Source organism: Lampetra fluviatilis, chromosome 23 (genome assembly GCF_964198595.1).
Source record: "Lampetra fluviatilis chromosome 23, kcLamFluv1.1, whole genome shotgun sequence".
NCBI classification, from domain to species: domain Eukaryota; kingdom Metazoa; phylum Chordata; class Hyperoartia; order Petromyzontiformes; family Petromyzontidae; genus Lampetra; species Lampetra fluviatilis.
In genome coordinates this window covers 9,884,472-10,028,650 of record NC_136297.1, presented here as the reverse complement: position 1 = coordinate 10,028,650, position 144,179 = coordinate 9,884,472, and the positions used below count along the sequence as shown (strand labels likewise).

At 52.1% G+C, this 144,179-nt stretch overlaps 3 protein-coding genes across 3 annotated transcripts; 1 reads left to right on the top strand and 2 right to left on the bottom strand.

Annotated features, from left to right (window-relative positions):
* Positions 1-48,931: 48,931 nt before the first annotated feature.
* LOC144940754 (uncharacterized) lies at positions 48,932-109,620 on the bottom strand. The gene is made up of 10 exons (XM_078867146.1): positions 107,743-109,620; positions 72,942-73,150; positions 72,104-72,251; positions 57,183-57,354; positions 56,287-56,433; positions 55,346-55,539; positions 54,548-54,738; positions 53,660-53,935; positions 53,160-53,378; positions 48,932-52,241 (listed from the first exon to the last, which is right to left on the bottom strand). Exons 1-10 carry the CDS (start codon positions 108,402-108,404, stop codon positions 52,000-52,002), a joined length of 2,460 nt encoding a protein of 819 aa, XP_078723272.1. The 5' UTR covers positions 108,405-109,620; the 3' UTR covers positions 48,932-51,999.
* A 4,639-nt stretch (positions 109,621-114,259) lies between these two features.
* On the top strand, positions 114,260-119,086 carry TMEM220 (transmembrane protein 220). Its single transcript, XM_078867144.1, has 6 exons — positions 114,260-114,499; positions 115,314-115,343; positions 117,025-117,085; positions 117,332-117,458; positions 117,916-117,975; positions 118,522-119,086. Exons 1-6 carry the CDS (start codon positions 114,347-114,349, stop codon positions 118,652-118,654), a joined length of 564 nt encoding a protein of 187 aa, XP_078723270.1. The 5' UTR covers positions 114,260-114,346; the 3' UTR covers positions 118,655-119,086.
* A 384-nt stretch (positions 119,087-119,470) lies between these two features.
* LOC144940752 (ADP-ribosylation factor-binding protein GGA1-like) lies at positions 119,471-137,949 on the bottom strand. The gene is made up of 17 exons (XM_078867143.1): positions 137,855-137,949; positions 131,151-131,235; positions 130,756-130,831; positions 130,031-130,129; positions 129,610-129,733; positions 128,626-128,735; positions 128,048-128,128; positions 127,241-127,390; positions 126,711-126,792; positions 125,720-125,836; positions 124,264-124,353; positions 123,912-123,973; positions 123,294-123,460; positions 122,212-122,561; positions 121,517-121,686; positions 120,569-120,679; positions 119,471-120,457 (listed from the first exon to the last, which is right to left on the bottom strand). The coding sequence occupies exons 1-17, from the start codon at positions 137,916-137,918 to the stop codon at positions 120,347-120,349; spliced, it is 2,049 nt and encodes a 682-aa protein (XP_078723269.1). The 5' UTR covers positions 137,919-137,949; the 3' UTR covers positions 119,471-120,346.
* Between the last annotated feature and the right edge of the window lie 6,230 nt (positions 137,950-144,179).

The following is a 144,179-nucleotide window of genomic DNA, read 5'->3' as shown; positions in this document are numbered from 1 at the left end:
AGCGATTTGTTATATTATCTGGGTGTACAGCAAATGAAAAAATACAATTACTTTACTATGCAAGTAAAAAAAATCTGTGTTTTAATATTTACGTGTTGTTTTTTATTTAGGGCCCCTTCATAACATATGCTACAGACCCCGCACTAGCTTAATCCGACACTGGGTTGAAGTGTCGTTAAACAACCACGATGAACCAGGTGACCTGACCTTGTTTACAGGGGAGTGAGATCTGAACCAAGTCTCAGACAACATTCTCCCTGGCCCCCCTCCCCCCGGGCCAGCCAATGTCGACAACCTTTGACCTCTTCACATTGACCAGTGTGGTGAAGTCTGGTCAAACAACTCCCACGAGCGACAGCGTGCTGTTAAAGGGATGTAATAATTATGATTAAATATAATTAAAATACAAACGCTAGTGTAAGTACTTAGGGCTGGGTGAATTGTAATGGGTGACTGGGCAAAGCATCGTCTGCATGCCCTTAAAAGGCGGGCCGGTGTTGGTAAGGAGATAGGCGGGCAGTGTCTGGCAGGCACCACGGTGGCGAGGAGATGTTGACTATCTCGCCTAGTATGCAAGAGGTTGTGGGTTCGATCCTGACCCTGACACCTTCTGTGTATTTGGAGTTTGCGTGTCTCTCTCTCATCATCATGACGGTGGCTAGGAGATGTTAACCACCTCGCCAGCTATACAGGAGGTCGTGGGTTCGATCCCGACCCTGACGCCAGCTGTATATTTGGAGTTTGCGTGTCTCTTTCCCCATGGTCGCGTGGATTTTTCTCCGGGTCCTTTGATTTTTCCCCCCACATTTAGAATCAACATCACGCGTTTAGAGCATTTGTCCGCTATATATTTCCACGTGATAAGCCACTTCGTTGAGCTATCATTTGTGGCCAGGTCTCTTCTGAAAGAGAGCAATATAGCTCAGTGGGCCTTAGCTGGTAAAATAAAATTAGAAGTTTTGAAGAGCTGTTTATAGTTTCTCACTCTGTCTCTCGCGCATTATCGTGGATGCCCACATGAGGCATCGTCAGTGAGTCCCCCCCCCCCTGTCCTGTGGCTAAAAAGATAATATTATGCAATATGGTACAGTTTGGCATTATACACTGTCGAAGTGCGACCGCATCTCTAGACCCGGCACAGCAATGCGATATTCATGTTACAGAAAGCAAGATGAAGTCAGTCATAGGCCTATGATCTACATGTGAGTCTACGGGTCTTTGTGTGAGTCTGTGGGCCTTTATGTTAGTCGATGGGTCTCCGTGTGATACGATGTGGATTTATATTGTGTCTAAATGTGACTGCATCTGAAGACACGGCACAGAAAGTGGGAATGTTTACGTTATATTTAGAGAGAATGAGGAGGTCTGACATGGAATTGAAAATATGGGTTTGAGCCTGAACTAAAAACTGGAGCAGGGAGTCAACAGCTCAGATGACTGGAGGAAGGGACATCTGAGGGGACTGAGTGATTTCCTACTGAACAAGGGTACTGAATGCGACCGCACGAGTATACAGAATGTGTGTGCTGGAGACCCATAGACTCACACAGAGACCCAACGACTCACACAGAGACCCAACGACTCACACAGAGACCCAACGACTCACACAAAGACTCCTACAGTCACATAAAGACCCATAGACTCACAGAGAGACCCAAAGACTCATAGAGAGACCTCCACAGTCACATACAGACCCATAGACTCACATAGAGACCCCCAAAGTTACATAAAGACCCACGGACTCGCAGCAAGAGACCCAACGACTCACACAGAGACACCCACAGTCACATAAAGACCCATAGACTCACACAGAGACCCAACGACTCGCACAGAGACCCCCACAGTCACATACAGACCCACGGACTCGCAGCAAGAGACCCAAACGTACTTACAAAGACAGCCATGGAGTCTACATAGAGAACTCAAACAGACTGACGAATGATTAAATTTGGTCTTCAAGTACAGTGAGGGTTGATGCCCTTAGACCGTCAACGATGACTACATACAAAGACCCATCTGGTTACTTTTGTTCCTGCGCTAAATTCTGGCTAACTTCCCGGCGATGGGAATTAAACACATCGGTCTGGCCAGTCAAACAGCGAGCATACCTCTCAGCGGTAGAGCGAGTAGGGAAATGCTGCCCCCCCCGTCTATTCTGTGGATCAAAGGTCACATGAAGAAACGTTAAAATAAGTTGTAATAAATAAACATATTTTTAGCACCCGCGGCGTCAGACCTTGGGCGGTGCGTTGTGTTTTTTTAGGCCGTGCCAAACTGCCGTGGAGAAACACCAGGTGCTTCTTACTCAGCGCTGAACACGTGACTAAAATTAATCCAGCTGTACCACCACACTCACCACCCACCCCTAAAACCCCATTCACCCCCCCCTCCATACCCACCCCGTGGGACACAGCTGTGAATTAAAACACTCAATCACAGGTGGGCATCATGGTGCCGCCGCCGCGTGTGTGTGCTCTCCTGATGCATCCAGTCAATGTGCTGGAGTTTGTCCTGAGTACAGGCAGCACCTTTCAACGCGCAGTGCTTTCGCGACCCAATACTATCCACGATAAAAGGTTGTTTTTTGCTTGGGTTAGATCGCGTAAATATAAACGCGTCGTTAAACCCGCCGCCACCCGACACGGCGAAATTAGTAAGGTTTGTCACGTAAACAGAATGTGCCAAATTAGTTTCTACTTAAGCACTCACGGGTTGTGTGTTGGCGAGTAAACCCACAACAGCACCGTCACATCGTCGGCAGGGGTGGGTGGAGGAGGGGCTGGAGGCCTGACCTGACCCCCCCTCCCCCCATTCCTGCCCCCCTTCGAAATAATACATTATTATAAAGTCTAAAAAGTTGGCACGATATTGAACGTCAGCGGCGTTTTCTACAGATTTACAGTTCATATCAATTGCACTTGGTCTGCTGCGGTGTATACCTCTAATTCACAAGCTGCATTTCATGACACACACACAGACAGCCTCTCTGTAATCGGTGCAGGGGGCTGGGAAAATGCACAAATTAGTACAATTAAGCGAATGGCGTCACGGCCTTTCCTGCGTAGCTTTGTGATGTGTTTTCGGGCTGTTAGCGTGTGTTGTTCGGCCCGCAGGATTATCGTCGTCGTCACCACCACCACCACAACGGTGTCATGCTAAAATGGTCGACTTGAAGAGGATGTTAGCTGGCCCCTCTTTTCTCTCCGCCGCAACACGCCGTCTGTGCTCAACAAACGAGCACAAACATCGCACATTTTGACAAAATCGCCGCGTTCATAACCCAGAAGCCTCGGCCAAATGAATGCGCGGCATCACGGCTCCCGGAGGCCAAGTGAAACACAGTGCGGGACTGCGCCAGACGCGGTCGCAGAACACGACAATTGGCTCAAGGTATTCGATTTACAGCTGGTTCTGTCCGATGACTTAAGCAATGGATTGCTCAACCCATGATGGGTTCCGTTAACTCGACTCGGCGGACAACGCAAAGTTAGGTTCGTAAAAAAAAGCGCAGTCTCACCTCCGTTCCTACGTGTGCCGCTGGACGGGAGGCGACGAGGACGCGGTCTTGGCAGAGGTCGCAGACGGGTTTTGATTCCTTACCCGTACCCGGCCGCACCAGGGTCGCAAATGGGTACCCGTACCCGGCCGGGTACGGGTACCCGTTCCCTACCCGTACCCGTACCCTACCCGAAATGAGTGACAAACGGTTACTCACCAGTGACTCACGGCCTACCCGTACCCGGCCACACCAGGGTCGCAAACGGGTACCCGTACCTGGCCGGGTACGGGTAGCCGGGTATCGGGTAGGGTACGGGTATCGGGTACCCGGTTGCGACCTCTGGGTCTTGGTGGCGCCATCGACATCATCAACCGTGTCGCGCTGGGTCTGGCTCGTCAGGGGGTTTCGTGCCTTCGAGAGAGCAAGGTGCGGGGCTGGCCTGCCACTTTTCAATAAAGGGCCCAGGAGAATCGACCACGATTGAAGCGGTCGATTAAATGCACTTTAGTCGATTGATAGACGAAGAGTGAACAGCAGTGTCAGTTGGAGAGTATTTAGCAGAGGTGCAACATGTCACCCCTTCACACACGTTTCTTGAATGCCCCCGCGGCCACGCCGCGTCTGTCCACCCGACAGTACGAATGTGGGTGCACCACAGTCGAACGGCAGAAGGTCACTGTAGTTGGGTAAAACTTGGGTTCTCCCACCTCTTCCAAACTGTCTGTCAAGCGTGGCAGACCAATATGCTGATGCCTCTAGTTGGAAGGCCTTCCGCCAGCAGTGGCGTGAGCGAGCAGTTGCACGGCTGCGCCTTTAGCTGTTTTTGTTTGCACCCTCTACCCATCTGCCATGAATTGTCACCATTCAGGGTCACAGTTCAATTCAAGAAAAACTTTTTTTTTCTTTCAACATTGCAGGGGCCTCTAACGGCTGCAAGGGGGTCTTGTGAACTCGTTACATACAGCATGTACACATATAAAAAATAAATGATCACCAAAGAAATTGTCAAAATTTAATGTGATGCGTTTGTGTGTGTTTGGAGTCATTGATTACCAGGCTGAGACCATCGACTCTCTACGAAGAGAGAAACCGGTTTTAACAAAGGCGGCTACATGGATTTAAACCCAGGTGGTGGCGACATGGATTTGAACCCAGGTAACTCAGCGGTGAACGGCTGGCTCAGGGCTGTTTTGTGACCTATCGACCCCGTAGCCTCGAATCGTCGAAACGTACGCGCACCGGCGGGTGATCCGACGCGTGTATCCGTGAGCTAAACAATCGAAAATTAGTCGATGGATCGAGGAGTCGTTGTTACACCCCTGGATTTCCTATTTACTCTTTCGCTGAGCAAATAAGCACTGTTTATTGAAGTAAAAAAATAAGCTACGGAAAAAAAAATACCGCGAGAGACGGATGCTAAATGATAAACCTCTTAACAACATATTATCCGACCGAAACAAATATTTGCAAGGTTATATAATGTTTCATTCCCCACGTGAATTTAGGACACCACAGTAAAATGACGGGGAACGACATATTGAATGCTCCTATCCATGCAGTCATCTCGAGTGCTTCTATAATTTTAATCGGCACCACAGTGACGGTCATGGTTAGCAGGGGCTGAACGACACGCGAAAAGGAAATCAATACAAGTTCTTACAGGGACGGCGAGTGTTGTAATAGCTCGGCGCAGTGGACTTGCAATCAAGCGGTGGTTCGACCTCCCAGCATGGCAACTTCAATAAATTTGGATTTTTTAAAATTGTATTTTTAAATCTCCCCGCGCCTCCGTCCCACCGAGCGGTATAAAACGGGAACGCCACCGTGGTTCGCTCAACTGGTCGCGTGTGAGTTGGGGGTAAAGTGTGGGCACTCCCGTCTGAGCGGCGTGGAAAAGTAGGCCGAAACACCGTCGAGAGGAGCTCTCCGCCAGCAGTGGCTGCGTGTCGGTGCGACGTCACCAAAACGTTTATCGCACGCTAATGTCCCGCTTGCTTGACTGTAATCCGAAATACAGTAAAACCTTGGATTGTGAGTAACTTGGTCTGCGAGTGTTTTGCAAGACGAGCAAATTTTTTAAATAAATATTAATTTGATAAACGAGCGAGGTCTTGCAATACGAGTAGTGCGTGTATACGCTTTGTTTGCCGAGCGTCACGTGATCACAACTGATATACGAGTGCTTTGATATACGAGTGCTTTGGATTACAAACACGTTTTCGGAACGAATTATGCTCGCAATCCAAGGTTTTACTGTATTTCTTTTAATTGAAATCACAAACGAAACTTCGGACTCCCTCGTCGGAACAGCCAGTGACAAACGGAAAATTAACAAGTCTCCGGCGGTGTGCGAGAGACTGTGGTCACCAACCCAGAACAGAGAACCGTGGAACACACAAAATGACTCGATTCACAAATACAAAGGAGGGGGCATCACCATCATCATCATCACAGCGGCGATAAACCACTCCACGACTCCCGAAGCAATTATCTGGGCTCAAGCCACCGCAAAGTGAAATGACGGTTGTCTGCTCTACATCAACATCGACCGAAAGAAAAAGAAGTCGTCAGGGACACGCAGCCAAGCTGTGTAGCTCCAAGGTCAACAGCTTCTTGTGTTCTATCAAAGGTGAAATCAGTGGACGGTTTGTTTTACGAACTCTGATATGAACCCAGAAAACCTGAGCTTGATTTCAAGCCACAGCTAACCATCGGTGGGCAAGCGATATCCCAATCTGTTCTGGGTCCCCCCCCCCCGAACCAACTTCACCAAGCCGCACTGACCAGCGTGGTGAAGTATAGTCAAACGACCCTCCCCTGTGACCGACGCAACATGGGGAGGCCTTAAACCAGAGCGTTTGTAGTCAGACGTTCATTATTCAACGGAGAAGTTGGAAGACCGGGTTTGCGTTCGCGTCCTGCGTCAAGTTTCCCCGTATAACGCGACACAGCAAAAACACAAAAACGTGGACGGATCTCACCGAGAAGGGCGATTACTTAGCAAAGGAAGAAAAAACCACGCGTACGCGTCTGTAACAGCGCGCCTTTTTGTCCTCGGAAAGTATTTCATTGGCGGCACGAAAGCCCACACAAGCAGCTGGGCATAATTGAAAATCGTAATTTCTACTCTTGGTTTGCGACCGCCACATTTTTGGGAAAACCCTCGGAACGATGCGACCGGTTTTGAAATCGGTGTGCGTCCTTGATAGCGACACAAATTTACACTCAATTATCATTGAGGTCGGATCCGTTTTACGAGAGTTATCGTGCCCCCCCCACTTCTACAGACAGCAGAACGCAGCCAAAGCGTTTACGCTTTCAGCCTTAGTTGTTGGGAAAGCGTCAAAACCCGCTCAGGTATCAAAAGTAAAAATAAAAACCCAACAACAACAACCTGTATTATGGATGATATCGGTCGCGAAAGCCTACCGCGTGTTAAACTAACCCGCTCCGGGTAGCTCGAGTCCGAGGCTGTGCAGGAATGCACGGTGGGTGGGTGGGTGGGGGGTCACTTTGAGACGCGTGACCACTTGGGGTTGCTGTTAAATAGCGACCCTGCCACAGCCGGGAACGCTGCCTGGGCTCCAGACCACCGGTTTCGTACAAGAGAGGGGCAGCTTCCAGGATGTGAGAGGGTAGGCTCGGAAAAAAAAACACAGCCTAGGTCACGCAGAGCACTCGTTCAAACACACACACACACGTAAATACATACCCCCCCCACGCCTCCGTATAGCATTAACAAACTTTTGGGGCAAGTGCTGTTAGCGAGCACCTATGAAGGCTAGAACGGCACACGAAGTGAGTGGGGTGGCCTGTAGCACGCCCGGCCGCCTTTGTCTCCCTAGTGGCGATGTTTACACACATACAAAGGCACACTTACACACGGGCACATGTACATCCACACACGCAACAACAACCGCCATTCGCCACGAAGTGGCGGTGACGTCACCACGACGCTTGTGCCAGGCCATGTGCACCTTGAGGCCACGTGAAGTGTCGAACGCCCGCTGGCAGGTCACGGGGCAGACCCAGGTGCCACGGGTCGACTGACTGAGATGACCGAGATGACTGAGATGACAGAGACACACAGACTCATACATACAGAGTACACACACACACATGGCCACATATACATCCAATCACACACACACACATATCTATTAGAAACACACATTCACACGTACTGCCACACGCAGTCTCACACATACATACACACATACACACAGACACGGACACACACACAGAGATACACACGCGTGCTTTAAACATCCGTGCATGCACAGACACATGGACGGGCACACATGCTCACACTCGCATGGAAGAGAGAGAGAGAAACCCACAGTTACATAGCCTTTTAAGATACTGGCAGGACAAGTGTTGTTAGCGAGCACCTATTCAGGCAGAGACAGCGTACTGGGGGGGGGTTAGTGTAGTCAGCACCACGCCCGGACACGTACAAACACACACACCACGCACTCTCACACGGATGCAATCTCACACACGGACACACACACGCACACTTGTGAACACACGGACACACACACGCACTCATGCAAAAATATGGCAAGCACACGGATACCAACCAACACACACGGATGCACAGTGGCACAAAGACAAAGACCCCCTTCATAGCCTCAACAGACTTTTTGGGGCAAGTGCTGTTCGCAAGAAGCTATGAAGGTTGGCACGGCACACGAGGGGGTGGGTGGCCAGCACCACGCCCGGCCGCCTTTGTCTCCCCATTGGCGAATGCTTACACGCCGCACCGGGTACTCATATTGAGGCTGAGTCGACCTTGGCCAGGACCGGTTCAGATAATCGTCACCAGGTTCGGGCAGCCGGGTCCGTAGTGCGTTGGCCCGACCGCTACGCCACCGCTCCCCCACCCATACACACAATCAAACACACACACACGCGCGCACACGCACGCACGCGCGCGCCACGTGTAAACACTGCTGATGTTCTATCAGGAGCCAATCGACCTTGCTCTCAAGCTCGCCGAGTCTCTCTGTTTGTGCAGGAATTGCTGGTGGGGAGGGAGAGAGGGAGGGGGAGGTGGTGTGGGGGTGGTGCAGATAATGGGGGAGTCTAACCCCCCTACCCCACCACCACCAACACCTTCATTGTAATCCTCGACTTACATTACCATCATAACCGTGAGTCACGGTCTATTCACTGCTGGATTAATACGGTGGTCCCCGGCGCACGAGTCGGTCGTGGGAGGTTTGGGTGAGCCGTACTTCACCGGGACGGTCGGTGCGGGTTCGGGGAAGGCTCTGGTTCGGTTCTTACGTCGCCACTGATGTTCGCCGTGGGGGATGACTCTGGGAGCCTTAACGCGCTCACTGTGGGGGGACACTGATGCTCACCAGTATCTCGCTTGCCCCCCCCCCATCTACTCACCCACGCACCATCATCATCATGAGCCAAGGGACTATCCCGACTGCTGGGTGAAGATTCACGAAGCATACAAAGGAGGTTGTTAAAGCATTGGTATTGTGGCCGTGTCCCCCTTTTGCTCGGGTTATAAACACGGTACAGTACGCGGAGTGGATGGAGCGGTGATCGTCCTGTGCGATGAACCCCACGATTCACGGCTCAGCGTCCCCGCACCCCCCCCCCCACCAATTTACTCATCGCCCACCCGCACTGAACCGACGTGGTGAAGTATGGTCAAAGAAGCATCATAACTGACACGGGGTAGCCTCCATGCAGTAGATTGACATTGTAACTCGTACGGCACTTTTGGTCAAATCCACGGCAGGACGAAAGCTTCCCCACGCAGCGCGCGGTGTCGTCCATACTTCACCGCGCCGGTCAGCTCCGCGAGTTGGCAACGGCCGGAGCAGAGGACACACGGGAGCGTAGAAGTTACAGGGCGTACGGTACAACCTTGCCCTCTGTTGTCGCGTGACCTCGCAGCTGCGACGGCAAACATCGTTTTTTGCGCGCAGCGGTCACCACCCATCCCAGCGATGTCCACGATCACACAAACTCCTGCTGAGCTTCCGAGATTCAAAAAGAATAAACGAGTCGATCGGCCGTACAGGGAAAGACAACGTCAGTCGAATGTATTTCCTGACGAGTCCCAACGTTCGCACCTCCCAGCGTCGACGACCTACGGCTGAAATTGACAACCGGAGCTGCCCGAGGCTGTGCGCCGGAAAATATTTTACCGTCGGGGACCCCCCAGGCACCCCCCACACCCCCCCGCGGGGGGGGGGGGGGCATCCGCTGGCAATGCACGCGGACTTTTGTTCCCGGACCTCCCGGGGTATATTCCTGTACGAGACATAAACGTTGCCCGAACGAAACGGATGAATGCCTGAAACAGCGGGGCGACCTGACCACCACGTGGCTGGGGAGGGAGCAGTGGGGGGGGGGCAGAGACCGCCGGGTTCACGGGGGCAGAGTTCACGTTCCAACACGGGTGCGGGTTGGGGTGTGTGGGGTGCTGCGGAATTGGGGGTGGGGATGGATGTTTGCACTGGGGTGGGGGGTGGGTCTAAGAGCCATCATGTCACTACCACCACCAACAACAACAACCGCCATTCGCCATGAACGTCACCGCGGCGCTTGTGCCAGGAAACGTGCACTTTAGTGACACGTGAAGTGTCCAGGGTCGCGGGACAGGCCCGGGTGGCACGGGCTGACTGAGATGACTGCCCGACGCACCGCCTGTGCCCCCCGACTGTGCCAACTTGCTGTTGTGTTTGAGCCGCCCGGCGCTCACTGCCATCAACCCATTGCCACGCAGCAACAACAACAACAACCCCCGTTCACCATTAAGTGGCCGTGACGTCACCACGCAGCGCCTGTGCCACGCTAAGTGCACCTCGAGGCCACGTGAAGTGTCGAACGCCCCGCCTGGCAAGGAGGTCACGGGGCAGCAGACCCCCGTGACCTCCTTGTCGCAGCGTGAAAGTCGCCACCGTCAAGCAGCGGTCGCCGAAACCACCGCTGCAAGCGGTCGGCCACGGTGCGGTGCGAAAGAAGTTCAACGTACACACATTCAAGGGGACGTGAGAGCGAAATCTTGTGAGGGTCATCACTACACCAGCCCTGACTGACAGACCCTCCAACCCCCCCCCCCCCCCGTAAGGATAAATAGGAGCAGCACGCGTAGCACACACAAATGTACTGTGCAACGACACGCGCTACGCACGTGGCACGGGCACGCGCGCCACGGGCACGCGCGCGCGCGCGCTGCGCGTTGCGTGCGCAGAGGCGACGCCGAAGCACGCGGGTCGTCACCGACTCCTCCCGAGCGCAGTGCTGCCCCCCGCCGCCTGTCACGAGCCCCACAAGGCACCGCCTGTCCCGTCCGCCTGTTTGTTTAGCTGCCCGCCCGCCTCCCACTCCTGTCTGCCAGCACAGACAAAGACAAATATCCCCCGTGTAGCCTGTAACAGACTGTAGGGGCAAGTGCTGTTAGCGAGCACCTATGAAGGCCGGAACGGTACACGAGGGGGGTGGGTGGCCAGCACCACGCCCGACCCGCCTTTGTCTCCCCCAGTCACGATGTTTACACACCGCACCAGGTACTCATTTGAGGCTGAGTCGACATTAGGGGAAGCCCAGGACCGGTTCAGATAATCAGCACAGACACACACACACACACCTGCCTTGCCTGCCCATCTGTTCCTTTTAACATTCGCCCGCAGAGATATTCTACGGCATCACTCATCCCCACCGTCTGTCTTCGTGTCTGCCTGCAGTGCCTGCCCATGTGCTCGTCTATTTGACTTGCCTGTCCGCTAGGCTGTCTGCCTCCCTCTCTCTATCTCGATCACTGTTTGCCTGTCAATCTGTCTGTCCGCTTCCCGTCTGTCTACGTGTCGAGCAGTCTGTATGCTGGTCGATCTGTTTGCCGTGTATAACTACCTGTCCATCGATCGATCTGACGAGTCTGCCTGTCGATATGTCTCTCTGCATGTCAGTCTGCCTATCGTTCCAATCCATGCGTCAATTCACATGCACGTCTGTCCATTTGTATAAGCCCGTATGTCTGCCTGTCGTGTGTCTATCTGCCTGACTCTCCGTGCGTCTCTCTGCCCGTGCGAGTGCCTGGCTCTGCGTCCCGTGTGTTGAATTCGAGATTTGGGGGGGGGGGGGGCGCGGAGCCGAGGGGGGGGGGGGGCGTGGGGGGGTGCAATTGGAATGCGTCGAGCGCTCTCCGGGGCTCCTCGCGAAGTTGACGTCGCCGGTTTCTCCACGAGGCGACGCCGAGGGGAGGCGGCAGGAGGAGAAGAGAGGCGGCCGCTGCTTCGCCTAACCGAGGGCCGCGAAGGCGCGGTGGTGGCGCTGGTGCTGACGGTGGTGGTGATGGCAGAGGTGGTGATGGTGCTGACGGTGATGATGGCGGTGGTGGTGATGGTGGTGTCGCTGGTGCTGACGGTGGTGATGGCGGAGGTGGTGATGGTGGTGATGGCGGTGGTGGTGGTGCTGGCGGTGGTGATGGTGCTGACGGTGGTGATGGCGGTGGTGATGGTGCTGGCGGTGGTGATGGTGCTGGTGGTGGCGGTGGCATTGGTGGCACTGGTAGTGGTGGTGGCGGCGCTGGTGATGGTGGCGGGGCTGGTGGTGGTGGCACTTATGGTGGTGGGGCTGGTGGTGGCACTGATATTGGTGGTGGCACTGATGGTGGTGGTGGCAGCGGCACTGGTGGTGGCAGCGCTGGTAGTAGTGGAGGCGCTGCTGGTGGTGGTGATGGTGGCGGGGCTGGTTGTGGTGGTGGCGCCGGTTGGTTGTACTGGTGGTGGTGGTGGCACTGGTGGTGGATCTGGCGGCACCACTATAACACCACCTTCATTGGTCTTTCTTGTTACCTTTCATCATCACCACCACCATCATTCCACACATCATCATCACCATACCACCAACGCAGAAACAGTGGACTCCCATCCCTGCGTGATCCATCAACTCCAGCTCAGAGTGATGGACTCATCGCAGCGCACGGCTTTCATCAGAACACACAGATGGGCGGATTGGAGAGATGGGTGACACATTGAAAGAGAGGAATGGAGAGCGGGGTGGTGAGAGGGATAGGTTGGTTAGTGGGAGGAGAGGGAAGGGGGAGAAGAGAACGCGGTAATTGAGAGAGAGATGGGGAGAGGGACGAGTGGGATAGCAAGAGTGGAGGAGAGGCAGGAGAGGGATAGTGAGCGGCAGGAGGGGCATCGTCAGACGGAGGAGAGGGAGGAGAGGGATGGTGAGAGGCAGAAGGGGCAGAGTCAGACGGAGGAGAGGGATGGTGAGAGGCAGGAGAAGCATCGTCAGACGGAGGAGAGGGAGGCGAGGGATGGCGAGAGGCAGGAGGGGCATCGTCAGACGGAGGAGAGGGAGGAGAGGGATGGCGAGAGGCAGGAGGGGCATCGTCAGACGGAGGAGAGGGAGGAGAGGGATGGCGAGAGGCAGGAGGGGCATCGTCAGACGGAGGAGAGGGAGGCGAGGGATGACGGAGAGGGGGAATCGGATTAAGCTGCGATGACGGAAGAGCCGGAGAAAGTCTCCGTTGCCTTGGCAACCCTGAACATTCATCCCTGCGCGGTGTGTGCGTCAATAACATCCCCAGCGCGTCCTGAGAGAAGCAACTTGACGAGAAACACGCGCACTGCCGCCTGGACCACCACCAGCGCTACCGCCTGAACCACCGCCAGCGCTACCGCCTGGACCACCACCAGCGCTACCGCCCGAACTACCGCCAGCGCTATCGCCTGAACCACCACCAGCGCTACCGCCTGAACTACCGCCAGCGCTACCGCATGAACTACCACCAGCGCTACCGCCTGAACCACCGCCAGCGCTACCGCCTGAACTACCGCCAGCGCTACCGCCTGAACTACCGCCAGCGCTACCGCCTGAACTACCGCCAGCGCTACCGCCTGAACCACCACCAGCGCTACCGCCTGAACCACCACCAGCGCTACCGCCTGAACCACCACCAGCGCTACCGCCTGAACCACCACCAGCGCTACCGCCTGAACCACCACCAGCGCTACCGCCTGGACTAACATCAGAACTAACACCAGCACCAGACCCAGCACTACCACCAGAACCAACATCCAGCGTGGGGGGGGGTGTCCACTTCACTGTGTTGTGACCTGGGAAGGGAATGGGCAGTGGGGGCAAGAGGGAATGAGGGCACGGGGGAATGAGGGAATGGGGGAATGGGGGCAAGAGGGAATTGGGGAATGGGGGAATGAGGGAATTAAAGAATCAGGGCATGGGGGAATAAGGGCATGAGGGAATGAGGGCATTAGGGAATGAGGGCATGAGGGAATGAGGGCATGAGGGAATGGGGGAATGAGGGAATGAAGGAATGGGGACTGAGGGAATGAAGGCATGGGGGAATGAGGGCATGGGGGAATGAGGACATGAGGGAATGAGGGCATGAGGGAATGGGGGAATGAAGGAATGGGGGCTGAGGGAATGAGGGAATGAAGGCATGGGGGAATGAGGGCATGGGGGAATGAGGGCATGAGGGAATGAGGGCATGAGAGAATGGGGGCATGGGGAATGAGGGTAATGATGGAATGAGGGCATGAGGGAACGAAGGTCTGGGGGCATGATGCTATGTCGGGTGAGGCGATGGGGCTCTGTGAGGCTGTGGGGGTTGTGGCACCTAACGAGGTGTAATGAGGAGGATGAGTCCTAATCCCAAGTCGCGTTCAGCCCCGCGGCGCAATCAGGGCCGGTGCTGAGAATTACCGACACGTGACCACCTGACCACCCCCTGTGGCCTGCTGAGTGCTGCCCCCCCCCCCCCCGTGTACATCATGTACACAGCATACACACTGTGTACACCATGTACACAGCATACACCCCGTGTACATCATGTACACAGCATACACAGTGTACATCATGTACACAGCATACACAGTGTACATCATGTACACAGCATACACAGTGTACATCATGTACACAGCATACACACTGTGTACATCATGTACACACACCCCGTGTACATCAGGTACACAGCATACACACAGTGTACATCATGTACACACACTCCATGCACATCATGTACACAGCATACACACTGTGTACATCATGTACACACACCCCGTGTACACATCATGTACAGACACCCCGTGTACATCATGTACACAGCATACACCCCGTGTACATCATGTACATCGCGATCGCCGTCGTCAATATCAAAGGTCTCCGCGGGACAACGACACTCCTGGTTTACCAGGCCGTTGTCATCACGACGCTCCTCTACCGCAACGAAACGTCGACAACCTACCGGCGCTGCCCCCGCCACATCCAGGAGTGTCCTCCTACAAGCTGACACCGCCAGCATTGATGCGATACTCCTAAAAAATTAACCCGTAAAAACAAAGTTTTTCACTATAAATCCTTTATATGCGTGGCGGCTAGAGTCCTCTCGTCCTCTGGCTTGAGATGGCTGCCACCTATGGGTCAGATGATTGCCTGCCACCATTAAGCAATTGGTAATTAAATAAAAAAAATTCCTAAAAAGTGTCAAGTTATGGAAAAAAAAATTCTGTGTGCAAAATTGTCAGCTCGATTGGATCACGGGAAGTGGGTTAAAAAACGACCGAAAGATTTGCACGGTCGTAAGCGCGCAAGCAAGCAAGCAAGTGACCTTAATATAAAGGATTTAAATAGGAACAACTCCGATGAAACCGGGCACTGCATCCGCGTGCCTGAGAACCGCCTTTCCTCCCAGCTCTCCAACGGTCAGCGGACGAGGGAAGGACAAAGGAAGCGGCTCAAGGTTACCCTCGAGTCCTCCCTGAAGTGCGCGAAAGAAATCAGCCTTCGAGACTTAGAGGAGCAGCAGGCCGCCGCCGCCGGCCTCGGGTGGTGCCGCTGCATCCCCCAGGCCACGGGCCCACTACGGGACCCAACAAAGTTCAAAGTTCATTTATTAGGTATAGCCCTGTGAGCCATTCGGCTCTTGAATCGGGTGCAACCGCAACAAACAAAAAAATCATGAACAAGAAAACATCTTAAAGTGAATATGTGCAAACAGAAAATCCAAGAAAAGACAGCAAAATATTGCAGAAAAAGCACCGTACACCAACGCTGTGTGCAAAAATCCCAGTGGGATGCAAGTCAAACAACAAAAACCACAAGACAACTTAGATTAAGGCCATCAGTCTAACTCTGTACTACAACAAACAAACATGGCCAAACCAAAAAACTTTTCGAAAATCACCAAAATAAAGCCATGAAAGCAATGTAACAGTGATCATAGGAACTGTGACCGAATTTTCACAATAAACGACGTCAACAACATGTACTACCAAACTCATTGCAGCCATAGCTGGCTGCATGAGTCACTCCACAACAGCAGGAGCATCAAGGTCTCGATGCCGAAGCGGATCGACGCCAAAAAAGAAAGGAAAAAATTAACCCGTAAAAACAAAGTTTTTCACTATAAATCCTTTATATGCGTGGTATCGGTTTTATTTTATTATTATTTTCTGTTTTTCTTGAGTAAGAGTTTCATTTTTATCACATTGGTATTTTAAATGAAATATGACATTTTTTTTTCATAAAAAGTGGAACATTTTGGAAACTTTTTTTCACGAAAATAAATTGTCACGCACAACGAGTCTGTGTGCAAAATGTCAGCTCGATTGGATCACGGGAAGTGGGTTAAAAAACGACCGAAAGATTTGCACGGTTGTAAGCGCGCAAGCAAGCAAGCAAGTGAACTTAATATAAAGGATTTAAAAAGGAAGCCGACCCGGCACCACAGATTCCACTTCCATCTGGGACCACGTGGTCGTGCCCTCAACGGCCAAAGATCTGCGGATCCAGAATCGGACTCCTCAGCCACCTCAAGAGGCTCCGCTAAACCTGACGGACGTCATCCTCGTACCCCCCAGGGACTGCCGATGATGACGTACACACCACACGTGGTCCATCCGTACCAACCTAAGTGCACAAACCACACAAGGTACACCCCCCCCCCACCACACCAACAACACACCACGAACACACACCACCACGTGAACACACCACACGAACACAAACCGCCCCATCAACACACACCATGACCACACGTCACTCACCGTGTGCCATGTTACACACACTCTAGGGGTTGGAGTTGGGGGGGGGCGGTGTATGTGTGTGTGTGGTGAGTTAGTGACCGATGCACGGGTGTCAGTTTCTTGGAAACTGTATCCGTGTGTCAGCTGGCTCCGAGTTCGCTCACAGCGCGTACACACGCACGTACACAAGACAAAGATCCCCCTTTGAGCCTTAACACACCGTTGGGGCAAGTGCTGTTAGCAAGCACAAATGTAGGCCGACACCGCAAAACACGAGGGTTGTGGGTGGCCAGCACCACGCCCGGCTGCCTTTGTCTCCTCAGTGGCGATGTTCAATCATTTTAAGGCTGAATCGACCTAGGATCCGTTCAGATAATCGTCACTGGTGTTGGCCGTGAGCGGGAATCGAACTCGGGTGGCCGGTTTCAAAGCGCAGTGCACTAACCACACACTACCGCTCCCCACAGTTAATATACACACACACTGAATGCACGCGCACACATGCACGCGCACACATGTGCGTGCATTCAAATGCATTCGCACACGCGTGCAGACGCACACGCATGTACACGCGGGACATACACACACACATTCGCACACGCGCGCACACGCACGCACGCACACACTCTCACATTGGGCAGTGCGGACGCGGCCCAGCCGTTGCCCGCGCGCTCACCACTTTATTGTTGTAGAGGTTTGCGGTTCGAATCCAGCGACCGCCCTGATTAATACCGCGGGGGCGATGACCGTAATAACACAACGCCGCCGCCTGCTTCGCGAGCGGACCTTAGGATCCAAGTTTGCTAAATTCTAAAATTGTGCATTGCACAATTACTTCATCTGGATTAGAAACACACGCAGCAGCAGCAGCAGCAGTTATCATCGCCCCCTACAGGCGGACAAAATGTCCCGGGTCACTCGGCATGAGAAAGAAAAATCCGGAAGCAACACACAATTATATCTGGAGACAAAATGAGGAAAACGTGGATTGAACTCTAAAATATTTTTTTCATCTTACCAGGTAAGCTACATAGCTCTTTTTCAGAAGCAACCTGGCCACAAATGATAGCTCAACGAAGTGGCTCATCATGTGGAAATTTAGAGAAACTAAATACTCTAAATGCACGTTTGTTGATTCTAAATGTGGAGGGAGAAACCGGAGGATCCGGAGAAAATTCCACGCGACCACGGTGAGAGAGAGACACGCAAACTCCAAATGTACAGCAGGCGACAGGGTCGGGATCGAACCCACGACCGCCTGTATACTAGGCGAGGTGGTTAACATCTCCTCCACCGCAGGTCAATGGCATCGTTCAAACTGTTTTTAAGCTCGGGCGGGGACGCGTCACGGCCAGGAAGGGGCGATGGCCGTGATGATCAAGAAGAGTGGCGGTGCGTGGTAGCCGAGGCAGGGAGACGCGTCCGAAGGCACTTCCACCCGGGGAGAAGGAGCGATGAAATCGGCCTCGTGCATGCGGGCGCTCGGCGGACTCATTCTGCCTCGCAGGATCGCGCGAGATGGTGGCGGCTCGGGAATGGGGAGGCCTTCATCCAGCAGTGGATTGACCACGGTCGACGATGACAACGACGGCGGCAGGCTAGCGGAGCACGCCGCGGGTCCTTGCCCCTCCTGTTGTTCTCAGACCTTTGTTTACGGTCTCTATTAAAAGTCCTTGACGGCTCCTATTTATATCGTCTGCCCATTGAGATGCGCTGCTGCTATTACAAGGGAAAGCAGGGAGAGGAGAGGTGGGGGGGTGGTACCGCTGTCCCCCCCCCCCGTAGCCCTTGGCTTCGCGACAACAGCCGGCGCTAAAAATTAAAATGCATCACCACGGTCAGTCATGCGCAAGGGTAGCACATTGTGAGTTGGTGGCATTGGCTCAGCGACAGGACCCCTGACCGCAAAGAACACGAGTTCAAACACCGGCCAGGGTCAACTTGGCCATTTGGCACTTGCCATTGGCGCCATCACCACCATCACCGACGTCACCGGCATTGCCACCATCACCGCCATTGCCCCCATCACCACCATCACCGCCATCGCCACCATCACCGCCATCACCACCATCACCGCCATCACCACCATCACCGCCATCGCCACCATCACCACCATCACCGCCATTGCCCCCATCACCACCATCACCGCCATCGCCACCATCACCGCCATCACCAACATCACCACTATCACCGCCATCGCCACCATCACCGCCATCACCACCATCACCGCCATCGCCACCATCACCACCATCGCCACCATCACCGCCATCACCAACATCACCACCATCACCGCCACCATCACCACAATCACCGCCATTGCCACCATCACTGCCATCATCGTCATCGCCACCATCACCACCAACACCGCCATAACCACCATCGCCACCATCACCAACATCACCGCCATCACCGCCATCACCACCGCCATCGTGAACGTGAACGCAGCACTTGGAGGCTTTATCCCCCAAAGTGAAGCTGGTGGTGATTTCCGTCTGAATGGGCGAACACATCTGTGACATGTCTGTGAAAAAAGAGCTTCATGGCTCATCGGATTCCTCCAGTCTCAATAAAAGAGTCCGATTCCGAACGTGCATCCCTGCAGCGGCGTGCTCACCTCCACTACTGCTGCTGGAGCTCTAGAGAGCTCCCCCTGGGGGGTACGCTGGCCTACTCTTCCACACTGACCACGCTTCACCCACCTTACGCGGCCTGCCGCTCGACTGGGATCGGCCGTTACCCACTGCCACTGCCGGGTTGGGCAGAGGTGGAGGTCGCTGGAGTTATGGTGGACGGAAATTAAGAGCTCGCGGCCGGCAGTCGTTGCAGCTGCCACGCCGTGAGATCGGGGCGAGCCGGGCGCCCTCTGGGTCGCGCCACCGCCTGCCCCCGGCCGGGTACGGGTAGCCGTTTGCGACCCTGGTGCGGCCGGGTACGGGTACGGGTAAGCCGTGAGTCACTGGTGAGTAACCGTTTGTCACTCATTTTCCAACGTCTTGTCTCTTCTCACAATTCGAGTTCCTAGAATCAGCCCACCTGCGTCTGCAACATGGCTTCATCCCAGAGGTCGCAATCAGGTACCCGATACCCGTACCCTACCCGTACCCGGCCGGGTACCCGTTTGCGACCCTGGCGCGGCCGGGTACGGGTACGGGTAGGCCGTGAGTCACTGGTGGGTCACCGTTTGTCACTCATTTCCCAACGTCTTGTCTCTTCTCACAATTCAAGTTCCTAGAATCAGCCCACCCGCGTCTGCAACATGGCTTCATCCCAGAGGTCGCAATCGGGTACCCGATACCCGTACCCTCCCCGATACCCGGCTATTCGTACCCGGCCAGGTACGGGTACCCGTTTGCGACCCTGGTGCGGCCGGGTACGGATACGGGTAAGGAATCAAAACCCGTTTGCGACCTCTGGCCTGCGTCAGTTGGGGGGGGGGGGGGGGGGAGCCGAGCCAATTTGGCGTCAAGAAACGAATACAAAACGTTTTATTTATTTTGCCAGGTAAGGCCACACCACTGAGCTGTGACAGCTCTTTTCCAGCAGCGACCTGGCTTTCACAAATGACAGCTCAACCGAGTGGCTTATCGCGTGGACATTTACAGCGGCCACATACTCCATAAACGCGTGCTGATTATAAATGTGGAGGGAAAACCGGAGGACCCGGAGAATCCACTCGACGACGGGGAAGAGAGAGGCACGCACACTCCAAATATACAGCAGCAGGCGTCAGGGTCGGGATCAAACTCGAGACCCCCTGTATACCAGGCGAGGGAGTTAACATCTCGCCACCGTGGCGCCCAGACACTGTCAACATCAGCGGCGGGCGGCGGCCGGCAACGCTAAAGCATCGAGGAACTGAGCGGCGGCTCAATTCAGTTCCTGCTGAAGCTCGTGGAGGGAAACGTCGGACGTCGTGCTGAGCGGGACGCGGCGCGACCTGGCGGAGCGTTGGAGGGCCGTGCACCCCACGGAGAGCCGGGTGGCTCGCAGCAATGGTACGAGCGGATCCTCGCAATCCGACTTCACATCCCGGCTGTTGGGGAGTTGACTCACCCCCATCATCCTTCCAGGGTCGATAAAATATATACCACTTTGTGACTGTTTTTTACGGTAAGCTCGCCCCCCCCCCCCCCGCCCAGACCCCGTCGTAGGAATGTGCAATTTCCACCGATGGCTCAGGGCTGTGAACGGGGAGGTGACCACCGCCCCTAACGCACGAAATCGCTGACTTCTGAGCACAGGCAGCACGTGGCCCTGCCGCGGGAACGAGGAATTTCTAAGAGCGTGAGATGAGCCGCTGCCCGCGGAGGCCGCTCTGACTCTTTGACTTTGACGGTCCCTTGGAACATAGCAGCCCCCAGCTTAAAATAGCGTCCACCCAGCACCAGCGCGCCCGTCCCCGCCACCACCACCACCACCATCTCCACCCCAGCGCTCCCGAGCCCAATGAAAGCTCCATAAAAGGTGTGCGTACGCCCGTGTATGTACAACAACAGCCGCCGTTCGCCACGAAGCGACGGCGATGTGTCACCACGGCGCCCTGCGCCAGGCTAGGTGCACCTCTGGGGCTACTGCGTGAAGCGTCGAAGGCTCGTTGGCGATTAACAACTTCCCAGCACGCCCCCCCCCCCAAAAGCTCAAAACGCCAAGGGGCCAGCTACAAACGGCACTGCCAGAGTTGTAATAGACAGAAGCATAAACACGCGTCTTGAATTGGGCAAGGTTATTATTTCATGAGCTCGGGGAAAAAAAGAAACGACGGGAGGAGGGAATTGCCAGGTGCAGCTGTGCAAGAGAAGAGGCAGAAAGAGAGACAGGGATGTGTTGTGACGCCCAGTGTGGTGAGTGGGGTGGGTGGGTGGGTGAGCGAGAGTATGAGTGAGAGTATGAGTGGGTGAGTGTATGAGTGGGTGAGTGTATGAGTGGGTGAGTGTATGAGTGGGTGAGTGTATGAATGAGTGTATGAGTGAGTGAGTGTATGAGTGGGTGAGTATGAGTGAGTGTATGAGTAGATGCGTGTATAAGCCAGTTTATGAGTGTATGAGTCGGTGTATGAGTGTATGAGTGGGTGAGTGTATGAGTGGGTGAGTGTATGAGCCAGTGTGTGAGTGTATGAGTGGGTGAGTGTATGAGCCAGTGTGTGATTATATGAGTAGGTGAGTGTATGAGCGAGTGTGTGAGCATATGAGTGGGTGAATGAGTGGGTGAATGAGTGAGTGAGTGAATGAGTGGATGCAGAAAAAACAACCCCCTACCTCCTTGTTGGTGCCGGACGGCAACGCTGTGGTGAGCAGTGCCGTGGGGGGGGAGGGCCAATTTAGATTGGCCATTCCCCTCATGGGGTTTGTAACCACCACAGCAGCCAAATGGGGGCTCTGGATGGGTGCAATGAGCTGGTAACCCCTCCACTTTCGATTAATTACCACAAAACCACGTCAAAAATATCTAATTAAGCTTGTGCCGGAGGCCCCGGGGGGACAGGCGTCTATGACGTCTCCTGGCCAAACCCCATTTGGCGGAGCCAGGAGACTGAATCTTCACCCTCAGGGTTCCTCCAGAAACAACAAAAAACCACTGCGGGTGGCCACATGGAATGTTCGAACGCTCACTGCGGAGGAGAGGCTGCCACTCCTCTGTCGGGTGCTGGACCGGTACCGCCTGGATCTCTGTGGTATTTGGGAAGTCCGGTAGACCGGCTCTGGCTCCTGCTACCATGAGGGGTGGACAGTTCTCTACTCGGGGCAGCAGACTGCCAAACAACAGGGAGTGGCTTTTCTTCTGAACAAAAAAATGAAGGAGGCGTGGGAGCGTGGCAGTGAGGTGTGGGAAGCTGTAAGCCCCAGGTTACTTTGGGCTCGCCTTCCCATCAACCGGAGGCGAGGAGTGGTGGTCGTGGTTACTTTTGCCCCCAACGAAGACGAATATCCGTGGAGGGATGCAGGCAAGTCCGATGAGTCAGATGCCTTCTATGACCTCCTGTCACAGGTGCTCGCTAAAAGTGGCCCCTCAGGATGGAGTCATCTTGTTGGGCGACTTCAATGCCCGAGTTGGTCCTGATGCTGGCACCTGGTCTGGAGTGATTGGAAGGCATGGGCCAGATCAGCTCAATAACAACGGTAGGAGGCAAATAGATTTTTGTACAGCCCATGGGCTTGTAATTACCAACACGTTGTTCCGGCATCGGGGCATCCACACAACATCATGGATGCATGCCGAGTCCAAGCAAGAACATCTGCTGGACTACATAGTGACGGAACAGCGGATGCGGGCCCATGTCCTTGACACCAGGACCTACCTTGGAGCTGATCTGCCCACTGACCATCGACTTGTCATCTGTAAGATGCGCCTGCCATTCTTCTACTCCGGTGGTGGGTGTACACCCAGAACCTCATTCAAACCTAGAGTGGCATCGTCTCAGCTAGCTGATGAAAGCTGCAAGCGAGAATTTCATCATCGCTTGCGGCTGGGGTTGGCATCGTCCCCTACTCCTCCTGATGTCGAGGGGAAATGGGCGAGGTTTAGGACTGTGGCTCATGCAGCTGCAATGACTGATTTGGGTACACGGTCCAGACCTCGCCAGAGACCCTGGCTGACAGAGGAGGTGTTAAGGCTGGCTGTGAAAAAGTGATAGGCCCACTCTCATCGTCTACAGCATCCCACGTCAGAGAATGAGGAGGCTTACCGCAGCCTTCGCTCGGAGGTTCGGAGAGGCATGAGGCGCTGCAAGGATGGGTGGTGGTCGCGGGTTGCTGAGGAGATGGAGTCTGTCTCAAGGGCCCGCGATCACAAATCGCTATTTAACTCCATCAAAAAAGGAACCTTCAGCGCCACACCTATTACCATCATTAGGGGAAAAAACGGTGATCCAATCTCCGACCCTCAGGAACAGGTTTGCAGATTTGCTGAGCATTTCTGTGAGGTTCTGGAGGAGGGGAAATCCCTCAGCCTGGAAAACATCGTGGGACAAAGTGGGGTTGACCTGCTGAGGCTGTGGTGTCTCAAATATTGGAAGAAGTCACCCCCCGTGAATGGCTGGCTGAGGTGCCATCTGTTGAGGAAGTATTGAAGGCGATCAAGAGTCTGAGAACAGGAAAGGCACCGGGCAGAGATGATCTCCCAAGCGAAATGCTGAGGGAGGGTGGTGTTTGTGCATAGACTGCCCTACGTGACATCATAACAACAGTCTGGACCACTGGACGGGTTCCGCAGGATTGGAAGGATGTCTTGGTGGTCCCCCTCTTTAAGAAAGGGGACCACACAGACTGTAACAACTACAGGGGCATCTCACTCCTCAGTGTGCCGGGAAAGGTCCTGGAAAGGATCATTCAACATCGCCTTGCCAGGCACACTAAGGAGTGAATGGTACCAGCAGTGTCAAGATCGGCCTCTGTAGAGGAGGCTCGTGAAGGAGGCTACTGGGCAGTTGGAGGCAGTCACCCTCCAACAACAACGGAGGGCAGAGGAGCGACGCTCACAACAATGAGCAAAGTGTCGGGTGGCTAAAGCACAGCAAGTTGGCAGAGTAGGGGGCACAGGTGGTGCATCAGCCACACGTCTCAGTCAGTCGACCTGTGGCACCTGGGTCTGCCCCGTGACCTCCTGCCAGCGGGCGTTCCGACACTTCACGTGGCCTCAAGGTGCACATGGCCTGGCACAAGCGTCGTGGTGACGTCACCGCCACTTAGTGGTGAATGGCGGTTGTTGTTGTTGTTGAATGAGTGGATGAGTGTATGAGTGGGTGAATGAGTGAGTCGGTGTACGAGTTAGTGTGTGAGTGATTGTTATTGTAAACTGCAGTGTGGTGGTTGAACAGTGTGGATGAGATTAAATAAGTCAGCTCACGGACAAGAGTCAGGCGTTATAGGTTAACTGTCCGAGATAACTGGCAGGCGGATGCACCACCGTGCCAACTCGCTGCGTTTTATCCGCCCCGGCGCTCTTGCTGCTCGTTGTTGTGAGCATCGCTCCTCCACCCCGCCCTGTTGCTGGAGGGCGATGGCCTTCCAGTGCTCAGTGCCGTCACTCGAGGGCCTCCTGCACATGGATGTGTGAACGCACACGCACAGGGCAAGTGCTGCCGCTGGCCTGAGAGATGGCCAAGAGATGGCAGTACAGCAAGTAGGGCATCTGAACCCATCCCTACAGCGAAGTTTTTGAGATCGTGACTTTTCTCCGGGGTTCTCCGGTAATCTCCCACAAAAAAGCTCGTGTAAAAAAAACACGTAAAAAAAAACCGAGGAATAAAAATCATGCACACGCATGGATCTCTGTAACGCACGCGGTTATTCATCGCGTGCGTGTCCCAGGATGCGTTGGGAACTGGCGATGACGACGTCACGCGACGCGCGACGTGACGCGGCGAGAAGACGTCACGCGCATTAGCCTTGGCCACCAAGGCTAATCTTTTTAGCACTTTTTTTATCGCCCCGTTATTCGGGCAACACTTTGATCAAACGTGGCCTCTCTTTGCAATGACAGAGGACGACGCCTGATCCACAAATACGAAGGAGACATCACAGCGATACACTCCGCTGCTACTCCTGACACGGTTATCTGGGCTTGACCACCTGCATGCGAAATTGTAAGCTGTTGTTGCTCTGCAGCTACATCGGCAGGCGTACGAAAGAAGAAGCGACGCAACTCTGCACTCAAATTCTAATCACGTTGGATCGTGATTAGAATCATGATCCCCCCCTCTGCAGACGTACGGACGGCCACACAGATCAACCTTGGTTGGAAAGACTTTTTTTCAAAGTGAAATTGACGACAAAGCAGGACCCTCTTGAAAAAGAACCCTGAGACTCCGCCTGGCTTTCCTGGCTTAAACCAATGCTCCCTTATCGTTCCATCGGCGCTGGGGGTTACGGCGGAATGGGAATTTCTTTGTCGGAGGGAATTCTTGACGCGGTCCCAGCAGGCCGTGAGAGTCCACGCGGCGTCCACGCCAATCCGGCACGGGGGTGGTGCGGGTGGGGGTGGTGGGGTTGAGGGTGTTGGGGGGCGAGGGAGGGAGGAGTGGGGCGAGGGGGGGCAATCGGTGCAAAAAACAAAACGCGTGCGCGAGCACGCCTGCAAGCGGTGCACATTCCCGGGGCCTCCAGGCGGCCGTAGCTGATAACGAATCTCCGCCTGGGTATTCAACGGCGACGACGATTGGGCCGGCGGCGTCAGCCTGGGACCGGACGGGGCATTCGCTCGCAGTCTGTCGAGACGCGTTGTCGGCGCGCGGCCGGTGCAAATCGGGTGACGTTCGGAGGGTTGAACCGGAACGGGCTTACGGAACGAGGGTTCGGCGTCCAAATGGCACGCGGGTTCTGGTATCGGATGATGCGAGACACGGGCTCTCTGGCAGATCCTATGACAAGAGGGTCCGATATCGGATCGCAAGGCACGTGGGTTCTGTATTGGACGATGCAGTGAGATTGGTCTGGTTTATTATTTCTTCTTAAACGTCGCCGATTACGCACCACACACTGAATGCGGCAATGCCGTTCTCGTCACGACGTACACTTAAAACGCACAGTCGCCTCGCCGCGTTCAGTCTCATCCGTCTGATTAATTGTAAAAATAAAATGATTCCACGATAACCCTGCCCTTAAAACATTTAACACGGGCACCGTCCTGGGCGACGTCGATTCTTCAACCGCCGAGCGAATGCCTCCAACGCCACCGATTGTACATCAAAGACAAAGACCCCCTTGTACAGCCTTCACAGACCGTTGGGGCAAGTGCCCCAACACACACAAACACACGCAAATGCGTTCCTCCTCGGGGCAGCGTAACTGACCGACGTGTTGGTCTGTCTACGCTATTCGTGCCACCACTGCTAACGCGGCAGCGGCGGTGTCAGCGGCATCGTCGGCAGCGCCCCGCATCGCACCGGCGGGCGGTGACTAACGACCTGAGGCCAAGTGAGAAGGCCGCAGTGGCAACCCCACGCTAAGCCTGCGCTGGGAAGGCCACGGCCGCCGCCGTAATCCGCGCCGCGGCTCAGCGCGATCGACGGCGTTGCCCAACTTTAGGCGCAATGAGACTAAGAGGGGCCTGACCTCAACCTGCAATGACAAGTCCTGGGGGGGGGAGTGGGGGGACGGGTGGTGGGGGTGGGGGTGACGCACGTGATGCGGAGGAAGCAGCGATGGTGCTGGCTTCAATGGGGGCCTGATAAGCAGAAAGTATTTCGGGCCATCCGTACCCCCCATAACCAACCCATCCACCCCTCCACTCACACTCGCCACCCCTCCACCCCCCCCACATACACCCTCCTTTCAATGTATAAACTCCGAGTGAGATGACAGAAGGGATGTATGGTTCGACGAGAGAGATCGAGTTGCGGTGGGGTGAGCGAAATGTGGGCGTCGCGAGAGACGGGAGACGTAGCCGGGACGGATGCAGTGAAGTGACAGGGGTGTAGACGCGAGAGACAGATGTGCCGTGAGACGCGAAAGGATAAGCGCTGCTGAGGCAGAGATGAGAGAAATGAATTGTATTGACTCTAGAAATATTCTTTGGGTCTTTCGGTAAAGTCACGCAGACAGGTTCAAAGAAAATATTTTAAAAAACGACGACGTTTCGATCGCAACTCAAGCGAAGACGACCGCTCGTGTTGCGATCGAAACGTCGTAGTGACTTTACCGAAAGCCCCAAAGAATATGAATTCCTGCAGTCACGAAAGCTTCGAGTCGAGATTTTATCTCTTGAAAGTTAAGTGGCTCTTCAGGTTCACGAGCCGGGAGATAACATTCGGCGGCGCATCCTTATTCTTTCACGAGTCCCTTGAGCTGTTTTGGGGCCCTGAGACTTTGCTCAGTTTGCTCACTAAGAGCGCCGCCACTGGGAAGAAGGCTGTCGAGTTGACAGCAGAGGGAGGTTGTGGTTGGTGGTGGGTGTTATCCACAATGGTTGTGGCGGTGATGGCAGCTGGTGCTCTGGGCGATGCGGTGGTGGTGGCGTTGGCGAGCGGGCGTTGTGGGTGACGTGGTGTCTGTCGGTGGAGTTGGCAGTGGAGGGGTAGCAGCGGGGGATGACGGTGGCAGAGGTAGGGATGTGCGCTGCGTGGCGAGAGTGAGCGTGGTTGACAGAGGGATCTGGTGGTAGCAGTCGGCGGTGGTGGTGGTGTGCGTAGTGGTTGTGGGCGAGTGGTTCGTGGTTGTAGTGGTGTCAGTGTCGGTTTGTGGGCGGTGGGTGTTTGTGGTTGTTGACAGTGGTGGTGGTGGTGGTAGTGGCGGCAGCAGTGGGTGGCGGTGATGAGTGGTAGCCGATTGGTGCGTGGCACCGGCTGTTGTTGACGGTGGGGGGTTGGTGGGACACTGCGTGACTGCGCCAGGTGCACGCGCGCGCACGCACGCGCGTGGCAAAACCGTGCAGGGGACTTGCACAGCTGTTGCTGCTGGGCACCGCGGGGTCACACGGAACAGCTTCTGTACAAAAACAGCTGCAAACTGGAAGCTCAAAGCGCACACGCACGCACACACACACACATCTATGTAAAAGAGAAAAAGATCCCCCGTATAGCCTGAACAGACTGTTGGGGCAAGTGCTGTTAGCGAGCGCCTATGAAGGCCGGCACGGCGCACGAGGGGGGTGGGTGGCCAGCACCACGCCCGACCGCCTTTGTCTCCCCAGTGGCGATGTTTACACACTGCACCGGATACTCACTTGAGGCTAAGTCGACCTAGGGGAGGCCCAGGACCGATTCAGATATTTTTCGCTGGTTTAGGCCGCGAGCGGGAATCGAACTCGGTTCGCCGGGTTCATAGAGCAGTGAGCTGACCGCTGCACTACCGCTCCCACACACACACAACACACACACACAGACACACAAAGACACACGCACACACATAGACACAAGACAAAGACACGCACACACACAACCACGATCACGCCAAACCTCTCGCCTTTAACCCCCCCGCCCCCCCTCGCCGGCATCACATACTTTGACAACTGTGTGCCCAAATATGGTTCGCTGATGAGCGCTCAGAACACGACACAGCGCATGCGTCTCTGAAGTCCCCCATCCAACACCCCCCCCTCCCTCTCTCTCCCCCGCCTAGTCGCGTGATTGCCAATGGAAAATATTGAGACCCTGAGGCTTGTGTGGGACCGATAGGTTTGGAGAAGCGTTGTCTGCGTTCGCTGAGAGACAGAGAGAGCATTTGAATAGGCACCTGTGTCCGTTTAAAGCTTTCGTGACTGCAGGGATTCATCTTCTTGGTTCTTTCGGAAAAGTCACGTGGAAGGGAAATAATAAAATAATAAAAATAAAACATCATAAAATATCTTCTTGGTTCTTTCGGTAAAGTCATGTAGAAGGGAAGTAATAAAAAAATAAAAAAAACATAATAAAATAATTCTCACGACGTTTCGACCACAACGCAAGCAGCTGTCCTCAGGTGAAGACCAGGTCTGTCGAGGAAACAGCGTCGTGAGAATGATTGTATTGTGTTAAATTTTTATTATTATATTATTTCCCTTCGACGTGACTTTACCGAAAGAACCAAGAAGACTTGTGTCCATCTCGTCTCGTCCACTACCCACACACACACACGGGGGTGGACAACCACCTCCACCGAGCTCACCCCACATCACCACCGCTTCTCTCTCGCGCTCTCTCCACCTACCTCATCCCACTGGGATTTTTGCACACAGCGTTGAAATGCGATGTTTGTTTTTTGGAAGACTTTGCTGTTTTTTTCCTGGATTTTTCTGTTGCGCGTAGTCACTTTAACAGGTCCCTGCGGGGTGGGCTGGTAGGAACGAACAAATACGATACGAAGGGAGAGTTTGAGGCCTAGTTCTAGGCTTTAGGTCCTAGCTGTAGGCTTTAGGCCGCTGTGAGTTAATTTTTAATTTAAATGTTTTAACTAAAAACTATCTCAGGGAATTATAAGGGAATGTTACACTTGTTTAGCCAGGAAAGCCCCACTGAGTCTAAAGGTTTTTGTAGGGTCCTGCCAAGTGTTTGCAGTAGGGGGCGATGTTGATACACCTAATCGGACATCGGACGGACGGACGATATAATCTATTGTAGGCTGGTTCACTTCGTTCCTACCAGTAAGATGTTTTCTGTGTTCGTGTTTTGTTCGTTGCGGTTGCACCCGAGTCGAGAGCCGCATGGCTCACAGGGTTATCTCCATAGATATAAAAGGGGGACATTTGTGAATGTGTGTGTCTTTTCAAAATGTTTAGCGTACTTCCCGACATGCAACAAACTTGAAATTTGCCATGTGGGTACTTTCCAGACTGTACACCATGCAAAAAATATAAAAATACACTTTGGCATTTTTTTTTGGGGGGGGGGGGGGTACAATAATGCATACATTTTGCACGGCAAGTGAGCTGTGACGTCACAACTGTCGTGTGACGTCACATCTGTCATATCACCCGCATGCGGAAGCGTCACGCAGTGTGCCTGCTGATGTCACCCCCCCCCCAACCCTCCGCGGGTACAGTGCCATACAAACGAGTTGCAGGTCTAAGGCGTTCTTCTTATTATTTCAATCGTTTACTGCCGTACGCACCCTGAAAGTTGTGTGTGTCTGCAGCAAGTGCGTGTATGTGTACCTATGGACGCGCGCGCGTGTTTGTGTGTGTGTGGGGAGCGGTAGTGTAGTGGTTAGCGCGCTGTCTGCGTTTGTGTGTGTGTCTGTCTGTGTGTGTCTGTCTGTGTGTGTCTGTCTGTGTGTGTGGGGGGGGGAGCGGTAGTGTAGTGGTTAGCGCGCTGTCTGTGTTTGTGTGTGTGTCTGTGTGCGTGTGTCTGTGTGTGTCTGTCTGTGTGTGTGTCTGTGTGTGTGTGTGGGGAGCGGTAGTGTAGTGGTTAGCGCGCTGTCTGTGTTTGTGTGTGTGTCTGTGTGCGTGTCTGTGTGTGTCTGTCTGTGTGTGTCTGTCTGTGTGTGTGTGTGTGGGGAGCGGTAGTGTAGCGGTTAGCGCGCTGTCTGTGTGTCTGTGTGTGTCTGTGTGTGTCTGTCTGTGTGTGTGTGTGGGGAGCGGTAGTGTAGCGGTTAGCGCGCTGTCTGTGTGTCTGTGTGTGTCTGTGTGTGTCTGTCTGTGTGTGTGTGGGGGGAGCGGTAGTGTAGCGGTTAGCGCGCTGTCTGTGTGTCTGTGTGTGTCTGTGTGTGTCTGTCTGTGTGTGTGTGTGGGGAGCGGTAGTGTAGCGGTTAGCGCGCTGTCTGTGTGTCTGTGTGTGTCTGTGTGTGTCTGTCTGTGTGTGTGTGTGGGGAGCGGTAGTGTAGCGGTTAGCGCGCTGTCTGTGTGTCTGTGTGTGTCTGTGTGTGTCTGTCTGTGTGTGTGTGGGGGGAGCGGTAGTGTAGCGGTTAGCGCGCTGCGCTACGAACCCGGCGACCCGAGTTCGATTCCCGCTCACGGCCACCACCGGCGACGATTATTTGAACCGGTCCTGGGCCTCCCCTAGGTCGACTCAGCCTCAAACTAGTGTGGTGTGTGAACATCGCCACTAGGGAGACAAAGGCGGCCGGGCGTGGTGAATCCAAGTCCCGGGTGAAGCCGGGTAGTAAAGCTAGTACCTAATAAATGAAACTGAAACTGAAAAAGCTGAAGCTGAAACTGCTGCGTCAGTCCCTCACCTGCCGTGCCCCCCAACTTGGAACTCCGTATTCTTGGGTTTTTTCGGTAAAGTCACGTAGGTAAAAAATTAATAAAATAAAAATAACCATCCCCTCAACCCCCCCCCGGTGTTAACTCTTATCTATGAACGTGTTTAATAGCGATGTTTGTTACCGGCTGGTTGGCGTTCCCAGCGATGGCGAGATGTTAGCTACCTCGCCTGGTACGCAGGAGGTCCTGGGCTCGATGGCAAAGCTGACTGATGATGCCTGCTGTGTATTTGGAGTGTGCGTGTCTCCCTTCTATCTATCTGTCCCCGTAGTCGCGTGGATTTTTCTCCAGGTCGCCCGGTTTTTGACGCCACATTTAGAATCGTGCGTTAAGAGTATTTGGCTGCTATAAATAGCCACATTAGCCACTTCGTTGGGCTATCATTTGTGGCCAGGTTGCTTCTGAAAAAGAGCTAAATAACTCAGTGGGCCTTTAGTTTTTGCTCAGCAACCGTGATATACGTACATGTACAGTTTATATAAAAAATATAAACCGCTTGGCGTATTTAAATTCAAGAGGAGCCACTGTTTACGGGAAGACGCAGGGCGTCTTGAGACTCGCTTGTGTCGAGACGTTATGGAGAAAGTCACAGTCGTTGTTGTTGTTGTGTTTGCATACACAAACACATGAGGCCACTCATCAATTCTGGGAGGTGATGGTGGTGGTGTGAGGGGTTATAGAGAGTTGTGGGTATTGCAGGGGGGGTGTGGGTATTGCAGGGGGTTGTGGGTGTTGTGGATATGATCGTGAACACTGAGTATTCTAGGATGCTGTAGGGTGGTGGGGAAGGGGTAGCTTTGGCTGTTGTGAGTATTGTTGGTGTTGTGAGTATTGTTGGTGTTGTGAGTGTTGTTGGTGTTGTGAGTGTTGTTGGTGTTGTGAGTATTGTTGGTGTTGTGAGTGTTGTTGGTGTTGTGAGTGTTGTTGGTGTTGTGAGTGTTGTTGGTGTTGTGAGTGTTGTTGGTGTTGTGAGTGTTGTTGGTGTTGTGAGTGTTGTTGGTGTTGTGAGTGTTGTTGGTGTTGTGAGTATCGTTGGTGTTGTGAGTGTTGTTGGTGTTGTGAGTGTCGTTGATGTTGTGAGTGTTGTTGGTGTTGTGAGTATTGTTGGTGTTGTGAGTGTTGTTGGTGTTGTGAGTATTGTTGATGTTGTGAGTGTTGTTGGTGTTGTGAGTATTGTTGGTGTTGTGAGTATTGTTGGTGTTGTGAGTGTTGTTGGTGTTGTGAGTGTTGTTGGTGTTGTTGGTGTTGTGAGTATTGTTGGTGTTGTGAGTGTCGTTGGTGTTGTGAGTATTGTTGGTGTTGTGAGTATTGTTGGTGTTGTGAGTATTGTTGGTGTTGTGAGTGTTGTTGGTGTTGTGAGTATTGTTGGTGTTGTGAGTATTGTTGGTGTTGTGAGTGTTGTTGGTGTTGTGAGTGTTGTTGGTGTTGTGAGTATTGTTGGTGTTGTGAGTATTGTTGGTGTTGTGAGTGTCGTTGATGTTGTGAGTATTGTTGGTGTTGTGAGTATTGTTGGTGTTGTGAGTGTTGTTGGTGTTGTGAGTATTGTTGGTGTTGTGAGTGTTGTTGGTGTTGTGAGTATTGTTGGTGTTGTGAGTATTGTTGGTGTTGTGAGTATTGTTGGTGTTATGAGTGTTGTTGGTGTTGTGATTATTGTTGATGTTGTGAGTATTGTTGGTGTTGTGAGTATTGTTGGTGTTGTGAGTATTGTTGGTGTTGTGAGTGTTGTTGGTGTTGTGAGTATTGTTGGTGTTGTGAGTGTTGTTGGTGTTGTGAGTATTGTTGGTGTTGTGAGTATTGTTGGTGTTGTGAGTGTTGTTGGTGTTGTGAGTATTGTTGGTGTTGTGAGTGTTGTTGGTGTTGTGAGTATTGTTGGTGTTGTGAGTATTGTTGGTGTTGTGAGTATTGTTGGTGTTGTGATTATTGTTGGTGTTGTGAGTATTGTTGATGTTGTGATTATTGTTGGTGTTGTGAGTATTGTTGGTGTTGTGAGTATTGTTGGTGTTGTGAGTATTGTTGGTGTTGTGAGTATTGTTGGTGTTGTGATTATTGTTGGTGTTGTGAGTATTGTTGGTGTTGTGAGTATTGTTGGTGTTCTGAGTGTTGTTGGTGTTGTGAGTATTGTTGGTGTTGTGATTATTGTTGGTGTTGTGAGTGTTGTTGGTGTTGTGAGTGTTGTTGCTGTTGTGATTATTGTTGATGTTGTGAGTGTTGTTGGTGTTGTGATTATTGTTGATGTTGTGAGTATTGTTGGTGTTGTGAGTATTGTTTGGTGTTGTGATTATTGTTTGGTGTTGTGAATATTGTTGGTGTTGTGAGTATTGTTGGTGTTGTGATTATTGTTTGGTGTTGTGAGTATCGTTTGGTGCTGTGGGGAGTTTTAGAGGGGGGGGGGGGCTGGCAGATTGTGGGTGGGAGGGTTCAACTCTCGCTTCATTTCCATGATTCATCAAGGAGCGCGTCGGAGGAGAAAAGAGTCGGGCAGACCCCCGTCTCCCCGCCGCGACGACTCTGCGTTACATAACCCGGCATTGCCCCTCCACCTCGCTCCGTCACCTCAACAAGCGGGGCCCCTTCTCATAACTCAGCGCAGCCGCCACGTGTTCTGCCCAGGGCTTCCTCTCGCTTTCCATTGCGGAGCGCGGTGAAGACGCGCTAACCATGCCTGCTGATTGGTAAACTCGACGGGGTGGCGGGGGGGGGTAGGAGACAGGTCAGCAAAAGTTTGTGGCGTGTGCTGCACTTGTACGAACAAATGCAAGCGGATCACCTCCCCTCTGTTCTACGTCTCCACAAGCAACAGTTAAACATTGATACCTTCTTAAGTCGCTGCAGCTTTGCAGATACGAAGACGACAAAAACTAAAATGAGAACTTTCAAGGGGAATTTTCTTCCAGCAAAAAGCATGGGGTGAAAAAACCCCGATTTTTCCAGCGGCAGGCATCGGGTTTTTTCTTTAATACAATTAAACCCGATTTCGGGGAATTAAAACCTGGTTTAATGAATACGAAACTCTGATCCAAGGCTTAGGCTGCTTCCTCGTCGGTGCTGCTATCGTACTCGGGGGGCCGTCGGGCACACGGGGTAGTCGTAGAATGCGGCGGGCAGGTTGGTCTTGATGAACACGAGCTTCTCCTCCACAATCGTGGGCGCCAGTGAGTTCCTGAGCTTGGAATGGATGAAGCCCATCGTTGAGAAGTGCGCTTCTGCAATTAGAACCAATTAAACCGGATTTCTCCCAATCTCAGATGATCGGGTTTAATATAAAAAGATAATTAAACCCGATTGTAAAAAACCCGACTGTGCCACCCATGGCAAAAAGCGCGCTCTGGGTGGACTGGCCTCGACCCTTCTGGTTCTCATCAAGAGCTCACGACAACAACAACAACAGTCGTGATGATGGGCTCAAGTTCAACGCACAAAGGGGCAGATACGGGACGCAGAACCACGCCGTGTGCGCTGCTGTGGAGCGCCCTTGCGCGTGTTGCTGTTGCTTCGTTGTCGCAAGGGAGAAGCGTAGCCCCTTCCCTGCCTTCTTGGAGTCCTGTAACCTCTCTTTCTCTCTCTCTCGCCCATCCTCACCGCTTCTTTCATGGGTAACCGCACAACAATTCTGGCTCAGAGTTGACCTTAAACAGGACATCCGTGACGCCGCTCGGATACGGGGCAAGGGGCCCGTTCTTGCGCGTCGGGAGTCGTGGGGCCAAATTTGGCCACGGTCACAAACACGTTTCGTTGCTGCTGCCGCCGTCAAATGGCACCGCACAATTTTACTTAATTAGTGAAACTTACGCAGCATTGGCATCTACGGATATAATGCGCCTTATACATGTGAATTATTATTGCTGCTGCTGCTGTTGTTGTTATTATCACACCTCGCACTCCCACCCCCACCTCCCACCCCATTTTACGTGACAAACTTATCAGGGCCCTCCTGAAAAAGCAAGGCCCTCCTGAAAAAGCAAAATAATTTATTTTAATGATAGAATATAGTATTCTCATCGGTATGACATAAGTATACCAAGTTTGCATTCGAAACCACATTGGGAAGTGGGTTAAAACTGAGTTACAAGATTTGAGGATACAACAACAACGACAACAACAACAGACAGAGTGAGTTAAATGAAAGCGTGTAAAAAAAGAGCTTCAAGGCTCATCGGATTCCTCCAAAATACGTAAAGATTTCGGACTCCGCCTTTCGCTCTCCGTACAAAATTCCCAAGGATTTTTGTTTCTTCCCAAAAAAATTGTTTTCGTTGTTAAGTTTTCTAGCCCAGCGAGACGATACGGTGGGAGCCCGAGAGGAAACGGGGAATTGCACCTCGATCACAGCCTTGTAGCAGCACAAGCTTAAATATTGGGGGGGGGGGGTGGGAGCGCAAACAACAACTCTTGGGAGGGTACGATGGTCAATGTCAAACAAGCTGTAAACAAACGATACGATGTGCTTGGGTCTGTCACGCGTGCGCCTCTGGCTCTCATCCCCCCACCCCCCCCCCCACGGGCAAAGGCTGATTGTGTGACACTCATCGCTTAACCGTACGTACGATGAACCTCATTCGCATCTGCAGTGAGGCAGCGTTTACCGGATCATCATCATCATCACAAGCGCCAGTCGTATACCAGTACCGTACTCGGTTTTTGTATCAACACGTCTTGGCGTGACGATACGAATTTAGCAGGGGGGGCTGAGCCTTTAATAAGCGGGGGGGGGGGGGTCAATCCCCACCCACAGCCCCCCCCCCCTGGTGCTACTACTACTACGGGACCGCGTGCTCGACTGAGTGAGTCCTGGCACGAGTCCCCACCGCGGTTTTTCCGTCACCGTGTCCCCAAAGTCAACCCGTGCTGAAGGACGACCACCCCGCCACTTGCACAGGACGTGGCCGTGCACGAGAAGCGTCGTTGCCCGAAACGTCGCCTACGTCCATTCCCCCCCCCACCACCACCACCCCCTCTTTTAATGTGAAGGTTATTGACGAACGGGTTGAGTTTTGTGTTGTTGTTGTTGTTGTCGTTATCTGTGCGAATAGCACCAAACCTGCCAACGCGGCGGTAATCACCGTAAAAAAATTTTTTTGTTAAATGGCTGAGCAATGGTAACGCAGGGGTTGAAGAGGTGGATGCTTTAGAAGATTAGGAACGGTCCATGGGCCACATTTTATTCGTTGGTTACCACCTGAGGTGTCAACACTCGAGTTGCAACCAGCTGCCGAAAAGGGTTGAGTTATGCAATAGCCTCGCTCAATGAGTGTGTGTGTGTTTATTACTTGATCGACATTTATTTAGCCATATACAGGAGGGACCGGTATCACTAAACATTTGCCACCTCTGTTGGTACCGAGTGCTGGTTTGACCCATTGGACCGATGCACCACCGGCCCCAACAAGCATAACTCACCGGCAGAGATCCACCTCTGCCGTGAATGAGGGCCATTGGTCGAAACGTCGCCCTCTCGATCGCCCATTCTCCTCCTCTTCCATCTCATCGCCCCTCCACTCCTTCCCGTCCCTCCCCGACCCTTTCGTGATCGCCCAAGTGCCCCTCTGTCCCTCACTTCTTAACACCTTACCGAAGCATGCCAACTGCATCACGTGTCACCATTTAGTAAGCGTCGTGCGTGAATGCGCTCTATAGATCCACATCACATTAGAATTAGATTAGATAGCGGTGTTATCGACGAAGGTGCTGCTGTTCATGCTTGTGCACCACTGTCAGTAGCACAGTCAAAACAAACACGTTGCGTGGACTAGCAATGTACCGTACTCAACACATGAATGTGCTGTGTGCCATTGGTGCACACAGCACATTTAACGATATGTGCTTATGAAGAAGGGTTATTGCCTGAAACGTCACGTATTATCTAAATGAGTTTTTTTTCTATTAAGGCTGCAGTGTTGCTGGATTAGAATTGGACCTTTTCCTCTGCGGCAGAAGAATTCATTCGCAAGCGAGATGCCACGTGGAAGACGCCGCCAATTGTGGCGTCACAGCGACACCCACAGGACACGCCACGTGACCGCACGACAAGTCGAGGTCACGTGGGCTCAGGTGTATAAAATGCCGTACCGGATCATGGGACTCGATTTTCGAGTTAAGTTTTTGAAAATATAATTCCGAGTACGCTACCCGACGAAGCTCAAAGCAGTTTGGGCAAAAAAAGTCGTCATACGTTGGTCGGTGTGTAAATTAAGTCTATGGGTGGCATGTGTGTAAATTAAGTGTATGGGTGGCGTGTGTGTAAATTAAGTATATGGGTGGTGTGTGTGTAAATTAAATCTATGGGTGGCGTGTGTGTAAATTAAGTGTATGGGTGGCGTGTGTGTAAATTAAATCTATGGGTGGTGTGTGTGTAAATTAAATCTATGGGTGGCATGTGTGTAAATTAAGTATATGGGTGGTGTGTGTGTAAATTAAATCTATGGGTGGCGTGTGTGTAAATTAAGTGTATGGGTGGCGTGTGTGTAAATTAAATCTATGGGTGGTGTGTGTGTAAATTAAATCTATGGGTGGCGTGTGTGTAAATTAAGTGTATGGGTGGCGTGTGTGTAAATTAAATCTATGGGTGGTGTGTGTGTAAATTAAATCTATGGGTGGCATGTGTGTAAATTAAGTATATGGGTGGTGTGTGTGTAAATTAAATCTATGGGTGGCGTGTGTGTAAATTAAGTGTATGGGTGGCGTGTGTGTAAATTAAATCTATGGGTGGTGTGTGTGTAAATTAAATCTATGGGTGGCGTGTGTGTAAATTAAGTGTATGGGTGGCGTGTGTGTAAATTAAGTCTATGGGTGGTGTGTGTGTAAATTAAATCATTGGGTGGTGTGTGTGTAAATTAAGTATATGGGTGGCGTGTGTGTAAATTAAGTCTATGGGTGGCATGTGTGTAAATTAAGTGTATGGGTGGTGTGTGTGTACATTCAGGCATGGAAAGTATGAAACCACGGGGCTAGCTGGAGCTTTACTTGTTCTCAATTCGAACACGTTACATCGGCCACGTGGAAACGACATCTCGGTTGGTAAGCGTGACAATGTCGTCGGGTGGTGGAGGGTTAACGACACGAACTTTGGAAGGTGCTAAGCACACAACACAACACACCACACACACGTGTTCTCTCGCTCTCTCTCTCTAAATCAGCGTCCTAAACACCGCTCGCGTTCCACCGTCTCGCGGCGACGTCCAGCGCGCTTCTGCTCGAGATTTTCAAATAACGGAGCCGGCTCAATTGGTCGAAGCCACAAGACTCACCACTTTTGGACGGAACGCTCCGTGCTCCAACCACTGAATCCGGGATTTCCTCCACCCCTCCTCCCCCCCTCCCTCCATCACCACCTCCACCCCCCCCCCTGTCTCTTCCTCGGTTTTAAAAGAACCGAACTCGAGCTCATCGCTAAACTTCGCGTGAACGGATTCGCGAGGCCGCACGTGGCGATGGGAAACCGCGTTTACGGCGGTGGTGTCGCAAAGTGGAAGAGTCCATCTCGCGTGGCCGGTGATTGACAAGGGGGGGGTGGAGAGAGTGGGAGGGGGGGTTCAGTGGTTCAATCCAAGTTCACGTTTCTCCTATAACCGCTAGAGGGCACTGTGTACTCGGGTAACACGGTGCCGGATTAAGCTAGTGCGGGGCCTGTAGCAAATGTTATAAAGTGGCCCTAAATAAAAAAAAACACATAAATATTAAAACACAATTTTTTAAAACTCGCATAGTAAAGTAATTGTATTTTTTCATTTGCTATACAGCCAGATAATACGACAAATCGCTAACCTTAATCACCCAGTCGTTCTTAAAAGTTGAAGGCGGTATAGGACTACAGTAATAGAGCAAGTGCAGAACCACTGAACCGGAATTGATAGCTTGAAAACATTTAGCGCGGGGCCCTTGAAAGTGCGGGGCCCGTAGCTACATATGTAGTAGCTACTTGTGCTACTGGGATAATACGGTACTGGTGCCACGTGTGTGCTCCCCTGATGCATGCGATCAACACGCATGCTTTCGCGACCAAATATTATCCACAATAAACGTGTTTTTTTTCTTCTGTTTGGGTCAGATCGGGTAAACGTGTGTCGTTAAACCCGCCACCACCCGACACGGCCACATTAGTAAGGGGCCGTCCATAAATGACGTCACGCGATTTTTGACGATTTTTGACCCCCCCCCCCTCGTCACACGGCGTCACAAAAAGTCAGACCCCCCTCGAATATGACGTCACAAAGCTCTGCCCCCCCCCCCCAAACCATATTTCCATTTTGAAATAAAACATGCTTCAAATCGCTTTAAACTATTGTCATTGTAGTGCGTACTTAATGTGGCGCTGCACTCTGATGTTGTAGGAGTGTTGTTATAACAATTAGTGTTGTTATAACAATTCTATATTTATTTACAGTTGCGCATCTTGATGTGACGTCACATTTCTCTACCCCCCCCCCCACCCTTCGTCACAAATGTCTGACCCCCCCCCCCCCATCTAGGTGCGTGACGTCATTTATGGATGGCCCATAAGGGGTTGTCACGTAAACAGAATGTGTCGATGTATTAGTTTACACGTCAGCACAACGCCGTTCGCGTGTTGGAGAGTAAACCCACAACATTGCATGGCCAGAATTGGCAGTCCGCCTGATGATGGTGGTTGTACCGGCGAAACGTCGTACTCCAATTGTAAACGCTGTGGGATCTACTCTCCGACACAGCGGTGTGCTGAACCAGTAACGAATTGGCACGTTCTGTTGACGTGGCGAACCCCTTACTAATGATTCTGTGCCGGGCAGTGGCGGGTTTAACGACGCGTTTAATTTCGATTTAAAGCTTTCGTGACTGCAGGGATTCATCTTCTTGGTTCTTTCGGTAAAGTCACGTAGAAGGGAAATAATAAAATAATAAAAATTAAACATAATAAAACAATTCTCACGACGTTTCGGCCACAACGCAAGCAGCCGTCCTCAGGTGGAAGACCAGGTCTGTCGGGGAGACAGCTGTCGGCTGCTTGCGTTGTGGCCGAAACGTCGTGAGAATTATTTTATTTTGTTTTATTTTTAAATCCTTTATATTAAGTTCACTTGCTTGCTTGCTTAGGACCGTGCAAATCTTTCGGTCGTTTTTTAACCCACTCCCCGTGATCCAATCGAGCTGCCATTTTGCACACAGACTCGTTGTGCGTGACAATGCATGTTCGTGAACAAATTTTTCAAAAATTTTACACTTTTTAGGACAAAAATATTATATTTAATTACCAATTGCTTAATGGTGGCAGGCAATCATCTGACCCATAGGTGGCAGCCATCTCAAGCCAGAGGACGAGAGGACTCTCGCCGCCACGCATATAAAGGATTTATAGTGAAAAACTTTGTTTTTACGGGTTATACTTGTTATTATTTTATTATTTCCCTTCTACGTGACTTTACCGAAAGAACCAAGAAGACGCGTTTAATGTTTAACGCGATCTAACCCAACAAAAAACACCCTCCGTTATGGATAATATTGGTCGTGAAAGTCCTACTGCGGCGTGTCCAATGGTAGGGAGGGGAAATTCTTTATCTTCATCCAGAGACATCCCAACGCAGGGTGGGATCAGCGACCTACGGTGGTTATTTTATTAAGGACCGCTGCGATCACGTGACGTTATTTTTTTATTATTATTACACGTTTTCATTGAACTCACTCTGTCTGTTGTTGTCGTATCCTCAATTCTTGGAAGTAAATTTTAACCCACTTCCCAATGTGGTATCGACTTCAAACTTGGTATACACATGTCATACTGATGACAATACTATATTCTATCATACAATATATATTTTTAAACAATCTTTTTACACGCTTTCTATTAACTCACTGTCTGTTGTTGTCGTCAGAGCGTGAGACCAGATTTGTGTAAACTTTATTATCAACAAGGGACCTTTCCTCGCAAAAGCGTTCTTATTTGGTGTTCTAACATCTTAACATGTTTTATTGCCAGAAAGGTTAAACACCCATTCTTTTATATGTATAATTTTTTCTCAAACGTTATTATCGACAACCTGGCAACAACACCAGACGGGATGGATGCGGGGGCATTTCATTTTTCCGTAAGGGGCCGTCCATAAATGACGTCACGCACCTAGAGGGGGGGGGGGGGTCAGACTTGTGACGATGTGTGACGAGGGGTGGGGTGTTTGAGAAATGTGACGTCACATCAAAATGCGCAACTTTAAATAAATATAGACAACACGTTCTACTTAATTAAATACTTTTTAATAAATGTTTTCTCCTACAACATCAGAGTGCAGCGCCACATTAAATACGCACTACAATGACAATAGTTTAAAGCCATTTGAAGCATGTTTTATTTTAAAAATGGAAATATGGTTTTGGGGGGTGGGAGGGGGCAGAGCTTTGTGACGTCATATTTGAGGGGGGGGGTCTGACTTTTTGTGACGCCGCGTGCGGAGGGGGGGGTCAAAAATCCAAAATCGCGTGACGTCATTTATGGACGGCCCCAAACGTCTTCTCATCCGCACGCACGCGTTCCTACAACCGCGACAGCTCGGCTGCTGCCAATCCGACACGGCTGTTGGGATCGTCCGCCCATCATCCCCATCGCTCGGAGCCCGTGGCTGCGCCGTTCCATCGATGCCCGGCAGCTCGATCGATCATCAGATCATCAGATCGATCTGATCGGCGCGCGTGCTTGTAATGAAAACGGAAAGGCGCGTGGATTATTTACCAGACGTCTGTAGTGGGGGGGGGGGGGGGGGAAGAGCTTCGTGGCTCATCGGATTCCTCTCGGTATAAATAGATGATGTTCTGATGAGGTTGGGGAACGTTGGCGTTACGAGGAGGAGCAGGATCAGCGGCAAGAACAACAACAAAGCAAAGCCGGGAGACGCAAAAAGCTGTTGTCGTAATGCTGTTTTATTGCAGTTCTGTTACATTCACCCATCGCTAGACAGTTTTAGTTTTTTTTAATTCATATTAAAAATACAACTGGTGCTCCAAAAATATGGCCATTTACCACGATCCTCTACGTTTGCTTTTATTCGTTTGAAGTTTGTCGTTGTTAGAACACTCGGAGCGCGTGCACTGTAAAGCACGCATCGTCCTGACGTTTCGTTTGACGATTTACTTCCAAACAATTTGGGCATCTATCCGAAGCGGCCTCGTTCGCGATGTCGAACACAGATGAAGGCTGAACGGGTTCTGGGCTCACCCCCTTGTACACAATAACACCGTGCGTGAAAGAGGGTCATCATCGTTATCATCATTTTGTTAAAAAGCGAGCAGGAAGTGCACACCACCTCGCGTTGCCGAACACATTCACACACCGGAAAATATCGCATTTTACTTTCGTCTAAAACAGTGCCGTTTAAATAATCGAATGACGAGAGGGACGTCGCGGCCACGCCGACTTAACCACCCCGCAGGTTCTCGAAATCATTCGATGCAACTCGCGAAGGGAGAGGGAGTCTAAGACGCGAGAACAGCAACAACAGAAGCGATGCGCTGCTCCCTCCACTGCCACACCGCCCAGACGCTTCCCTTGAAACGAGAACGAGGGTCGGAGGAAGTCGCGCGCGTTGGATCCCGCGGAAAGCTTTCCACGCGGTTTGTGCTCGGGGAGTAGTTTTGAAATACAATTTGAAATAATAGTAATAATAAAAAAAGTGGAGTACTCAAGAGAGAGTCTCGTTTATCTTCTTGGTTCTTTCGGTAAAGTCACGTAGAAGGGAAATAATACAATAATAAAAATAAAACACAACGCAAGCAGCCGTCCTCAGGTGAAGAACAGAACAGGTCTGTCGGGAAGACAGCGCTGTCTTGTGGCCGAAACGTCGTGAGAATTATTTTATTATGTTCTATTTTTATTATTTTATTATTTCCCTTCTACGTGACTTTACCGAAAGAACCAAGAAGATGGAATCCCTGCAGTCAAGAAAGCTTTAAATCGAAATTTAGAGTCTCGTTTGTGAGAGTGAACTCGTGCCGAGAGGGTGACGATTTTGACGTGTTTAATCCAAATCGAGTGGTCTGCGATGTTATTTTTTAATACGTTAAAAGTGTTCTTAGCTAATGTTCAGAGTGGGCACTTTCGCCGATCAGAAACATCGGTGCGAGGGCCACCACACAACTGACAGCACGATAATGATGATGATGATGGGGGGTGTTTTCACATGTTGTGTATTGGTCGGATGCCGCATGTTCCAGGGGCCGCGCTAAAGGCCAGTGTCGCAACGAAGCGACACTGGGTTAAAATGTGGACTCGCCGGCACACGACGTCCCACTCTTGCGGGGGGGGGGGGTCTTTAACGTCCACTGCGATACAGACGGCGCGTCGAATCACCGCGGTTAGCACCCACCGACGGTAATAACCAGGATGGCCTGCTCGATTCGAACCAGTGAACCTCCGCGCTACCGCTGGGCCGCAGTCACCGGCCTGTGTTATTGAACGGGTGTTACGCCTGGCGTGATGTGCGTGGATCGGAAACGTGGGACGTTCACGTCGAAAAATCGAAAGGTTTTTGCAAAAGCGTGGGAAGCCGAGCCAAAAAAAAAAATACCGAAGGCCATGGCGCTAAGAAACGCGTATGCAGGTACACGGCCCCAATCGCGCCGAGACACGGAATGAGGGACACGATGGAGTAAGGGACGCACACAGAGTTAGCGACATCGCATCGGCTTGGGGGGAAGGACACATGTCGCTGGAAGGCGCGACGGCCGAGACGAACGATGGCGTGGCAGCCAAAGGAGGGGAAATGCGTCCTAGAGGGCGCGCAAAGCGGACACGGAGCGTTGGGGATCAGCTCGTGTGCAGCGGCTGGACGGATTGCTGCATCGCGCGGCCATGAGGGATGTACGTGTGTGTACGTGTGTGCGTGTGTGTGTGTGTACGTGTATGCGTGTGTGTGTGTTGAACCTCTTTTGCAACGTAGCCAGCCGTGCTAATCGGATGACGAGGGGTTGTGGGAGTGCCTTCACCCAGCAGTGGACAGATCATGACTGACAATGACCGACACTTCAAACTCGAATCGGGCAGCCTGGGATGAACTTCCTGTGCGAGTCGCTACTCGGGAAGAACCAAACGGTGGTCAGGACTATGTCCAAATGACAACTCTTGTTTCGTTTAAATACGTATGTATGTTGAACTTCTTTCGCACCGTACGTAGCCAACCGTGCTAGGACAAGACGCCCAGACATCTCCCGCCATTGCGTTAAGTGCCATCATTCTCAAAATCATGTCTCACAACACGCGGGTCACATTCATAAATATAACAGCGGACAAGCAGATTGTCGCCTTTTGGCGTCCTCTGGTCTAACACCGTTTGAGACGAGGCTCAAAAGAAAGCTGTCTCTGGTGTGGACCAATCAGTTTCAAGGACAATGCATATGTTATCAGAGTGTGTTTTTTGTTTGCATTCTGACCACAAGTATTGTGGTTAATGCAGACATGGTTCCTTGTAAAAGTAGTTTTTTTGTTGCCAGAGAAAAGGGGAAAAAAACCTATTCAAGCAGATTCTCGTCATCATCATCTTAATTAATTCTACACGTCTCCTCTCCACTTCGTCTGCGTTAGATTAAGCACGACAATGTTACACGCCAAAGGCAAGTAAGTTCGATCCGCTGAGCGACCACCAAACGCGCTCCGCCGCACGTGGTGGGCAGGCTCTTCACAAAGCCCGTGCCGCTCACGCCAGCAACGTGCGAATCGTTGGCGCGCGTTCTTTTGGGCCGCGAAACGTGAAACTTGGAAGTCTGAAACTGCACCGGCAAGCACGGGCCACGGCGGCCATCGCTGCCAAACCCGCTGATTACACCACGCTTCTCGCCATCGCCAGAGCCTCACAGTTGTTGCGAAATCGACACCAAAGGCTCTCCTCTTGCGTGTTCCTTCTTAAGAGCATCCCACACCGAGAGAGACCAGGCGCAAAATGTTATTCGCGTGCGCTCGCCAAGTACGCAAGCGCGCTCGCACTCAATTCGCCGCGCGCGCGCACACCGCACGCGCACGCACAGCCCTCCTGAGCGCCCTCGCGAGTGCTGCTAGTGACTACATTCAGCAAGGGCAGGGGGTGGCAGCGGCGGCCGCGGCGGTGGCCACCACCCCCCCGTGCCTCTCGCTCACTGTCGACGAGGTGAGGAGCGCTGCTCATCCTCCGCACTGAGGGTAGAGTCGAGGTTGGGTCGGGCTAGAAACTGGGCCGCACGGCTCAATCTGGATTTGGGGATAGCCACACGCAACGCGTCCGAGAGAGAGACAGAGAGGGAGAGCCTGGCTAGGGCCGTGACCGTAGCTCGTTAGGTCACGGCCCCCTGACCCGCTTTGTCAGTGCAGCAGGGCGAGATTCTAACGCGCCCCGCCGTGGGGTTGTAGTCCGAGTTGTTCTCTCGTCGTCTCTGTCTGGGGGGGAGAGGAGGGGGGGTCCCTCTCTCCCGGAACTAATTTTTGGATTCCAGGTGGAATTCTGTTGAGGGTCAATGGGACCCGTATCGACCAAGCCGCATCCCGCCAACCCCTCGTCTTGTTACGGTGACCCCCCCCCCCCACCCTCTTGAAAGTGTCGCGCGTACCGATCCCTAATAAGGCACCCACACCCATACCGGTGAACGTGGCGCACATACATCCTTAGAGTCTGACAGCAATAAATTAACCTTCCCCGAGGGTTTGCGTGCGACGACTGTGCGTGCGCCTGTGTGTATGTGCGCGCGCACACGTCTGCGGTTGTGTTTACGGGCGCGCGTTTTTGCGTGGGCAGCGGTTCGCGTGCTGCGTTTACAAACCCAACGAGCCGAGTTGGATACCCGGCTCACGGCCAACACCAGTGACGTTGATCTGAACCGGTCCTGGGTCCCCCCCACTAAGTCGACTCAGCTTAAAATTAGTAACCTGGTGCGGCGTGTAAAAACATCGCCACTGGGGAGACAAAGCGGTCTGGCATGGTGCTGGCCACCCACTACCTCGTGTGCCATGCTAACCTTCATTGGTGCTCGCAAACAGCACTTAAGGCTATACGGGGGGGGGGGGGGGGGTCATTGTCCTTGTATACAAGTGTGCATAGTCTGTGCTGGGGTACACAAAGGTATGTGTCCGCGCGTGTGCATGTCGGCCTTCATTGGTGCTCGCTAACAGTACTTGCCCCAAAAGTCTTAAGGCAATACGGGAGATGTTTGTCTTTGTGCGTGTTCGCGCGCGCGCGTGTGTGTGTGTGTGCGTGCGCTTCATTAGTGACTCAAAGTCAGGTTATAAATACGGGTGGCCCTGCCTCACAGGCACAGACGGGGACGGCGGGGATTCAACGGCGACCCCCGCTCTGCCGCCCAGTGGGAGTCCCCTCTGGTTTACCCCGTTTCACTAAATCTGGGATCCCCGCTCGCGACTTTGGGCTCGGGCACCGAACCCTAAAAAAATACATCGCGGTGACTTTAAAATGGACTGGCGGCGTTTTACGCATGATGGAAAAGTTTGCCCTCTCGATTAACAAAAATATATATGGGAGGGGTGTGTGTGTGTTTATTTGTTGTTGTTGCGCTGACCCCATTACAACGTTTAAAAAATAACTGCGGTACCCGTATCGTTCCAGCATGCTGAGGGGGGGGGGGTTGGAAACGCAAAAATGTAAGGCATTTTTACGCGACACACAAACAGCATTCCTCTATTCCTCTATGGGGCAGCCCCAGCAGAGGTCACGCACTGACCCGGGGGACATCGGCCAGAAGCCACCTCGGGGTCAACCCCTCTCCACGTGTCCTCTGTGCCCGTATCCCACCCTCACTCTCCCTGTGCCACCACAGCGAGGCATGGCCACGGTGCCTCTCTCAAGTCGGGCTCCACAACCGAGCGACCAGTTGTGCAACCGAATCACTGTTGAATTTGCGCAACTTAATAACTCGCAACTGCTTTGTCCACATCTCAGCAGATGGTTGAGCAGCAAAGGCGTGGCTAAAGTAACTGGCCACGCCCCTTACAGCATAGCCTCACGCCTTGTATGGTTAAGCTCCACCCCCCTCACCACCTACAAAATCAGGATCCTAACAACCAATCACAGTTCACAAATGTGTCACGTGTTGGAATACGACAAATCGCAGAGCAGTCTGACAATTGAAAGCGGAGTCCACCTCGACTTTGAGCAACCTGTCGTGCGCAACCGCTCGCGACGGGCAACAGAGATGTCCACACGTGAGCAATTCAGTTGCATGCAACCAAGTTGCAAACACAGATCGCTACGGTGGGGGAGACAAAGCGTCGGGCGGCTACACTGCCACTTCAGACCACAGGGCCATACGGCTGCCTGACAATAAAGTGTCGGACAAGCCAGCAGACATTCTTCTTCTGTAGTATTACGGTCCTGTTATAACTTTCATTACAGCTGTGACCTCTTTTTGGTTTTAGGCATAATTGTTTTTCCACTTAAAACCATTGGCGTGATGGGTGAGCGAACACGTCAGCATTTAAAAACAAATCCACGCGATTTTTCTCTCTTTTCGCCATTTATGAATTACTATTTACGCAAATGGTTCGAAAAGTAAAAAAAACACTGAAAGGTTGGGAAATGGAAAAACGAATGCAAAACAAAAGCGAGAGAAGAGATGACTGACCGAGGCCGGGCACCGCGAGGTATAGAACTCGAGCACATCCAAAAGGAGCGTTACAGTATTCGGATAAATGCGATGAGAACGTTTAAACTAAACACGGACCAAACACTTCTTTTTTTTGCGAAGACTGCATGATGAAATGATCGAGAGAGAGAGAGAAAAAAAACGCCTACGTCTAAATGAGAGCGAACAGAGAACGGAATTACGAGAGCACTGATGGAGCAAATGGCGACGATCAACGATGCCTTATATAGAAACAAATAATAATCGGTGATTGTGATCTCAGCCACGGCTAGAAATCGGTGACCCAACCACCCCCTCAAAGTCCGCACGGATGGGTCCTGGCGGGTGAACCTGCCCCATGCACACAAACATATCCACACAAACACCTCACATCAACACGCCTACATATTATTATTAGAGATATATACTTTATCGTTTTTTGTCATTTTTGTGGGGGTTTTTTTTGGTGTACAACCAGCAGGGTTACGGTTAACAATGGAGAAACGTTAATGAACAGACCACACGCTGCTAATGAGTCTCAGGATAGTCAAAACCAGTTCGGTTTGCCTGGTAGGCCAATAAGTTGTTGGACTACAATGAATAAAAATGCTTTACGCGATTGAACAGACCGACGTCTGTTAATTTTTTTTCAAGAAACTTATATTTATTTTTTTATCATAACACCGGTAACCTACTTGAGAAATCTCACAAAGTTAGAAATTCAGTTCGTGACATTGTTCTCCGAGAGGAACTTAACAGCCACATTCCAGTGGTAAATAAAGCACAGCGAGAGAAACTGCCTCACCCCGGGGAGGAGGAGGAGGAGGGGGGGGGGTTCGGAGGTCAACTTTCCAACAACCTCTCGGGGCCCCTCCGGTCGACTTTCCACTGCTCTCACCGCAGCTCTCCGACGCGCTCGTGGCAAGTCAAAGGGAGGTGCGGAGCCAGCGGAAGTGTTGGACGAGTGTTGCAGCTACCCCCCCTTTGTGGGTTCCCACCGACACGTGGCTACGGGATCAAACCGGTAATGAGCGGAGCCCTCGAGCGAGTCGCACTGGACCCGAGAACGCGCCAACCAAAATAAATCTTCTCGGTTCTTTCGGTAAAGTCACGTAGAAGGAAAATAATAAAATAAAAATAATAAAACATTATAATATACAATTCTCACAACGTTTCGGCCACAACGCAAGCAGCCGTCCTCAGGTGAAGAATGAGGACGACTGCTTGCGTTGTTGCGTTGTGGCCGAAACGTCGTGAGAATTATTTTATTATGTTTATTTGTATTATTTTATTATTTTCTTTCTACGTGACTTCACCGAAAGAACCAAGAAGATGAATCCCTGCAGTCACGAAAGCTTTAAATCGAGACCAAAATAAACTCACGCGGTCCGTCAGCTCCTCCGAATCGTGCCGGTCTGCGATCATTCTTTTGGGACCAGAGGTCAACAAAAGGCGCAAAACTCCGCAGCAATTGCTCGCTCACGCCACCCGCTGCTGTCGGAAGGCCTCCGCTAGAGGGCACTGCGGAGAGCCACTCGTGAGCGACGACGGGGGGGGGGGCCACCAGGGAGGAAGGAAGCTGGTGGGCACGCGTGCCAATGCACTCTCCCTTACGTAAGTTTGCACAGAGGTACCGAGTCTCACATCGCTAAAATATATATAAAAAGTGCATTTTTTGATATATATTAAAGGGAAGCGACTTAAGAGAAAATAAGTATGCTGTTTAGTTTGTTACAATCATAGTTCAGGTCAGTTTTTCTGGACAGGGGGGGGGGGTTGTCTGTTTACAGACGCGCCGTTTGTGCATTCCGAAAGGCTGAAGAAGCGCTCGCGCGGCCGCCCGAGTGGATCTGTCAGTGGGTGATCAATTCGACAAAAACGATTCTTCTCCGACGAGTACTGCAAAAGCACCACGCACACAGTCGCTGGATCGCGGCGACGCGCAATACAAGAAACGCTTCTCTCCTAAGTGACTATTTGTGTTTTTTTTCTTCCTTCAAAGCCACATCACAAAGCAAAAACTCGATATTGCAATGCAAGTCCACGTGTCAAAGAAAGCAACATTCGAGCGAACACGCACACACACACACGAGTGTCTACAGATGTTGCGCGTGCTTTTTCGTTTAAGGCGTCGTGGGTTTCATGAGGACCCTTCGCATGCCATTAGTCTCGCCGACGTCTCTCTCTCTCTCTCCATATGTCACTCCGTTAGTGCATCCTTGTATCTGTCCGTGCGTCTGCCCATCTCGGTGTCCCGTCCGTGCATCCGTCCTTCAATGCTCTACGATGTCCGTCTGCGCGTGTGTCCGTGTGTGGGTCGCTCTCGAAGTTAAGCAGCGTTTTCTTAAAGCTAAAACGCGATCCAGCACCGAGGCACCTGTGACCTCTGGGGTGGGTGCGGTTCGGGGAAGTGAGGAGGAGGGGTGTGATGTGAGGGGGGGGTCTTTGGTGCTCGGCGCCCACCGTGAACGCGCGGCAACGCTCGCTCGCCTTTACCTCCCTCCCTCTCTCCGCGAAACAAAAAAAAACGTTTTTTTCCCTGTTTTTTTTCGTTCACACGCGTAGAAAATTTTCTCTAAAAATAGAATGTCTCTGGGCGCCACGGGAGCGGAGCGGCGGTCAGCTCGGCGAGCCATTGGCGCACGAGCGGCGGGGCCCATTCGTCGCTCCAACGAGAGCCGCCCTCCTCCATCCCTCTCTACACCCCCCCCACCACCGTGTAGTGTCGTCCGAGTTGCCATGTGAAGCAGACTCGCGCGCATATCGCTTTAACGGCACGCGCGCGCTCGCTCGCAGCTGCGCGTCCCCGCACGCGCCCGCTCAGCCGTCTTAAGGGAGTTCAAGCAGCCCTCCTGGATCTTTGAGTGTACTTAGTTTCCGCAGCAATTTCACAATAAAAAATAAAATAAAAAATAAAAGCCATCGCCGTACGTGATTCTAACACGTGGCGGCTGCCCAGCCGGTCACGTCGCGTGTCAATTAAAAAACTAAACCGCCGCCAAACGACAACAACAACAACGATGGCGACAGTCGGCCTTGTGCATTCCGTTAAATACATTCACTTAAACGAGGCGCAACGACAATCAGGACGTCAGCAATATCCCGCCGGCCGTGGCACTTCCCTCGTGTTCCGTCGCACGTTTGCCAGGCACCCCCCCCCCCACCTCGCCGCCCGCTGAGCGAACGGGGATTGTGCGAGCATAGCGGATCCGACTCTTTCCCAGCGACGTCGCGTGTTACGCTTCACTCTCCTCCTTACCGTGCCGCCGTCGCCACCGCACGCACACATTGCTACGGGGTGCGTCCTGACCCGTCCCTTGCTGGACATCCGTGAAAAAGAGCTTTTTGTAGCTCATCGGATTCCTCCTGCAGTATAAATACAGATTCTGATTCTGAAGGGTCACAGTTGTGGCTACACATTTTTTCTCCTCAATGCCTTACGGTGAGGGGGGGGGGGGGCAGGGGGGGTCACGGCCGGTGGGGGTGACCCCGCTCGGCGAGAGGGACCGTTGGTGGGTCATCGCGAGGCCTGGAGGTCCGTCGCAGCAACAGCCGCAGCAGGATGGACGTGGAGTTAGATGCCGCTTAGGGAGTTGCCGAGCCAAAAGAAGACGTGAAGAGTAACTCCCGGCCGCTTCACTCGGGGAAACAAAGTTTGTTAGCGCTGTGCGCCGCAGCCACCGCTTCTCCCCTCTTCCCCCGCCCCCACTTCGTTACGAAACGGTGCCTTCTGCCCGTGCTGACGCATGCGGTGATGGAAAGCGTCGGTGGGTCGGCTGCTTGGTCCCCCCAGAACAGGAAAGAAAAAACGTGACGAGGTTTTCGTTTCAACTGTGAGCCTCGTTGGATTATTATCGTTTTTATTATTATTGTAAATGGTTCTTTTTATCCCTTAATTCATTTTCCGGGGGGCCACCTAAACACCCCCCTTTCGTCGACCTTCTGACCTCAGCGCGTTGGCCTCCGATCTGCACTGTAACGTCGCGCGGGCGCGCACGGCCCTGGCACGCGACACTGAACCAATTTATTTTGCTGCCGTTCCGTTCGCCTCTCGACACACACGATAAAAACTCTCCCCCGCAGAAGAGAGACAAATAAAGCAATAAATACTGAAAATCAAATACTCCTGGGGATGCTAATTTAAAACAGCCTAATTCGACGGGCGACTGGGAAAGAGTAAAATATCTGGCAACGCAAAATAAACCACACGCACGGGAGACAACGCGGCGGAAACTTATCGTGCGGACGGCGCTCGCGGCACGCCGCTAGCGCTCTCCGACAAGGCACGTGTGCGTCGCTTCACTCCTCCTCGACGGGTGACTGAGATGCGGCCGGGCTGAGTGGCGGGCTGGCCGGCGCCACGCCAGCTTCCCCGTACTGCTGCTGCTGCTGGTGCTGCTGCTGCTGCTGATGCTGATGCTGTTGAGCGTCAGGGTAGTGGCGCTTGGCGTCGGGCTCGCCGGCATCCTGCCCGCCGTCTCCGTCGTGCACCAGCCTCTTGCCGGCCTGCGTCGCCAGCAGCTGCAGCGGATTGGCGGCTCCTGGGAGGGGAAGCGCACGGGGGAGGAGGAGGAGGCGGCGGCGGCGCCGTGGTGAACAACCGGCGTTGGGGGACTAGTGGGGCTGCATCAGCAGTACGGGAACCAGGAGACGGACCGTGTTAGCGTTTGGGATAGGGTTGGGGATAGGTAGGGCGGTGCAGTCGCAGAACTTGTGCCTTTACTGAAAGAAGCATTTGAGTTCGAATCCTGACTCTGGCGCGACTTTGTGTGTGGAATTTGTTCTGAATGGGTTTCCTCTGGGTTCTCCAGTTTACTCCCATAGCTACAGATATAAGACGCAATTTACGTAGGCCAAGCATCCCCATGTGACTTTCCTGTGTGCACAAGTAATTATTATATGGTTGGGATTAGGGGTAGGGATATGGTTGGCTTTCATTCATGGCCAGGTCGCTCCTGAAAAGCTAATAGCTCTCAGTGGGCTTCACCTAGTACAATATTAAAACATGTTTTAGTGATTTTCTTACCTTTCCCATGCTTTGCACTCCTATCCTGTTTTTGTATAACTTGCTGTTGTAACGTTCTGACCCGTCCACACTGGACATCCGTGAAAAATAACTTTATATCAGATTCCTCCAGTTATAAATATTCAGATTCTGAAGGGCGATGAGGGCTTATGGCTATAGATAAGCTGCACTTGCTTTTGCTTCCGATTGCCTCTTTAAATGCTTCCTCCCTCCCGCCCCCCCTCCCCTCGTCAGCTGGCTCTCCCTCGCTGGAGGTATCTCCTCAACACACGGTATACGATCCCAAAGAGCGTCTCTCCCCAAACCTGCCCCCAGGTCTCCCCCATATGTCCATCGACGCGGCCCGGCCGTAAGGCCCGGGCAGGCCGCTTGCCCTCCTCCCTGGCTCGCTGCGCCCCACCGGCCCCCGTCCGAGCGCCCCGCGCCGACTCACGCTGGGGCTGCAGCGCCGTGGCGCTGTGAAAGCCGTTCTCCGCGTGGTGCTGCTGCTGCTGCTGGTGCTGCTGCTGCTGCTGGTGGTGGTAGGAGGAGGAGGCGCCGGGGGCACCGAGCCACACGGAGCCGTGCGGAGGAGCGCACGGGGGATTGGGCCCCGCCGTCTGGATCACGGACGTCACGGCGCTCAGCACGGGTGGGCGCAGCGGCCTGAGCTCTGCGGCAGCGATGTCGAAGGCGAGCGCGCAAGGACACGCGCGCGCGCACACACACACACACGCGCACAGACACGTGCACAGAGACACACGTGTGAGCGAGGATGACCAGAATTTGCGCGATGATGGTTTATGCTCCTTGACGAGATCGGCAAGGTATTGTGGTTTCGTTTGTGGCGAGCGCTTTCGCGTGTAATGAGTGCGACCTAATGACGTGTTCGTTTCGGCAACCGGACGGCCATGCAGCTCGATGGACACGGTCGCCAGCTATCGCTCGACTCACCCTCTTCCTCTTCCTCCTTCCTCTCCTCCAGCGTTTGCCGCAGCACGGAGTACCCGCCGCCGTACGGCGATGGTCCGTCAGGCCCGGCCGCGAAGTAGCCCGACAGCACCGCGTGCTGGGAGTGGCCGCTGCCCTGGTTCAGGTGGGCGGGCAGCCCCAGTGCATGCTGGGAGTGGGAGAGCGGCTGCGCAATGCTGTACGCGATTGGTCGAATGAAGGTGCCCGGCAGCGGGTGCTGGGCTGTGAAAATCACGGGGTGGCTCGACACGGGAGAACCTGGCGACGAGCGGAGAGCACAGGGAGGAGGAGGAGGGGGAGGAGGGGGAGGAGGGGGGGGGGGAAGTCAGGGTCACATCACTTGCGGTGTGACTTGCGTTGTAACGTCACCGCAGCCATCACTCGAGATCAAGCCTGACTGGGGATTTTAAATTACTATGAAGGCTTTCCAATGCAGCTTGAATGCCTTCACAATATCTCTCGTAAAGTTAATCCAATATTAACAAAACTTTGGTATAAAGTTGTGCTGCTGTTAGGGACTTATCCTACACAAACCTGACCAAATAAACCAGAGGCTTGCCCAAAACATTCCAACAAATCCTGACAAGCGCAAGCCTTTACCCCCCCCCCCCCCCCCCCCCCGATGATGTTACCACGCGCGCCAGGCGCCACGCGCCGTCATCTTTCCCCGTTCGGATTGGAACGCAACGCGACGATTGCAAACGCACATCGGGCGAGCGTTCCAGAGCGCAAGGACGTCCGTGCAAGAAGCGGCACTCGCCGCGTGCACCGCCCCCCTCTACTGGACACCCGCGAAAAATGGAGCTTCGTGGCTCGTCGGATTCCTCCAGGACGAAAAAAATAATAATCGATCGAGATTCCGACTCTGACCTGGCGCGCTCTGCGTGTAGCGCACGTCGTTCCGTGGCGCCGGCAGCGGCTTGGGGTTCCCCGGAGCGAGGGGGGGCTCCGGCCCCTCGAGTGGGGCCGGGGAGCCCTCGCGGGAGAGGCTCTCGGGGGTCTGCAGGCCGCTGGGCGGCTGGGACAGCAGGCCCGAGTGGCTGGGCGACGCGGGCGCGCTCCTGCCAACGGGCGGGGGGCGCACGGCACACGCACGGCGTCAGAAAAGAACGGCGTGCGTGCTCGCACGCGGCTACAACCATTAGAGCACACGTGTGCGGCGCTAGAGTTATCAAACGGTAGCGCGCGCACAGCGACAAACATTACGGCGCATACGCAGTTGCTAGAATTATGAACCTAGAGCAGGCACACAGCTACAAATATTACAGCAGGCTTGCGGCGCGAGAGTTATCAACCGAAAGCGGACACGCAGCCCGCGAACATTACAGTGCATGCGAGGTGCTCAAGTTATCAACCCATAGCGCACACAAAGCACACAGCTGCAAACATTACAGCACACGTGCGACGGCTACTAGAGCTATCAACGGATAGCGCGCGCGGACGCACGCGCGCGCGCTCGCGCAGAGCTACGACCATTACAGCGCATGCGCGTTTGGGGGCTGGTCGGGAAAACAATGCGGGGAGGGGTAAGATGGGTGGGTAGGGGGCAAAGATAGATGGTTGGAGGGACAGGCACGGTGACGGAGGACGAGAAGGTAGGGGGGGAGAGAAGGGGTGGGGGGGGGGGCTGCAGGGGGGGGGGGGGGCTGTGGGGGGGGGGGCGGTCACCGTGAGGAGAGGAGGCCAAAGGGCGTGCGGAAGCAGGAGGCCCCGCGCTGCCGCCGTTTCTTGAAGGCCTGCTCGGTGAGCTTCGCCTGGCACGTGGGGTCGATGCGCCAGAACGAGCCCTTGCCTGGCTCCTCCTGCGAGCGCGGCACCTTCACGAAGTAGCGGTTGAGCGACAGGTTGTGCCGGATCGAGTTCTGCGCGCGACAACAAAAACAAAGATCCCCCGTTCAACCTTGGGGCAAGTGCTGTTAGCGAGCACCTATGAAGGCCGTAACGGCACAGGGGGTGGGGTGGCCAGCACCGTGCCCGGCCGCCTTTGTCTCCCCAGTGGCGATGTTTACACACCGCACCAGGTACTCATTTAAGGCCGAGTCGACCCAGGTGAGGCCCAGGACCGGTTCAGATAATCGTCACTGGTGTTGACCGTGAGCGGGAATCGAACTCGGGTCTCCAGGTTTGCAGCGCATTGCGCTAACCGCTACACCGCCGCTCCCCACACACACCCACGCACATGCACACATGTGTGCTGAGGCACCGTTACGTTGCGGCGCTCTCTCTCTCTCTCTCGGGCTTGCGAGCATCCAGCAGCCACGCACTCCTTGCGAGCGGATGGACAGACACGTACCAGTACACGCAATTGGGGGCAATGGGTGGACGAAGAGAAGGACAAACAGACAAATGGAGGAACGGACTAACAGATTGATGGATATATGAACAAAACGGATGGACGGAAAGACGGGACAAACAAACAAAAGACAAACGTTCGACGTGCGGACAGAGAGAGAGAGATAGAGACAGATGGACAGGTGTTCACGTGGACAGAGCGGACGTATAGACAGATAGATGGACAAAGAGAGAGACAGACAGATGGCGAGAGACGAGACAGACGGACAGAGAGCATGAACAATCAACGGTCCGCTCCGCTGCAGTCGCGGCCTCACCTGCCAGCCCTTGTCGGACATGCGGTAGAAGGGGTAGTTGTGGGTGATGTGCGCGTAGATGCCGCTGAGCGTGAGCTGCTTGTCGCTCGCCGACGTGATGGCCTGGATGATGAGCTGCGCGTACGAGTACGGGGGCTTCGAGCCGTCCTGCGTCGGCGGACACAGCCGGCGAGCGTGCGTCAAAGCGCACGTCAAAAAGGCACGCACGGACACACGCACGGACACACGCACGCAAGCGCGTGAACGCCCACACGCAAACGCGCGCACATGCGGCACACTAACGGAAACACAGCGACAGGCTCACGCGCTAGCGCACAGCTCCCCAGATGTATTTATTATTTAAATTGTTTTAATGCAGATGTATTTATTCTTTTTATAATCTTTCTACACACGACGGAGTGAGCAAGGAGGAGGCGAGAGAGTTGCGGCAGTCTTTGCCACTTCTGATCGGATTCTTTCGAGTCACGTGACTTGTCGCTCGCTGTCCGGTTAGGTCTCCGATGAGAAATGTTTTTGATGGCTGTGCAGCGTGGCAGTGGTTGGCGCTGGGTGGCACGTGCTTGTTGACTCCAGACGGCACTGGCTGTAGTTGTGAATGGCGACACTAGGTGGTGTATCGGTGTGCAGGGCGGCACTGGATGCGACACGTGGCCGTGGAGGTTTGCTGCAGGGCGGCACGATGCAGACAGACGGTGGCACAAAGTGACTCTAGGTGGCGCTGGGTGTTGGTGCTGTGTGTGCCACGTGGCCGTGCAAGGTGGCTCTCGGTGGTGCTGTGTGTGCTACGTGGTGCTGCAGGGGGGCTCTAGGTGGCGCTGGGTGTTGGTGCCGGGTATTGCTACGTGGCCGTGCAAGGTGGCTCTCAGTGGCGCTGGATGCGGGTGCCGGGCGCGCACCTTGGGGCTGTCGGCCTGGGCGCCGTCGCGCTCGCCGCGCTCCTGCTCGCGCTCCGAGACGGCGCGCGCCGCGTACTCGGCCACGAGCTGCAGGTCGGGCGCGAAGCCGCGCACCAGCCGGTAGCCCGAGGAGCCGGCGCCGCGGGGACTCGACGGGCACGAGTTTGCGGCGCTGGCGCACGCGGGGAGGGGGGACACAACGCGAGAAAGTAAGCACAAAGAGCCGCGCACGCTTAAGCGGCGGCGCGAACGCGAGCGCGACTATAAACACAACCGCTAAAAACGACTGGATGCAAATGCCAAAACATAAACAATAACATGTAAACGATAACACAAATGTAAGCATTAATGTAAACAAAAACACAAGCGTAAACACAGACACAAAGCGTAAACATTGGCGTAAAAATAACACAAGCGTAAACAGTGACACCAGTGTAAAACACAAACGTAAACACGGACGCGTAAACAGACTCGGCAGAACGTAAACACTCACGCGCAACGTAAAACGCAAACACCGACACCGACCCAGACGCGAACACAGACGCGTACGACCAACGAAGCAAAGCCGTGGAGCGAGGGGCAGGGGTCTGGGTCCCTGCGGAAGCGATTGTGCCCCCCCCCCCTGCCGCCCCTGACAACCCATCACCGTGTGGGCCCCCCCCAGCCCCCCCCCCGCCCCCCCCCGCCCCCCCCCCCGCCCATTTAGGACGCACCTCGTCGGTGTGGCCGGGGAGGCTCGTGCGAGGTTGAAGCTCTAAGCAAAAAAAAAAGAAAAGCTCATCCATCGCGTTCGGCGCCACCATCGCTTCCTTCCCTCTGCCAGATCCCCGCTGCAGATCTTTAGTCTCACCCGACTCGTGTAGTTTAGTTTTTTTACGCCACGGTCGTGGACACACCGACCCGATCCCGCGTTTACTGGGTCCACTGCCCTGTGGCACAGCTGGACCGGACCGCGACTAGGCGAGCGATGCCCGAACCGCTCCCTTCCCCACCCCCCCCCTCCTTCATCGAACCTGCGCTGACCAGCGTGGTGAAGTACGGTCAAACAACCCCAATGGCTTGACACGGCGTGGGGACGGGGGCTTCATCCGTCGGTCGAGTGACAAGTGACCGTAAAACGATCACGGCCATCGTAATAAAACCGACGGTGGTGGAGCGCGACTCGCCGTTCCGTTGACGCTGTCTGGGAATAACATTCATCTCGATGAAAGTGGTCAAACATCAGTGCGCTCGGCCATCAATAATTACCATCGCAGCCCATCGGGCGAGCCGGGTAAATCCTTTCGGACGCATGTAAATCGTAAATTAAAATCTCCGTTCATCTGCCCTTCTCCCCCAGTCGCGCCGCGGCCGCCCCGAATAACGTTCCCGACCGATCCCCGAGTCTGCGTCCTCATTTCGAGGCGAGCCCGTTCCTCCACCCTCGTCAACCGTCCCGGCCACGCTTCGGCGTTCGGCCGGGGCGGGCCGGCGGCTCGTCGCCGCGACCTGTCGGTCGATCGCCGCTCTCGCTTCATCAACGGAATTATTAACGCCGCTGTGACGCGCTCGCGGCCGCTTTCACGAACAAATAACGGATCGCGATTTGCGGGAAGGCTGCTCGCCAACGGTGCGATTAGCTTCAGTGAAACAACACAGAGCCCGCGAAAATCCAGCTTATGTGGCATTCTCAGAAAACATGAAAACCCCACATCCTGTTCCAGGTTGTTCTGTGTTTACGGCATACATTGTTCATATTCATCGCAGTCCACCATCATCATCAATTCAATTCAGTATCAACATGCATCTCACTGGCAATCGCCGTACATCACCAGAAAATCATCGGCCGTCTGGAACGCTCTTCCTTCCGATGTTAAGAAGCCACTGGAGTTATGCACTTTTAAATAATCTAGATTGAAAACTAATTTCTTTAGGACTGCTTTTTGTGTTTATATTTTTGTCCTGCCACCGCACCGCCGATTAGCACGGTTGGCTGCGTACTGTGCGAAAGAAGTTCAACGCACACATACACACATTTAGCCACATTCGTGTGTTACATTGGTACGTCACATTTGAGATGTGGTGTAAAATGTCCATCAAGAACCTATGAAGGCCTATACGGTACAACGCGGGGGTGGATAGCCAACATCACGCCCGGACGCCTTTGTCTCCCCAGTGCTGCTGTGTACATACTGCACTATGTAGTCATTTGAGGCCTCAGGGAGGCCTCGGACTGGTTCAGATATTCGTCACCGAATATATATTCGTCGTGAGCTGGGTTCGTGCTAACCAGTGCCCCTCTATAGCCTTTAAACGGACCGTTGGGGCAAGTGCTGCCGGCGAGTAGCAGCAACTATGAAGGCCGGCACGGCACACGAGGAGGTGGGTGGCCAGCACCACACCTGGCTGCCTTTGTCTCCCCAGTGGCGATGTTTACACACCGCACCAGATACTCATTTGAGGCCGAGTCGACCTAGGGGAGGCCCAGGACCGGTTTAGATAATCGTCACTGGGTGTTGGCCGCGAGCGGGAATCGAACCCGGGTCACCGGGTTCGTAGCGCAGCGCGCTAACCGCTACACCGCCGCTCCCCACACGCGCGCTCAACACACGCAGACACGCACGGAACACGGAAAGCACGCATGTGTACACAGTACTGTATATGACCGAGCGGTGCCCGATGCGATCTCATTCCTCTCCCTGGACATCGTGTTCCCCCCCTGCCTTTTGTGGCTTCCGACTGACCAAACGAGCCAAGCCACTTCACGTGCCGGCTCCCAGCCCCGCGGCGTTTTCTCACAACGCGGCGGCAATGAACTCGCCACAGCCTCGCTCGGCCACCTCCCAGTGGTCACCGCCGCCGGCACCCAAACTCGACTCTCTCCCTACGAGCGTCGCCACCTTGTCCTGGTTTTTTTCCCGGGATCGTACTCCCGTCGAGGTGGCCGAACACACTGGGGAATCTGTACGTTTTCCCCCCCCGCTCTTCCAGCCCTGCAAGACGGTCTTCTTCCCATGACAAACCCCTGTTTCTTTTTATTGATTCGTGGGAGCCCACATGGTCACGACCCGAGGGCTCTGGGCCCACCACTGAAACCCTCGACAGGCAAAGACGATGACACCCGAGTAACCCCAGTGCGACTGGGGAGGTCACGGGGTCACGGGTCGAACGCTCGGCTGCGTGCGACGATTTCACCCCTCCCCCACTCTCGCCCGGACGTGGTGCAGCGCATCCGACGGACTGTCACAACCTGAGTTCGCGATTCGACCCAAGAAACGATGAGTTTCAACGTCTCCCTTTTGTCTCGTCTGTGCCTCCTGTTCTCGTCTTCTCAGCCACGAGTGCCGCGTGTTTCTATTCTGTGCCGACTTCTTAAGTCGCATCCAAGGACGTACGTATGTTGAACTTCTCATGTGTGTATGTACGTTGAACTTCGTTCGCACCGTACGTAGCCCGACAAGCTAAACGGAGGTGCGGGGGGCGGAGGGACAAACTAAACACAAAAAAGCAGTTCAAAAGAAATTAGTTTTTTAATTTAGATATAAAAGTGCAAAGCACCAGAGGCTTCCTAAAATTGGAAGGGAGAGTGTTCTCATCCGAAAGCCTCGTCCCACTGCCTCCTTCCCTCTCACCCTCACTCTCCCCTTGACTCCTTACCTCCTGGACCAGCAGCTTAGAGACAATATCCCGTACCGTAACGTCACAGCGCTGAAGCGTCAGCCTCAAGCGTGCGTACCCTTTGCATAAATCGTAAAATAATTACCGTATTGTCCAGATTATAAGAAACCCCTTTTAGCCGCCCCAGTACTTTAAAGCAAAAGGTGGGAATGCGTCTGATAATAATAAATCGGGTAGGGGTGTGTGTGTCTGTGTGTAACCATATTTGTACGATTTTATCAATACCGGGCACATGTTTGGGCTGCGTCGTACAGTCCGGAGAAATACGGTAATTGATTGCGATGTGGAGTACGATCCGATGCACGAACCATGGGCGTAAGAATCGACTACAAAAAATCGAACCGACACCTCTATATAGGACTACCAAAGGGCCTCTTGCCACCGTGGTCATCAAGCCCTACTGAACATGTATGATGCATTTATGTATGTATGTATGCATGTAGAACTTCTTTCGCACCGTACGTAGCCAACCATGTTAAATCGGAAACATAACAGAGGCCTTCATCCAGCAGCGGATCAATCACGGCTGATGATGCCGACGACCACAAATTACCACCGATGCATATCACGAAAGCTGGATGTTGTTTTTGCGGGTGGCTAATCGGCATTCCGAAAGAAAAAAAACAATTAGACGGCCCTGAAACGTGACGCATAACTCGTAGACACATTCACGACCATCACCATTATCATCTTCTTTACGAGCGCAATTTCACAATTAAGGACGTGGGGGGTGCCGACGGTCGCGGTCACGCAGCGGGTCCACTTCACTCCTCGGGCTTCAACGTCCATTTCGGCGCCCATGGCTCAATTACGCCAAAAGCCAGGGCGCTCCCCCGCACACCGTGCCACACACTGCAGGCTCACCCCATTTCACCTCCGGCCGCAATTTCAGGCCACCGCTTCTGTCGTCTGGCACAGCCGCAGAGCTGGGCGGGCCGCTGCTTAGAATGTGCACAGCGTGAAATGCGATTTTGTAGCACTCCGACGCGTTGTTGTTGTTGTTGTTGTTTCGGGACCGTACTATGCCGTCGTTCGGCTCAGTGCGGTGTGCAGCACGCGGCACAACAACGGCACAACGCAAACGCGCACCGGGCACCGAAGCAGCAAATACACGGCGATGATTAAATGTGATCTTTTAGTACAGATTCATCCCCGGGCGCAGTGCTTTGCTCGGCGTGCTACGATTCTCGTGACGAGGGTTCGATTCCCGGCCACGGCTAACGCCAGTGTCGGGTGACCTATGGCCTGGTTCGGCGAGCACCCTCCCGGCTACCGCTTCCGTCGCCAACCCGCACCGAACACCGCGAGTGCCGGTTGGCGGGCGACACGGCACCGGGGCAGCGAGGGCCTTCTTCGTACCGGCAGTGGCCTGACCAAAGTGTTGGGAATTATTCCAAAAAATATAATTTAGCCGGGATTTGTCACCGAGACCTCTAATTGCTGATCACTTCCAAGATACCGACCTCAAGAGGTTTCATTCCATTCACCGCTCATACGCCAAGGTTCTGCAGACGAGCAGCAACTCGGCCGCCCTTTGTAACTGTGAATCTGCAAGGGTGATGCATCCGGTCTTTGGAATAATTAATAACCACCGGTGTCATTTCTTCGTTCTCAATAGCATTCCGTTGTTTGATTAGTCTAGCCACGTTATTCCCTCTGTAATCTTCCACCATTGTTGCCAAGAGAGTTTCTCTATCACATCGGGTACTGCTTCCAGTTTAAATCAAATGTTTACATCTTGAGAATTAGGGAAACTGCTGTTGCAGTATTAGTTACCAATCTGCTTTCTCCACATGCAAATGGGCGGTCACTCATCACTTGCTCACTCACTCAGTCACGCGGCTGCCACTGTGCGCAACATTTCAACGTGGAACGATAAAACTGTGACGGAGATGACGGCGGCCATGCCGAGACCACGACGGCGATGATGATGATGATGACAATGATGAAGAGGATGACAGCAATGATGATGAAATTACCAAAGACGAGGAAGATTAGTATGGCGACGGAGGTGGGTGACTTCACGCCGGCGTGCAGAGGATGAGAGAGAGTAGCCTGTGCAAGGAGCGTGTAAGCAGAGCACGAGGAGAAAGCGAGGAGAGAGAGCGGGGAGAGGGAGGAGAGAGCGAGAGGGGGTAGAGAGGGGGGGGGTTATATAAAGCAAAGCATTAAAAAAAAATACGAAATGATGAACAAAGCAAAGTGCCGACTACACCGATCATCTTCTTGTTTCCACTGATCGTAAAAAAAGAGAGCCAGGAGAGAGCGGGGAGAGAGCGAGGGGAGAGCGAGGGTGAGAGCGAGGGGAGAGCGAGGAGAGCAAGGAGAGAGCGAGGGGAGAGAAAGGAGAGAGCGAGGGGAGAGCGAGGGGAGAGCGAGGGGAGAGCGAGGAGAGAAAGGAGAAAGAGACGGCATCTGCAGGGCTTGGCGAGCGCTCAGATCGCTCTTCCTGTGCAAAAGAAAAAAACCCGAGGTTGTTTAAGGAAACGTGGGGGCGTGTGCGTCTCTGTTAAACATCTGGCGTACGCGGGCGCCCACTATTTTTGCGGAGCCAGTGATTTTATATTTAGTTGTACTGTACAGCGGACCGCATGGTTCAGGAACGGCGCAACCCACATGAAGGAAGCAAACTGGAATTCTGTTTTGTTTCCACGAAACCCGACTACGTTATTTAGTTGTTATAAAACAGGGGCCCCCATCATTGAGGCGTGCCGTAGGCTTTCAAGATCCAGAGCCTTTGCAACAGATGACGGTGACGGCGGCGGCGGTGATGGGATGATTACGATGGCAGATAATAATTGTGGTGTTGGCATTGCCAGTCATGAAGGCGATGATGGCAAATTATCCAGAGCAAGAAGAAGGTGGTGGGGGTGGCCCGGATAAAACAAAAAAAAATACCAAGATAATGCAAAACAAACAAAGGCTCGGCTATAAAACAATATTTTGAATTTTACCTGTCCAGAATGGGTGAAGACATACATTGGCGCCTTGTGTTTTTTATTATTTAAAGGTCACGTGCGGTCCCGAGTCATGAGTGAGAAGCTAATAATTAAACCAACCTTCAGCGTAGAAAAAAATATATATTTTATATTATATAAGTAAATATTTTGCTATTATATAAATATTTATTTTTCCCCCAAGCACACTAAGTACGCAAAACCGGAGAATCTACCCGATTGGAATCGCATGTAGCAGCAGCAGCAGCAACATCGCACCGCTAACTTTGACAATTTTGGCAGGGCCTTGAGATTCAGCGAGGATTTTTCCTGGGTAAACAAGTGTAATAATATCCAAGAGGTTTTTACGGGTTAGATCGCGTAAACATAAATGTGTCGTTAAACCCGCCACCACCTGACACAGCCAATTAGTAAGGTTTGTCACGTAAACAACACGTGCCAAACACATTCCTGCGGAGGGAGCTGGTAGGAACGTTGGGTTGCTCGGTCAATGGCCAGGGTCAACGGCGGCGTGGTGTATTCCGCAAATATGGCCGACTGTGAGGGCGGGCACAAGCCGGCGTGAGTAGGTTAAACGTTGAGTTTTATAAGGGCACCACATGGTGACCAGCCCCTCCCCACCCAGCCCCACCCCTCCCACCCCCACCCAGCCCCTCTCCACCCAGCCCCTCCCCACCCTCCCCTTTCTACCCAGCCCCACCCCTCCCATTTTTGGATGCACGACGGACGGACAGACACAATAATCCCCTGTGGGCTGGTGTAACCAGGAGGTTCCTACCAGTATTAGCTACTACTCCAGCACACCGGTTGTGTGTTGGAGAGTAAACCAACTTGTTTAAGTGACAAACCTTACTAATTGGCTGTGTTGGGTGGTGGTGGGTTTAACAACATTTTTATTTACGCGATCGAACCCAAAAAGTCTCTATTATGGATAACATTGGTCGCGGAAAACCTACGTGTTAAAGTGTAATAATAACAATAAGAATACAATGTAATCATTGGGAGCCAATGTTCAAATGAAAGCTCTGGGTGGGACAGTTCAACGCGTACCAAACCCGGACTGCTCGACGGAGAAACGGTGCGTCACAACCGCCGCCACCACCACTGCCCCCCCACGCCACCCCCACATCTCCACGTCCCGCGATCGCGCGCTCTGGCCTCTGTGTTTATTTACAAATCATTCGCTGTAAATTATCAAAAAAAGGCGCCCGCCCCTGCCGCCACCCCCGCCGCCCCACCATCTGTGTTTACGGCGGTAGCAGAGTTCACTCGCAGTCACCCTCCACCTCCATTGTCGGGCAGCAGGAAGAGAGAACAACAAAAAATGAACCAAAACACACGCGGTGGGGCGGCGGGCGGTGGAGAGTGGTTGTTTGCCGCGCGCCAAGGAGGCGCAACGCTGGCGGGTTGGACGTTTCAGCATCATCATCATCGTCGTCAGCAGCAGCAGCCATGGTTTATCCACTGCTGGATGAAAGCCTCCCAGCACCGCGGGGGGCGCTGCGGTGGCGAGATGTTGACTACCTCGCCTGGTATGCAGGAGACTCATGGGTTCGATCCCGACCCTGATGCCTGCTGCTGTATATTTGGAGTGTGCATGTTCTTCCCATGGTGGTCACGTGGATTTCTCTCCAGGTCCTCTGGTTTTTCCTCTCCGCATTTAGGTATTACGCTGCTTCAAAATTTCCACGCGATAAGCCATCTTACACCGAGCTATCATTTGTGGCCGGGTCGCTTCTGAAAAAGAGCTACGTAGCTCTGCGGGGCGTCACCCGGTAAAATAAAAAAAAATACGTTTTCAGTCGACAGTTTTGAGAACCCATCTCGTGGGCGCGCCATTCTCGGCGGTGGCCGTCCACTCGGACGCGTTCTCTCCTTTAGCTGCCGTTCGGTCATCGGTCTCGCCCGTTACCCCGTCGAGCAACGTGTCCCCTACGGGCCCAGCTACTACTTTTGTTTGCTGTCGATGTGCGTATGTACGTTACACTTCTTTCGCACCGTACGTAGCCGAACCGTGCTCGTCGGAGGTGCAATGTGTTGTTCTCTAATCTGCGTGCTCCTCGTTCTAAGCAATTCCATGCATGCATCTCTCCAAGCGTCTTTGTCTACGCTTCGGTTTTGTACATTTACTTAGGTTTAATGATTTATATTAGTTACCTAGAAGCACCTTTGTGCGTTTGACGTGCAACAGGCTGCAGGCTGAGCACTGGGAAGCACACCGACCGGCTTGATGACGTGCGGTCAAACAAGCCCTACGACCGACACGGCATGGGGGAGGCCTTCTCATCCAGCAGTGGAGTGGCAAAGAGGGCCTATGAAGCACGCAAATCATTCACGCACAACACCAAAATGGAAACTCAACGAATGGAGCGGCGTAGAGTTGGAAGTGTGCACCCCCCTCCCACTCCCGCACGTTAGACCACGGGTAAAGCAAGGCCTATTCCGGAGGAGAGGACTTTGCCTGCCCCTCTCTGCGTACCGGCGATATTAGCGAAGGAGACACGCGTCGACGGCGTTTCGAACGTTCGTTGCAACGGTGACGAAGGATGCGGCCGCCGCCCACCGGAGCGCCGGAGCGTTCATTACCGACGGTGCCGAAGCGACGCCATTGAGTCTTGGGGCGAAAGCGCAGGCCGAGATCATTTGGTGACGTTATTAGAGGGGGCGGTGCGCCGAAGGAAGACCAAACATGGTCAATAGTGGAGGTGCTTTCCTGCTCAAGAAGGGGGCATCGAGGCACCGGTGCTAATCTCGCGTTCACAGGCGTGAGCCGGCGTGGCGGGGTCCTTTGGCGGAGGGAAAGACTATCCGTCCGTAGGACAAACCACCGTTGACTTTGCAACAAAGTGTTTTGCTCATTTTATCGACCGCCAGAAGGATGATGAGGCCACCCAGCCAACCTGACTGCAAGCGACTCACTCGACCATAGAGTAATCCAGCCAGTCAGTGGCTGACCTGATAATATTGAATTGTACAGCGCTGACATCAACACCCAACAACTGACAGTGGGCAAAGTGTTTGGCCGATTTGGTGGATTAGACCAAGAGAATAATTACACAAAGCCCACACACTGAGACTCGACCAAAAACTCCACGGGTTTGCGTCCACTCGGCTTATGACTCTTGATTCAAATTACGAGCACTGCTGCCTACTGGTTTGTGTAAAAAAAAAGCCCTTTCAGATAAACACCTCAAGCAAAACTTTCCCTGCAGCTTGTTATTCAAAGTCGAGCGAGTTAAAGGAAAAAAAAGTTTTCACTTGAAATGCGTTTTTTGTGCAATTGGCTGCCGCTGATTAAATCACCGTTATCGGCTCATGGCCCCGGCCGCTGCTTTAACTCTGGTCAGCGGATTTGGCCGTGCGAGCGTTTATTTTTTACTTTTCACGGTTGTTTTTTTTTTGCTCACCGAAACTTCGACGTCCGTTACCGAGCACGCACAGGGCGGCTTTATCACGACGCCGCACTACGGCGATTCCTAAAAAATAAAAAAATAAATATTTTACCAGGTAAGGCCCCGCTGAGATATACAGCGCCGTTAGGATGGGTGCCTACAACGTCTGTTCCACACAGCCCAAAACGCCTGCGCGTAGACCAGGCGGTGTAGACTGCTGCAGGGCCACACTCTCAGCAGAGGGCAGTTGCACCCAAATCAATTGTTGTACTGCTCACCGTTTTACCATTGCACACCGAAGAGCGATGTCATCACAGCGGCAAGTGATATCTAAACCGGTCCTACCCCCCCCTCTCTGAACTTCAACACCCTGCACTGACAAATGTGGTGAAGTATGGTCAAATAACCCCCATCGATGCGCACAACGTGGCAAGGCCCTCACCCAGCCGTGGATTGACTGCATGTGCACTTCGGCAGTCAACAACAAGAGCATCTCACAGCAGTGCAAATGGAATTTCCCTTTCCACAATCGATCCCTTTCTGGCCAAAACACCCTGCAGGCAAAACGATGACGTGCTTGGCAACAAAACAGAATCCTGAAGAGAGAATGAAAAAATTAAACGTCACAATTAAACTGACAGTTTTAGGAATTTTCACAACGGCCATTAACCCAGCGAGCCGCAAATTACGTAGCGGAACGGAAGGGCCTTTGCCGTTCATTGTAGAGGTTTCTGGTTAATGCTGCCGGTTGTATGAACAAGATCCTGCGATGATTTTCTACGCCAAACAAGCTGTCATGGTCCAATTTTCCCAGTTTGAAGAAGTACTCAATTACAAATTACTCAGGTTGAATTAAATCGCATCGCAACATCAGCCCCTACTTGCAGACTATACCCTGTCTGGGAAGCACAGTGCCCTCCCTCACGGTGGCCTTCTTGCGCTGTAAGGATGGCGTACCGTGCTAAATCGGAGGTGCGGGAAATACGGAACGTACTACATGCTGGTGCGGCGTGAAGGAGCGCGGTGAAAATTTCCCGTCGTTGGGTAGGAAAAGCAGAGGCGGTGCCCAACGCTCCCCGGGGCAGCACCTCCTCAACCCCGGGCGCCATGGGCGCAGCGGTTCCCGGAAACGTCCCGGCCGGTGGGGCCGGTGAGAGAAAAGCGGCCTGGCTTCTCAGGCCTCCCCACCCACCCTCCATCACCCCCTCCCCGCCGCCGCCGTGCGTGGCTGCACGGGGAGAGGTCGGTGGACACGGCGGAGCTGCAATTGTTTTGCCAAATAATCGGCTGCCAAGGAGGGGGGGGGGAAGCGGCTCGCATTGTGCGCGCGGGCTCACGGTGCGCACATCCGACGGGCGTGTTTCGTGGCGACGGGGCGCGCCACTCCGGCGAGCGCTCTTAGGTGGCAAAGCCCGCTGGCCGGGGGGTGGGGGGGGGGTTTGGGGGGCAGAGATTTTCTTTGTTAAGTTGCACGAAATTGTTTTAGTCTTTCTGTCACTCGACAGTCCCGGAGGGGGAAAAAAAACAAAACCTGTGCTTGGAGAACGAATCCAACATCAACAAACTGAGGAACCAGCGAGCGAGCGAGAGAGAGAAAAACGATGTGGAAAGAGCATGCTTCGCAGATGGAGGCGAGAGCCTTTTTTTGCAGGAGTCCAAGATCGGAAAAACACACGACCATTTTGTTTCAGAGTTCACGCCACTGGCCGACGAGCGCCTGTTTCGTGGCGGGTGGCGGGGGGTCATGGGAGGTCGGCGGGCTCGGAGCGCCGCCGCCACGGGTTTTGTAAATATCGCGTGCGTGAAGATTTTACTGCCCAACCCGAGCTCCCGTCCCGCGCATTCCGCATTCTGCCTCGACTTTCGCAAACACGGCCGAGGGGCAACGTTAGGGGAGCGCGCGCGCACACAGGCACTGGACTCCGGCCGACCAAACGCCATACTTCACATTTTTACGTTTCACGGTTTGCCCCCCCCCCCCCGATCGACGGAAGAAACCAAACAAAACAAAAAAAGCCAAATTCCCAAGCTCGACTCCTCGACTCGCAGTGGCCTCCATCACGGCGCAGCGATAAATCTCGACCACCGCATGTCGGCTGTGCGCGCGCGTGCCCTCGCTCGCCTGCGCGTACTCCCCCCCCCCACCGGTCCCTCCCAGTGTCACCGAATCCGTGTTTACAATTTCCTCGCGATCACAACCCCCCCCCCCGGGCACCCCTGTGGTAACGAAAGCCTGCTGTAACAGCCGGTGAGAGGGATGGGAGGGGGGTGGGTAGACATTTTGGCCGCCGTGTTCATATTTTGCCATGGCTGCCCACGTTTTCACCACCGGGATAACGAATCTCGAAATCGCAGGCGCCACTCCGTCACCGCGCGTCCAACGATCCGACAAAAGTGTTCACACCTTGGCGACGCGCGGATTAATCATCGATCCGTAAAGCTCACGACACACGAATTTAAATTGCGTGAGAAAGGCTCGTTGCTGGATGCAATTGGTTTACGTGGCCCCTGCAGCCACTAGTGGCAGATATATTCAGTGACACTTTGAAAAAAAGCAAATCTCAACCCTGGATCGCGACATTTCATCGAATTGGCAGTGGAAGTTTGGCGAATCCTTAGGCCTATTACCGTTCGCGGGGTCTTTTTGTCAACGTTACCAACCGTCAATTTTAACCGGTGCCAGTTGCATGATTCACATCAAGTAGAATTTCCCCGACTGTCAATGAAAATGGAGAAGTGAGCAGAGCAGGACAGTGGTTGGCGCAATGCGCTGTGAACCAAGTGACCTGAGTTTGATTCCCGGATGTGGCTGTCATTGGTGAGCGGCGAGCGATGTCCCAACAGGTCCTGGCCTCGCCCTCCGTACTTCACCAAACCGCACTGACCATTGTGGTGAAATATGGTCAAACAACACCTATGACCGACACAGCTTATGGGAATTGTAAATCAGCGCTTTCCACCGAATGCCGATAACCCTACTCATACCAAAAATACATATACGAAAAACTCTTTTTTATTTTATCAGGTAAGGCCCACTGAGCTACGTAGAAGCGACCTGGCCGCAAATGAGAGCTCAACGAAGTGGCTTATCATCACGTCGAAATTTATAGCAGCCAAATACTGCAAACGCATGTTTTTCTAAGTGTGGAGGGAAAACCCGGAAGACCCAGAGCAAAATCCACGCGACCACGGGGAGAGAGAGACATGCAAACTCAAATAATACAGCAGGTGTCAGGGTCGGCATCGAACCCGCGACCTCCTGTATACCAGGCGATGGAGTTAACATCTCGCCACCATAGCGCCTAATAACAAAACAGCCCTAGCCGGAGAGTCATCTGTATAGGCATCTATCTGGAACGCTCACTCCCTCGTTAGCCAGCCCCCCCCCCCCCCCTGGACTATTGGACCCTGCTCGCTCGCTCGCTCGGTTGGTTGCTCGCTCGCGCTGGGCGTAAACAGCCGGCTGCTTCGGGTTCAACTCCGATTCCAGTGGGTGGGCAATCCGGTCCAGGTGGTCACTCGCGCAAGCGGTGTAAGCGTGGTTGGCAAGGGCCCCTCGCGTGAGGAATGAACCGCAGCCCCCTGTCCAATTCCGCCCCACCCCGCCGCTCGCCATAGCCTCCCCGTGCCTGGGCCCCACTGGTGTTGATTAATCGACCGAGGATTGCAATTGACGCCTCTTCTCTGCGGTAGATTGAATCGGACTGCAATTTCAAAATGGGGAAACCGACAAAACAACGCCCGGCGTTGACCCGGCTGATCCCCGGCAAGGTCACCAAGCACCACCTGTCACCTCCCGCCCAGCTGCGCGCACGTGGGAACAGCCAACGACGCTTTTATTTTGGAGCCCGTATTTGGTGTAATGCAATTAGTCGAGTAATAAAACCGATAACTGGTAGATTAATAGATTACTTGCATGATCGGACAGCCCAGCTCTAACGGCGTGTCGCAGCGCGACCGTATTGAAAGGTCACACTGCAGCGACACCATTGGAGCGTGCTATTGGCGGCACTGCTGACGGTGACTTCAGACTATTTGTTTCTCGCTGGAGAAGGTTTAGGCTCATGGTCACACAGCCAGGGACACGCGGCCTGGATGTGCACGGAGCCCATAGCTGCTTGTCGCTATTTATGGGACACATTATGCCCATCCAACCACAAAAAAAAACTACAAAACGCCTAACGCAATCAGGAAGATCTCACCACACGCTGCTTATAAATACCATTGTCTAGATTTGTTTAAAAATAATTGGGCGATTCTCTCCCCCCCCCCTTCCCCGAATTGACTGTCCTCCAACCATCAATCAGAACACGTCGGGGACATAGGCCTGGTGGACATTCGTGTACGGCGGTTGTTTTGCGTCACCCAACGTTCTGCTACGGGCCTCCGTTCTTGTACACAGCAAAAATCTATCCAAAAAAAGAATAATTGGGCGAGATTGGCAACTGAATTTGTTTTTTTTAAACACCTTGTTGTTTTACACGGTGCACCAGCGCGATTCCCGCGTGGACGTTGGACACACGTGCTCCTAACCGGTCTTGGATTGAAGGCCGGGACTCACGAGGCCCAAAGCTTGACGTGGAGGCCGAAGGCCACAAAAAGCCAAGACGAGGCCAAGGCCAGAAGCCCTTTTTAGGTCAAGGCCACCGTCAAGGGCTGGCTGCCTCTCAGCCAACTCGGCAGCTTAGTTGGCTTAGAGGCAACGAAGGGAACAACACTCCTATCTCTTACACCTTCGGCAGTGCCGTTTCTCACCGTCCGCTTGACGTTTTGTTCATCTGGGCCGGTGCTCAGTAATCGCGATTTTAAATAAATACTTTTAAATTTTTGTTGTAGGGATGAGGAGGGGGTAGGGCGAGGGGTTGGCGGTCGGTGTCGCGAGCGAGCGAGCGGCGGTGGCGTCGGCGGCACGCACCTGATGGTGCCCGTGGGGGACGGCATGGGGCTCGCCCAGTCCGGCGACGGGTCGGGGATGTGCAGCTTGAGCGGGGAGATGCTGGCGGCCGCCGACATCGGGTGGAGGAACTGCCGCTGGGGTGGGGGGGAGTGGGCCCCCCTCAGGTCTGCGGGGGCGACACGCAACAGCTCAGCTCAGCGCCACAACGCGAGCCCGGCTGACCGGCCAACTGGCCGGCGTCTTTCAAGCCCGGCAAGCCGTCAGCAAGCAAAGGTGAACTAAAAGTGAAGGGAGGGGGTAAAGCGCCACAGGTGGTGGATTTGGTTATGGTTCGGGCAAGTGTTAGGGTTAGAGTGCGTGGGCTGTGGTCTGGTTGGCTGGTTTGTTTGGACTAGTGTCTGGGTGGCCAATGTGCTTAGTGTCAGAGGCTAAGCCAGTGCTGTTGTACTGCCTGCTGGCTGGTCGGTTAGTTCGTAGGATTAGTGAAAAGGAAACTGCCTGACGAAGGGATAAACCCAGGGCCTCCAAAAACAAAAAAACTAAACTATAAACGAAACAAATATTTTTTTCATCAGGTAAGCTTAACAGCTCTTTTTTAGAAGCGACCTGGCCACAAATGATAGCTCAACCAAGTGGCTTATCGCGTGGAAATTTCAAGTAGCCCAATACTCTAAACACACGTTTCTAAATTTGGAGAGAAAAACCAGAGGACCTAGAGAAAGATCCACGTGACCACGTGGAGAGAGAGAGAGACACGCAAACTCCAAATACAGCAGCAGGCGTCAGGGTCGGGATCGAACCCACCAGGCGAGGAAGTTAACATCTCGCCACAGCGGCGCCCCTAATCGGCTCCTACCGCTGTCGAGTGACGCCGCTGCCGCCGTCACTGCCGGCGCCGACCCCGCCGGTGCTGCCACCGTCACGGCCGGTGTGGTGGAGGCGTCCGCCGAGTTCACGGTAGAGTCCGGCTGCTGGCCCCCTCCCGCCTCCAGCCTGGGCTCGGGCGAGCCACACAACGACGTGAACGTCAGCCGGATGTTGGTGCTCGGGAAACGCAAGATGCACCTGCGGTGGGGGAAGACGGTGCGGGTAGGGGGTGGACGGAGGGGGGGGGGGTGGCGGGCGAGGGGGTGGGGGGCAGGTAGGGGGGGGGGGCACACAAAACGGGCGTCAGGAGCGAGCGACGGGTCGCTCGGCGTCCGCACGTTTCGATTGCCGCTACTCCTGCAGCTCGACGAGTCAGAGTCACGCCCCGTGGACAATTTCCACGTGGAGGCTAAAGCTGGGAAGATTCATTAATTCTAGATTTGAAGCTTTCGTGACTGCAAGGATTCATATTCTTAGGTTTTTTCGGTAAAGTCACGTAGGTAAAAAATCAAGCTATCGTGCTGTGACGGTCCCACCTGAAGATGGAAGCTTGTGTTGCCTCCGAAACGTCGTGATTTTTATTTTATTTTACTTTTATTAATTTTAATTTTTTACCTACGTGACTTTACCGAAAAAAACCTAAGAATGAGATTCATTAAGTCAACCGATCGACTGAAACTTCTCAGCGACTACTTTGTTTAGTGGTCGATAATTACTTGGACCGCCGCCTCCCGAAGGCAGGGAAAAGCCCCCTTACAAGCCACGGCCAGCGAGATTTCGGCTGACGATGCCAATGACGTCACCAAGCCCCGCCCATCACCTCCAGTCCAGCGGCACGCGCGGAAACAGAAGCGACACTTTTTATTTTTCCGGAACGATATTTGCGTCGATTATTCGGGAAATTCAACGAACGATCGGTAGAGTGACGGATTACGTAAACTAATCGGGACAGCCCGGCTCTAAACCGCGGGGGTCACAATGCGATCGCTTTGAAAGGTCACAACCCGCAGTAACATCTTTGAGAGCTTGCTACGGCAGCGACGTCAGATTGACCGTCTCTCGCTGGTGAAGGTGTAGACTAGTGTCAAACAGCCGGGGCGACACGTGGCCTTGGGTGTGCATCTACAAGATAAGAGCCCCGTTTAATCGAGCTGACAGCTGCTCAAGGCTATTTCTGGGACATGCTCACATCCATCCGAGCACACACCACGGCATTTTTTTTTAATTAAAGTGTCATCATAACAATAACATGAGGCCGTGCTCTAATGTCAATAAACAAGGAGGGATAAAAATCAAAATATCGAATAAATCATTAACGCGATGTCTCGTTTGAATTTTTTGTTTGTTTGTTATTTAATCAAATTAAATGTCCCGCATGTTTTACGACGGAGGCAAGGCCCTCAACGGCAGCGCCTGGGTCACCACCCCCCTCCTCCGCTCGGGTGCTCGCCTGGCAACGGCGGCAATTAAATGCGCCGAGAGCCAAATTAAAAGCGACATTGGACTCCGCGGCACATGCTGGATCGATGCGGCCCATCGGGAAAACGGGGTTACGCGCAACGCTGTATAAACACAGCGGCGGGCGCCTGCCGCGCTGTTATGGCAAGGCACGCCACTGCCCCGTGCATCTGTGTGTGTTTGCGCAAACACGTGTGTCAGTGTGTGTTTGCGCAAACACGTGTGTCAGTGTGCGTGCGTCAAGTGTGTGCGAGAGTGTGGGCAGTAGTGTAGCGGCTGGTGCACTGCGCTATGAACCCGGCGACCCGAGTTCGATTCCCGCTCACGGCCGACACCAGTGACGATTATCTGAACCGGTCCTGGGCCTCCCCTAGGTGGGCTCAGCCTCAAATGAGTAGCTGGTACGGTGTGTAAAAACATCGCCACTGGGGAGACAAAGGCGGCCGGGCGTGGTGTTGGCCACCCACCCCCTCGTGTGCCATGCCGGCCTTCATAGGTGCTCGCTAACAGCACTTGCCCCAACAGTCTGTTAAGGTTATACGGGGGATCTTTGCCAGTGTGTGTGTGTGTTAGTGAGCGTGTGACAGTGTGGGTGGTAGTGTAGCGGTTATGACGCTGCACGACAACCGCGGCGACCCGAGTTCGATTCCTGCTTGACGGCCAACACCAGTGATGAATATTGTAACTGGTCCTGGGCCTCACCGAGGTCGACTCAGCCTCAAATATTTCCTGGCGCAATGTGTAAATATCACCACGAGGCGGCTGGGCGTGGTGCTGGCCACCCACACCCCAGAGGTCGCAAACGGGTTTTGATTCCTTACCCGTACCCGGCCGCACCAGGGTCGCAAACGGGTATCCGTACCCGGCCGGGTACGGGTAGCCGGGTATCGGGTAGGGTACGGGTATCGGGTACCCGGTTGCGACCTCTGCCACACCCTCGTGTGTCGTGCCGGACTTCATTAGGTGCTCACTAAAAGCAATTGCCGCCCCAAACAAGTCTGTTAAGGCTACACGGGGATGTTTGTCTTGTACTGTGGTGCATTGTGTGCACATAACACACAACAACCACCAAGCTAACTGGCAAAAGCAAGACGTGAGAGTCAGTCTGTGCGTGCGAGTGTGTTTGTGTGCGCAAGTCTGTTTTTGGTCAGATAGAGGGGAGCTAAACGGGCATGACACGGGCGGTATGGGGCCGTCCATAAATGACGTCACGCGATTTTGAACGATTTTTGACCCCCCCCCCCTTCGTCACACGGCGTCACAAAAAGTCAGACCCCCCCCTCAAATATGACGTCACAAAGTTCTGCCCCCGCCCCCCCCCCAAAAAAATAAAACATGCTTCAAATCGCTTTTAACTATTGTTATTGTAGTGCGTATTTAATGTGGCGCTGCACTCTGATGTTGTAGGAGAAAATATTTATTAAAAAGTCTATTTAATTAAGTAGAACGTGTTGTCTATATTTATTTAAAGTTGCGCATTTTTATGTGACGTCTCATTTCTCAACCCCCCCCCCCCCCATTGTCACACATCGTCACAAATGTCTGACCCCCCCCCCCCCCAGGTGCGTGACGTCATTTCTGGACGGCCCCTATGGGAAGATGTGGAGTTGAGTGGACTTGCGCCGAAGACTGGTATCAGCGGTGTCAAGATCGACCTCTATGGAGGAGGCTCATGAAGAAAGCTACTGGTCAGTTAGAGGCAGTTGCCCTCGAACAACAATGGAGGGTAAAGGAGCAACGCTCAGAACAACGAGCAGAGCTAAAATGCGGTAAAAGTTGGCACAATAGGGTGCAACGCTGGTGCCAATTATCTCAGTCAGTCAACCCATGGCACCTGGGTCTGTCCCGCGACCTCCAGTCTGCGAGCCTTCGACACTTCACGTGGCCTCAAAGTGCACCTGGCCTGGCACAGGCGCCGTGGTGACGTCACCGCCACTTAGTGGCGAATGGCGGGTGTTGGGGTGTGGGCGCACGCGCGCGTGCCCGGGAGCATGTACCGTGTGTACACCACAAGCCACACACTTCATAATGCCAACTGTTATGCAACAAAATGAAAAAAAAAACATTGTGAGCACACATCCTGCATGGAACGCCACCTTGATTACACAAACGCACTTGGGGCAACGCCAATTCGGAACAGACCGGTGGGGCCGCAATGCCGCTTACGCAAAGAAAGACGACCAACAGCGGGTTCTTTGATAACAATCATTCTCGTAGAATAATTCACGACTTGGCGCTTCGTTCACCCAACGATAGTCGAAGGCCTCCGCACGCAGCACTGGTCAGAACGGGTTGGTGAAGACGAGGTGCCATAGATGTACAGTGCTGTACAACAACACATTTTATTTATGCATTGTCGCACCTGCCACCCATCACCCAGGCCCCCCCCACAACCTGTTTGTGCATTGCGCTAACCCATCCGAGCACCATCCAGGCTCAACCCCTGCTTAGCTTCCGAGACACGACGGGGGGGTCCCGGAAATCACTCGCCAGCGATGCGAGCCGTGGTCGGGAATCAAACTCACAACACGGCATCCCACATCTATGCACCGACTCACAACACAGCACCCGCATCTATCCGTGGACTCACAACACAGGACCCGCATCTATGCACGGACTCACAACACACTGGTAGAGATCAAGGTGAACTCAAGCCCAGATCAAGTTAAATAACAGCATTTGCGGCTCAGGGCTTGATGAGAAAAATTGCTTGAAAATCCACAGCACTGGCTCAAAAAGATTTTTAAAATCGTGACGTTTAAGTGGTTCATTGCAGTTACCGCGTCCCTCAGTTGAAAAAGTGGGCAAGTTTCTTAAATCCCCCTCCTCCTCACCACCTCTGTCCACCCAGCAATACGAATGGGAACGCTGCAGATGGTCGATCGGCAGGTCGCGTGCGGTGGGGTAAAGTGTGGGTCCTCTCACTTCTTCCGAGACGGCTGCTTAGCGAGTAAGAGGAGACCAAAAATGTCATGACAGGAGCTCCGCGCGCGCAGGGGGGGGGGGGGGGGAGCTCTCTACACAAGGAAGCGCTTCTTGCCCCGCAGTGTGGCGTGAACAAGAACGTTATCATGGCTGCACCTTCACCTTATTCGAATTATGTTTGATCGTCAGTGCATCTCACACACACGCTCGCCATCCTCTTACAGGACTTCCGAAAAGGGGTGGAGGTAGGTCAAAGTGGGGATTATGCAATTAGGTTGTCGGAGTAGGGGCCGGCACAGCTGGTGCATCTGCCAGTCATCTCGGTCAGTCAACCCATGGCGCCTGGGTCTGTCCCGTAACTTCCTGTCGGGCGAGCCTTCGACGCTTCACGCGTCCTCAAAGTGCACCTGGCCTGGCACAGGCGCCGTGGTGATGTCACCGCCACTTGGTGGCGAATGGTGGGAATTAGTATTGGTATCCAATTAAAAACATACACGCAAAAAAAATCAGAGACATCCAATTGACAATCAAGAAAATGAAATGGGCTTGGGCAGGCTGATGGCGCATGGACAAGACTAGCGATTGAATGGCAGCCAATGCATGGAACACATCCGAGATGCCAACCACCGTGCAGATGGAGCGACAAGATGAGTTCCCGTCCAGGAGTGAGACGGATGGCAGCTTCGGACAATATCCCCAACCTGTATTTTATCTCGATTCTATTCGGTTCCTCAAGAAGCTCCCAGCACGTGCAGCGAAACGTCGGAGGGCTGTACAATCGCTCCGTCTAAATTAAATCCCCGTTCCATCGCGCTCCGTCCGGGATCAAATCCCCGTTCCATCGCGCTCTGTCCGGGATCAAATACCCGTTCCATCGCGCTCTGTTACGGGATTAAATCCCTGTCCATCACGCTCCATCCTGGATTAAATCCCCGTGCCATCGCGCTCCGTCTGGGATTAAATCCCCGTTCCATCGCGCTCCGTAATGGGATTAAATCCCCGTTCCATCGCGCTCCATCCGGGATTAAATCCCCGTGCCAGAGCTCCGTCCGGGATTAAATCCCCGTTCAATCGCACCGCTCGCCGTACGCGCCTCCGTGGGGCCCTTCGTGCCCTTTCAGGGGCCACCCATTTGCCCTTCATCTGCCTGGACGCCGCCCTTGAACACGTAAACAGGAAGCGAGCATGAAAGCGGCAAAATATTTGCCGGTCTCGTAAAGCACGTTTTTTCCCCCTCTCTCTTCTGCTGTTGCTGTTGCGTTTTATGGAGGCTTTTTCTGGTGCTGCCACCCTCCAGCCACCAAACTCTCTCACCCCTACACCCAGCCCACCCCCCCCCATTTATAAAGAGTGGAAAAACAAACAGTTGTGTGAACACAGAGTAGGCCTGTCTCCAGAGAAACTGTATACATTCTTTGATTTGGAAAAAATGAATAAATGCAAGAACAACAACTTGCACGTGTCGGTCTGATGACGGCTTCCCTGTTGCTGTGTTATCACTCGACGACCGGGTGGATGTTCAGGATATTGCGCTGTACCGACTGACTGTAAGCCCTATGCCCCTGAACCAAAGCGTTTGCGGTACGTCTCCTTGCATTCTCACCCAGTTCTTAGTCTCCCCTTGCAAGGAAACACATTCCTCTTCTTGGTTCTTTCGGTAAAGTCACGTAGAATGGAAATAATAAAATAATAAAAATCCATTCTACGTGACTTTACCGAAAGAACCAAGAAGATGAATCCCTGCAGTCACGAAAGCTTTAAATCGAAATGAAACACATTCCGTCGGCAGTCTTGACCATCCTCCTGCAGTTGCCTTTCGACTCGATACAAATCCTAACTCATCATTCAAACTACTGAGATAAATAAGTGGGGGGGGGGGTTGGGGCAGGATGCGACGTGACTATTCGGGAAGACGGCCGATGGTCAAGGTTACAGACGGAGTGGCTGCCAAGGAATGGAACCTGCCCGAGAGGACGTCAACCGGGGAGACGGAGCGTATCAATGTTGCATCACTGCATGACAGGATCATGGGACATGGAGGAGGCGCGGGGAGGCCTTCATCCAGCAGTGGCTTGAGAACATGGCTGATGACGATGTGGATGACAAATCCCAAAGTGTAAATTGTATTGTGCTGTTGGCCTCACGTCACGTAGCGATGAATCATTTCGACTCTCTCAGAGAAGTGCAACCCTTGGCTTTAGAATCTGGTTCAAAGGAACTGGATATCACAGGGCTACCTCCGAGATCCCTTCAAGTGATCTCTGGTCCACTGACAGCAGGGGCAACAATATTCAACCTGCTCTGCTCATGACAGCAATGTTCATCGCACGGCAGTCAAAGCGATATTTACATTTTTTCGGGGGCTGCCATTTGGCCACATTCAATACAGAACCAAATTCAACGTGGTGGCGAGGATGATTTTTTTCCCCTTCGGTGAGCAATCATCGACCGGCATCTCAACAACTACTACACTTGAGAACCGGGTTTAAGTCGCAGTGCCGGCTCCGACCTCTGACCTCTGAGCCACCGGCCACCTCCTGACCCAGGCGTGGGCAACCTGCGGCTCGGCTTCAGAGCCGCACGCAGCTCTTTACGGGCGGCTTCGTGCCGTAACGCCTGCGTGCATTCACACGCATCGCGGCTCTTGAAGCACGGAGTTTTGTACCGGATTCGAACAAAAAAAATGGCTTCATCTTTTTGGTTCTTTCGGTAAAGTCACGTAGAATGGAAATAATAAAATAATAAAAATAAAACATAATCAAATAATATATTATAATAAAATATTTTATTTTCATTATTTTATTATTTCCATTCTACGTGACTTTACCGAAAGAACCAAGAAGATGAATCCCTGCAGTCACGAAAGCTTTAAATCGAAAAAAAAAATGGCTTCTAGATTTGAAGCTTTCGTGACACAAGTCTGTGTTGCCTCCGAAACGTCGTGATTTTTGTTTTTTATTTTATTTTACTTTCTACGTGACTTTACCGAAAAAACCTAAGAAGAAAAAAATGGCTCTTCTCGTTAATTCGGTTGCCGACACCTGTACTAACCCGTGTTGAATCTCATCGACCATTATCCCTGCCAGGTGATGCGCCACGCTCAAGCCGGCGTCATCGCGCGCGATGCACCCACCGATGTTGTGCAGGCCAACGCAACGGGGCCGCGTGTCGGCAGGCGACAGAGCCGGGAGGGATTCACGGTCGCCGACTGCGCACGAGGACCGAGCGAATCGTAACCGGCCGCTGACAAACACGACGGGTCATTGAATACGGCTGCGGAGAGCTCGGCGGGGCTGCTGCTCCAATTATAGCAACAACCGTGTTATCAACTCTACGGCAACAGCCGATTAATTTAGCCGCCCCCACTACCGCCCCCCCCCCCCAGAAATCGCGATGATGCAAGGTGTCCACTAGCACGCGCGGGCAGAGTGACGGAGGACGAACAAGCGCTAACACGCACGCCCCCATGCACGCACAAAGGTGCACAGACACCACACGCGTTTGGAAGATGGCCACATGTCTTCAGCGGTTAAACTGCCCCGTCGCCTTAGGCACAGCAATACTAAAGTTGGCACTCGTGCAGTTTTAGAAGTGGATGTTAAAATGACATATTGCTTTCCGTCAGCGGCTGCACATCTATTTATTTATTGCCACCGTCGTGAGTAGCTAAGCAAAAAATTGTGCTTTCCCGTGATTAAATAACAACAGCAGATTTGAACGCGGAGCGAGCGGCCGCTGAGCGCGCGTGCTTTCTGTGAACGACTGCGGCGGAAGGAAAAACGATCGATGCGAGAATTCCTCCTGGAAGCGCCTCTTGTGGCGGGCGAGGGTGGCAGGGGTCACCGTTGGGGTCAAGGGTGGCTGGGGTCATGGACTTGGTCAAGGGCAGCTGGGGTCATTGTCAAAGTCAAGGGTGGCAGCAGCAGTCACTGTCGGGGTCAAGGGTGGCTGGGGTCATGGACATGGTCAAGGGCAGCTGGGTGCCGCTGCAGAGACGGTGCCCGGAACGAATTAAAAACTGAGCGAATGTCAGCGATGACACAAACGAGATGAAAAAAAAGTTAAATAAGACTCTCGAAACGAATCGCGATGCCGAATCATGACAAATTGTCAAGTTATGCAGGTTGGGGGGGGGGGGCAGGAGGCCGTGTGGTGAATCATGACCGCCCACTAAATACGTCTCCGCTAACACTGTGCCCCGTGCCCCCCCCCCCACCTGTCCTTCTCCCTCAATCCTCACCGTCATCTCTACTCCTCGCGTGACCCCCCACCGTTCACGGCGTTCAGAGACGGCGTCACTCTCGACGCATCCTCGATAAATCCGTAAATCCGTAAATCCGCATAATCGCATCGCATTGTCTGGCGGAGGGAGAAAATTGAGGCGTACATCTGGATTTTGAAGCGCTTTCCTATTGGCAAAAGTATTTGATGCGGCAATAACGTGAGCTCTCAAGTCGCACAACGAGATGAGAGACAGGGCACATAACACGTGATGTCACCTGACACCAAACGTAATGACGTCATGGCAAAGGGAGGCCAGCCACGTGGCATGTGACATAATCGTCGTGCCCCAAACGGCTTATTTTCTTCGCGCTGATTTTCCGAATTACACATGTTCTCGGAAACAATTGGGTCAATTTGGCTCCAATGGCAACACCGAAATGTCGTTCATAAAGAATCATATTTAGACTGACGGACAGAGCTGATGCATTAACGCTTTCAATCCTCGCTGTAAGCAGTCAAGTCCGCCAAGGGCGCCACTACCTCGAGACCGCGGGGTGGATGAACCATATTGTACGGGACATCCCTCCCCTCCCCCCACCACCATCCCTCGGCTCCCTCACCGGACGGCCACGCCACGGATGTAAGTATGTTAAACTTCTCTCGCACCGTACGTAGCCGACCGTGCTAATAATCTGGAGGTGCCACATGTCCCTCCGCCCATCCGAATTTCCAAACGTCGACCCAGACCGATTCGGGGTGCCCGGTGCGAGCGCTTGAGCATCCGGGAGCAACGTCCAAGTCAATTCCCCTACTTGTCGCAGCGGCGGCGGCGGCGGCTATATTTAGAGCAGGACACTTTGAATGGTGCCAAATAAGGTAACGTATGCTTGGCTCCCAAAACACTCGATAACCGAACGACGCAACTCCTGTTTCGCAGAGTTTTCCGTCAACTTCGAGGCTGCGATCGTGTCAGCTGTGAGTAGAGTTGTTGCTGCCCGGACTTGTACGGTGAGCAGCAGCAGCAGCAGGGCCGTTGATGAAAAATCAATTGCAGCGGCGTTCTTGTTTACGGTCGCAGAGAAGAGAGGAAGTCCTCCAAATTTCAGCTGACTGGCTTTCTTTGGGAGTTATTGTGGTTTACACAGAGTGCTGAATATCGCGAAATGTTGAAAGACACGGGGAGGGCAGCGGTGCAGCAGGGCAGTGCGCTCTGCACTACCAACTCATTTACCCGAGTTTGATTCCGGGCAAAGGTTAATGTCAGCAACCAGTGACATCCCGCTGTGCCCGTTTACCGACTCACGCAAACCAGAGTGAAGTATGGACGAACAACCGGCATGACCGACACGGCGTGGGAGGCATTCACCCAATAATAATGTAATAATGTATTATTATTGATTAGAATAAAAGAGATGTATGCCTTTGACTCATGTCATCCTTTTGAAATTCATATTTTGTTGGCAGACAAATTCATACTGCGGGTGAATCTACCATTAATGAATCCGCGCCATTCCCTTCAGAGTGGACGCTAAAGGTCCCGTGACTCCATTCGCAAGAGGAGGCCCTGCTGGACATCTGTGAAAAAGAGCTTTATAGTTCCTCGAATTCCTCCACGTTAAATAAATATTCTGATTCCGTGCGCCAGAGTCCCACGCTAGCCGCCACAACCTCTTCCTTGACATCGCCGAAAAAGTTTTCCTTCTGTTTACGCGTTTGCAGACCCGAGCGTCCAATTTAAAATTCATCACGCGGTGAGTCACTTCTGGAGTCAGCCAGTGACCTCCATCGACCGACCCAATCGCCGAGGGAGCTTCGGGGACTGTGGCGTGCGATTGGTCAGTTTGGTCCGTTCGCTACTGCTTGATGCGTTGCGATGGGGCTGCCGGAAAGCGAAGAATAGGGGGGGTGATGTTGTCAAGTCAAGTTGGCTGACAGAGAGAGAGGGAGGCCACCACAGGTAATGTTTGACAGGCACGGCAGTGTTTTTTTTGTGCGTTGGCGGTAAATGATTACAAGAAATTAATAGTGTGAAGGATAACGGAACGAGAGGGGTTGAGGTGAAGAGTTTCAATCGAGGGGGCTTATTAGTCATAACATTGGCTTTGCGTTGTCGTGTAAACATCGGCGGGCTAATCACTCGGTAGCTGTGATAACAACGCCCAAGAGGAAAACAACACGAACAACAGTGGCAACATCACAGTGGCGACGTGGTACCCCGTTAAAGTCCCGCTGTGTGGCACTTTGCGTCAGCGGTGTAAAGTAAACAAGCCCCGTCCAGTCCAATCCTTCCTCGTTTGCAATTGAATTAAGCTAATTGCTGCCAGTCTATGTAGTGATGACGATTGCTGCTGCTGCTGCTGCTGAAGATTATGAAGGCGTAATATGGATGCTGCTGATGCAGATGATTATGTTGATGAACGGGTGCTGCTGCTGCTGCCGATGGCTTGTGGACAACCTCACTTAGTGTAACACTTTGTCTCCGGATGACACAATGTCCCAATTTATAACGCCAGTCAAAGTCCACGCAGCCGGCTCCTTCAAGGTAGAACCAGGTGAGAAGCCATTGAGAACACACACGCACCTTTTTCTGCACGCCGCACCTGTGCTCACAAGCAACTGGTGGCTTGAGTCAAACAACACACAAGCAACACACGGGGGGGGGGGGGGGGGGGGCTTTCTCCGAAGCAGGGTTGCATGTTAAAGTCCAGCGCCCGAAAGGCGAGTGTGTGGATAAAGCAATGTGAATCAGCGGACACCACACACATTTCCAATATCTGTTCCTCCACGTAAAAAAAAAGTCACAGAATGGTGCTTTTTAAAAAAAAACATCCCATCAGCCACACGGCCTTCTGGGAGTGCATCGTCTCAGCAGCATTGACTCTGCAGCGGTGTCGATGTTCAGTGCCTCGTCAGCAGTCAGGCTTACTTGATGCGTCACGACGAAAATCAGATTCTTTTGTGAATAAATAGATCGCCATACATGCACGCATGTTGAACTTCTTTCGCATAGTAACGTAGGCCAACCGTGATCTAATCGGAGGTGCAACAAACTAATGACAATAAAAATAAATAAAGTTATTTTAATTTAAATGTAAAAGTGCATAGCTGCAGTGGCTTTCCAATATCAGAAGAGCGTTCCAGACGGCCGTGGAACCGCATACTGAACGCGCGCGATTCAGTGACCGTCTTACGTGATGTGTCACGACACGAAATGAACGAAACGATCGCTTTAAGGGTTTGTCAGCTGTAGTTCTGTGTAACAGATCCAGTCCACAGGTTTCGTTCTCCATCATGGACTAGGTAGCTTCCTGCCCTGCGGGAGTTTCCGAATGGATTCTTCTCCAGCCACAAGCCGAGCCTGATGTCTCTACAACCCCTCAATTCTTTACTCTGATGAGAGGGGGGGGGCGCTTGCCCAAACCGTTGGCCACGTATCGATAGTTCAATGCCCATGTGTAATTTGTATTGAGGGACTGTGTTGTTGTTGTCTTGCTGTGGTCTGGGACTGTTGTTGTTGTTGTCGTAGTGTGGTCTGGGACTGTTGTTGTTGTCATGGTGTGGTCTGGGACTGTTGTTGTTGTTGTCTTGGTGTGATCTGGGACTGTTGTTGTTGTTCTCTTGCTGTGGTCTGGGACTGTTGTTGTTGTTGTCTTGGTGTGGTCTGGGACTGTTGTTGTTGTCTTGGTGTGGTCTGGGACTGTTGTTGTTGTTGTCTTGCTGTGGTCTGGGACTGTTGTTGTTGTCTTGGTGTGGTCTGGGACTGTTGTTATTGTTGTGCTGCCTTGCCCAAGTTTGCATTTAGCGTTGACACATCGGCCGGAATGTATGCACTTCCCCAACTTGTACTTGTAAATGCGATGTATTCATTGTTAGCGACTGGCTCTCACCTTTTTGTCTGCTTTGCGCTCGATTCGTGTTTTTGCATTGTTTGTTGTTGTGACTCGCTGACCCTCCCCCGCTGCCCCGACCAGACAACTGTGGGGGGGGGGGGGATGCAAAGAGCTTCATAGCTCATCGGATTCCTCCTGCAGTCCAAATAAAAAGATATCCGATTCTGATCTCGTTCATTACGAGCAGCCAGGTTCAATCCACTGCTTGACAAAGGCCTCCCCCCCCCCCCCCATACCGCGTCGGCGGTTCGTTTGACCATACTTCACCACGCCGGTCGTCGAGGGCTGCCGAAGAGCCACTCGGCGTGTTTTTTGTGTTTCGCGCAGCCTCTAATGATGACGAAGGTCACGAGTTTCTGTTTGTTTGTACCGGGCCGGTGCAGCTGCGAAACCCCGCCTGCCGTGAACTTGTAAGACCCCGGGGTGTGAGGAGGAGGAGAAGGGGGGGTGTTTTCATGCTGCCGAGTGTGCGAGCGTGTACGAGCATGTGTGTGTGTACGTGTGTGTGTGTGCGTGTGGGAGCATGTGTGTGTGCGTGTGTGTACGAGCATGTGTGTGTGTGCGTGTGCGAGCATGTGTGTGTGTGTACGAGCATGTGTGTGTGTGTGTGTGCGAGCATGTGTGTGTGTGCGTGTGTGTACGAGCATGTGTGTTTGTGCGTGCGTGTGTGCGTACGAGCATGTGTGTGCGTGTGTACGAGTGTGTGCGCGTGTGTGCGTACGAGCATGTGTGTGTGTGTGCGTGTGTACGAGTGTGTGTGTGCGAGCATGTGTGTGTGTGTGTGCGTACGAGCATGTGTGTGTGCGTGTGTGTGTACGAGCGTGTGTGTGCGAGCATGTGTGTGTGTGTGTGCGAGCATGTGTGTTTGTGTGCGCGTGTACGAGCATGTGTGCGTGTACTAGCATGTGTGTGTGTGCGTGTGTGTACGTGTGTACGAGCATGTGTGTGTGTACGAGCGTGTGTGTGTGCGTGTGTACGAGCATGTATGTGTGTGTGCGTGTGTACGAGTGTGTGTGTGTGTACGAGCGTGTGCGTGTGTGCGTGTGTGTACGAGTGTGTGTGTGTGTACGAGCGTGTGTGTGTGTACGAGCGTGTGCGTGTGTACGAGTGTGTGCGTGTGTACGAGTGTGTGTGTGTGTACGAGCGTGTGTGTGTGTACGAGTGTGTGTGTGTGTACGAGTGTGTGTGTGTGTACGAGCGTGTGTGTGTGTACGAGTGTGTGTGTGTGTACGAGTGTGTGTGTGTGTACGAGCGTGTGCGTGTGTACGAGTGTGTGTGTGTGTACGAGCGTGTGTGTGTGTACGAGTGTGTGTGTGTGTACGAGTGTGTGTGTGTGTACGAGTGTGTGTGTGTGTACGAGCGTGTGTGTGTGTACGAGTGTGTGTGTGTGTACGAGCGTGTGTGTGTGTACGAGTGTGTGTGTGTGTACGAGTGTGTGTGTGTGTACGAGCGTGTGTGTGTGTACGAGTGTGTGTGTGTGTACGAGTGTGTGTGTGTGTACGAGTGTGTGTGTGTGTACGAGTGTGTGTGTGTGTACGAGTGTGTGTGTGTGTACGAGTGTGTGTGTGTGTACGAGCGTGTGTGTGTGTACGAGTGTGTGTGTGTGTACGAGTGTGTGTGTGTGTACGAGTGTGTGTGTGTGTACGAGTGTGTGTGTGTGTACGAGTGTGTGTGTGTGTACGAGTGTGTGTGTGTGTACGAGCGTGTGTGTGTGTACGAGTGTGTGTGTGTGTACGAGTGTGTGTGTGTGTGTACGAGTGTGTGTGTGTGTACGAGCGTGTGTGTGTGTACGAGTGTGTGTGTGTGTACGAGCGTGTGTGTGTGTACGAGTGTGTGTGTGTGTACGAGTGTGTGTGTGTGTACGAGCGTGTGCGTGTGTACGAGTGTGTGTGTGTGTACGAGTGTGTGTGTGTGTACGAGTGTGTGTGTGTGTACGAGTGTGTGTGTGTGTGTGTGACGAGTGTGTGTGTGTGTACGAGCGTGTGTGTGTGTACGAGTGTGTGTGTGTGTACGAGCGTGTGTGTGTGTACGAGTGTGTGTGTGTGTACGAGCGTGTGTGTGTGTACGAGCGTGTGCGTGTGTACGAGTGTGTGTGTGTGTACGAGTGTGTGTGTGTGTACGAGTGTGTGTGTGTGTACGAGTGTGTGTGTGTGTGTGTGTACGAGTGTGTGTGTGTGTACGAGTGTGTGTGTGTGTACGAGTGTGTGTGTGTGTACGAGCGTGTGTGTGTGTACGAGTGTGTGTGTGTGTACGAGTGTGTGTGTGTGTACGAGTGTGTGTGTGTGTACGAGTGTGTGTGTGTGTGTGTACGAGTGTGTGTGTGTGTACGAGCGTGTGTGTGTGTACGAGTGTGTGCGTGTGTACGAGTGTGTGTGTGTGTACGAGTGTGTGTGTGTGTGCGTGTGTACGAGTGTGTGTGTGTGTACGAGCGTGTGTGTGTGTACGAGCGTGTGCGTGTGTACGAGTGTGTGTGTGTGTACGAGCGTGTGTGTGTGTGTGTGTACGAGTGTGTGTGTGTGTGTGTGTACGAGTGTGTGTGTGTGTACGAGCGTGTGTGTGTGTACGAGCGTGTGCGTGTGTACGAGTGTGTGTGTGTGTACGAGTGTGTGTGTGTGTACGAGCGTGTGTGTGTGTACGAGTGTGTGTGTGTGTACGAGTGTGTGCGTGTGTACGAGTGTGTGTGTGTACGAGTGTGTGCGTGTGTACGAGTGTGTGTGTGTGTGCGTGTGTACGAGTGTGTGTGTGTGTACGAGTGTGTGTGTGTACGAGTGTGTGCGTGTGTACGAGTGTGTGTGTGTGTACGAGTGTGTGTGTGTGTACGAGTGTGTGTGTGTGTACGAGCGTGTGTGTGTGTACGAGTGTGTGTGTGTGTACGAGTGTGTGTGTGTGTACGAGTGTGTGTGTGTGTACGAGTGTGTGTGTGTGTACGAGTGTGTGTGTGTGTACGAGCGTGTGTGTGTGTACGAGTGTGTGTGTGTGTACGAGTGTGTGTGTGTGTACGAGTGTGTGCGTGTGTACGAGTGTGTGTGTGTGTACGAGCGTGTGTGTGTGTACGAGTGTGTGTGTGTGTACGAGTGTGTGTGTGTACGAGTGTGTGCGTGTGTACGAGTGTGTGTGTGTGTACGAGTGTGTGTGTGTGTACGAGCGTGTGTGTGTGTACGAGTGTGTGTGTGTGTACGAGTGTGTGTGTGTGTACGAGTGTGTGTGTGTGTACGAGTGTGTGTGTGTACGAGTGTGTGTGTGTGTACGAGCGTGTGTGTGTGTACGAGTGTGTGTGTGTGTACGAGTGTGTGTGTGTGTGCGTGTGTACGAGTGTGTGTGTGTGTACGAGTGTGTGTGTGTGTACGAGTGTGTGTGTGTGTACGAGCGTGTGTGTGTGTACGAGTGTGTGTGTGTGTGCGTGTGTACGAGTGTGTGTGTGTGTACGAGCGTGTGTGTGTGTACGAGTGTGTGTGTGTGTGCGTGTGTACGAGTGTGTGTGTGTGTACGAGTGTGTGTGTGCGTGTGTACGAGTGTGTGTGTGTGTACGAGTGTGTGCGTGTGTACGAGTGTGTGCGTGTGTACGAGCATGTGTGTGTGTACGAGTGTGTGTGTGTGTACGAGTGTGTGCGTGTGTACGAGTGTGTGCGTGTGTACGAGTGTGTGTGTGTGTACGAGTGTGTGCGTGTGTACGAGTGTGTGTGTGTGTACGAGTGTGTGCGTGTGTACGAGTGTGTGTGTGTGTGCGTGTGTACGAGTGTGTGTGTGTGTACGAGTGTGTGTGTGTGTACGAGCGTGTGTGTGTGTACGAGTGTGTGCGTGTGTACGAGTGTGTGTGTGTGTACGAGTGTGTGTGTGTGTACGAGTGTGTGTGTGTGTACGAGTGTGTGTGTGTGTACGAGCGTGTGTGTGTGTACGAGTGTGTGTGTGTGCGTGTGTACGAGTGTGTGCGTGTGTACGAGCGTGTGTGTGTGTACGAGTGTGTGTGTGTGTACGAGTGCGTGTGTGTGCGTGTGTACGAGTGTGTGCGTGTGTACGAGCGTGTGTGTGTGTACGAGTGCGTGTGTGTGTACGAGTGTGTGTGTGTGCACGCGCGTTGTGGGGAGCGGTGGCGCAACGGCGAGCGAGCGACGCTCCGAATTCGGCGACCCGAGTTCGATTCCCATTCACGGGCCCCACCACCAACACACCGAGGGACGATTGTATTATCTGAACCGGTCCTGGGCCTCCCCTAGGTCGACTCAGCCTCAAATTAGTTCCTGGTGCGCGTTTGTCCTCCGAAGCGTTTTAAAAGTGGCAATCGTGAAGTGACGTTCCGTGACCCCCCCCCCCGCAACGACGAGATGACGTCACGCGCCATGATGTCATCCAACAGAGGCAGGCGCATGGTCTGTGACGTCATTGCCTTGCTCGGCAGGGATTATCCCCTTTAAGCCTTAATCCTGGTTTTTAAATCACGATGTTTATGGGAAATCCTTTGATTAATTTTGTCAGTTTTCACTGGGTTCTATCCTTGACGGCAACGCGACTTTAGATTGTAGTTGGGTTCACGTTGGATCATCGCTACCATGACCCCCCCCACCCACACCTTAGGAGCCATCCATAAACGACGTCACGCGATTTTGGATGATTTTTGACCCCCCCCTCCCCCCCCTCGTCACACGGCGTCACGAAAAGTCAGCAACCCCCCCTCAAATATGACGTCACAAAGCTCTGCCCCCCCCCCCTAAAACCATATTAAAATGTTCAAATAAAACATGCTTCAAATCGCTTTAAACCATTGTCACTGTAGAGTGTATTTAATGTGGCGCTGCACTCTGATGTAGGAGAAAATATTTATTAAAAAAAGTATATTTAATTAAGTAGAACGTGTTGTCTATATTTATTTAAAGTTGCGCATTTTGATGTGACGTCACATTTCTCACCCCCCCCCACTCGTCACACATCGTCACAAATGTCTGACCACCCCTCCCCCCCCCCAGGTGCGTGACGTCATTTATGGACTGCCCCTTACAGACGACGCACAGACGGGCAGACAAGACGGATGCATCCACGCGTTGAGCCTCAGTTGCAAAGTGTTAACAACAAAAAAGCGTGAACCACAAGGCGACTTGTATTGCAGTCTGCGTAGCTTGCCAACACGCTGGGGTCGACGGATCGTGTAAGGATGGGCGGAAGCTACAGTGTTTGGGGCGGGAGGCGGGCGAGTCGGTGGTTGCCGTGTGAGAGGCACAAAGACCCCCCCCCGTATAGCCTGAACAAAGTGTTGGAACAAGTGCTGTTTGCGAGCACCTATGAAGGCCGGCACGGCATACGAGGTGGTGGGTGTGGCCAGCATCACGCCCGACCGCCTTTCTCTCTCGAGTGGCGATGTTTACACACCGCACCAGGTACTCATTTGAGGCCGAGTCGACCTATGGTAGGCCCAGTTCAGACAATCGTCACTGGCATTGCCCATGAGCGGGAATTGAACCCGGGTGACCAGGTTCGTAGCGCAGCGTGCTAACAGCTCCACTACCATTCCCCACGACTGTAGCAGATTAGACGATCCATCCCCCTCCCCTAACCTTTGCTCCGAAACAAATGGAACGAAGTGTTGTTGTCTTAATAATCCAGAGAATACGCTACTTACAATTACAGCTTCGAGGAAAAATTGAACTCAGGGATCTTCTGCGTTGGGTCTTTCACAACGTTTTCGGCGACATGGGAGAATGGGGGGGGGGGCGGTTTTAGGGCTACATGGCTGTTGGCTAGGTAGTAGCAACTTCAGCAACCCGCAACTCGCTCTCTTCACGCGCACAAAGGTGGCCGGGCGTGGTGCTGGCCACCCACCCCATCGTGTGCCGTGCCGGCCTTCATAGGCGCTCGCTAACAGCACTTGCCCCAAAAGTCTGTCGAGGCTATAACGGGGGATCGTTGTCTTGTGTAGGGGGGCACGGTAAATGGCGGTGCCACGTGACTGGCACCTCCTCCACAAATAGTTTCTGAAAATCACTCCCCTTGGCAGCATCGATGTCTGCTGCCACCAAGGAGGTGGGTGGGTGGGGGGGTCTGTGTGGATGGGGTCCTCTGTTATGTCCCCTAACCCCGCACCACCTCCGGGTTGGGGTTAAGAACAGTGTTAGTGCTGCCGGTGTAAGGGTCCATGAAATAAATACGTGCGTCGAGGTGGGTTTAATGTTCACAGCCGGGCTTGCAATCAGGATTCATGTGAAAGGTCGGGGGAGTGATAGGGTAGGGTTATGATATCAGTGTTAGCAGTGGGGCTAGTGATAGGGTAAGGTTAGGATAATCTCAGTGTTAGCAGTGGGGGTAATGATTGGGTAGGGTTAGGATAAGCTGAGTGTTAGCAGCAGGGCTAGCAATAGAACTTTGTTAAGATAATCTCAGCGTTAGCAGTGGGGATAATGATTGGGTAGGGTTAGGATAAGCTCAGTTTTAGCAGGAGCGACAGTGATAGTGTAGTGCAAGGATAATCTCAGTGTTAGCAGTGGGGCTAGTGATAGGGTATCGTGTTAGATATTGAGTTGGTTTCACAAAAAAAGCAAACAAACAATTAAAGGGCATGTTGGGGGGGAGGGGGGAGGGTGTCTAACGGATTTAGCAACCACAGTGGGGTTGTCTAAATCTGTTTGTCCCCTTTGTGCCCATTCAGCAGATGCAATCGCCAAGGGGGGGGCATGGGGGGGGGGGGAATTTCGTGGCAGGCCCCTTTTGCTCACCGCAGCAGCTCGCAGGCCTCTCCCGATTCGTCTCTGTCGAGATGTTTTCTTTCTTGGTGTCCGACTTGCAAATCGGTCACGGGGAATATTTGGCAAGTTCTACCCCCCTCCAACCTACCCATTTCCACCACCACCACCTTGGTTTGAAGTTTTCGTGACTGCAGGGATCCATACTCTTTGGTTCTTTGGGTAAAGTCACGTAGGTAAAATTTATTTATTTATTTTGTTTTAAAACAAAATAAATACACCACCACCACTTTGCCACCACCGCCACCACCACCTTTGCCACCACCTTGGTTTGAAGTTTGCGTGACTGCAGGGATCCATACTCTTTGGTTCTTTGGGTAAAGTCACGTAGGTAGAATTTTTTTTTTTTACAAAATAAATACACCACCACCACTTAGCCACCACCGCCACCACCACCTTGCCATCACCACCACCACCTTGCCACCACCACCACGTTGCCACCACTACCACCACCTTGCCACCACCACCACCACCTTGCCACCACCACCACCACTACCACCACCTTGCCACCACCACCACCTTGCCGCCACCACCACCTTGCCGCCGCCACCACCACCTTGACACCACCACCACCTTGACACCACCGCCACCTTGCCACCACCACCACTACCACCACCTTGCCACCACCACCACCTTGCCGCCACCACCACCTTGCCGCCACCACCACCTTGACACCACCGCCACCTTGACACCACCGCCACCTTGCCACCACCACCACTACCACCACCTTGCCGCCACCACCACCTTGCCGCCACCACCACCTTGCCGCCACCACCACCTTGCCGCCACCACCACCTTTCCGCCACCACCACCTTGACACCACCGCCACTACCACCACCTTGCCACCACCACCACCTTGCCGCCACCACCACTACCACCACCTTGCCATAAAACATAATGTGTTTATCCTTTCTGCCAATAAAACAGGAGTTGTGTGAAGATGTTCAAACACCAGATACCTTTCGCAAGGAATCGTGCATGTTTTTGCTTGCATGTCCACCGCAAAGCACTGCGTGTGGTTAAATGCAGCCACTTGATTCCTTGCAAAGGGTTTCTATTCGGCGTTAGAACATCTTAACACAACTCCCGTTTTATTGCCAGAAAGGGTAAAACCTATTCTCATTTTTTTTTCATACTTTGATACTGGCCAAAAAAGAAAGGTCCCCACGTTATACTTTTGCTATGCTCGACAGCAAAACGCTTCCTCGAGTTTCGCTGACCCTGGCTACGAGGCCCGACAACAGCTCCTGTTGATGAATTCGTGACAATCATCAACGGCGCTTCACCTTGACAGTGCAAAGCGGTCAGTGGGGGGGGTTTGAGGTGAACACTCTGCACTCCGCACACTTCTCTGGAGGCAAGGCTTGTGTGTCTTTGTGTGATAGCGTTCTCGCTAACAGCACTTGCCCCAAACAGTCTGTTAAGGCTACACGAGGGATCTTTATCTGTGTGTGATAGTGTGGTGGTGCTCGCAAACAGTGCTTGCCCCAAACAGTCTGTTAAGGCTACACGGGGGATCTTTGTCTGTGTGTGATAGTGTGGTGGTGCTCGCTAACAGCACTTGCCCCAAACAGTCTGTTAAGGCTACACGGGGGATCTTTGTCTGTGTGTGATAGTGTGGTGGTGCTCGCTAACAGCACTTGCCCCAAACAGTCTGTTAAGGCTACACGGGGGATCTTTGTCTGTGTGTGATAGTGTGGTGGTGCTCGCTAACAGCACTTGCCCCAAACAGTCTGTTAAGGCTACACGGGGGATCTTTGTCTGTGTGTGATAGTGTGGTGGTGCTCGCTAACAGCACTTGCCCCAAACAGTCTGTTAAGGCTACACGGGGGATCTTTGTCTGTGTGTGATAGTGTGGTGGTGCTCGCTAACAGCACTTGCCCCAAACAGTCTGTTAAGGCTACACGGGGGATCTTTGCCTGACTGTGATAGTGTGGTGGTGCTCGCTAACAGCGCTTGCCCCAAACAGTCTGTTAAGGCTACACGGGGGATCTTTGTCTGTGTGTGATAGTGTGGTGGTGCTCGCTAACAGCACTTGCCCCAAACAGCCTGTTAAGGCTACACGGGGGATCTTTGTCTGTGTGTGATAGTGTGGTGGTGCTCGCTAACAGCGCTTGCCCCAAACAGCCTGTTAAGGCTACACGGGGGATCTTTGTCTGTGTGTGATAGTGTGGTGGTGCTCGCTAACAGAACTTGCCCCAAACAGCCTGTTAAGGCTACACGGGGGATCTTTGTCTGTGTGTGATAGTGTGGTGGTGCTCGCTAACAGAACTTGCCCCAAACAGCCTGTTAAGGCTACACGAGGGATCTTTGTCTGTGTGTGATAGTGTGGTGGTGCTCGCTAACAGCGCTTGCCCCAAACAGTCTGTTAAGGCTACACGGGGGATCTTTGTCTGTGTGTGATAGTGTGGTGGTGCTCGCTAACAGCACTTGCCCCAAACAGTCTGTTAAGGCTACACGGGGGATCTTTGTCTGTGTGTGATAGTGTGGTGGTGCTCGCTAACAGCGCTTGCCCCAAACAGTCTGTTAAGGCTACACGGGGGATCTTTGCCTGTGTGTGATAGTGTGGTGGTGCTCGCTAACAGCACTTGCCCCAAACAGTCTGTTAAGGCTACACGGGGGATCTTTGTCTCTGTGTGATAGTGTGGTGGTGCTCGCTAACAGCACTTGCCCCAAACAGTCTAAGGCTACACGGGGGATCTTTGCCTGTGTGTGATAGTGTGGTGGTGCTCGCTAACAGCACTTGCCCCAAACAGTCTAAGGCTACATCATCACTGGTGACAATTATATGAACCGGTTCTGGGCCTCACCTAGGTCGACTCCGCCTCAAATGAGTACCTGGTGCGTTGTGTAAACATCAACGCTGCAGAGACAAAGAGGGTCGGGCCTGGTGCTGGCCACCCACCCCCTCGTATGCCGTGCCGGCCTTCATAGGTGCTCGCTAACAGCACTTGCCCCCTAAAGTCTGTTAAAGGCCATACGGGGGACATTTGTCTTTGCGATGCGACAAGGACCAGGGGATGCTGATGCAGTCACCCGCTGGTGCTCGCCCGGCACTATATTTGGGGGGGGGGGGGCAGAGTGCGTGGCGTGGCAACGTGACGCGCTCGGAGTGCGATCGAGTGGTGCGGCGTGTGCACGTGTGCCGGGTCGTCACGTGGTCGTGCAGTCGGCGTGTGCGTGAGCACGTGGGGAGCGGCAGTGCAGCAGTTATAGCGCTCTGCGTTACGAACCCCCGCGACCCGAGTTCGATTCGCGCTCGTGGCCAATGACGAATATTTTAACTGGGCCTCCCCTAGGTCGACTCGGCCGCAAATTAATGCCTGGTATGGCGTGTAAACATCGCGGCTAGGGGGGGTGGGGCAAAGGTGGTTCGGGCGTGTTTCCTCGTGTGCCGTGCCAGCCTTCATAGGTGCTTGCTGACAGCTCTTGCCGCAAAGGTCTGTTAAGGCTATACGAGGTGGTGGTGAGGGGGTGGAATCTTTGTACTTGTCTTTTGTGTCAATGTGTGAAAGGTGCGAGTCTGTTCGTGTGCGTCAATGTGCGAGTTACACAAATATTAAAGAGACGGCCGGGGCGTGGTTCTGGCCACCCATCACCACCACCACCTCCTCCTCCTCGGGTTCCATGCGAGTGCTGATCGCCAACAGCACAAGCTCCAACCGTCTGTTGGAAGGCTATGCGGGCGATCTTTGTCTTTTGATGCAATGGTGTGTGAATGTTCGTGCGTGAGCGCGCAAGTGTTCGTGTGGCAGCGTGTGTGACCGTGTGCGAATCTAACCGTCAGGTCGGTTAACGGTCGCGTTTGTCAGCTTGTATGATGGACGTGAACAAAAATACGAAGTGTGTGCCGAGTCGCTCGCGAGTGGGGATGTTTGCTCGTGCGAATATCCGAGTGTGTCATTGCACACTATATTGTCCGTCCGTGTGTTTGCATCGCCATGTGTGGGTAAGTATTGCCAGCGTTAAGTCCGAGCCCGTCGCTGCATGTCTACACGAGCGATTGCCCGCGTGCTGTGTACGTGGTTTTATCGTGAGGGTCTGTGTGTCGAAGATTGCTGGTGTGTGTGTCAGTGTGCTTATGTCTCTGTCCCGGCAAGGATTATTCAACATCGCCTTGCTGGGTAGACTGAGGAGAGGCTTGCGGAGCCCCAAGGCGGTTTCAGGAAAGGGCGGTCCTGCACAGATGCCATATTTTCTGTCCGTCTGCTACAGCAGAGGTGTAGGGAATTCCAACAAGACCTACATTACTGCTTTATTGACCTGGGCAAGGCAGATGATACCATCAATAGGCCTGGGCTCTGTGTAGTTCTTCGTGTTTTTGGAGTCCCTAACCCTCTGCTCACGATCATTAAGGACCTTCATAATGGTGAGCGGGCCCGGGTAAAACTATGCGGCCGGGAGTCCGAGCCATTCCCTGTACACCTTGGGGTGCGACAGGGATGTCCTCTGGCTCCCACATTATTTATAATCTATTTCGACCACGTAGTTCGTGAAGCCTTCAATAGCTGTACCGGAGGAATTTCCATCTGGTACAGATACAATGTGGTCAAGGGATGGCTCCCTATTGCTCAACCATGTTATGTATGCCGATGATCTGGTAATTTCTGCTCACTCAGAGGAGGAATTGGAGGCGCTGCTGCTAGACCTGGAGCCTGCCACTAAGAGGTGGGGCCTTACCATCAGCCCCACCAAAACGAAGCACCTGCCTGGGTATTTTCTACCATCGGACACTCCACCCCCACAACTCCCAAATTGGTGATAGGGCAGTTGTGGAGAGAGTGGAGAGTTTCCCATACCTGGGCAGTGTGCTCATGACCGGCTCCGGTTTAACAGCAGAGGTCTCACTCAGAATCAGTCGAGCGGCATTATCTTTCCATCGGTAGCGTAACGCTGCGTGGAAGCTACCTGTCTGTCGCTCCGCACGAAGCTTCAGATCTTCTTGGCCACGGTCATTCTCTCCCTTCTCTACACTTGGGAAACGTGGACCCCCTTAATGGAACATCTTTGCCGGTTAGAAACATTTAGGCTGGCCTGCCTACGATCCATCCTGGGTATAACCAGGCTGGATTGTGTGAGGAGTTCACAAATCCTTGAAAGATCTGGACAAAGTCCCATCGGTGAGCTCCTCCAGGAGTCAAGACTGCATTGGCTGGGCCATGTTGTCCGCATGCCCAGCCACCGCATGCCGAAACAGTTTTTGTTCGGCTGGATCGAGGGGGTGAAATGGGCGCGGCATGGGCTAGAGAGGAGATGGAGTGATGTGGTACAGGAGGATGTGGAGCTGCGTGGACTTGCCAATGACTTGTACCACCAGTGTCAAGATCGACCTGTGGAGGAGGCTCGTGAAGGACGCTACTGGGCAGCAGAGCGCCGGGTGGCTAAAGCACAACAAGTTGGCACAGTAGGGGGCACAGGTGGCACATCAGCCAGTCGTCTCAGTCAGTCGGCCCGTGGCACCTGCTGGGTCTGCCCCGTGACCTCCTGCCAGCGGGCGTTCGACACTTCACGTGGCCTCAAGGTGCACATAGCCTGGCACAAGCGTCGTGGTGACGTCACCGCCACTTAGTGGCGAATGGGGGTTTTTGTTGTTGTTATGTCTCTGTACGATGATGATTTTGAGTATGCGCCTGCGTGTGTCATTGTATTTGTGGCGAGTGGTAGGGCAGTAGTTAGTGCACTACTGTACGAACCCGGTGACCCGAGTTTGATTCCTGCTCACGGCCAAAGATCGGTGACAAATATCCGAACCGATCCCAGGCCTCCTCTAGGTCGGACTCGGTCTTAAATAAGTACCTAGTGAGGTTTGTAAACATCAGCAGTGGGGAGACAAAGGCGGCCGGGTGTGTTGGTGCTCGCCACCCATCCCCTCATGTGCCGTATCGGCCTTCATGGGTGCCTCATTGACAGCACTTGCCCCAACATTCTGCTAAGGCTATAGAGGGGATCTTTGTCTTGTGTATATGTATGACTGTGAGCGTGTTGCTTTATGCATGTGTCAGTGTGTTTAAGGTTGTTGGTGTGCGTGTCCACGTGTGTATCCGAGTGTGTTCGAGACAGGGGGGGGGGGGCGCGTGTCTGTCTGTGTGCGTGGTGGCTGTGTGGAAGACTCCCACACAGACGTGCGGTGCTATAATTATCAGTGCGCGAGCACAAGCGTCCACTCCTCTCCATGTGGCGGTGAGACGCGGCCTAATATTATCGCTCGGTTTCGCAGTGATAACATAAACAGCGCCTGTGACTGCATAACCAAGCCCCTAACACACGCCACTCGAGCTGGGGCGATGTGTTTATGGTGAACGTCGGTTAATCAACATCATCAAATTGTAAACTATTAACTTTTTTTTTTGTCCCCGATGACTCGGAGGGCCACAAACCCTTGCCACCTGAAGGTGGGAAACCCCCTGCAAGCCACGCCCCAGTGCGACGCCTGCCGACTATGACATCACCAAACCCCACCCATTACGTCCCGTTCAGCGGCACACGTGGTAACAAGCGGTGATGCTTTTTTTCGTGAACGAGCATTTTGCTGTTATTCCAATAATCGCGTAATCAAACTGATAAAAGGCAATCGATTACTTGCAAATACTCGGAGGGTCCCCCGCTCGACACGAACACCGCTGCGCGCTCACATCCGTGCCACTCCCGCAGCACCTTCCCACCGCACGAGTCGGCAGACACGTGCTCACTAAGCCCAAGAAGTAATTTGTTGTTAATGTTTTATGACGGTGAACAAAAATAATAAAACGGCAAGATAGTACAATAAAGTATCCTTTGCAGCCGGTTGTAAATAAAATTGTGTGCGCGCGCGCGTGTAATGACACTGTGGTAATAGTGGGATGCACAGGTGGTGCATCTGCCAGTCATCTGTGTCGGTCAACCCGGAATAACATTCGTGCGATGGCCTCAACTTGTACGACGAGTCCTAATAAGGAGGAAGTCGGTGTGCGGCTGTCAATCTCCGCATCACTGCTGCCCGTCAAATGTATTCCGATGGTGGCCTCGGACAAAGTGACCACACGATACACTTTTCTGCAGGAGCGGCTGATGGTTTATTTTGTCTGCAGAACGCACGGAGGCCGAGCGCTTCTTGAAACTTATTCGTGTTGCCACGTGCACCTTCGGCGTGTATTATTAGTCTTATCGGGCGAAGCCTTGCTGGGTAAATAAAAAAAAGGGCTGCGTTTATTTATTTATTACTTGTTCTTCATTATTTGCAGGCTTTGCCGAGGGTCAGGGCTAGGTGTTGTTTTGCACGAATCATCACAAGCACCAGGCAACAGCAACGCGACACCGCCACATGCGTTATGCGGTCACCCTGCAATGATAATAGCAGCACCAACACCAGTGCTGCCGTCGCGAATGCGGCGTTCATTTGTAACTTCACCGTGACAAGAATCGCTGTAAAAAAAAAGGAGTAGTTTTGGTATTTAGTCTCGCGTTATGGTTCTTATTTTTTATTATCTCTTTCGCCGTCCAGTGTGCTACTGAAGGTGAGTTGCAGCTCCATTAGTTTGTGTGTTGAACACACAAACTAATGCTGAAGTCATGCACTCCCAAAAGGGGCGTTGCGTTGCATGGGAAGGAGATATATTGTCCGCTTATTTATTTTGCAGCAAATAAGACCGAGAGACCGGTCTCTGACGTGGTCTCTAAAAATAACAAAAGAAACGTGAGAATTTGCACTTATCGGATGCCTCTCGCAATGTCTCAAGGCGATAGATTGACTGCCCAATATGTCTCAAGGCGATAGATTGACTGCCCAATATGTGATGGAACTCTCTAGACATTAATAGGATGGATGGGCGCGCACGGGTCTCCCTATGGGGACATGCCGACGATGACAGATTTGATATTCCGGTTTGTGATGGGACGGCACGCGGTCTGACCACGTGTCTCTCTCTCTCTTCTCTCTCCAGTATCCATCCGTCACCTAAAGCCCTCAAACTCTTTGAGAAAGCCGTTTGCGACGCTGGCAAACCCCACTTGCCCCGCTTGGGCCGGCGGCCTGACGGCTTGCCGACGGTATACCCCGGACCGCCGGGGCGTTTGTTTACACAGGGGCAGAGAGCGTTGCACAATTATAAACACTGTACACGATAGCGTGACTTTTGTGTGTATGGGGGGGAGTGGGGGGACGACGACACTGTACGGCTGTTGGGTAGGAACAGGAACGGGGTTCACGACGGTTCGTGGAGCGCCCCCCACCACCTCCACCCACCACTACCTCCACCCACCAACACCACCACCTCTACCCACCACCTCCACCCACCAACACCATCCACCACCCACCAACACCACCACCACCACCCACCAACACCACCACCACCACCCACCAACACCACCTCCACCACCCACCAACACCACCTCCACCACCCACCAACACCACCACCCACCTACCACCTCCACCCACCAACACCACCACCTCCACCCACCAACACCACCACCACCTCCACCTACCAACACCATCACCTCCACCCACCAACACCATCACCTCCACCCACCAACACCACCACCTCCACCCACCAACACCACCACCTCCACCCACCACCACCTCCACCCACCACCTCCACCCACCACCCTACCACCACCCTACCACCACCACCTCCACCCACCACCCTACCACCACCACCACCTCCACCCACCACCCTACCACCACCACCTCCACCCACCACCACCTCCACCCACCACCCTACCACCACCTCCACCCACCACCACCACCCCCACCACCTCCACCACCTCCACCCACCACCACCACCTCCACCCACCACCCACCACCTCCACCCACCACCACCACCCACCACCACTACCCACCACCACCTCCACCCACCACCACCACCTCCACCCACCACCCACCCACCCACCACCCCACCACCACCACCCACCACCCACCACCACCACCTCCACCCACCACCACCTCCGCCCGCCGTCACCGCCGCGTTTTTCGGGGGCCGACGGGGAGAGACAGCGGGAGCGTTGATGTCCTTTTTGCTTCGGGGGGGGGGGGGGTGTGTGGGGTGGGGTAAGGGGGTCAGGTCCTCAAAAAACACGCAGCTAAGCTCTTGCCTGTAGTAGCAGCCGCATTCCGCGCCTCGCGCTCGCTCAGAGTGATTTCACCCCCCCCCCCCGCGTGCAGTGAGTGTCGCAGTGTCGGGGGTTTTGTTTGGCATTTCTGAAATGAAGTCCGAACAGTTTTGTTTTGCCTTTCTTCGAGATTTTTGGCCGCGATTACGGAACCGGGCACATTTCTGGGAGGAAACGACAAAAAAACATGCAATGAAACCCCAAGTCGTGGTATCTGAAGTTGCGTTATCTCCACGTAACCAATAAAACACGACGAACATGCGATATTAAACCGTAAGCTGGCGAGGCTGGGATTTTTTTCGATGTCCTAAGTGGCATAAACTCTACACCTAGAACAATGACACGGCCGAATTTGCAAACGGTTACTGTGACAAAGAGAGGAAGAGAGACAGAGAGACGCAAAACGAAAAAGCGTACAAAATGTAAAACCCCCCACACACACACATTGTTTTTGTAGCCACTGCCTTAAAACTTAAATATTTGCCCGGTAAATAATTACTCTGGTGGGCCTTCAACGAACCGACACGGAATGTTTAAGCCAGAGTGGCCCTGCAGCTAAAGTAACGTAAACACTGCAGACGTTACCTCTGCTATATTTGGAACGCAGTTGTCATGGCCATTTATTTATTTACAACATTCCCTGGCTCTGCTTGCTTGCTGCCGCCCCCAACTGTTGTTTTCACGCTGCCAAGTCGTGAAAGGGTTGCGATTCACTTGAGTTTTGACGTTCGGAGCAAGCCGCACCAAGAAGCGTTGACAGTGGCCGTAGGGTGGTGGCGAGGATGGGCGGAATTAGAAGGCCATTTGAATGAGACCTTCCTCGAAATGCCCTCAGGTTGCTGCTCATGGTGGCACGTCCCAGGTGAAAATAATGAATGACAGTTTCTAACACGATACAATAATTAGCAACGTTGTGGAAACAAAAGTATAAGTATATCTGGCAGTTCTCCACCAACGCTTCAAGAGAGCCTGACTCTACCGATGAAAACAATGAATGTCGAAACTGGTCGAGAATTTGTTTTCTTGTATTAAACCAATGCTACCGAGAAAGAAAAAACATCACTCCCAGACGCATGTGTGGGCCATGGGGTGAATACAAATACTTATTTTTTTGTATGTGGAGGGGCAGATATCGAAGAAGGCAAATGGTCTGATTATTTTCTTTCGTAAAAAATGTTTGTGGTAAATTTGGTATTCACGATATTCTTAAAGTGCGAGGCTATCACAACGGGGGACTCGGTTTCGCAGGTGAGTGTGGCCTGCCAGTTGGGCGTGGCCTGCCAGTTGGGCGTGATGCTGCTACTATGTGGTGGTTTTTACCTAACGAAATAATTTGTGAATTTCAAAATTGGCAAACTCGGACCGTGACGCTGGCACACATTGGCCGGCTCTATTTTCGAACAAAGTCTCGGGATTTTCAACGTCCGCTGTAAAGCGGACGGTGCGTAGTTTATGTTTCGATACACCCGTGGTATTAACCAGGGCCGCCGCTGCGCTTGGAACCGCGGAACCTCGGCAACAAATGGCGAACGCGCTAACCGCTCGCTCGGCCACGTCACCGCGATGTTCCAAAACGGGTGCGGTTTGACCCGGGCCAAACCATCTCTGACCGGTGGGAGGAATGGCTGAAGAAAGAAAAAAAACAAAGAAAGAAATAGATTCCACGCCCACCTCCCATGTGCCGCTCTTCCCCCTGCACGCAGAAATGTCCCGAGCCTCGAGGGCACCACCAGTTTGGTCACTTAAACAAATATTGGCTTTGACTTTCGAGTTTCTCCGTTTTGAAAGCGGGGCACAGTGGCTGCTAAAAATAAATAAATAAATAACACAACATGAACCATTTCCATGCTCAAGCCGAGGTGTGAGAGGTGTACAGTGACCGCTGTTCACAGAAAAACAGCTTTTATAGCTCATCGGACGGATTCCTCCAGTATAAATACATATTCTGGTTCTGCTCAGCGATTCTAGGGCTCACATTTCAGTCGGGCCGAGACGACGCTCGGCGGCCTTTCTGCGAAAGCAAAGCAAGACGCCTGCACGAGAGGTCAAAAGATGTGAAGGAGCAGCCATGCAATTACTTGCGCACACCACTGCCAGAGGGCCTCCCCCCCCCACTGGAGGCGGCTCTACAGACACCCTCTGGAGCAGGGGACAGCAAACCCGAGGCTCTAGAGCCGTACGCAGCTCTTCAAGGACCGCTTCGTGGCGTTGTTTATCAAGGAACCGTCGTCCCGTATTCACCAGGTGCACTGATGCTCTTGAAATACTGAGAGTTTTTTTTTTACTGAATTCCAAAAAAATGGCTCATTATTTTGGTTGCCGACACCTGCTCTAGAAGGTATTTTTTGGCCTACTCTTTCACGCCGGCCAGATGATGTCTTGTTAGAGATGGGAGTACTCAATTATTTTGTTCTGCTGGATGGACTGAGGCAGTTGGGGGGGGGGGGATTTAAGAAACGGATTAATTGTTTTGACCATCGTATCATCGGGAGGTTGAAACAACGGCTCCCATATTTGCAAACCCGGCACAGCATCACGGGAGAAGCATGTGCGCAACTAGGAAAATCAGGGGTTGCTCCCATGCGCTGGCCATCGTGCTGTTTAACCTGACAGTTGTGTACATTCCACATTCCTATGGCGTCAAGTAAAGACTTATTCCACCCACCAGGAGAGGCAGCAATGTTCGGTACGTGCGCACGGGCGAGAGGGCAATGTCAGCGTGAGGGACACTAAACTCCTCGCAACGACGCTGCCGTGTGCTATCGCTTCGCCAAATAATCCTGCCTATAAATAATTGCATCCCAGATCTGAAAAGTAAATCGGTTTGCGCAGAATTACCGCCTAAATCATCTCACTTATATTGCATTACAGAGGGATTAGACTCTGCCTGCTGAATGTCGGCCAGACACTGAAATATTTATCGATGTTAATTATCCACTCGCGTTATTTCCGATACGATCATTTTCAACTGCAGCCACATTATTTATCTGCGCTTGATGTCAAAACGACAAGTCACATTGACCCCCCCCACCCACCCCTGCTGTTCATGAAGGATACATAAGGGTGAAGTCTGGTCCAGGAAATTACCATACACCCCAAGGCACACGTAGGGCCAAATATTACTCAACTAATTTTTATTTTACCAGGTAATCCCCACTGGGCTGTATAGCTCTTTTTCAGAAGTGGCCTGGCCACAAATGATGGCCCAATGAAGTGGCTTATCATGCGCAAATGTATAGCCGCCAAATACTCTAAGCGCATGTTTCTAAATGTGGAGGGAAAACTGGAGGACCCGGAGAAAAATCCACAGGACCACGGGGAGAACATGCAAACTCCAAATATACAGACGTCAGAGTCAGGATCGATCCCACGACATGCTGTATATACTAGGTGAGGTAGTTAACATCTCACCACCGGGGCACCTACATTTATAAATAGAACAATAACAACATCGTGAGTAGGAATCACAATTGCAAGTATATTGTAATCGTTAATTCTAATTCTTTATGAATGACACAAAGGAAATTGTAACCGAGTCTGGGTCTGACCTCAGATACCTGCACTTGTCATTGGCCAAGATCAATCAATCCACATTTGGATGAATGCCTCCACAAGGTATATTTGAGCCCAAAAAGTAAAACAAAAATCTACAGGCCAGTCGCGATGCGTCGATTCGCTGCTCAAGATCGAACGCTACGCTCACGGTATCTACTTGTTCTACTTAGTTACTCGGCATAGCCAGACTGAGTCTGAAAAATCTAGAGACTCCATTGGGATATTTGACCAATTCCATTGAAATGTTTGTGTTTTAAGCCTATGAGACGAAACTAGGAGTACCTGGAGAAAACTCACCAGGCGTATCAGGAGAGTGCACTCGAAAGGCAAGCACAGATGGGTTCATGAAGCCACTTGCTGTTCTGTCATCTATTCGCTACCTTGCAGCCCAGTGTATTTGTGAATTCACCTAATCCGTGGGATCCATCAACCACCTGCCTATAAAGCGCTAGATCACAGACGTGTGCCACATCGCACGTTTCAACAACAATACTTTAATTAATAAAATAAACAAAAGCAATGAATAAAACACGCCGCGCACATCTGCCAACTGCGCCAGGCTGGGGGACGGGCATCCGATACATAGTGGGGCACGTGGAGTGGCCTCAGTTTTGCGTGTACCTGCAACTGGGCCCGGTGTGAGCCGTGTCATGGTCAGGCAGTTCCCTATCGCAACAACTCTGACCCCAACCACCGACCCCCCTCCCACCCCCCCCTCAACCGATGCAGCAACTGAACCTCGAAAGAGGTCGTTGGGGCCTCGCAGGGTGGTGGAATTCGACGGGAGAAACTGATGCACCAAACAGCTACCCAGCCGAGCTGATGCAACCTGACCTGAACCCAAAACCCAAATGTGACCCGAACCCAAACGTGATCTGGTCTGATCTGTCACTGGATGGCCACGTCTGCTGCCAATATATGTACTCGAGTGACTCAAGGCGATGATGTCTTCCCCCCCCCCCCCCCCCGATGATAACACTGGTCAACCAAAAAAAAATTCTGGCCTGGACTTTTGCAGCTGTTTTAGACTAATTTGAGGGTGCTGATTCCAAATCTGATCTCAGATTTGCTCTATCACATATCATTTTTATGCTATCGGCATACCCCATTTTCATTGATTTTACCCGAAATTAACTCTGTCACTTATGAATGCAAGTTGTTGCGAGTCAGTGACTGCTTTAGTGTTAAAATATGGTGCTGTGTTTTTAGGATAGTGTCTTTATAATATCATTTTATGTAGATATCCACATTTATTTAATATTTTTCTTCTGCAGTTTTTATTGAAAATGCAATATTTGATATCTCAAAAACCTGATGTGATAGACAAAAACTGATGCCAGATTTGGTATCATCACCCCAAAATTACCTTAAAACCGTTGGAATACCTTATGCCAGAAAAAGTGTGTTGACCAGTGTAATCAGGCCGGATAATTGTAAACTGTAATAACATTTCAAACCGGATTGAATTAATTTGTCATTTATGACAATGAAGGTTTTTTTTATATCGGGCCTTTCATTGAAATGTCACAAAGCGATGTACACGTGAAACATTTTCCACACACCATACATAAATATTAAGCGCTTCACAAAAAATCAAATTATGGTCTTAATTTTTTTAAAGAAAATCATTGGCTGTGTCTCCAATGCAAAACCGGATAAGTTATCCCTGTACTCGAGGAACAATTTGGCACAACGAGAAGCCAGCGCGAGTATATCTTAAACCCCGAAGAGCGATTTGGATGCCAAGTGGCCCCAGGTTCTTGGTGAGAGATAAGGCACGGGGCGCTGAACAGCTCTGATGAGACGAGATTTGACAACACGACGATGTCACGCAGCCTAAGGTGCCCCGGGTACACCCCCCCGGAACACTCGCTCACACACCTGGTTGGTGCCTGACCATAGCCAGGTGCACTGTCACTTCAGTGGTATTGGTACAGCAAGGACACCTGTGTGTCCACCATGAACCCAAAAAAATCCCACGATGACAATCATCATGGCCAACCAAACCATGCCCTCACAAAAATAACACCATGCCCCTCATGGGCAAACGATGCCTATGACATCAAAGTCATGCCCGTACAGAAAGACCGTGCACAATTCTTAGCAGACCACATGCCCCCTTCTTACCAAGCCATACCCCTAAAGAGAAAAATCATGACCCTCACGCAGATCCTGCCGTTAAAATAAGTCCATGCCCTTGATATACAGTAGTGTAGTTCAATGTCCTTCACACCAAATCACATCGTGCTCTTTACACCAGTCCATGCCACTCACACCCAAGACCACGGCGATGGAAGAGGTGAAATTGATCATGATGAACGATAATAAAAATAAACGATAATAAAAATAACCCACGCACCACACACAAACACGCCGACAACAGACGCACATTGGGCGACGAAGTGCCGGCGACGTACCCTCGTGCCAGGCTAGGTGCACTGTGTGCCACGTGAAAGTGTGAGAGGCTCGGAACAGACCCAGGTGGTTATGGGTTCACCGACTGCCATGTACCAACTTTGTTGTGTTTTAACCGCCCGGGCGCTCTGCTCGTTGTAGTGAGCGTTGCTCCTTCAATTGCACATACCACCACCACCAACAACAACAATAACAATCGCAACCACCCAGCAAGAGTTTATGGCAGGGCCGGGACGGGTCAAGGCGGGTTAATTAAGAGGGGGGGGGGACAAGGTGCGGGAGGGGTCAGGGAGGGGGGTCAGAGAGGGGTCAGGGAGGGGGTCTGAGAGGGGTCAGGGAGGGGGGTCAGAGAGGGATCATGGAGGGGGTCAGGGAGGTCAGGGAGGGGTCTGGGAAGGGGTCAGGGAGGGGGTCAGGGAGGGCTGTCAGGGAGGGCTGTCAGGGAGGGGTCAGGCAAGGGGTCAAGGTGGACCGGCCAAGCGAGACGGAGGAGGCAGCGTCGGTCACTCACGAAGCGGGCAGCTGCAGGGGCGCCGCTCCACGCCGCTGGAAGACGCCGTCGACGAAGACGCCGTTCTTGCCCAGGCAGCGCAGGAAGAAGTGGGGGTGCACGAAGGCCATCTCGAGGTGCCTGCGCGACACGAAGCTGGAGCGACCCACCGTGACGTGGGCACCCCCCTCGTCGCCGCTGCTCGAGGTCCTCCCCACCCACAGCCGCTTTTGTCTCACTTCGTACTCCACGTCTTTGCCCTCGATGGTAGCCAGCAGAGGTCCCGTATCGTCGCCGGAGCCGACCCGCATCCTGATCCTCCTGCCGCTGCTGCTGCTGCTGCTCGTGGTGGTGGTGGTGGTTGCGGTGGTGGCCGCAGTGGTGGCCATATCAACCTCCTTGTCTTCGTCGTCCTCCTCGTCCTCCTCCTCCTCTTCCACGTGGCTGTTGCCCTTGTTGTTGTTGTTGTGGTGGTGGTCGTCCGTGCTGTTGTTGTCGCCGCAGTTGTTGTTGTTCTCCTCGTGGTTGTTGTTGTCGGCGGGGCCGCGTGGACCCGCGGGCCGCGCGTCTCCCACGCCCCAGGCGAGGCCCCGTGCCGGGCTGAGCGGAGACGTCTTGAGGCCCAGCAGGAGCCGTGCGGGACCTTGGTCTGACATGGCCACGCCCGGGTCAGACACGGCCATCGACGAGACGCGGCCACGAGGTTGGAGATGGTGCGAGATGGTGGAGGTTGATGGTGATGGAGGTGGAGGAAGGAAGAGATGGTGGGTGGTGGTTGCAGATGATGATGGTGGAGGAAGGTGATGATGATGGTGGTTGCAGGTGATGATGATGATGATGGAGGAGGAAGGTGATGGGTGGTGGTTTCAGGTAATGATGATGATGATGGAGGAGGAAGGTGATGGGTGGTGGTTTCAGGTGATGATGATGGTGGTTGCAGGTGATGATGATGGAGGAAGGTGATGGGTGGTGGTTTCAGGTGATGATGATGGTGGATGGTGGTTGTAAATGATGGCGGAGGAAGGTGATGGGTGGTGGTTTCAGGTAATGATGATGATGATGGAGGAGGAGGAAGGTGATGGGTGGTGGTTTCAGGTGATGATGATGGTGGTTGCAGGTGATGATGATGGAGGAAGGTGATGGGTGGTGGTTTCAGGTGATGATGATGAACGTAGATGGCGGTTGCAGGTGATGATGATGGAGGAAGGTGATGAGTGGTGGTTGCAGGTGATGATGATGATGGGAGCAAGCAAGAGGAGGTTGGGGGTGGTGTTGATGTGGTTGGAGACGATTTACAAAGTCCAGGAAGAGGCGGGGGGTGTTTGGAAAAGCTTGAGCAGAGTCGGAGAGGAGAGCGGTGGGATGGATAACGACGTTGGGCGGTTTCGTTGGGAGGTGAAACGCGTGGTTAGAGATGGAGGATGGAGACCACGGATGAGGTGGACGAGATTGTTGATATTGAGATGGTGAAATGGGGAGTTGTTGTTGTTGTTGCTGCTGCTGGTGGGAGGTTATACGAGCAGATAGCGAAGACGATAAACTCAAGGCGGTGACGTTGGGAGGACAAGATGGGCTAGAAGGGCGCGGCGAAGGAGATTGGAAGTTTTGCGGATCGACGAAGTGAACGAGGCGAGGGGACGAGATGGCGTTGAGTTCCCTTCTGGTTGGAGGCGGCCCCGGCGGACAGCGAAGAACGCAGCCCAAGTTCCCTTCCAAGTCTCGCCGCCTCTCCCTCGCTTACCGCTTCTCTGTCAAGGGCTGTCGCTGCCGCCGCCGCCGCTGCTGCTGCTGGAAGAGCCCGTCAGCTTGGGTCTCGACTCAGATCTCCTCCTTCCCTCCGCGGCCGCTGCTGTTGCTGCTGCTGTCGCGACTGCTGCTGATGCAGAAGCGATGATGACTTCGCTGTCTGGATAGGGAGCTGGTGCGGTGCGGTGGTGAGAGGGGGGGGGGAAGAAACCCCGCAGCGGAGTCTCGAAAGCCAAATGCCGCTGGATGCCGGAGCGGAGTTAAACTTTTTTGTTTAATACGTCGCTGCTGTATCGTTCGAACCGGTCGACAACTCGTGTCGAGCGACGTTCGTCGAGTTCAGCGACAGCTCGCGCAGGCCGAGTTCTGCGAGTCCGGCGAGCGCTTCCAGGTCTTCTCGTCGGCCGCGAGTTACGCGAAATCCGGATCCGAAATCGAGAGTGGTGGTGGGTGGGGGGAGATCCACTCCGGGTTGCGCGGCGCACCGTGACGCGCGTGCGGGGTGACGTCATAGTGCCGGCGAAACGAATCTGGATCGAGGCGTCGTGCCATTCAATCTCTTCCTGACTGCATCAACATCATCGTTAAAGAGTCACATAGACAACATCATCGTTACCACCATCATCACCATGTGTGTATATCATCATCATTATTCAAGGGTACCATAGACATATTCTTTAGTTCTTTCGGTAAAGTCACGTAATTAAAAACCAGTCTACATCAGTGGGTTTTTAAAATTATTTTTATTCACTTAATTTTTTTTATTTTTCTATCTACGAATATGAATTCCTGCAGTCACGAAAGTTTAAAGTCAAAAGGTTCCTTAGACATTATCGTTACCACCAACATCATCATCATGTGTGTATATCATCATCATGAATGGGTCCCATAGACATTATCATTACCACCAACATCATCATCATCAAAGAGTCCCATAGATATCATGTGTGTTCACATCATCATGTATGTATTTTATCATCAAAGGGTCTCATTGATATTATAATGTGTGTTCACATCATCACCAACGTCATCATGTGTGTACATGATGGTCATGATAAAAGGGTCCCATAGACATCATGTGTTCACATCAACAACAACATCATCATGTATGTATAGCATCATCAAAGGGTCTCAGATGTTATCATGTGTTCACATCAATATCACCACCATCGTCATCACCAACATCATCATGTGTATATCATCATGTGTATATCATCATCAAACGGTCCCATAGATAGCATCATGTGTTCACATCATCATCACCATCATCCGAAACGTCGTGATTTTTATTTTATTTTTATTTTACTTTTATTAATTTTAATTTTTTACCTACGTGACTTTACCGAAAAAATCTAAGAATATGAATATCACCATCATCATGTGTCTACATCTTCATCACACGTGTGTACATTAATTGACAATTTGCCATATCCAGTGTACTGTGTACTGTATGTGACTGTTTGTGATATTAGGATTAACAGTTTATTTTATTTGTGAATCATCACCAATAGCCGTCTGAAAAGGAATATCGAGATCAGAGATTAGGAATATCGCTTGTTGCTGTATTGCTGTATCTATTTTATGTTGAACTTATTTCGCACCACCGTACGTAGCCAACGGTGCTAATGGGGGTGCGTGGGGGGAAGGACAACAAACTAAACACAACAACAACAACGAGCAGCAGTTCTAAAGAAAGTGATCACCACCATCACCGCGCGTGTACATCGCACTTGACCAGGCGCGGTGGGCATGGCGTTTGGGGGTGGTCAGACCGCCCCCCCTTCTCAAATATGACGTCACAGAGCTCTGCCCCCCCCCCCCAAAATAAAACATGCTTCAAATCGCTTTAAACTATTGCCATTGTAGTGCGTATTTAATGTGGCGCTGCACTCTGATGTTGTAGGAGAAAACATTTATTAAGAAGTCTGTTTAATGAAGTAGAACGTGTTGTCTATATTTATTTAAAGTTGCGCATTTTGATGTGACGTCACATTTCTCACCCCCCTCCCCCACTCGTCACACATCGTCACAAATGTCTGACCCCCCCCCCTTACTTGCGTGACGTCATTTATGGACGGCCCCTAACGTGGAGCGGTGGCGCAGTGGTTAGCGCCCTGCTACTGTGAATCCAACCCACCCTATAATGACGATGCTGCCTTTTACTGATGGATGGCAATGCTACTCGATGAAGCTGCTGATGATGATTACGATGGTGCTGATGATGATGCTGAAGGCGCTGATGATGATTGATGGACATGGAGCGCCGCCACGTGGCCTCATTGCACATGCCGGATCTCAAAACTCTGCGCTTTTGTCACCGAATTTGAGCGACTCTGCGGATTTTCATAGCGACGATTTCGTTGTCGATGCGTCATCATCATCATCATCGCCGTCGTTGGCGGCGGCGACAACAGCCGTGTTAGATCCACTGCTGGATGGATGAAAGATTGCCTCCCCCCCCCCCCCAGGGCGACCACCACCGCTCTCCCGCGATGTAAGGAACAATCGCGCGAGCAGTTTGCGCACTTCGAGCTTATTTCATCGCTCCATCTCCCCCACGGTGGGAAAAACAAAAGACGACATCCTTCGCGGGACAGGCCCCGTGAATGTTGCAACGCTGAAAAGAGAGTGGACAGTTCCCGGCATCGGTTCTGATTGCCTAGGGGGCGTCCATAAATGACGTCACGCACCTAGAGGGGGGAGGGGGGGGTCAGACATTTGTGACGATATGTGACGAGGAGGGGGGGGGGTGAGAAATGTGACGTCACATCAAAATGCGGAACTTTGAATAAATATAGACAACACGTTCTACTTAATTAAATATACTTTTTAATTAATGTTTTCTCCTACAACATCAGAGTGCAGCGCCACATTAAATACGCACTACAATGAGCATAGTTTAAACTTTAAAGCGATTTGAAGCATGTTTTGTTTTGGGGGGGGGGGCAGAGCTTTGTGACGTCATTTGAGGGGAGTCTGACTTTTTGTGACGCCGTGTGACGACGACGGGGGGGGGGGGTCAAAAATCGTCAAAAATCGCGTGACGTCATTTATGAACGGCCCCTTGGGATCTTGCGTCGGTTTGCTGTTGTGTGTAAACATCAAATAAAACAAATGTTCGGCAACTACTCAAGGATGTGGGTGACTTTGGAGGCCGGTGCAAGTCAGGACGGTGCCACTGATGTCCACTTGGGCGCACGCGGTGCCAAGAGGCGGTGACTTTGATCAAGCCCCACGTGACGCGGGCAGGAAAAGCAACTTGGCAGGTAGCAGCGGCGTCATCAGCAGCAGCAGTGGCATCATCGTCATCATCGGCAACAGTGGATACAGCAGCAGCAGCAGCAACAGTGGATACATCAGCAGCAGTAGCAGCAACAACATCAGCAGCAGCAACAGTGGATACATCAGCAGCAGCAGCAGTGGCATCGGTGGATACATCAGCAGCAGATACATCAGCAGCAGACATATCATCAGCAACAGCAGAAACCACCACCACAGCAGCAGATATAAGCAGCAGCAGACACATCAGACATCAGCAGCAACATCAGAAACCACCAACACAGCAGCAGATACACCAGTAGCAGAAACAACCGCAGTTGATACGACAGAAGCAGCAGAAACAGCCTCAGCGGCAGAATCAACAGCAGCGGCGAAAACATCCAGCAACAGGAACAGTCGAGGGTAAGAAACAGGAAGAACATCAGCTATAATTGCCGCTATAAAAAAAACACTCCCGACACGAAAACATCAAAAAACCACAACTTCAGCAAACGCAGGCGGCAATAAAAAGCAGCGGCGAAAACAGCAGCAGCAACAACAAGACCAGCCAGACGAAGAACAGGGGGGCAATAGCAGCAATAGCAGCAGCAACAACAAGACCAGCAAGACGAACAGGGGGGCAATAGCAGCAATAGCAGCAGCAACAACAAGACCAGCAAGACGAACAGGGGGGCAATAGCAGCAATAGCAGCAGCAACAACAAGACCAGCAAGACGAACAGGGGGGCAATAGCAGCAGCAGCAGCAAGACCAGCAAGACGAACAGGGGGGCAATAGCAGCAATAGCAGCAGCAACAACAAGACCAGCCAGACGAAGAACAGGGGGGCAATAGCAGCAATAGCAGCAGCAACAACAAGACCAGCCAGACGAAGAACAGGGGGGCAATAGCAGCAATAGCAGCAGCAACAACAAGACCAGCAAGACGAACAGGGGGGCAATAGCAGCAATAGCAGCAGCAACAACAAGACCAGCAAGACGAACAGGGGGGCAATAGCAGCAATAGCAGCAGCAACAACAAGACCAGCAAGACGAACAGGGGGGCAATAGCAGCAATAGCAGCAGCAGCAGCAAGACCAGCAAGACGAACAGGGGGGCAATAGCAGCAATAGCAGCAGCAACAACAAGACCAGCAAGACGAACAGGGGGGCAATAGCAGCAGTAGCAGCAAGACCAGCAAGACGAAGAACAGGGGGGCAATAGCAGCAGCAGCAGCAGCAACAACAAGACCAGCAAGACGAACAGGGGGGCAATAGCAGCAATAGCAGCAGCAGCAACAACAAGACCAGCAAGACGAACAGGGGGGCAATAGCAGCAATAGCAGCAGCAGCAATACGAAGCACAGGGGGGCAATAGCAGCAATAGCAGCAAGACCAAGCAGCATCAGTTGACTTCCAGGTCTCACTGGGGGGTGCCCCAAGTCTCGTGTCGTCCCAGTTGCAACTCCCTGACCTCCCAGCTCTGCCCGGACCCCCTCCTCTCCTTGTGCCCCTAGAGGCTCCCAGCTCTGCCAGGGACCCCCCACCGTACCCCCCCCCCCACCACCGTACCCCCCCCACCACCGTACCCCCCACCCCACCGTTCCCCCCCACCGTAGTACCCCATGGCCACGTCGCAGCCGGCAGCAGCCGGAGAACTCCGACCTCGCGGCGATGTCGGCTCGAGTCGCGGTCTCGCCGGCGGCTGGAGGCAGCACGTGTGGCGGGGCTGCTGCCTGGGCATGGCGAGCTTCTTCGGGCTCGCGGCGTACGTGCAGGTGAGCTGGGGGGTGGGCAGGTGTGAAACATCGCCGTAGCATTGCCGCTGATGCTACCCACCCACACGTCGCTTTGCTGATGTTTGCGTATCTTTGTTGTTGTTGTATAACAACAACAAAACGACGCGCGCGCTCCAGCATCCCCGGAAGCCAGTGTCGTAGTTTTCTTTAGTTTTTGTAAAAAAAAAAGATGAATTATGCCGATTGGTCGGGGCAATATTGGGGGGGACCAAATCTTCCAGGGGGTCTGGGGGTCCCCCCCCAGAAAAAATATAAATTTTAAAACGAATTTCCTGCCTAAAATATTTAAAAAATCACTAACATATAGGATGGACTTTTTATTTATTTCTTACAATAATGTCTAATAGTGTATTGTATTACATTGCTCTGTTTTTTATTTTTTTACCTTTTCTTGTTTCATTGTATGTAATGCAAGAGATTAGGGATTAATAAAGTACAACCATAACCACAATCATATAAACATAAATCTATTTTATAGCAATATATTGGGGGGGACATTTTGAGCATATTTGAATATTGGGGGGGATGTGTGTCCCCCAAATATATATTAAAATTACGGCTTTGCATTTAACCCTTGTCATCACCATCATCATAATCATTAACAAGCCACGATCAATCCACTGCTGGATGAAGGCATCCAAAACTCTCAGTTGTGATGGTGGTGGTTTAATCAGACATCACCGCGCTGGTCCAGGAGCAGTGGAAGTTCGCCGTGACCGGGAGTCGAACTCGTTGTCTCACACGCTCTCTTGTTCCCCCCCCCCCCTGGTGTTGCGTGTCTGTGGCTTGCAAGAAAAACGACCCAGATGCGTGCCTGTGGACGGTAACGTACAATTTAACACACACCTTCTAATCAATTCACATATGCAGTGTGCTGTAATGCTGCGCGTGACTATGATATGATAATTATTATTTTTTCTTGATCTCTTGAATCATCATCAATGACCGGATTCAAAGGAAAAGTATCTTGATCAAGAGATTAGGAATGCCGCTGTAATGTCACTGCATGTAGGGGTGGATTTCTTTCGCACCGTACGTAGCCAACCGTGCTAATCGATTGTGCCGAATAACCACTGGGTTCCAATGAAGAGGAGAGCAAAACTTAACAAAGTTAACTTATTAAAATGAAAACCGTTCCCAAAACTTAAACTCTAATTGTCCACGGTCAACTGAGGTTTGGTCTGTAATTGGCCACGGTCCTTTACGTAATGGCAAGTTTCGGGGCCACTTCCTGGAGTCGTGGAGTTCTGCCATCACTAGTAAATTTCATAAAAGCGTGTGTTAAAAAAAAAAGTTGTTTTAAATATTACTTATTTAAAGTCGCGTCCACATGACAACTGACATTGTAATCCGCCACGCGTGTGGTTCATTCCACGGCCGAGTACTTGGGTCTCATGATTATCATTTAGCACGGAAATGGATTCAATCTTGCAACGTGTGGTTAGTTTCACGGTGGCGATAGACCCCGATTGGATGGAATCAATCGAATAAGGTCTTTGGTGGACCTCAAATTAGTTGAGAATGCGTCAGTCAAGTGTGCTCACACGAATCCCATTACGTGACCACATTTCTCCGGCTCTTATCATTCACTACACACTGGCTTCCGGTCTTGAAACGAGTACAGGCGGTTTTAAGAGCCTCCTTCTTGCTCGTTGTTTTTTCTTTAAAGCCTTGCATGGGCTTGCACCACCAAGTGTTCACCAGTTAATTCTAGATTTGAAGCTTTCGTGACTGCAAGGATTCATACTCTTAGTTTTTTCGGTAAAGTCACGTAGGTAAAAAAATGATACAGCAAATCTGGCTGTGACGGTCCCACCTGATGACGGAGACTTGTGTTGCCTCCGAAACGTCGTGATTTTTATTATTTTATTTTTATTAATTTTTATTTCATTTTTTTGCCTACGTGAGTATGTATGTTCACCAGTTAATTCATCCATACCACCCCGTTCAAGGTGGTTGAGATCCGCAGACTCCGGCCCTTCGTACCTCGATCCCGACCGGCTGCGTTCTTTGCTCGAGTCAGCGCCACACCCTAAATGCATTCCACCAAACTATAAAGGCCGTAGTGTTTGTCCTGTTAGCAAGCAAGTTTCAATATATTTCTGTTGAACCAGGCGAAAACTCAAAAATAAATCAGCATGGGTCTCATTTGTGAATGACATAGGTCACTAAAAAAATTAAAAGAAGCATGTAAAATCAAGCACTGCAATAAAGTAATCGAATAATTGATTACTTTATTGCGTGAAATCAACGTTAAATAATCAATTCTCTGCAGCGCAAATCGGCTCGGGCAGATTTGCCTCCAGACTTACCAGGGCACAGATGACAAAGTGAGCTACAGAAACGTTAAACACACAGGGTGACTACAGTCCAAATACGGACATATGTCAAAATGCAATTGCAAGTGAAGTTATCAAGCAACAGGATTTGCATTTTTAAACGACATATATAATAGTGAATGGGATATGTGCCAAGTAACTGTGTATGCGTGGATGTCTTTGCAGGTAGCGTATCTATTCCCAGCTGCCCTCAGCCTTGTGGTGGCGGTGTCACCTTCAGCTGCAGGTAATCTCGGTGGATCAGTGCAATTTAAAACAAGAGGAATGCCTTCGCAATTAAGCCCCCCCCCAGTGATCGCTTCCCTTAATCTGCCTTGAAACGACAACTCCAAATATACAACAGGCGTCAGGGTCGGGATTGAACCCACGAACCTCCTTTCCCGTAAACACAATGCGAGGCGGTCAACGTCTCGCCACCGTGGCAACACTAAAAGCACGTGGCCCTCTCCCTCCCCGCCGCCTCTCACCCAAGGCAACCACGTGTGGAAGAGCGTCGTGCACATGCACGTGGCCGCGTGCCTCTTCGGAGCGTGCCTCCTCGCCGCCGTGGCGCACAGGTCTGGCAAGCGCATGCACGTGCTGGAGGCGGAGGAGGGAAGGTGGGTCCCGGCCCGAATCCTCGGATCGTTCAAATGAAATTGTTTGCTCGCGAATTATCGCTCACAAATTCCCTGCGCCATGACCCCCCTCCCCCCACCGATTCCTCACGATTCCTTGCCGTTGTCCATCAACATGATTCAATGTTATGTATTGCTATGATCCCCGTAATCTCACATGACCATCCACTGCCATCATCCTTACACTCTCGTTACGTTTACAATGATTCCTCAATCCCGTGACACGATCTAACACCACAATCCCCGTGATCCCTCGCTATGTTTTATCGCTACGATCCCGCCAGTCCTGGACTAGAATTGTCGATCCCTCAATACTACAGTATAACTATGAATTCTTACGATTCCTGCCATGCACTGCTATGCTCCCTCGCAATGACCCCTACGATTTCTCGTTTCCCGTCACCACGATCTCTGATCCTTCGTGGTTTTGTTGTCCTAGGGAGATCGGAGGGCTCCTCCTCGTCGTCTTTTGGATGATTCTCTGCCGCAACTCCCATGAGTAAGGATCACATAGCATGAGCGTAGGAGGGGTAAGCGGGGGGTGTTACAGCCGAGACATCGCTCCGCATGTCCACCGTGAAAATTTATCGTTAAAACACGCTTATCGCGAGGGTTCATCGGCTCCTGATGTTTGGATGGAAAAACAAACATGTTGACTGGACGACCTCCACTGACCCCTTGACCTTGCAGGAACTTATGCAGGGTCACAGGAAAAGGGGCATCGGTTGAGAAGTCAGCGACGCCATGCCGAGCCGCGTACACTTGACAGAAGCTTTGCGGAGTCTCGTGACTCATTTCGGAGGTTCCTGCTGCTTTGGTCGTTTGGCCAAGTGCCCTTTTTGAGTGACGGAGGAGGTACAAGAGCCAGAGTAGCCAGGAAAAGGACAGAGCAACTCCTCGCAGATAGGTCAGCATCCGACTTGATGTGCTGCCTTCTGCAGGCAATGTGTGGGACAGTCTGCACTGTTGAAAACAAGATTGTGGTGGTCGGGAACAATGGCACGTGTCTTGACAGCCCGTGGCGGGTGACCGCGTGAGCGTGCAGGCCACACGGAGCGACGCTGCGGGCTGGCCTCGGCCTGGTGCTCGTGGCCATACCCTCCCTCGCCTGGATCTACACGTCCTTCAACGCCAGAATCATGGCCGCCAATCCCGAGCACTGCAAGAACTCGCTGTGACGCAGCCATAGCAGCGATATCGCCCACTTCGGAGCGCGAATTTCGGACTGGGTCGACCCGACAGCCAAGAGACGCATACTCCAGCTCACGTGGACCAATCGCGATTAAGCGAGCGCGGGCGAGGTGACCGAGCAGGAAAATTAGGCTGTGGCAAGTGCAGCCGGGTAGGCCATTCAGCCATCTCCAATCAAAGCACGGTTTCTGCAGTGGAAAAAGCGGGGGGTTATCGTAATGAACGTTAGAAACATTAATCGATCAGCCACACGACCGTGCACCATTTCAGCAGTGGAATTTAATTTGGAATTCAAAAGGCAATTTACAGATTTTGAGAAAATAAGAGAGATATACAGTGTGTAAGAAAGATCCCGTGCGCGATTCCATCGGGAGGCCCTTCAAAGAACCGTGGTCTAATAAAACCCACTCTGCACCCTCCCGGCATCCCCAGTGTGTGCGCGCGCGTGTATATACATTGCCATGTGTGCGCATATCTGTGCATGCACAAAGGGCCAAAGGTAACAACGGTACATTTACAAGCCAACGGTCCGCACAAAGTTTCCTCTTGTTTATTACAGAAAAGGAGGGACACATTTTGTCGAGCGATCGTGTGCAGCGCACGGCTATCCTCGGGCCTGCAGGCGTCCGCTGCTGTCTACTGGTGGACACTCGAAACACTGTCAGCCCAATGGTAGTGCAGCCAATGGTAGTGCAGCCAACGGCGTGCATATTACCTCAGCCGTCTGACTTAATCGCCACGAAACCCTCCCCCCACCAACCCACCACCACCCCCCCCCCGCACAAATTCCCAGGAGGCTGCAAGAGTGGAAGCGACCGAGCACGGAGGGCAGCGACTCTGTACAGACATCACCCTCCACCAGCCCCGAACCCACGCTCCCCAACATCTCCCCAACATCTCCCTCCTCACAACAGCAATTGCCTTCTCCACCTCTTAATGTGCAATAGGGGCAGAGGTGCGAGGCGTGCAGCCGGGTGGGGAAGAGGGAACGAAGGCAGGGTCACGATCCATCATGGCCAATGGTGCCCATTGGGCGAGCGACTTGTAAAGAGATACCGAGTCTTGTGTAAATAATCCTGTGGTTTCTACGTGTTCAGAGTTTTGGGAGAGTCCCGGTTTCGCCCCCCTGGTGCCTCTGAACCCCGGCGTGTCGCCAACATCCTCGCAGCCCGGCCAGAGGGGCCCCATCGGAAGGAACGGGGCTGGCTGCTCACTCCTTACATATTGCCGTTTACGAAGAAACAAAAAAAATAAACCTCGCGTTATTTGCCGCGTTTCGCCGACGCGCGTGGCAGCCAATGCCACGAACAGCAGCAGCTTCCGCTGCAGAGAAGGAACGCTAACACTCACTGCAAAGCACGCACATACAGGGAACAGCACGGCAAGCACCGAGGCTTGCGCCGTTCGGCGAAATTGCTGCCGAGCGGCAGGCGTGAACTACCGGTGTGAACTACCTTCCCCACCGCCCCGTGCAGTGGGGCTACAAGAGACCGGCGTCTCCCAGGCAGGAAACAGCGATGCCCCATTGTTGTTTAAAGTCGTTTGGTGGATCCTGCACGGCCCTCTCGAGCGGGCGGACTTGACAAGGGGCGCTGCGACGCCTCTGGGCGGACGGGTTGAGCCGCCGCCGCCGCCACGAATGGCGTGGTAGAACGCAACGAGTCGGGGAGGGGGGGGCCCTACAGGCTGCTCCAGCTCTCCGCCGGCGGGAAGTCCACCACCTCTCCGACTTCGCTGAACACCTCCTCGCCGAGCGTGAACGCCAACCGGAAACGCAGGCGCACCTTCTCCTGGGATGCGGGATCAAAGCGGAGGCACCGGAGTTAGAGGTGCAAGGGCGAGAGAGGAGCTACGAGGGTGAAGGAAGGGTGTCCCGCGGGCTGTGGCAGGGCGGCTACTACCTTGTTGGGGTTTGCGAGCAGCATGACCTGGGTAACGGCCGCCGGTGGCTGCAGGGGGTTGAACCCTGGGAGCTCCGTGCCGGATGCTGGTTGCAGCTTCACGCGCATATTCTGCACGCACACACGCACGCACACGCACACACGCACGCACACGCACGCAGGCACGCATGCATACGTTTCAGCAGATCTGCTCAGAGAAGCGACTGAAGCTTAACTATGAACTGATTTTATTTATTTTACCAGCTAAGGCCCACTGAGCTACATATCTCTTTTTTCAGAAGCAGCCTCGCCACAAATGATAGCTCATCAAAGTGGCTTATGTGGAAATGTATAGCAGCCAAATGTTCTAAATACATGTTTCTAAATGAGAAAATCCACGCGACCACAAAGGGGACATGCAAACTACAAATAGACAGGCGTTGGGGTCGGAATCGAACCCACAGGCGAGGTAGTTAACATCTTGCCACCGTGGTGCCCTCAGAATCAGATGAGTTCATTCATCGAGAGCTCCAGCAGAGCAAAATGAGCGGTATCGAGGTCTCAAAAATAAAATGCTTCGTTCTGTGCACAGCCTGGGAACAATTGCTGAGAAGAATAATCCCATCACTGAGATGTAATAATGTCGTTAACTGAGGAAAGCTTAACCGAGTCACAATAATGATTGTTTAAGGAAACCACAGTACCTGGAGTAAACCCACCGCACGTATAAGGGGGTGGTAATTCTCAAGCCTCTGCTCTACTGCCATCTAGTCCACCTCACAGGTAGTTCACACCTGATATTCCCAGGCTGTCTCTCATCCAAGCAGTAACCAAGGCTGAACTCCACTTTGCCCTCCAAGATCTCAGGAGATCGGGGGAGCATATTCAGGGCGATTTGGCTGAAATAAAATAAAAATCGAGACGCTGCCGTGAAAGGGGGCGCAAAGCGGAGTACCGACGTGGGCACACCTTGGGGACGGCCGCCTGGAACAGCAGGCCGGAGATGGGCTGGGGCGCCGTGCTGATCACGGACAGTACCACGACCAGCACGTCCGGCCGGCCAGGGGGGCAGCCCCGCGAGAAATGCAGCAGCACGCGCAGGCCGTGGCGGTCATACGCGGTGATGGGGGCGACGTTGCCTGCGCACAGGGACGCGCACACGGACGTGAACGGGCACAAACGGATGGGCACACAAAACACGCGCAGCCACTTGCACAAGCCACCGCTTTGGGGCCCGTGTCATATGCCAGGAGCAGAGCTCGGACAATGAGTGGATCAAGTTGATTTAAGTCAACGATGATGACGACGATGACTACCCACCAAAGACCGAAGCATGAACGTATCACAAAGACGAAACTAAAAATCTGAATGAAGTAGATTAGAATAATTGAGTGACGTTATTAGAAGCAGCAGTGTGCCGAGGACGAGGAAGACATGGCAATGAACTATCAATTGTAATATTAAAAGGAGTTCATCGATTGGTTGGCCTCATTAATCCTGGCGAGTAAAAATTTGTTAGCTAGACTGAATGAAAACCACAGACGAGGACTTGACTAACATTCCACTGGTTGACGTAGACCAAAACTTCGACAAGAACTGGTGGCTGAACTTGAGGAGTGATAGCCGGCACCACCACTGCCACCACCACCACTGCCACCACTCACTGGGCTTGATGGAGTCGAGCGGCACGAACACATTGGTCAGGGAGATGTCGGCCTGTCCGGCCGGGCCGCCGGGCCTCGCCGGGCTAGACGCCGTGTGAGAGGCGAGCGAGGTGGGCAGCGTGGCGACCGCGGGGGTGAGGAGCGAGGCGGAGACGGACGATGATGGGGCGGCAGCGAAGGAGGAACTCGGGGACGCCGCTCGGGGGAGACCCCCACCAAGCAAGCCGCCGGCGGCGGGAGTCGGGACGGACGACGACCCCACGGGGGTCACAGGTGCCGCCCCTTTAGGCGCCGTCTCCATTTTGCTCTGCTGGAGCTCTCGTAGCGTCTGCTTAGGGGCCGTGGATGCCCTGCAGCGGAGGCGAGGGAAAGGGCAGAAACAAACACAAGCTGCAGAGCTGCGACGTGATTGGTCGATCAATTGATGAAACAAATTGTAATCGACTGCTTTTTTTAAGTCGATCACTCACGGTCTCATTTTCAAATGGCAGCAGCTCCGACCATTTTGCCTCCCGGAGGCCACAGCCAGCGTGACGTGACTGTAATGTTGGTGACGTCACCATGCCCTACCCGTCAACTCCCGTCCAGTGCCATACGTGTGATCATGTGACTTTTTGTTCCCCCAACTATTTTTGTGTAATCCCGATTCAGAAATCTAACTCGTAATCGGTAGAGTAATCAATTATTTAACTCATTGCATAGCCCAGCTCTAATAAATATTTGTACTATTTCACACACGAGTATGCGTGTTGCGCATAGTGTAGGGAGCGGTAGTGTAACAGCGCGCTGCGCTACAAACCCAACAACCCGAGTTCGATTCCTGCTCACGGCCAACAACGGTGACTATCTGAACGGGTCCTAGGCCTTCCCTAGGTCGATTCAGCCTCTAATGAGTACCTGGTGCGATGTGTACATGTCACTACTAGGGAGACACAACGCGGCTGGGTGTGGTGCTGGCCACCCACCCCCTCGTGTGCCGTTCCGGCCTTCATAGGTGCTACTTGCTAACAGCACTTGCCCCAACAGTCTGTAAAGGATATACGGGGGAAATTTGTCTTTGGTGCGCATAGTTGGGGCATTACCACTTGACCTGCTGCGTGCCGGGAGGCAACGCCTGCTGCAGCAGGGACTTGCCGATCTGCTCCAGCTCTTGCAGGCCGCCCACAGGGGCTGGCGCCGCCGGCGCCGCCTCCGCCGGCGTCCCCGTCGTGACCGAGAGGGTGGCGCCGTCCATCAGCGCCGAGCCCAACTGTGAGACACCGGGGGAGAAGAGGTCGGCGACTGCAGGATCACTCGCGCGCGACACCCACCGCACGCGCAAAGGGGGCCACAGCACCACTTCTTCACACACGGGGTCCCTCGGACGCACCACTGGTCGCTGTATCCAGAAGCGGATAGATCACGGCCGATTAAAGGAATTCTCAACCCAACAAACGGCGCATGGTTTCGGGGTTGTGTGCGCGCGCGTGCGCGTGCTGTGTCACGAGCTGCCCGGCGTTTGAAGCGCCGTCGCAGCGCTCGAGTGACATCACCGTGAAAGCGCTCGTCGTCGTCATTGTCATCATCAGCCGTGATCTATCCGCCGATGGATACAGACCTCCCAAGCTGCCGCCACCCTCTCACGGTCTTGCGATGCAACAATTGATCTCGCGCTTGCGTCGATTTAAATCGCTCCATATTCTCGGGAGTCTCACACTGACCTGGAATGAAGTCCAGTTAAGCGGCGTGGGTGCGGCGGAGGTCTGAGTCGCGTCTGTGAGGTCTGGAACACACACGAAAACGCACCCTGTCAACGTGATTTGGCGATCGTGGTGGTGGTCATGGTGTTTATAGTAGTGTTGATGGTGGTGCTGGTGGTGGTGGCGGGGCTAGTGGTGCTATTGGTACTGGTGATGCTGCTGGTGCTAGTGCTGGCATAGACAGTGGTGATCGTGGTACTAATGTTTGTGGTGCTGGTGATGATAGTGCCGGTTGTGGCGATGATTATGGTGACAGTGCTGGTGGTGATGGTGGCAATGACAGTGATGATGGCATTGGTACACATCTGCGTACTCAGGGACATGAGCTCGTCATCCAGGAGAGTAGCCGCTGGCGACGCTGCCACCTCCAGCCCCGCCAGCTCGATCAGGGATGAGGTACCACCTACACATGCAGAGACAGACTCCCTGTGTAACCATACTCTTTGGTTCTTTCGGTAAAGTCATGTAGGTGAAAATAATAAAAATAACTAAATTAAATCACGACGTTTCGGGCGCAACACAAGCGTCCGTCATCAGGTGTGGACAACCACAGCTAAAACAATCGCTGAAGTATGCCAAAGAGGTGGCTGTGACAAGGGATTATATAGCTGAGGAGGGGGGGGGGGAAGGGGAGGAGTCTGTGTAACCTTACAGACTTGAGACAAGTGCTGTGAGCAGGCACCTATTGAATGCCAATAGCGAATAATTATTCACACCCCACACAATAGCAAATAATTATTCGCTATTGAATGCGGGGTGTGAATAACACCACGCTCGGCCACCATTGCCTCCCCAGCGCTCGTATTTACAAACCAAACCAGGTACAGTAAAACCTTGGATTGCGAGTAACTTGGTCTGCGAGTGTTTTTTAAGACGAGCAAATTTTTAAAATAAATATTAATTTGATAAACGAGCGAGGTCTCGCAATGCGAGTAGCACGTGTATACGCTTTGTCTGCCGAGCGTCACGTGATCACAACTGATATACGAGTGCTTTGATATACGAGTGCTTTGGATTACAAATACGTTTCCGGAACGAATTATGCTCGCAATCCAAGGTTTTACTGTACTCATTTAAAGGCCGAGTTGTTCGAGGGGAGACTCGGGACTGGTTCAAATATCACTCGCCAATGGCGTAAGCTGTGATTGGGAAACAAACTCACGGCTAACTCACGACACACACACACACACGCATGCATGTACTCTTGCAGGCCTGGACAGTACAGCAGTGGCACGTGGTGTTCGCGAGCACCTGCTGGGGTTGACGGCAATCGGTACGGGCTCTCTTGCAGCCTGCCTCTCAATCGCAAACGCAGGAGTCAAACCCCTTTCGCTGGTTCTGCGGTGCATAGGCACGCAGTGAATCACCTCCCTGGATTGTCACAGTAAGGGTTCGAATCGTGTGTTTTCTGTGTTCTGTCTCGATTGTCCAACTGGCCGGAAACGAGGTAAGCATACGATGCTCATCAGGTTTGAGCCTCAAGAGTGCTTACAATTGTGACCTCCATGGATACAACAGTTGAAGTTAGGCACTGTGGGCAGTAGAGGGCAGCGCAGGACACCCATTATTCTTATTCTTCTATATGCACCCCACCTTCACAAAGCTGCACTTATGACCAGTGTGATGAAGTATGTCAAACAACGCTCACTGCCTGCACGGAATGATGAAGCCCTGATCCAGCAGCAGACTTACAAAAGGGCTGGGCATGATTATTAATAATAATAATGTATTAAGCACGCATATGCGCGTGCGTGCGTGAGTGCACCCACCCTTGGTGGGGGCTGCCGTGGGGCTGGACATGCCATTGACCGTCGAGAGCCTCTCCACCTCGGACTTGTACGTCTCCATCACGCTCGTGAGCTCGTCGTTTGCTCGCAGGATGTCGGCTTGCGATGAGCGGAGAGGGCGAGGGGGGACCGGGACGGGAAGGAGAGACGCGTGGAGCACAGTTAGAAGGTCTCGGGCCACGGCAAACGTCAACACGACTGCGTCACCACCGCCCCTGAGCAACTACAATATTGCCCTCGCTGTCGAGTAGCACGCAGTACGTAGCGTGGGCGGCACACACCACGCAGCACACGACAAAGCAGCGCACAGCAAACTACACAGCAAATAAGTACGCATCTTGCTGTACAGCCTATGGCCACACGAGGACTACCTAAACTAAACTATTTTTTTTATTTTACCAGGAAAGGCCCACTGAGCTACACAGCTCTTTTTCAGAAGCGACTTGGCCACAAATGATAGCTCAACGAAGTGGCTTCTCACGTGGAGATTTAAAGCAGCCAAATACTCCATGGGAACCTCATTTGCCAGTAAAAATATGATAATTGTTTTTTTACCCTTCTATCTGGCAACAAAACTGACACCTTTTTACAAGGAGTCATGTTTGCATAGACCGCAATACCTGCAGTCATAATACAAACAAAAGTGCGCCTTTTGGCGTCATCTGGTCCAACCCATCTGAGACTAGGCTCTAAGGAAAGCTGTCTCGGGTGTGGACCAATCAACTTCAAGGACAGTGCACATTATCAGAGTTATGTCTTTTGTTTGTATTATGACTGCAGGTATTGCGGTCTATGCAAACATGGCTCCTTGTAAAAAGGTGTCAGTTTTGTTGCCAGATAGAAGGGTAAAAAACCAATTATCAGCCAAATACTCTTGAACACATGTTGATTCTAAATGCGGAGGGGAAAAACCGGAGGACCCGGAGTAAACCCTTGCGGGGTGACACGAGTCAGAGGCGGCGGCGCCGCTCACCGAGGGCGTCCTCGTTGTCCTCCGTGTCGCTCGCCAGCTTGAAGAGCGTGGGCCTCATCCGCTCACACCTCCTGTACGCCTCCTGCACGCCGAGAAACAACGCCGCCATCGCTGCGTCAACCCACGGAGCCGGGGTCTGAGCAGCGAGGAGCCGACGCCCCCACCGCAAGCCAGGGCTGGAATCACGCAGGGCCTCTAGATTTTGAAGAGCCCTCAAAAATGTGAATACTTGCTAGGCCACGGGGAGCGGCATCGAGGAATTGTTGCAGACACCTTCATTAAAAGGAGTATAAAGTGTTTGAAAGTGACATTGGTGCATGGTGGTGCGTGAACATTTTGGAGGTCTGACAGTGGACGGCGGGTCCAGAGAGGTTGGGAGCCACCGCAGTGGGGGAAAGAGAAGTCATGGAATATACACGAATACGGGCTGCCAAAACTACAACACCCTTAGGCCCCCATCGAACTTTTAAGCGTGGGCGCTGGTCGGGAGAGCCGCAACGTTGGGAGCCGCGTCACGGAGCACGACTCGCCGAGATGCTGGCGCCGTCCGCCGCGGAGGTGGTGGCGTTGCCGCCGCCGCACCGGTGTTCCGCCACTAGCTCGCGCAGTTGCCGCACACTCTTCTCCACTTCCTCCAGCGCGTTGATACGCTTGGCCACACGCTCCATCTTGGCTTGGTCCTACACACGCCACCCCCGTTGACGTTAAACCCAGCACGCCATCGCGCAGTATCTGATTTTAACGCGTAGGCTTTCGGGACCAATATTATCCATAATAAAGGTTTTTTGTGGGTTAGATCGCGTAAATATTAACGTGCCGTTAACCCACCACCACCCGACACGTAAGGGTTTGTCACGTGAACAAAACGTGCCAATTTGTTACAGCACGCCGGTTGTGTGTTGGAGAGTAAACCCACAACATTTACAATTTGAGTACGTTTCGCTGGTGATAACAACCAGCTTCAGGCGATTTATACGCACCATGTTTTTCTTCGGAAGACTTTTTCACAATGCTGACAAATCGCCAACGCAATAAACCTTTATTATGCATATCTGATTTTCTGCGGGCTGATATAGGCTGATGTCACATGTGAAAAGATCAGATTGTGTGAACGTCCACAGACAATTTCAGTTACGCCACCGTGCATAGGTACGTTACTGGAGCAAAAATAAAAGCATTAACTGCTGCAAACTTAGGAAAAGCATCACAGTGTCTGAGAAGCGAGCCAACGGATGGATGCAAGATTAACGCCACATGACTGTATGGCACCAACTGTGGCTGTGGCTATTTTAGTGGGCCCCGTGCACTGCGGTGCGGGGGCCCCGCCTTGGCCACACCTCCTTCACGACGGTCTTGATGAGCCGGTTGGCCGCCTCCAGGTCCTCGGGGTGCGTGCTCTTCAGCAGCCGCGCAAGCAGCTGCGACGGCGGCGGCATGGACGGGACAGACGCAACCCGGCGAAAGCAACAGCAATGGTAAAAACGATGACAAACACTGTCCTCTCCCTCTCTGCCTCCATCTCTTTTATTTACACTTTTTTTATTTTTCTCCCCACCTCATGCGTTGCTGTTTTCCCTCACATCGCTTAGCTTTACCTCCAACGCTGACCTCTCCCACCCATCCCTGGCTGCCCCGGCTGTCCCTGGGGCTTATTGTCGGTGTTGGTGCTGGGCCACGGATTCTTCGTCCCGGTCTGTTCTGCGGTTTTTCTCTCGCTCTCCTCTCTCTCCCCATGTTCCCCCGATGTTTGTAAGTGTCTTGAGATGCGCTTGCATTTAGACGCTAAACTGTTGTCGTACGATCAAGATGATTAAGGTGGCGTTAAGCAACGACAGACATATGATGCAATAACTGACACTGTTGCGATGAGGACGGAGAGGTTCTCACTGTGTCAGGTGAACGGGGGCAGCAGTACCTTGGATTTCTCCTCGTCTTCGAAGAGGGTGTTGTCATGGCGGGGTGGAGGGGGCGGCACGATGTAGCGGATGTTGTCCTCGCTCAGCTTGGGGTCGGCCTTCACGATGCCTGCAACCCGCAAAGTCAAAGGGAGTGGCTTCGTGTCTGACTAACAACCGCTCACGGTCACTCACTATAAAATATCAATATCCGCACCTCCGATTAGCACGGTTGGCCACGTACGGTGCGAAAGAAGTTCATCATAGATACGCACGTCGAATTTGCTTTTTAACATTTTACAATGAACCACAAGCGAGAAGTCACTCTCACTGATACCCGTTGAAAGGGACACATATCCACTCACCCTGACACCCAGCCATAATAGCCACTCGTTTTCCTGACACCCACACCCACCCTGCTCTTCCACAACGATTCGACCAGACCAATCATTCAACAATGCAGCGACAACCCAACCGCACAAACCATTTTTTTCTGGCACACCACCACATGTATGCACATTTACAACAAAGATAAAGAAACAGAGGGAGACTCGAGCGCCGACAAAAAACTCTCACCATCAAACGCGCAAACAACAAGACGTATTTGCACGAGACACACAAAACAGAGACAAAGATCCCCCGTGTAGCCTTAACAGACTGTCGGGGAAAGTGCTGTTAGCGAGTAGCACCTATGAAGGCCAGCACGGTACACGAGGGGGTGGGTGGCCAGCGATGTTTACACACCGCACCAGGTACTCATTTGAGGCTGAATCGGCCGAAGGGAGGCCTAGGACCGGTTCCCATTATTGTCTCTGGTGTTGGCCGTGAGCGGGAATCGAACACGGGTCGCCGGCTAACCGCTAAACTACTGCTCCCCGAGACACATACATACACACGCATACATAACAGGACGCAGAGACGACACGGGGAGTGGAGGCAATGTGGAGGCGAGGGGGGGATAGGGGGGCGGGGTCCGGGGGGGGGGGTTGGGGCGCAATGTCTACCCTGGCCCTTGAGCATGTGGTACGCGTCCTGGATCTTGGTCTCGTCGGGGATGCCCACGGTCCAGCTGTACATCAGCTCCACGATCTTGCTCTTCACCTTCTCCGGCGAGCGAGAGCCCAGGTACTGCGTGCAGTGCAAATCGAGGATCACGCCGTTAGTCCGCCTGGGTGAGGGCAAAGTCTTCAGCGCAGTGCAGTGAATGTTGTCAACATTTAAAAAATGTATTTTAGTCGTCGTCTTTTCGTCGAGTGAACCGCAAACCTGTGGAATTCTCGCCAGGTCTATGGATTTCATGCGGCCATTCTCTTAGTCTGGTCGGCTAGTCCACTCCGAGTTACTACGCGTTGGTGAGAGGGTTGTGAAATCCCCCCCCTCCCCTGCCAGCACCTCGCAATATTATCCGTGTGGGGGGGCACACACCTTCGGCGACAGCACCTTGATGAGCTCGTTAAGGAAGCGGTACTTGCCCACCTCGTCGTGGAAACGCTTGCCACAGTTGCGCATGCAGGCCTCCAGCACCTGCCCTCATACACAGAGGGTTAGAGGTTAAGGGTTAGGGTTAAGAGACAGGCTTTGGGTTTTGGGTTACTAGTTCGGGCTCGAGTTAGGGTAACAACTAAGGTTACAGCCTATGGTTAGAATTTGGTTTAAGGCTAAGATTAGAAGATTGACCCCGATTAGGATTAAGGCCAAAGTATGGGTTAAGGCTATGGTTAGGTTTCAGGATTGACTGGAGGTAATGGCTCTGGTTAGGTATAAGGCTGGTATTTTGGTAATGACTAATAAGGTTAAAGCTTTGATAAGGGTAGGGCTCACGGTTATGATTTTGTAAGGTTCATGGCTATGCCTAAGGCTTGAATGAGAGCCTAGGACAGGGGTCGGCAACCAAAATAACAAGAAGAGCCATTTCTTTCCAATTCGGTACAAAATTCAGTATTTCAAGAGCCGCAATGCATCTATGTACATACTGTACATACGTATATATCGTCAAGAAGCAGCCCGTAAAGAGCCGCATGCGGCTCCGGAGCCGTAGGTTGCCGACCCCTGGCCTAGGAGCTCGAGTGGGAGACTGTCGTGAACGCTCCGGGTACGTTCGCTTGCTCATCGTCGGACAGGTCTCTCCCCATCGTCTCTGCGCCGCTCACCGTCAGACTCTGCATGGCCTCCCACTCCTGCGGGGACTGGATCTTGTGACTGAGGAGACGCGTGGCGTGCAGAGGCCTGTGGAACATGCAAGGAGCGCGGGGGGGTGGGAGGGGGGTAGGCGGAGTGGGTGCCGGGGGAGTGCAGTGTTGCCAAACTTAGTGATCTAGTGACTATTTTGATATTTAAAGCAACAAATGTTTTGCCAGAGCGGCTTTCGGAGCCATTCCAGGTACGAAAGTGGATAACGAAACCCGCTGGAAATATCCAGCATTGTTCGTCGTCAACGGGCTGCGTGTTGGTGTTGAACTGGTGCGGGCGCAACTACGGGGCGGTTCGCTGATCGCCGGGACAGTTGGCTGTGCACGGAGAGCGTGAGAAACCAGAGAGGGCTCACCCTTCCAGCTCCAGGTTGACTTTGTTGCAGAATCCCATGATGTCCTCCCATTCCTCCTTCTTGTTCAGGGGGTTGGTGGCCTTGTCTGAAGGGGAGACAGAGCACACGTTTTCGTCAACTAAAAAAACACTCAACACATTTGTCGATAACACTGCCTAAAATGGAAAAGTATATAACAGGCCACGTTTCGTGCAATCGTCCATCTTCATAGCAACATCTGAAGCAACTGAACTAGGCACGTAACAACTTGTCGATTAATTAGTTCTTATACTCGCAACACACACATAAAATCCTGTGCGCAAGAAAGAATTAATTTACAATGTACACAAATTCTATACAAATTATACGGTACTACATTTACAGCATATAAATAACTGTAATTGATATCAACTTAAAAACTGTTTACAATTGTGTTTATCTGCATTTTAATACTCTCTATTTAAAAATATATTTTATGAAGGTTCAAGAAAAGTGTTCGCCGCAGCGATTATAATTAAAGCTATTACAGGTATGCTAAGGTTACGGCTTCGGCTCACGGACGGAGTGAGCAAATGAGACAAACATGAGTGAGGCACTGCAAACAAGAACACCAAATTACAAAACAAGGAAGGCGAAACATGTGTGCGCCATGTATCACGTGACACTTTCCAACACAGGATTATCCCCCAGAAGCGATGAATTAGAGACAGTAACGGTAGCGCTCACGCCATGCGCACAGGAAGTAGCTCATGACCTTAGGCCACAAAAAACAACGCGGCCCGGATTGCGGCCCTGCCTGGGAGGGCCGGTTTTGTGAGTAAAGTCCTTCTAACGCTGGTTTTTGGCTCCAGGTTTTGGGAAAAGCTTTGATCGATTTGGCCAGTTTCCAATAGTTCTGAATAGCAGCACAGCTTTACACTCAAGTTTTCTCCATATTGGATCATCTTCGCGAGGGATATGATGACGCCCGACCCCCAACACAAATAATGACAATGTATTATATCGCGAGGAGAGGGAAAGCGAATCGTAATATGGCCATCGTGAACATGCTATGCTTCACATTCACAGGGTGGCCGTGAAGTCCCTACACCCTCAATCTCTTCGAGTCTAGAAAAGTGAAACCAGACAGGGGTATTATTGGGGGGCTTCCCGCCCACCCTGCACAGTTCATCTCACATGGTGGCGTTTCATTTGCTTGGTGGGTGCCAGGCAAGCTCGTGTGCATGTTTGTCAGAAGGTTCCAAATGACCCATCTATTCTCCCACCCTTTAATTAGCGCATTCCTGAAGACAGCGAAGGGCTTCAAGAGGCTGACGCACACGCGACCCTCAGTGTGGCCACATGTCGCACTCCAGTGATGAGAGTAAACAAAAAAAATCAATGCAACCTCATTGCCAGGGCCCAGCCAAGAGGGCATGGTGCCATTACTGTTAAATTTTTAAAGTTGTGCTGCAGGGCTCTCCGAAGTGTCTTCACGTTGTTCCGCGTTGTTTGGCGTGATGTCCGACGTTTCGCTTCAACCTGCTGGACAACACGCGGTAACAACCCGAACACACGTCGGAGGGCCCAGTGCCGTTGCCATGGAAGTTGTCGCGCTAAGGGGTGTTGGAGAGTTCCTTTCCAGCCATGGTTGTATAATTGATTAGACGTGCTCATGACAGATCATGTGAACTTGACAGCTCATGTTCACTAAAGTTACCGGCAAACATCTGTGAGCGGTCTATAGATCCGGAGGTGGCTTTAAGTTTCCGTTTCGTGAGGATTTTTCCGATAATCTGTGGCTCCTTGATTAAAAATAACTCAAACGTCGTTTCAAGTAAAAAAAAACCCTCCTTTTCTTGCTGTGCTTTACACAGCGTTTCCAACTCCACCGAGTGCAAACAAAACTGACAGACAGCTGTGTTTCTGCATTCCTTTCAGAGAGAAAGAGAGAGAAAAAAAGTCCCCTGCAAACCACTCTTCCTGCCCAGGGCTCAGACGGAAAATGGACAGAGCGGTTCAGAAGCGGGGGCGATGCTTGCCGAAGGGGCACTGTACGGCGCGCTCACGCCTTCTTTCGTACGCGGCGAGCGTCTCTCGCAAGAGTGGGCGATATACCAGGAGCCCCAGGCAGGTTCAACCATCTTCTCGCCACGACAACGTCACGTTAACGGTGGCCACATGACGGGCGAGCCGAGCTGTGTGAACAATCCGGAATATAACGACGCAACGCCCGATCCATAAATACGAAGGAGACACACAGCGATACACGCCGCTGCCCCCAGACGCGGTTATCTGGCTTGACCACCTGAATGTGAAGTTGTAGTTGTTGCTCTGCATCTACATCAACCATACGAAAGAAGACTACGGCATTGGGCATCGAGGGTGAACGAAGAGCGGATTAATTTGTGGGTGACAAAGTGCCTCCTGAGAACCGGCGATTGGCTTTTCCCCAAGGTCAGGAGCCTGGTTCTTGAGGAACAATCCCGCTAGGCATCCTGACATTGATCACCTGCTGCAGTGATATACAATTTATGTGGATCTGCGACGTGTTGCCGGGTTGTACCGTGTGTTATTTGGATTGATGTCTGACATTTCCCTCCACGTGCTGGTAGCTATTCAATCGCGTGGAGAGAAATAGCGGACATCATGCCGAACGACACACGGTACAACCAGAAAACACAGCAGGACCGTCAAAACCGACACATTAATAAAAGAATCGTACACTTCAATACTCGGGTCTACAGGTTTTCAAAATCAATGCGGCCTAGCTCATGCTTTACCAAGTGAAGTCTGCTGCGTCCTTACTTGGCCAACGTATTGTTGCCGTGTAAAAGTTCTTGCCAATATTTCACCAAATGCAACCGAGCCCACGGGGTGGTTTGAAGACCCCTCTCTTCGCCAATTGCTGCTCCAGCCATGCGATGATGTGGCCAAGTGATGCTTGGCAGGTGGTTATAAATAGATGTCCATGTCGAGGAAAGCACAAAGAAGTAACAGGTCTCCTTTACAAGGTACTCTTTTTGTCTCGACAGCCTCTCTTCCTCATTCACAAACTCCACGCTCCAAAGCTAGAACCGCATCAAGGAACGTGGCCATATTGACAACTTGAGATATCAATCACAAACTCGCTGCAGACATCGCGGCAGTTTCACGATCTCGGACATGCATTTTAGACACTTAAAGATGTGGGTAAATCGTTGTGCGCACAACTACAAAGTTACTTTTTAGTTGGGTATAGCGTTTCAACCAAAGAGGACTGTGATTCAGATCGCCATCGTTTGTACACCTTACCTAAAAAGGTTCAATATGCTCATGAAATACATGGGTGTCGGACGCGCTCAGACAAACTGGCTTTTTCATCCACGGTGGGATGGCGATGGCGCGTTTAATTTCGTGTACGTGTCAAAGCATTGCTTCATTGCATAAATAAGCCATATTTGATTTGAAAAAAAAACCCAATAATTACTGTCGCAATTACACCTCATATGATTTTTTTTAAGTTGACACCGAGACGTTGCCGAATTTGTGGAAATGCCCATCACTCTCTGAAACCCACTCAACGGTTCGGGCAACATCACTCACAAACACTACCACCAACTCTGAAATTTCAAAACGTTACATGCCAACACGAAATGCAAACACCTTGAACCGCATAACCCCATGAAGCACAATCCCTGGAACACAACAATGGTACACGACCACATTGGAACACAACACCCATAACATACGCCAACACAAGACCGGAACCCAAGTCTCACAAACACAACCCCGCTCCCAAAGGCGACATGACCTACAACCACTCAGACCGTACTAAAAAAAAGACTTTTTTATTTTACCAGGTAAGGCCCACTGAGCTATATAGCACTTTTTCAGAAGTAATCTGGCCACAAATGAAAGCTCAACAAAGTGGCTTATCATGTGGCTTATCATGTGGAAATGGAGAGCAACCAAATACTCTAAATGCATGTTTCTAAATGTGGAGGAAAAAGCCGGAGGACACGGGGAGAGAGGCACGCAACTCCAAATATACAGTAGGCGTCAGGATTGCGAACCCACGCACTCCTATATACCAGGCGAGGTAGTTAACGTCTCTTAGCCACCGTGATGATGATGATGATGAGAGACAGACATGTAAACTCAAAATATAGAGCAGGCGTCAGGGTTAGGGATCGAACCGACGACCTCCTGTATACCAGGCGAGGTAGTAAACATCTCGCCCACCACTGCGCCCATACAGTACTGCTGCAAAAAAACCACAACACAAATAACAAAACACAACCACTATGAACAGAATCACCACACCGTGAAACACAACAGCTCGAACATAACCACTCAAACACAACGATTACACACAACCACTCTGAAACGTTGTAGCCCTGGGCCCGACCGTGTCTCTCTCTCTTGAGCTCCATCGCATGCCACGATCCTAACGCATGAAATACAAACTTAAAATACACACACACACGTAAACACAACCACACCACCATCACTATAACGTTAGGCAAACAATTTTAAATACAGTACCAAGATACAAAATGACGCGGACACACCACCACCACCAAAACAACCACCACGAGCATCAAAAATATGCAAACACGGCAACGTGAAGCCCCAAAAGACAACGCCACAACTGCTGTACCAACAACCACACATAACGAAACACACCCGCAGTGAAAAACCTAAATTAACACCCCAGAGGAATAATAAACAACTACACAACCACACTGAGATACAACCACATTACCACACAACTACCACCGAAACACATCCATCCTTAAAAACTTAACCACACATCAACACACGACCACACACACGAACACACTAGCAAATACACCGACACGCAAACACACAGACGCACACAAAAACACTCGCAAATACACTGACACACAACCACATCAACACACTGACACACAACCACAACACCACACTGACACACACACTGACACACAACCACATCACCACAATGACGCACAACCACATCACCAAACTGACACACACACTGACACACAACCACATCAACACACTGACACGCAACCACATCACCACACTGACACACACACTGACACACAACCACATCACCACACTGACACACACACACTGACACGCAACCACATCACCACACTGACACACACACTGACACGCAACCACATCACCACACTGACACACAACCACATCACCACACTGACACACACACACTGACACGCAACCACATCACCACACTGACACACACACTGACACGCAACCACATCACCAAACTGACACACACACTGACACACAACCACATCAACACACTGACACGCAACCACATCACCACACTGACACACACACTGACACACAACCACATCACCACACTGACACACACACACTGACACGCAACCACATCACCACACTGACACACACACTGACACGCAACCACATCACCACACTGACACACAACCACATCACCACACTGACACACACACACTGACACACAACCACATCACCACACTGACACACACACTGACACGCAACCACATCACCACACTGACACACACACTGACACAACCAAATCACCAAACTGACACACACTGACACACACACTGACACACAACCACGTCACCACACTGACACACACAACCACATCACCACACTGACACATAACCACATCACCACACTGACACACACTGACACACAACCACATCAACACACTGACACACAACCACATCACCACACTGACACACAACCACATCACCACACTGACACACACACTGACACACAACCACATCACCACACTGACACACACACTGACACACACACACTGACACACAACCACATCACCACACTGACACGCAACCACATCACCACACTGACACACACACTGACACACAACCACATCAACACACTGACAAACAACCACATCACACTGACACACAACCACATCAACACACTGACACACAACCACATCAACACACTGACACACACACTGACACACAACCACATCACCACACTGACACACACACTGACACACAACCACATCACCACACTGACACACACACTGACACACAACCACATCACCACACTGACACACACACTGACACACAACCACATCACCACACTGACACACACACTGACACACAACCACATCACCACACTGACACACACACTGACACACAACCACATCACCACACTGACACACACACTGACACACAACCACATCAACACACTGACACACACTGACACACAACCACACACACTGACACACAACCACATCAACACACGGACACACACACTGACACACACTGACACACAACCACATCAACACACTGACACACACACTGACACACAACCACATCAACACACTGACACACAACCACATCACCACACTGACACGCTGACACACACACTGACACACAACCACATCAACACACCGACACACACACTGACACACACACTGACACACAACCACATCACCACACTGACACGCACACTGACACGCACACTGACACACACACTGACACACACACTGACACACACACTGACACACAACCACATCACCACACTGACACGCAACCACTCAACTCGACCCGGAACGCCACAATTTCACGCAACACCCCATGGCGCCTGCCTTCCACCCACCGCCGCCGCGCGCCTCTTCATCAGCGGCGGCGTCAGGCGGGGTTGGATGGGGGCGGGGGGCAGCCAGGGCAGAGTCGGGGTTGGAGGGTCACGGTGGGAAGCAGCCAGGGGAGCGGACGCGAACTCACTGAGCCAGAACTCGAGGGCGTCTCCGTGCTCCACCCGCGGGTCGTCCACCGCCGCCGCCGCCATGTTGATACTCCAGCTTCCGATCCGCACGGAAGACGGAAGCGTCTTCCGGAAGACGGAATTCATCTTCCGGAGGAGGAAGACGAAGATTATTCCAGGTAACTCCTGCAATCTCTCATTTACTTGATGCAGCTGTCGTGGCTGTGACGGTACCACCTGAAGACGGAAGCTTGTGTTGCCTCCGAAACGTCGTGATTTTTATTTTTATTTTATTTTACTTTTTAATGTTTTTACTTACGTGACTTTACCGAAAAAACCTAAGAATATGGGAATATCCAAGTTAGACTGGAAGGATATTGCGCAATCATCTTCCGGAAGACGAATAATATTCCCGAAGGAGAGATGAGGGGAATATCCAAGTTAGACTGGAAGGATATTGCGCAATCATCTTCCGGAAGACGAAGATTATTCCAGAAGGGGAGATGAGGGGAATATCCAATGGTAGGTTTTTACCCTTTTAACTGGTACAAAACTGACACCTTTATTCAAGGCATCATGTTTGCAATGACCACAACACAAGTAGTCAATAAAGCAAACAAAAAGAAGCAACTCTGATAAGGATAATAATATGCACTGTCCTTGAAGTTGATTGGCCCACACCCGAGACGGCTTTCTTTAGAGCCTAGTCCCCATTGGTGTAGGGCCAGATGACACCAGAAGGCGTACAACTCAAAAACAGTGCAATATCAGAGTATTGAGAGTTCGGGGTAAACATTTACACTATGAGATCTCTTTTACCAGTGGCAAAATATAATGGTAGGTTTTTACCCTTTTAACTGGTACAAAACTGACACCTTTATTCAAGGCATCATGTTTGCAATGACCACAACACAAGTAGTCAATAAAGCAAACAAAAAGAAGCAACTCTGATAAGGATAATAATATGCACTGTCCTTGAAGTTGATTGGCCCACACCCGAGACGGCTTTCTTTAGAGCCTAGTCCCCATTGGTGTAGGGCCAGATGACACCAGAAGGCGTACAACTCAAAAACAGTGCAATATCAGAGTATTGAGAGTTCGGGGTAAACATTTACACTATGAGATCTCTTTTACCAGTGGCAAAATATAATGGTAGGTTTTTACCCTTTTAACTGGTACAAAACTGACACCTTTATTCAAGGCATCATGTTTGCAATGACCACAACACAAGTAGTCAATAAAGCAAACAAAAAGAAGCAACTCTGATAAGGATAATAATATGCACTGTCCTTGAAGTTGATTGGCCCACACCCGAGACGGCTTTCTTTAGAGCCTAGTCCCCATTGGTGTAGGGCCAGATGACACCAGAAGGCGTACAACTCAAAAACAGTGCAATATCAGAGTATTGAGAGTTCGGGGTAAACATTTACACTATGAGATCTCTTTTACCAGTGGCAAAATATAATGGTAGGTTTTTACCCTTTTAACTGGTACAAAACTGACACCTTTATTCAAGGCATCATGTTTGCAATGACCACAACACAAGTAGTCAATAAAGCAAACAAAAAGAAGCAACTCTGATAAGGATAATAATATGCACTGTCCTTGAAGTTGATTGGCCCACACCCGAGACGGCTTTCTTTAGAGCCTAGTCCCCATTGGTGTAGGGCCAGATGACACCAGAAGGCGTACAACTCAAAAACAGTGCAATATCAGAGTATTGAGAGTTCGGGGTAAACATTTACACTATGAGATCTCTTTTACCAGTGGCAAAATATAATGGTAGGTTTTTACCCTTTTAACTGGTACAAAACTGACACCTTTATTCAAGGCATCATGTTTGCAATGACCACAACACAAGTAGTCAATAAAGCAAACAAAAAGAAGCAACTCTGATAAGGATAATAATATGCACTGTCCTTGAAGTTGATTGGCCCACACCCGAGACGGCTTTCTTTAGAGCCTAGTCCCCATTGGTGTAGGGCCAGATGACACCAGAAGGCGTACAACTCAAAAACAGAGAGATCTCATAGTGTAAATGTTTACCCCGAACTCTCAATACTCTGATATTGCACTGTTTTTGAGTTGTACGCCTTCTGGTGTCATCTGGCCCTACACCAATGGGGACTAGGCTCTAAAGAAAGCCGTCTCGGGTGTGGGCCAATCAACTTCAAGGACAGTGCATATTATTATCCTTATCAGAGTTGCTTCTTTTTGTTTGCTTTATTGACTACTTGTGTTGTGGTCATTGCAAACATGATGCCTTGAATAAAGGTGTCAGTTTTGTACCAGTTAAAAGGGTAAAAACCTACCATTATATTTTGCCACTGGTAAAAGAGATCTCATAGTGGGAATATCCAAGTTAGACTGGAAAGATTGCGCAATCATCTTCCGGAAGACGAAGATTATTCCAGAAGGAGAGATGAGGGGAATATCCACATTAGACTGGAAAGATTGCGCAATCATCTTCCGGAAGACGAAGATTATTCCAGAAAGGGGAGATGAGGGGAATATCCACATTAGACTGGAAAGATTGCGCAATCATCTTCCGGAAGACGAAGATTATTCCAGAAAGGGGAGATGAGGGGAATATCCAAGTTAGACTGGAAAGATTGCGCAATCATCTTCCGGAAGACGAAGATTATTCCAGAAGGGGAGATGAGGGGAATATCCAAGTTAGACTGGAAAGATATTGCGCAATCATCTTCCGGAAGACGAAGATTATTCCAGAAGGGGAGATGAGGGGAATATCCAAGTTAGACTGGAAAGATTGCGCAATCATCTTCCGGAAGACGAAGATTATTCCAGAAGGAGAGATGAGGGGAATATCCAAGTTAGACTGGAAAGATATTGCGCAATCATCTTCCGGAAGACGAAGATTATTCCAGAAGGGGAGATGAGGGGAATATCCAAGTTAGACTGGAAAGATTGCGCAATCATCTTCCGGAAGACGAAGATTATTCCAGAAGGAGAGATGAGGGGAATATCCAAGTTAGACTGGAAAGATATTGCGCAATCATCTTCCGGAAGACGAAGATTATTCCAGAAGGGGAGATGAGGGGAATATCCAAGTTAGACTGGAAAGATTGCGCAATCATCTTCCGGAAGACGAAGATTATTCCAGAAGGGGAGATGTGGTGGATCTTCCAAGATAGACGGAAGGATATTGCGCAAGAATCTTCCAGTGGAGGGATACATCTTCAAGAAAAGACGGATTAGATCTTCCATGAAACGAAATAATCTTCCGGAAGTCGGAAGATTATTCCAGAAGGGGAGATATGGGGGATCTTCACTGGAAGGGGGAAATAAACTTACGCAATTATTTCCAGAAGACGAAGAAACTTCCAGAGGAAGGACACATCTTTCACAGTTATCTCCCAAAAGACCGAAGAAACTTCCAAAAGTCAAATTTATCTTCCACAACACGGAGGCATGTTCCACAAGAATCTTCCAGAAAATCTTCTAGAAGACGGAATAATCTTCCGGAAGATGCTTCCGTCTAATTGGAAGTTTTTATTTATTTCGGAAGTTGATGATGAGATGTTAATTACCTCGCTGGTATACAGGAGGTCGTGGGTTCGACCCCTAACGCTGACGCCTGCTGCTGTATATTTGGAGTTTGCGTGTCTCTCTCTCATCATCATCACGGTGGCTAGGAGATGTTAACTACCTCCCCTGGTGTACAGGAGGTCGTGGGTTCGACCCCTATCCGTGTCTCTCTCTCTCTCCCCGTGGTCGCGTGGATTTTTCTCCGGGTCCTCACCACATTTAGAATGAACATGTGTTTAAGACTATTTGCCTGCTTTAAATTTCCACGTGATAAGCCACTTCGTTGAGCGAGAATGTGTGGCCAGATCGCTTCTGACAAATTAGTTATATAGCTCGGTGTGCCTTACTTGGTCAAATAAAAAAGAGATTTTTGATGTAAAGCTTTCGTGACTGCAGGGATTCATATTCTTGGTTCTTTCGGTAAAGTCACGTAGAAGGGAAATAATAAAATATTAAAAATACAAACAATAAAAATTATCACAGCAAGACCATTTTCTTGCTGTGGATTTCACACCTGGTGATGGTTGCTTGTGTTGCAGTCGAAACGTCGTGATTTTTTTTTATATTTGTATTATTTCCCTTCTACGTGACTTTACCGAAAGAACCAAAAATATTTTAAAAAAACATTGTTTTACCTTCCGGAAGATTATTCCGGGATTTAAGATTTTTTTTCAAATCGACCAGGTTAGAAGAATCCGTCTTCCAGAAGAGGTAGAGACGTGACGTTGGCAGAGCGAGGAGCGCGTGAGAGCCACGTGTGATATTGATTGTGAAGTCACCGGTTCATGTAAGGGGCCATCCATTGAGTACGAACGCAAAAAATCTGTCAAAACTGGAACCCCCCCCCCACCTGCGTACGTTCGCTTGACGCACCCCGCCCCCCCCCGAATCCTATAGAACGGCCGATATTTAATCCACGCATAAACGATCATGGATTAATAATAGGGTCCGTCCATAAATGACGTCACGCGATTTTGGACGATTTTTGACTCCCCCCCCCCCCAGTCACACGGCGTCACAAAAAGTCAGACCCCCCCCCCTCAAATGACGTCACAAAGCTCTGCCCCCCCCCAAAATGAAACATGCTTCAAATCGCTTTAAACTATTGTCATTGTAGTGTGTATTTAATGTGGTGCTGCACTCTGATGTTGTAGGAGAAAACATTTATTAAAAAAGTATATTTAATTAAGCAGAACGTGTTGTCTATATTTATTTAAAGTTGCGCATTTTGATGTGACGTCACATTTTTCACCCCCCCCCCCCCCCGTCGTCGTCGCACATCGTCTGACCCCCCCCCCCCCACCAGGTGCGTGACGTCATTTATGGACGGCCCCATATTAACGTGTTTAAGCAAACAGATAATCCACCGCCGGATTATCTAACTCATTTGATTATTAATTTAAATTTCATTTTTTTTACCTACGAGTGTGTGTATGTATGTATGGGGAGAGTGGCGGTGGAGTTTGTTTGGCAACCCCGGTTCCATTGCCAACCATGTTCAATATCAGTGGCGAGTGCTATTTGACCTTGAACCTATCCTAGGCTTCTGTGATGCCACGCCACTGCACCTAGTTCTATTCAACCATAAATGAATACCTGGTGCAGTTTGTACACATCACCAATGTGGAGACACAGCCGTGCCGCCGGGCCTTAATCGGTGTTGACGAACAGCACTCGCCCCAATAATCTGGTCCGCCCAAATGGAGTTTATTGCTTTGGTTGGTTGAGCAAACACACTGCACTGTGGTTCCGGCTGCAGTGACCACCCTGTTACAGTGGGCACCTGAGCTTGGTTAACTTGACCTAAACTTAACGTATACGTTAGTGGCAAAGACAGCCAGGTCTGTGTGTTACTGGCACTCACTGTTGTATAAAGTCATCCCGGCACGGCTCGGGAGGCTACAGGTTAATTTTCCCCACTGCAAAAGCCAAGCCGTGTCACAGTTTTTCCACTGCACAAGTCAAGCCGTGTCACTGAGTCACACGTAATTGCGTGTAAGTGATGCTGTGTTCTCACGTGATTAAAATAGGTGCTCACCAACAGCTTGTCATAGCAGAAGATTTATGCTCATGGAGGATGCTGTGTGTGCGTGTACATTGTTCTTTTTACACAGGTTTGAGCCAGAAATATGGCGATTGGAATTAATTAAGGTAGCAACAACAGATGATTTATTTTAAAAATTTCAAATGTATATACGAGTTAACTTTTCACGAGGCATATAGTGGTTCGCCCCGACTCCTACACAATTTAATAACTAATCACAACTCGGCGTTGCTGTTCAAGTCGAGAATCGTTGATCCTGTCCATTGTCAAATTTGTTTCGTTTCATTCGCCCCCGTGAGCCTAAAGCAGTGAGTGGTTCTCAAAGTGTGGTGCCCGGACCAGCAGTGGTCCACTGGGCTGTGATGCACGTGCAGCTGGATCCGGATATAGACGTTTTTACCTTTTGTTTCTGACATTAATCTGAAAAAATGAAGTTAGGTAAACTACCCTGATTAAACTACTCTAACTCGCATGTCTACATGCCACCGACCCCCCACAAAAAAAAAACCTTATGGGGGATGCCTTACATTTTTTTTTATGTTCCGGTAGAGAAGTGATTGCGTTTTGTCACCAAGATGGTCCACGGAAATGTTTGCATCGGCCGATTGGGCCGCGGGCCAACACAAGTTTTAAGAAGCACTGGCCTAAAGGTGTGATTTGCACGTCATTTGAATCAATCTTTAAAAACAAATCGTCTTTGCACGCACGATTCGCTGTACGCATCGCGAGAGTAGGAGTCGGTTTCAACGGAA

What these genes read in the sequence shown, in the direction of transcription:
- LOC144940754 (XM_078867146.1), bottom strand. Translation starts at nt 108,404, where the DNA reads ATGGCCGTGTCTGACCCGGGCGTGGCCATGTCAGACCAAGGTCCCGCA. An exon ending in CCCCTGCAGCTGCCCGCTTC is followed by an intron (nt 73,151 to 107,742) that starts GTGAGTGACCGA and finishes CCCCCACCGCAG; the next exon opens with GTGCATCTTGCGTTTCCCGA. An exon ending in CCCAGGCCGACAGCCCCAAG is followed by an intron (nt 56,434 to 57,182) that starts GTGCGCGCCCGG and finishes CCGCCGACGCAG; the next exon opens with GACGGCTCGAAGCCCCCGTA.
- TMEM220 (XM_078867144.1), top strand. Translation starts at nt 114,347, where the DNA reads ATGGCCACGTCGCAGCCGGCAGCAGCCGGAGAACTCCGACCTCGCGGC. An exon ending in CAGATGCGTGCCTGTGGACG is followed by an intron (nt 115,344 to 117,024) that starts GTAACGTACAAT and finishes ATGTCTTTGCAG; the next exon opens with GTAGCGTATCTATTCCCAGC. An exon ending in CTGGAGGCGGAGGAGGGAAG is followed by an intron (nt 117,459 to 117,915) that starts GTGGGTCCCGGC and finishes TTGTTGTCCTAG; the next exon opens with GGAGATCGGAGGGCTCCTCC.
- LOC144940752 (XM_078867143.1), bottom strand. Translation starts at nt 137,918, where the DNA reads ATGGCGGCGGCGGCGGTGGACGACCCGCGGGTGGAGCACGGAGACGCC. An exon ending in CACGGCAGCCCCCACCAAGG is followed by an intron (nt 124,354 to 125,719) that starts GTGGGTGCACTC and finishes CTGCATGTGTAG; the next exon opens with GTGGTACCTCATCCCTGATC. An exon ending in TGACGAGCTCATGTCCCTGA is followed by an intron (nt 123,974 to 124,263) that starts GTACGCAGATGT and finishes TGTGTGTTCCAG; the next exon opens with ACCTCACAGACGCGACTCAG.